General features: G+C 39.9%; 4 protein-coding genes, 1 long non-coding RNA gene and 2 other non-coding genes across 15 annotated transcripts; 2 read left to right on the top strand and 5 right to left on the bottom strand.

Annotated features, from left to right (window-relative positions):
- Positions 1–9,870: 9,870 nt before the first annotated feature.
- On the bottom strand, positions 9,871–9,944 carry trnat-ugu (transfer RNA threonine (anticodon UGU)). Its single transcript has one exon. It is a non-coding gene; the product is annotated as a tRNA-Thr (tRNA).
- A 369-nt stretch (positions 9,945–10,313) lies between these two features.
- trnat-ugu (transfer RNA threonine (anticodon UGU)) lies at positions 10,314–10,387 on the bottom strand. Its single transcript has one exon. It is a non-coding gene; the product is annotated as a tRNA-Thr (tRNA).
- Positions 10,388–41,747: 31,360 nt separating this feature from the next.
- LOC127358062 (uncharacterized) lies at positions 41,748–48,667 on the top strand. 5 transcript variants are annotated; one of them, XR_007882339.1, is made up of 5 exons: positions 41,748–42,150; positions 43,498–43,581; positions 43,693–44,240; positions 44,477–44,615; positions 45,132–46,661. XR_007882339.1 is itself a non-coding variant. In XM_051390948.1 (5 exons), the coding sequence occupies exons 1-5, from the start codon at positions 41,871–41,873 to the stop codon at positions 48,204–48,206; spliced, it is 804 nt and encodes a 267-aa protein (XP_051246908.1). In that variant the 5' UTR covers positions 41,748–41,870; the 3' UTR covers positions 48,207–48,667. The 5 variants fall into 5 exon arrangements, 2 of the variants coding, with proteins under 2 accessions (XP_051246908.1, XP_051246909.1); XR_007882338.1 differs by having other exon boundaries at positions 43,693–44,244; XM_051390948.1 differs by lacking the exon at positions 44,477–44,615 and adding an exon at positions 48,063–48,667 and having other exon boundaries at positions 43,693–43,739; positions 45,132–45,380.
- A 12,309-nt stretch (positions 48,668–60,976) lies between these two features.
- On the bottom strand, positions 60,977–65,364 carry arl4ab (ADP-ribosylation factor-like 4ab). The gene is made up of 2 exons (XM_051390993.1): positions 65,248–65,364; positions 60,977–64,067 (listed from the first exon to the last, which is right to left on the bottom strand). The coding sequence occupies exon 2, from the start codon at positions 63,991–63,993 to the stop codon at positions 63,388–63,390; it is 606 nt and encodes a 201-aa protein (XP_051246953.1). The 5' UTR covers positions 63,994–64,067; positions 65,248–65,364; the 3' UTR covers positions 60,977–63,387.
- A 3,416-nt stretch (positions 65,365–68,780) lies between these two features.
- Positions 68,781–115,673, bottom strand: scin (scinderin). 3 transcript variants are annotated; one of them, XM_051390717.1, is made up of 18 exons: positions 115,259–115,639; positions 112,529–112,890; positions 107,522–107,676; positions 106,245–106,406; positions 105,993–106,142; positions 102,879–102,971; positions 100,672–100,804; positions 100,206–100,294; positions 99,861–100,076; positions 98,367–98,488; positions 97,571–97,661; positions 96,796–96,966; positions 96,523–96,700; positions 95,719–95,840; positions 95,345–95,422; positions 95,205–95,265; positions 93,176–93,331; positions 92,778–93,039 (listed from the first exon to the last, which is right to left on the bottom strand). In XM_051390717.1, the coding sequence occupies exons 2-18, from the start codon at positions 112,887–112,889 to the stop codon at positions 93,029–93,031; spliced, it is 2,349 nt and encodes a 782-aa protein (XP_051246677.1). In that variant the 5' UTR covers position 112,890; positions 115,259–115,639; the 3' UTR covers positions 92,778–93,028. The 3 variants fall into 3 exon arrangements, with proteins under 3 accessions (XP_051246678.1, XP_051246679.1, XP_051246677.1); XM_051390718.1 differs by lacking the exons at positions 92,778–93,039; positions 93,176–93,331; positions 95,205–95,265; ... (10 more) ...; positions 105,993–106,142; positions 106,245–106,406 and adding exons at positions 68,781–69,334; positions 70,488–70,548; positions 70,628–70,705; ... (9 more) ...; positions 78,081–78,230; positions 78,333–78,494 and having other exon boundaries at positions 115,259–115,673; XM_051390719.1 differs by lacking the exons at positions 92,778–93,039; positions 93,176–93,331; positions 95,205–95,265; ... (13 more) ...; positions 112,529–112,890; positions 115,259–115,639 and adding exons at positions 68,781–69,334; positions 70,488–70,548; positions 70,628–70,705; ... (11 more) ...; positions 79,001–79,155; positions 91,355–91,669.
- Positions 115,674–116,674: 1,001 nt separating this feature from the next.
- tmem106bb (transmembrane protein 106Bb) lies at positions 116,675–130,460 on the bottom strand. 3 transcript variants are annotated; one of them, XM_051390945.1, is made up of 8 exons: positions 130,355–130,460; positions 125,684–125,887; positions 125,445–125,508; positions 122,697–122,856; positions 120,798–120,938; positions 120,665–120,714; positions 119,762–119,815; positions 116,675–119,678 (listed from the first exon to the last, which is right to left on the bottom strand). In XM_051390945.1, exons 2-8 carry the CDS (start codon positions 125,877–125,879, stop codon positions 119,540–119,542), a joined length of 804 nt encoding a protein of 267 aa, XP_051246905.1. In that variant the 5' UTR covers positions 125,880–125,887; positions 130,355–130,460; the 3' UTR covers positions 116,675–119,539. The 3 variants fall into 3 exon arrangements, with proteins under 3 accessions (XP_051246905.1, XP_051246906.1, XP_051246907.1); XM_051390946.1 differs by lacking the exon at positions 130,355–130,460 and adding an exon at positions 130,005–130,153; XM_051390947.1 differs by lacking the exon at positions 130,355–130,460 and adding an exon at positions 129,010–129,027.
- On the top strand, positions 129,635–133,958 carry LOC127358154 (uncharacterized). The gene is made up of 2 exons (XR_007882383.1): positions 129,635–129,725; positions 133,287–133,958. It is a non-coding gene; the product is annotated as an uncharacterized LOC127358154 (long non-coding RNA).
- Positions 133,959–144,179: the final 10,221 nt, after the last annotated feature.

Below are 144,179 nucleotides of genomic sequence, written 5' to 3'. Positions count from 1 at the left end.
TCAGCCCACCTGAACATCTAAAAACACTCAGATGTGGTTGGACAAGAACCTATCGTTTACGTTACTCATTAGTTTGTCGAGTACTGTTTTGACACCTCAAGTTTGGCATTTTGGTCGTCCTCATGACAGTTTGTCTGGGCCAGCTGAGGTGACGTACTGCGAGTTGAGCTGCTCTCATTGGCTTTCAATGTTGCTTCATATCTGATCAGCACTGCCTAGTTTGACAGTTTGATCTGAGTTTGATCGTTGAGCTGGACAGACTCACTGAGAATGAGCTGTCAATCATAAGGTAGCCACGCCCTAAAGCATACCCTGCTTTATGGTCTATTTTACTCTAAATGGGACCACCATTTCCTAAATGAACATCATGCTGTATGGAAGAAGATACAGATCTAGAGACATAGAATAAACTAAAAAAAGAAATTAGATTAACTGTTTACAGAGCTCATACATCAAGTCAGAAGTCGGCTCATTTCTCCATAAGACTGCATGGTATCAGTTTTTATTGCAGCCAATGGAGCTGCCCCTGCTGGCAATAACATAGAATGCATATTTAAGATATTCCCGTTGGCTTCACTTCACTGACCCAGAGGCTCTGTCTATTATATATACTGTCAATGGAAAAGACTTACAACTGGTTTGTTGGAAGCATACCTTTTGGGGTCCTCAATCCATTGGGCCCAGGCCAAAGCAGTAATTCATCCGTGACTGCAGCGAGCCACTGTCAAGATGAGAAAACCTTTCTCTATGCTACTCAAGTTTGTCAGGATAGTTATTCCAAGAGTTCAGGTGAAAGAGACTGTTTCCACATAAGGTTGAAAGAAAAGGCTATGTGAGTGGCATTACAAGTGGGTCTAAAAAGGGAACATAAGCATCAGGGATTTCCATACATTTATCATGCCCTTAGTCTCCTCTGTGCAAACACCACCTCTATCTTTGATGTCAGCCATATCAAATTCTGCATGTGTGCTGTGAATTCATTGAGAGCGCGTGATTTATTATCAAAGGAGGTGACGCGACTCAGTCGAGACAGGGAAGATGTGAGTTTGAGTGAGAAAAAAGGCAACTGCTGGAAATGCAAGAGCCTCAGAGAACCTGAGCTCCCAGCATACAGCGCGGCAAGCTGGATCACCACTCTGATCCAGACTCCCTGATGTGGTGGCAGTGGGACAGATTCTCTGATAGACAGCAGTACCCCTGACGGTGTTCACTGTGTCTACTCCACCCCCTGGCACAGGAACACAGTAAACAGTAGCCTACAGATTTTAGAAAACCAGTTTTAGAAAATGTAAAACACAACTAAACTAAAAGTCTTTTTCCCTGATTGCAGCTCATGCAGAACGCTTCCCTAAGTACACCCAACAATACTAGTGTTGGATCAAATGAACAACATACAGTATTGATGATTATACTCTTAGGGGCCACAGAAACGGACTGCTACAGGTGCTTCAAAAACGCCTTGGCAAAGAGTGCCTGGGAAAAAAACAGCTGGTGCACCTGTGAAGCGTGGCTGTGTGTACAACCACACAATCAAATGTATTTACTGAAGATGATTCAAGCAGACGTCGAGCTCTAGATGAGTAAACTCTAGCTTCATTTCAAGAGGTCACAAAGTCACTTTGGTTTACCCGCCTCTACACTAATAAGAATCAGAATCAATCAGAATCAGATTTATTGCCAGGTAGGTTTTTACACATACGAGGAATTCGTCTTAGTGCAGTAAGAGTTCATCCTCTCGGGAGAATGAATGTTCCTGTTACTTTCATGGCTATCTGCCCATTAGCTCTTAATACCTCTATAGTGGAAAATTGAAAAAGAAGAAACATGATAGTGACACTCAGGGGTTACCAGAAACAGTAGCATTCATCCTGTGGGGATTGTGAATATCCACAACAAAGTTTAAAAAGCAAACCTGTTCCCCGGAGCAGATTGATGGCTGCATCAACACTGACAATATACTGTTGGTAACAATGCCTCAAGGACGCACGAGGACTCTGGGTGGCACAGATATCATTACTCATCTTCACTTGGCAGTTCCCAACAAACTATCTTTGTCACAAGGTTTCAGTAGTTCTCCAGACCAACAGTACTGCTTGTGTTTTAAGATACTAAACTGTTGATTGCATTCTTCCTGTGTCCATATTAAAATGAACTGTTGCAGCTTGAAGATCAGAAATTAGTATCACTGCTTTACAGAGCTACATCAGTCCTGCTGAACAGTAGGCCACTCATGGGGTTTCACTGGTTTGTGTCTTCTAACACAGGCACTGCTGAGACTGAAGCCCAGGATCTCCTGTTTACAAGACCGGTGATTTCAGCAACTAAGCTACAATACCTGCAGATGAGTAAAGACTGGAGCCCTTCCTAACCCCTTCCCTCATTGGGGGAAAAAGCAAACCAGCCCAATTTACTGTATCCTCTTGTTACCTATGACTATCCCAGCTCTGAAACTGAAATAAAAGGCGAGCTAACTTAGTTCAGTTGATGCAAGCAGCAAACACCACGGAGGAATTGAGAGTTATCACCAAAAAAAAAAGCTCATTTCTTGAAAATGTTCATACGAGCCATGTGTGCACTTCAGCAGAACATGGGTGCCTGACAGCCATCGCACCGACCACACAAAACCAACCAAATGTAACACACACACACACACACACACACACACACACACACACACACACACACACACACACACACAGCATTAGCGACAGGGTTTATTTGGTAAAGTGGTCATTAAAAATCACCTAACATACACAACAGTGGCAGCAGTGGCCAGAATATCCATCAGTTGGCACAGTGGCCGTAAAAGTAGGACTAACTGATTTTTTTTAGAATTGCCCCTGACGGTGTACTGACACAGAGGGGAGGAAGGGAGAGAAATGTTGATTACAAGGAGCACCATGGAGCTCAAGTCACAGTTCAATTAAATTAAATTAAATTTTATTTGTATAGCGTCAATTCATAACCGAAGTTATCTCAGGACACTTTTCAAATAGAGCAGGTCTAGACCGAACTCTTTATAACATTATTTACAGAGACCCAACAGTACCACCATGAGCAAGCACTTGGCGACAAGGGCAAGGAAAAACTGCCTGTTAAAAGGCAGAAACCTAGGACAGATCCTTCGGCTCTAGGTGGGTGGTCGTCTGTCTCGACCAGTTGGGGTGAGAGAGAGAGAGAGAGAGAGACAGACAGAGACAGAGAGAGATACAGACAGACAGACAGACAGACAGACAGGTGCACAGCAACAACAGTATTGGTAATGGCAATCTAGCAGGACCATGGCAGGAGGCTCCACCAGGGTCGATAAGAACCTGCGAGACGAGAAAGCACAAGAACTCCGGGGAAGAAGTGAAGTTAGTAACATGCATTAATGGAACATGAATGAGTGCAGAAAGAGAGAGAGAGGAAGAGAGGAGCTCAGTGCACCATGGGAAATCCCCCAATAGTCTAGGCCTATAGCAGCATAACTAAGGGATGGTTCAGGACTCACCTGATCCAGCCCTAACTATAAGCTTTATCAAAGAGGAATGTCTTAAGCCTACTCTTAAATGTGGAGAGGGTGTCTGCCTCCTGAACCACAACTGGAAGCTGGTTCCACAGGAGAGGAGCTTGGTAACTGAAGGTTCTGGCTCCTGTTCTACTTTTAGAGACTATAGGAACCACAAGTAGCCCTGCATTCAGAGAACGTAGTGTTCTAGAGGGGTAATAGGGTACTATGAGCTCTTTAAGATATGAAGGGGCCTGACCTTCTAGGTGAGGAGGAGGATTTTAAATTCTATCACACATTTTACAGGGAGCCAGTGCAGAGAAGCTAGTACTAGGATCCAGACCCACTACACGCCGGAGGACCATCCGTTCCTGCAGCAAACCGGGTTTGACATGCTGGAGCGGGAGCTGTCCAGGATGCGGCAAAGTATTAATGCCCGTCTTGACCAGGTGGCGATGTTGCTGCTGCCTCTCAGGCGCATCCCCTCAAGTCTGCGCCCTTAAAATAGCATCTGAATAAGCGTCACTGACTTTAGACTAGGTTTTTCCTGGTCTGTGGCAGAATTGTTTTCATGAAACAGCAAAACAGCACTAGGGAACGTTTGCGCCGGAACACGCCTCCTCTTTTCGCTGAACCGCCCCCCGGAGCGCAAGTTCATTCCCTAATTTAAGGACGTGCGTCGGTGGAGAGAAAATTCAAATGTGCGTCGAATGCAAAATAGGAATTATACAAGCGCCAGTGTACAAAGTCAATTGCACACTGCCCTATGTGTTAGTGGCTTGAAGATAGTTGGTTTTTGAATCTCATCTGATGATTTGGGAATGAACCTAAACAATCAACTATCTTTCTTCAGTAGGAGCACTAGGAGGAGCCAGAGGAACCTGATTTTTTGACAGATTATCTGTCTCATGTTTTACTGTCAGTGTGACAGAAGATGTATGAACGTTACCTACTGCAGCTTTAATGAGGTAGAAGGAGTAGGTGTGTTTTTAAGGATTTTAATGTGGAAAACATATGAGACACACAATATTCTTCCAAGCAGACTATTTGTGTATAGTCTTAATACAGGTCTAGAGGGCATCTTTAAACAGCACAACTGCTGATAGTCTATTTTCAGAACCATGGTCGGCACCATTGCACAGGAAGCCAAAGATAGCAGGCAAATTAATACAGTGTGACATTGGATGTCCATACAGCCACACACAATCAATAATGAACCCACACATGACAAGAAACTACAGTGTGCTAGCAGCAATGTGTGTCCTCTCCTTACTACAATAACCAACAGACACTGCGGCCTACACCGCAAACAGCAACAAAGTGTATTTTTTTCTTTTAAAGCCCGGGTATCCAGCATCTATGACAGGAAATGAATATGAAACTAATTACCAATGATGTCTTCCTCCAGCAGCTGTCAGTTCCAGCAAAAATGATATATCCAAAAACAGCTAACAGTCTCACTTGCTTGACTAGCAGCGGAGCTAACAGCAGCTGGACAATATCCAGACATGGAGGGATGAGTTGTTGACAGTGAGAAGAAGTTTGTGACGAGAACATGCAGCCACATTATTCTTCCTCTTCTCTTTTTCCTTAGTGCTCCCGACTGGTACTTTTCCCCAATGTTAGCACCACTGACAGAACACAGCGTACCCAGTGACAGAACGCAGCTAGCTAGCTTCCACACTGCGCTAATCAGAGAGACAACACGCACCTGTGCTAAAACAGACGCAAAGAGAGAGAGACTGACATTAGTAAGAAAGATGTCAGATCACTTCTTTACTTTAAACTAGTTTTAGAAACGCTCTCAGCTGTTTGTTGTTGTTGTTGTTGTTGTTTACACTTTAATAGTTAGTAGAAACAGCGAGTTAAACAGGAATACAGCAGTCAGGCTGGGCTTTTAAAACTCCCGGTGCTGCCTGTTCAGCTGCCAAATACACTGTGTGAGTGGAAGGGGCCCTATTAAGGGGATACTAAGGGGTGAAATCAACAACAGTACTAACAGGCCTCACTACCTCTCCAGGTCCCATTTACTGCGTCCTGTCGGAAACTCCTTGGCAGTGAATGGGACTCTGCTCTGCAGCAGTCTGTATTATGTCACAAAAAGAATATAACTGTTAACAAGGTCGTATTCCTGACCTCTCCCCAGTGTCAAGATGTAGTTAAAATGTTCTTTTTTATCTTTGGTTGCTAGATGTACAGATATTAAAGGAAGTTAACTGATTTATTGGTATTGATTTACTGTATTAGGAAATCATGATCAGTGGCTCTCCAAGTTCAGGAACTTTAACTAATGATAACTAAGATATATATTTAGACTGTTTTTCTGCTATCGATCTTCATCAGTTAACTTCAATAATTTCTACATCGAAGCCATCAACCTGTCTGTTAGACCCGATCCCAACTAGGCTGCTTAAAGAAGTCGTACCCTTAATTGGCACTTCTTTACCGGATATAATCTTTCTTTATTATCAGGATATGTACCACAGTCCTTTAAAGTAGCTGTAATTAAACCCCTTCTTAAAAAACCCACTCTTGACCCAGGGGTTTTAGCCAACTATAGACCGATCTCTAACCTCCCCTTCCTCTCTAAGATTCTGGAGAAAGTAGTCGCCAAAGAGTTGTGTGACTTTTTACATAACAATAGTTTATTTGAGGATTTTCAGTCAGGATTTAGAGTTCATCATAGCACAGAGACAGCTCTGGTTAAAGTTAATAATGACCTTTTGATTGCTTCAGACAATGGACTTGTCTCCGTACTTGTATTATTAGATCTTAGTGCTGCATTTGACACCATTGACCATAATATTCTTTTACAGAGACTTGAGCATCAAACTGACATTAAAGGAACCGCACTAAGCTGGTTTAAGTCATATTTATCAGATCGTTCGCAGTTTGTACATGTTAACGATGAATCTTCAATAAATACTACAGTTAGTCGTGGAGTTCCACAAGGTTCTGTACTTGGACCAATACTATTTACTTTATATATGCTCCCTTCAGGCAAAATTATTAGGAATCACTCCATTAACTTTCACTGTTATGGGTTATAGGTTCTTATCGATCCTGGTGGAGCCTCCTGCCATGGTCCTGCTAGATTGCCATTACCGATACTGTTGTTGCTGTGCACCTGTCTGTCTGTCTGTCTGTCTGTCTGTCTGTCTCTCTCTGTCTCTGTCCTCTCTCTCTCTCTCTCTCTCTCTCTCTCTCTCTCTCTCTCTCTCTCTCTCTCTCTCACCCCAACTGGTCGAGACGGACGACCACCCACCTAGAGCCGAAGGATCTGTCCTAGGTTTCTAAGGCAGTTTTTCCTTGCCCCCGTCGTCAAGTGCTTGCTACCAGTTGGGTCTCTGTAAATAATGTTATAAAGAGTTCGGTCTAGACCTGCTCTATTTGAAAAGTGTCCGGAGATAACTTCTGTTATGAATTGGTGCTATACAAATAAAATTGAATTGAATTGAATTGTATTAGTGTAAATCTGCCTATACCACATTCATTTTTTATTTAGTGTAGAGTATTCATGTTATTATGTTGTTTTAGAAATTATAGTTTTAATACACCACTTGAAGGTGCCTAGTGTTCTCATGCTATTAGCATTGATCATGGCATTGATTCCATGTGGCAACATGGCTTCATACTATTCGTTCAAAAACCAAGTAGATCAAGCTTGAAAAGAAAAAACTTCTTTAAAACAAAAACAAATTACAACTATTTAAAGTTGTATGTCCCTCACCTGTTGCCAAAATGAATGTAACAAGCACACCACACATCATGTGAGCAGAATTAACCAATCATCTCCACAGCACTTGATGCACAAGGACATGTTTGAGTTTGAGTTTATTCACAATACCACTTCAAACATTACAATAATACAATAATACAGTTGGGGTACAAAATCAATTGGGTAGAGTGAATGGGTCCCCCAAGGAAGCTAGGAAAGCTTATAGGTGGGGGCCCATGGTTCATGAAAGGGTAGTGGTACAGACAATGGTATACACAGTTACCACCTGTAACCAGATGATGATGAGTAAATACACGCACAGAGCGCACCAGAACATACATAACATTACATACACATACAATCATACACATACATCCCAGTAGTCCATAAGAAAACAGTTTTATATTAGATATAGGTTAATAGGAAATTATTTTTTAGTTGTCTTTTAAAGTTGGAGATAGAGGGCAACACCTTGAGGCCATTATCAATCCCGTTCCAGATCTGCGACCCCCTACAGACAACACTCATACTGGTGCGCACATGTCGGCAACATTTTCCTAATATAAGTGGTTTTCTTCTCGTTTGGTATGGTGCTGGGGGCTGGAGATGGGCACAAGACTACTCAATCTAGAGTTCAGCCTGTTGACAATTTGAAACACAAGGCAGGCATTATGATATTCATTTAACTCAGCCAGTCTTAGTTACTCAAAGCGGTGGAATAGAGGGTGGGTGGGGGAATTTATCTCTGACCAGGACAGAGCCCGCATGACTTTCTTTTGCAAGGATACAAGTTTTTTAAGATGGCTGGTGAAGGTGTTGCACCATATCACATTACAGTAGTTAAGGTGTGGTTCAAAGAGAGTTTTGTACAACATGAGAAGGGCAGACAGAGGAAGGAAATGTCTGATGTTATAGAACAAGCCAACATACTTGGACAGTTTGTTTACAAGATGGTCGATATGACATTTAAAGTTGAGAGAGTCATCAATGAGGACCTCCAGGAATTTAGTGGAATGCACTCTTTTTATCTCCTGCACATAAATTTTAATCAGGCAGTGATCAGTGTTTTTAAATTTTTTGCTCGATTTGAATAAAATTAAATTTGTTTTATTTAAACCAGGAGTCCACTATGGTTAACTCTGAGTTTACTATATCTTGTAGGATAAGTGGGTTCCTATGTGATGTGAACAAATTCGTGTCGTCAGCAAAAATAAATGTATGAAATATTTTAGAGGAATTTATAAAATCATTTATATATAGAATGAATAAGAGTGGCCCTAAAATGGAACCCTGGGGGACCCCGAAGATTATGGGCTTACAAGTAGAGTTATGATCATTGACATGGACATACTGTTCTCTCTCGTATAGATAACTTCTGAACCATTCAAGTGCTAGACCTCTGATACCATAGTGATGCAATCTGTGCAATAAAATATCAAAGGCAATGGTATCAAAGGCTTTTGATAGGTCCAAGAAAATACCAACACCACATTTTCCCTCTTCAATGCAGTCATTCATTTGTTCTATTAGGTTGAGTATTGCCATACAGGTTGTGCTCTTTTTTCTAAAACCGTATTGAGAGGGAACAAGAATATCTAGTTTATCAAGATAGCCACTGAGCCTATTGTATACTACTTTCTCCATTACTTTAGAGAAAGTGGGTAGAATTGATATGGGCCGGTAATTGCTCATGTCATTTCTGTCGCCCGATTTAAAAATTTGAATTATCTTAGCAATTTTTGTCATTTTAGGTACAGTGCCAGTTAGTAAAGAAAGGTTGATGCAATGAGCCAGTGGCTCTACAATGACGTTTGCAATGGCTTTCATGATCTTACTACATATTCCATCTACACCAGCGGTGTACAAGCTCCTCAAGTCCAGAATTTTCTTGAGGAGTTCAGTACCGTCTGTTGGTATCATGAAAAATTAATGAATGTAGCTACCAGAAAGAAAATGCTTGAAGGTGACACCCTGGGGTTGACTTCTTAGACAGATTTACACCTATTGAGGCGAAATGATTATTAAAACTCTGTGCAAGGTCAGCTTTGGCATCACCAAGGTCAGGTAGAGCAGTAGGTTTATGTCTCCTGTTGAGGACTTCATTTAACACATTCCAAGACCTCCTGCAGTCCCCCTTTGAAGCTTGTAAGAGTTCTGTGTAATGACTTCTTTTGCTCTTTCTTATGATCTGCGTTAGTTTATTTTTATAGGAAATATATTTCTCTTTATTCAAGCTAGAATGATTTTTCATGTAGGATTTGTAAAGCCTACTTTTATATTTAATAGACTTTAAAATTCCCTTTGTAATTCATGGGTTCTGGAGGGTAGTGCTGCATCTGACAGTCTTCTCAGGGATTGTGTCCTTGTTGGAGTCTTGAATGATCTTTATCAGACTGTCATATGCAGCATCAGGAGTCCCACGACTTGGCCTGTAAGTTAACATTTAGATGCTGTAAGGTTCTCTCGTTAAGGATTTTAGATTAAATTTTAGAGAGTGGAGGAGAGAACGCATGCAAGTATGCAACCTCCCTAGCGCCTTGCATAAAAGAGCAAAAGAACACAAAAATTGGCTGATTTCATCCAGGTCCTGTGGATTTTTTACAGAGCTACATCAGTCTTATGTCCTACAGCCATAGGTTAACAAGATACAGAAATGTGCAGAAGGCACTGCTGGGATTTGAACCCAGGATCTCCTGTTTACAAGACAGGTGCTTTGACCAGCTAAGCCACAGCGCCTGCTGAAATGTGGTGTATACAAGATACTGTCTCCAAAGCTTGGGGTCAAGTCCAATGATAAAGATAACATTACAGCTTCAGTCCAATAATTGTAAAGCCCATGGAACAGAAACTAACACCTTAATAGACATTTGCAATTTGGGGTTCAGTATCTTGCTCAAGGATCCTTCAACACGTGGCAGGAGGAGCCAGGGATTGAACCATCAACCTTCCAAGTATTGGAGAACCTGCTCTGCCTCTGAGCCACAGCCACCCAATGTTGACATAAGACAGACATGGAGAACATTCAATGAGGAACCATTTCTGCCTTGCATTAAATGCCTAACATTCAAGTGGTCTGAGTTTAAGAACAACATTGGGGCTTCAAAGAAGCTCTGCTGGGATTTGAAGCCAGGCTCTCCTGTTTACAAGACAGGTGCTTTAACCAGCTAAGCCACAGTGCCTTCAAAGGTTAATGTTTTTGAAGCGCTGTTAAAAGCTATCAACCTGTCTGTGAACCTAATGTAGAGCACATGTTATTAGTATGAATATCTCCCAATGCACTGCAAGCAAACAGGCAGGCATGGGCCTAATCTGTTTCTCCAAATACGGTACTGTTCTGGTCAGTTGGCCATGGAGCTCCATACCACGCTGCGCTGAGCTGCCATCTGTCTGATCAGTCCTGTGTGTCACTGGTCATTGGTTACAAAAATATAGATGAAAGGTCTGGATATTCATTGTAGACCTACTTACATAGTATGCATAGTATTACATAGGGTAATGCAAACTTAAGTAAGAGTAAACTTACAGGCTTGAAAAGTATCTTTTTGAGCCTGACCCAAACTTTTATTTCATTTTCATTATATTACTTGAAAAGTATCTTTTTGAGCCTGACCCAAACTTTTATTTCATTTTCATTATATTACATTATTTATTTACTTATTTATTTTCCAGTATCAGCAACAGACATCCCCATTCAGTCATCGTCCTGCCAGTAATGACTCAGTGTCCAATAAAAAAAGATTCACTTCGACATAAAACAGTGCTATCCCAAGCAGACAGTGGCAGGATTTGAACCTGTTTACAAGAGAGGCACTTTGACCAGCTATGCATCAGGGTACTATAGGGTACTGTTAATTTGAATCATCTTCTATCTTCTAATCCATCTTCTTTACTTTTGGAATTAATTTACACAAGATCATTATACGCTGGTACCTTGCAAGTTTTTACAGAAACATCCAGAGTTGAAATAAAGCAAAGATTTTGTATATGACAAGCCAACACTGGTGAAATTGATAAATTTAATACGGTTCACATTGTTTTAAGTTCAAGTGGTGAGACCCAACTAAGCCACCATGCCTTCAAGCTTGCGCTTTTTTGAAGCACTTTAGTTCAAGTGGCCATCAGTCACTGGTAGCCTAAACACAGCACTGAAACTAGATCAACAAAAAAGCTTCTGCATGATGTGAAAAGGGACACCAGTTATGAAGGACAGTGTTAGTTCTTTCACTACGAGTGGCCAACGTTGGTGAAATTGTTTTATTGCTGCAGTTCACATTGCTATGCTTTTGCTTACAGTTGTTTAACTGCATAAGGTCCAAGTGATTTGAGTCTGGAAATGCAACAAGGAAGCTTGAGTCATGCACTGCTGGGATTTGAACCCAATCTCCTGTTTAGTATCGCTCTGTCTTCACTTTCTCAGATTTATTTTCATTTCAAATTGTTCCATACATCATGTTGAATTAATCATTGATGCCAAACAACAGAGGAAAATAAAAGTGTGAAATCATAATTACCCCACAGTGTTTGTACATATCAGGCAGGCATGACAGGGATTTGAACCCAGTGTTTACAAGACAGATATTTTGACCAGCTAAACCATGTAGCAAATGTATACCTTTTACCTATTATTCCTCTGGCTCCTCCTAGTGCTCCTAATGGTATTTACAAGAATCCACCGGATCTGAATGAAATCAACCAATCAGAGCTGAGAAAGATAGAAAGATTTTTTTGCTCCTTGGGTTGGGGCTAACAGGCAGGGGCAGAGTCTGGGTTTAGTTCCATTCACCATATTCGAGGCGCCAATTGTCCTCTGACATCACACTCTTGCAAGGCAGCCAGATGCGAGATCACAAAATCACACAAGAATGGATCTTCTATTCATGTTCAGTCTATGCGTCTATAGCCACACTGAAGTGGTACTGGACCAATCAGCATCCGTTGAGGAAATACTGGTAGCTACGGGGTGGCGCTAGGTGTGACGTAGCGAGAAGACACTGTGGCGGTTGCTTAAGACGTCAGTGAAGATGCTGCTAGCATCAGTTCTATCAGAACTGGAGAGGATTTCTGCATTGAAAGAAGAGCAAAGAACGGCACTGAAGGATTTTCTCCATGGAAAAGATGTCTACTCTCTTCTCCCTAATGACTTCAGTAAGAGTTGGACTATGTTATATCGTTCATTGATCTGATTGGTTGAAGTTCAGCCCTGATAGTCAGATGGTTTATCCAAAAATACCGCTTTGTTCTAGGTTGTGAGTCGTTTGAACATAAGGATATGACAAATTGTTTTCACCACTTCCCTATGGATCCACCACTGACAAGACAACAGATAGTGGAAATCCACATGGTAAAACAACATGTCTGATGCAGTAGCTATTAACTGCTAATGTCAGCATTCAACCACTTCCTAGCTAACATTACCAGTTAAAAGTGTTACACAATATGACATGAAAGTCGTAAATTAAATCTGAAATATCAAAGCACATCTTGGACACATTTATTTAAGCCTGGAGGTAAAATGCACTGGATGTCTTCAACATATCTCAGAAATGTTGTGGTTAAGTCAGCAACATCATGTGACATTATTCTCACTGAACACATATTCCTCTGTTCCAAGAGGATTCATCCTCTTTGCCATGAATATATCCATATCTAATGACAGAGATCTGCCAAGTAGGTGCCGAACAAAATTTCACTTGAATATTAAAATGAGCAATATAACAAAACTTGAGCTACAGTGTGTGAAAAACATGTATAAAGTGTTTCTGTCACATACACATTCAAACACACACGCACACACACACACACACACACACACACACACACACACACACACACACACACACACACGTTTGATTTTACCAGCCATGGTAGATTACACCCATACTGTAGCTCTGTGAGTGCTGGCTGCCAAGCTGCTGTGCCTCTGAGGCAGTGAAGCAGTGAAATAATGTTCTAGTGCTTTGAACAGACCCACATGTCAACCAGAAATATATGAGATGTAAAGAAAACCACAAAGTGTGTCACACTGGAGGTTATGCAATCAAGGCCCCATGGGGAGTCGATGCTGCAAATGGAGATTAGTGGTTCACGTTTGAAACTGCTACATAATGTAAACAGCTTCTTGTGTATTTAGCCTCATAAACATTATTGTTTCACACTTTTTATGCTTTCCAATAGTTTCCAAGTGATTCAATTCATCTGACATGCTACTGTATATCAAAACCTATTAAGAAAGTGTTATTTTAATAATGTTACAGTAAATAAAAAGTATAAGTCTGATATAAGCTTTAAAAAGTTCCAGCCTACCTGTAATCAACTGAATTGTTTTTGGTGAGTCCTACACTGGGTGGGGTAACCTGCAGAAATGTTGTGTAATATCATAAAAATATATTATTATATTTTTTTTTGGGAGAAATCAGAAATGAAAATGACTGTGCAGGCTATTCTTAATTACATACATCTATCAGCTATATCAAATTAGCCACCAGGATTTTGTTTTATTGTGAAAGCCGCAAGCTTGCACATCCTCTCTGAGGTAACATACAGCTGCAGCAGGAGCACGGATGCTGCGCTGGTGACAGTATACTTTTGACATCAGTGCTCAGCTGGCCATGTGAGCGCAGCAGCAGCATAGTGTGTAGCAGCATAGCTGGTGACTGATTCAGCCATATAGACTACAGTTAATTAATTGAGTGCCAACCCATTATCCCTTAAGTCTGCACTGTATTTCAGAGGCTGTAGCAGGCTCTGTTTTAAAGCTAGAGTGACACTGGTATCAAATGCAACTCCATGACCTAACACATGCAAGCATGTTGGGTAGGGGGGGCTAAATAACACTTCAGATTTAGGTAAAATTTTGGTGACGGAAAAATGGCAAGGGATCCCTTGACCTCTGGCCTCAAGATATCGGAATAAATATGGGTTCTATGGATACCAACAAGTCTCCCCTTTACAGACATACCCACTTTATGCTAATCCCATGCAGTTTTAGGCAAAAATCATGGAGTTCTTTGCAAGTGGTATAAGTTTGTTATTTTCATCTAGTGTATTTGACGAATTCTGCATACTGGGTCCATAAACAGTGTTAGAATTTCATAAATTAGGTTGGACACAGCCAGTGTTGCGAGATTGGACTGATACTAAGTAGACTGATCAGAGCAAAGAAGCCCTATTTTTTCTATTTAGAAGAGAGCTGTTTTAATGCATGATAAACATTTGACCTTAATAGCAATGTAACATTAATAATGGACATTTCAGATTTGCCCTGTGCCCTGAGTGTTTCTTTTGCTCTCTGTTGGACACAACTGACAAATATGTGGAAGAGGAAACTGAATTGTGGGGAGAGGGACACAAAAAGCAAAAGGGTTGGCAAGCATTGGATACATATTTCATCATTTATCAGAACCAGATGATTTACTATATCATTTATATAGTTTATAATAGAATAATTTCAATAATCACTGTGTTTTCTTTCCGTATTCGCTAAGACTTTTGTAAAACATTACCTCATCACATGGGTTGATGAATATCGCAGTTTGTGAAATTAAAGAACTGTGTGTCTGACTGTTGATTAGTAACATTGGGGCCCCCCAGGGAACTGTACTGTCTCCCTTTCTCTTCACCACTTACAGTGCAGACTTTAAGTACTGTACTGAGCCGTGTCATCTGCAGAAATACTCTGATGACACGGCTATCGTGGGGTGTCTGGAGGGCAGAAGGGAGGCTGAGTACAGGGACCTGGTCGATCGCTTTGTGTGGGGAGAACCACCTGCAGCTGAATGTGGCAAAGACAAAGGAGATGGTGGTGGACTTTAGGAGGAACAAGCCCCTGCCCTCTCCTGTCAGCATCGATGGGACAGATGTGGACATAGTAACAAACTACAAGTGCCTGGGTGTCACACTGGACAGTAAACTGGACGGTCCACAAATACAGAGTTTATCAGTCTGCTGTGGCAAGCACCATCTTCTTTGCTGTGGAGTCTCTGGTGAGTCTTGTGTTGGCTTGGAGCTTGCCACCCTGGAGGAGGAGGTGGAGGAGAGGATGCTGGCAAAACTACTGGCAATCATGGACAATCCCTCCCACCCCCTCCACACAACACTGGACACGCTAAAGAGCAGCTTCAGCAACAGACTCATTCAACCACGCGGCTCTAAGGAACGATATAGAAAATTGTTCCTCCCCACTGCAATAAGACTTTCTAATAATAATTGACTCTTAATCAGCTATAACATTATAATGTTTAAAGTATTTCTATCTATCTATCTATCTATCTATCTATCTATCTATCTATCTATCTATCTATCTATCTATCTATCTTATAGTAGTAGTGTTTGTAACTGCCGCTACGTGTGTGTAGCATGGAGGGACTGCAAACTTTCATTTCGCTGTACAACCTTGTGTTGTGTAATGATAAAATGATACATTTCCTTGATCTTTGATACACTTGCTGAGCATATTAAGGTGTACTAGCAGTAACAGTAAACTGGAAAGCCCACACAGCTGTGGCTCAGAGGAAGAGCGGGTCGTCCGCTAATGGGAAGGTTGTTGGTTCGATCCCCTGCTCCTCCCTCCACATGTCGGAGTATCCTAGAGCAAGATTCTGAACCCCCTATTTCTGTTCAATGGGCTTTGCCATCACTGAGTGAATGTGTGTGAAAAGGTGAATGTGTCCAATGCCAAAATCATTATATTACAATTTAATATAGTTTTCTTAACAGAAATGCACAAAATGCTGAGATATGGGCTTTCTGTGTACATTTTTAAGTTTTCGTACACCCCTTAATATCAAGAAGGTATCAATTCAATTCAGTTCAATTTTATTTGTATAGCGCCAATTCATAACAGAAGTTATCTCAGGACACTTTTCAAATAGAGCAGGTCTAGACCGAACTCCTTATAACATTATTTACAGAGAGTATCACAACCCCTTATGAAGCGACCCCCCCAGACTGGGAACCACTGACTTCTCCCACATCCAGACATCCACAGTGACATATACTGTTTAAAGAGCTCAGGTTAGGTTGCAACCTGAAAGTCTAAATGTCATGTCATAAAGATAAGAATGTGTGGTAAGAATGACAGCACAGGGCGGGACCTCCTGTTTTGAAGCCTGTTGTTTATGTTCTCCTGACTGAGGCCATGCAGTGGGCATCCTGCCGGGGCTCAGGGGTCGAGGCTTCTCCTTATGAGTCAGAGTTGTGAGTGTCCACGCAGGCCAAACAGGAAGTGAATCACCACGGAGGAGAGTCTTGACGTAGGCTGTGTGTAGGCTCTCTGTGCCAGCACTCTGATTATTTGTTGTCCCCTGGAGACTTGACTGGGATCAAAGTCTTACCGGAACATCCACAGTGAGATGAGATATGAGCTGTAAAGTTCACCACACTTGATCATTGATCAAGCTTGGTAAACACTGACGTACAGCAGAAAGTGCTCAGTGGCTATCACCTTACTGCTCCAATGTAAACAAAATGAAGGATTGTATTTTCAAAAGAATGTAATTTGAAAATTATTGTTTTATATATAAAGTTTTTTTTCTATTGTGTTTGCAAACAATTGGATTTTTTTCTATATACATATATATAAGGCTTAATATTGTGTCCTTATTAGGAAGGACAGCATGAGAGATAGATAGGAAAGGGGGGAGAGAGGGGGGGACTACACAGGTCGGATTCAAACCCGTTGTCTGTGGCTCAGAAGCAGAGCGGGTCGTTCCTTAATCGGAAGGTTGTGGGTTCGATCCCCGGCTCCTGGTGCCACACGTATCAAAGTATCCTTGAGCAAGATCCTGAACCCCAAATTGCTCCTGATGCCGTGCATCGGTGTGTGAATGTGTATGAATGTTAGTTTCTGTTCAATGGACTTTGCCATCACTGAGTGAATGTGTGTGAAAGGGTGAATGTGGCACGTAGTGTAAAAGCGCTTTGAGTGGTCGGAAGACTAGAAAGGAGCTATACAAGTACAGGTCCATTTACCATTTGTCGCTGTAGTAAGGCAGGTCTGGGTACATGGGGTGCCAGCTCTACCAGCTGAGCTATAAGGGGGCCACAACGACTTTTTACACACCTGGCAGACAGAGCAGCGTTCGCATTGATGTGGAGTCATTTCAGGCCACCTGGAGATCATACGTCCAATATTCAGGACGGATCTGGTCCATAGTTTGCTACCATTAGCAACATTTGCTAATGCTTGCTAACATTAGCAAGTGTTACCATGGTCATACCAGACCAAGTAAGACTGGAACAGTAAAAGAGTGAGAGAGTGTACTGATGTGAGCTTTTATTACCTCTGACTCTAACTTTACATTGTGAAACAAATACTATGTTATTTCCTCTTTCCAAAGTTACGCAGTGTCACTTTCAGGTCATAAGCTACAGCTGTTTTCACAACTAGGGACTTTGTTGTTGGGTTAAGATCTACCTCAAGTAGAGGGGATTTGTATCATGTAAACTAACTATAGCATTATTAACTGGACTCGTTAAAAAAAATAATACACAGCAATCTTCATTCAATATCCATCAGTTCGATAATAGATACTAGGGTTGGGCGATTTGTTAAAATCTTCCAACTGGCCACCATCAGTCCAACAATCGGCGATTGCGATATCTTCAGCCAGGAGTGTGTGTGCTGCCTCTCTGTTGCCCCTGACCTCCCTCACTCCTCTACCCACTTCATGCCTCTTCTCTCCAGGTTTGTCTCAGCTAGTGTCAAACTACTGGAAATAAATCCTTAATTCACACTCGTTCTTTGGCTCAGTCTGTATGATGCAGCTCTGAACGTCTATCACTGAGCAGCTCTCATTCTTCGGAGGCAGGACATTAAATCAGCACAAAGAAATGACAAAAATCGTCCCACAAAACCACTGCCAATGGCTGATAGACAATATATTCATCCAACTCTAGTAGATGCTAAACAATATATCCCTAAGTATGATGAACATGAATTTTATTCCCATTAATATGAAAAATAGTCATCTGCAAATGTATGTCAAATGATAATATGTAATTTCTTCCACTAGGGGGTCTCTCATGTCCGATGACTAAAATCCTTCATCCGGTTCAAATCTAGAGTTAAAAAGCACCAAGATCTAAACAGTGGATGGTAAAAATGTGGCTTCAGACTGGATAAACAGTCAATGTATATACACAACTCAACTACATATAGAACATAGTTCTAGAGTTTATGGACATTTTATAGTGGAAATGTTAGATTTGATATCTTTAAGATTTAGAAAAAGTGGATACATTTATGAACAGAAGACATTACCGTTTGACACCAACAGCTTGGCCAGTGACAGCCGCTTCTGTCCTGTCACAACAGCAGCCATGGCCTTTTAGGGAGACGGAGGCAACACTTGTATTCTGTGTACGTGTACTGTGTGTGTGTGTGTGTGTGTGTGTGTGTGTGTGTGTGTGTGTGTGTGTGTGTGTGTGAGAGAGAGAGAGAGAGAGTAGACACAAAGGCCTGCAAGACAAACAATTACATAATCTGGTGAGCAGAACAGACTGTCTGAGCCCAGAGGTAGCAGACACAACAATCAATCGTGATTACCGTTTTGCTTGTTGGACCACTACCACAAAGTGTGTGCATGTGTGTGTGTGTGTGTGTTAGAGAGAGAGAAAGAGATAGTAGAAAGATGCAGCTAACACAAGAGAGAATAATATGATGATCCTATAACATATTGGAATTCCCATCACTAAAAAAAGCTGGCTGTTGGGCCTCCTACACTCATGGTGTATGTACTCAGTGGACTGTCAGTTAGTTCATCATGTGAACACACTATAAATACTGTACAACTATAAATACTATTTTATAGGTTTGGAAACTATTGGCTACTGTGGCTTAAACTATCAATATTATAATACAAATATATATATATGAATATTATCATTTCTTACACCAGGAGTATAAGGTTGTTATACTCTGCTGTTACTCTGAGTGAGTGTGGGCATTTTTGGATTTTCCAACTACACATCAAGATTCAACTGGAACACTTCTTGTTCATTATTCAGGAGAAATTTTCTGTGGTCTGGTGGTTTTTTAATTGTTGTTTGCATGCATCCCAACGGAACAACGCCAGACCATAAGTCATTTTGAGGATATTAATTACACAACCTCAAGAACGAAGGTAAGTCTGCACACTGCACAGTTTCTTCAGTAACAGACTACTAACCGTCTGTGTGGGCACCACTACATCAAGGCTGAGCCCCTTCCTGTATACCCTTAACACTAATGGTTGTCTCAGCCCCTCTCTCACCATACAGTATTTCAGATATTTATTATTATTATTATTTATTGTAAAATCATTGGTCTCCCTGCTCCCAACCTCCCAGCACTCACTGACACTGCCATCAAATGCAAAGCACTCAACATAGCACATGACCCTAGCCACCCTTTGAACTCATGCTCTACTTCCATCTGGCTGCAAGGACAGATCCCTGATCAGTAAAAGAAGCAGAAAGACCTCTGTACCATCTGCCATCACTGCCCTGAACAAACTGTAGCAATAATACTCAAATAGACTCATCGATTGATGTTCTTAAATTGTTCTTATGTGTCAACGTTCTCACTCCCAACTCAATCAATTACTGTTGCTTGGTTAGTGGCCCTCCACTTCAACATGTGACACTGTACATGCCCCATCTTCTCTGCGAACAAGTTATAATAAATATATATATAATAATATTTAGGCACAAAAACTACTAGGAAAGGATTTTAAGTTATGTTACGTACCTGACATAACTTAAAGCTGCAGTAGATGAAAAACAACCAATCATAGCCAAAAAAGATAGAAGGACACTTTGGGTTGGAGGCTTATAGATAGTTCATGGTTGATACTCATTCCCAGTGTCAGCATTTGCCGACCTGGGAATGAGACTGAACAATCTAGTATCTTTCTTGGCTCTGATTATTTTTAACAAAGTTACCTACTGCAGCTTTAAGGACATTACTCAAGTTAACTTACTTGTGTTAAAAGAGTTTGTTCCCTTTCGGTTGCGACTTTGTTGCTCTTTAAACCAAGACCTGACCTTGACAACGGGCATGTCCAGAAATGCTGATGGGATACCTACAGTGTCATGTTTTCAAGCAGAGGGCCACTGACCAAGAGGCAGTATTTGATGACTTGGCAGTGAGTGCAAACCAATTTTCTGTAATGGAAGACAAATTATCTCTCTATTTATGCACTATGCCACAGCCACCATAAAACTCATGACTCATATATGAAGCCAGTGTTTGTGCTGATAGTAAGTTACACACATTCCTGGGGGAAACCTTGGATCCCATGCAGTTTTTGTCAGTCCCCACTGATTGAAAATCATCAGATGTATCATGGATTGTGGCACTTTGAGCTGCAGTGTATAGGACATGTGTTTAGCACAGTCAGGGTGGCCCTGAAAACATAACTGTGGAAGTGTTGCAAGGGAATACTGAGGGGGTGGATGGTGTTGGGCTGTGGCTTTTGGGGGAGGACAGAATGTGTTTATGCTCTCAGTAAGTGGGGAAGTTTTATAGCTTTATTTAATCAAATTGTACTATGGTTTGACTGATTTAGATTAGTGAATAAAGCCTCGTTGTGCGCTCTATGTTGCTCTTATAATGATAAAAGTAGCACAAATTTGCATTGATAGTTTTGTGTTGTTCTCTCTTGACTCACTTCACTAAAGCACAGACCAGCATCAGGATGGTTTCCCCACCTCAGTGAATGGATGACATGTCTGTCCTTGGTCCTGTTGTTGGCTTCAGCCCACACATCACACTGTAGTTCTACTAAGTGGATGATTCACTCAATCCAGACATCAGGCCGCCAGCCCAGAAGGGAGTGGCACTACACTAAAGGAAGAGGTGTCACAATATGTTGGAATAAACAGAAATTACAACACCTACATACAAATCATCTCTTGCTTTAGAACACTGACAAGTAGGGATATTCAAATAAACGAGGTAAGAATATCCAAAGTACAAAATGGTTGTTTACACCAGAAGTGGCCTTTCTTTATCTCCTGATGTGCTGATTTTGATTAATTAAAATTATTTTATAGTCAAATTTTTAGGTTATTTATATGATCAATACATTGGACCTGTATTTTGGAATAAAATTTCTTCAGTACTGCTGGCATTTTTGTTGGTGTGCAGCATTTTGTCATTGACCTGTGTCTATGCATTAAGCTAAAAATTCATTAAATTGAATTAGCATCCTCAAAACCTATCCAATATTGTCCAAATCGGCCAAGCAATTGCTGAACTATTGTCCATATAGGTGATTATGCTAATTATTGCTAATTATGCTATTGCCCAACATACTTTAGATAGCATCTGGCAGTTTCTAAATGCTGGTGAGCCATACTGGTCATTTCTAGCACAAAACTATGGAGTACTCAACATTTCCGGGTTCACAATAGGGCTCTTTAGGCTGGAAAGTAAATTATAAATCTGGGGCAAGAAAACAAAAAAGACCCCTGCTCTCCCAGAAAAATCTGACAAAAACAAAAAGACCCTCCCCATTTTCTTCTTCCCCTAATCATTTTTGTATATTCCCTTAGAAATAATATTTTAGTTGGGGACTATTTTCAGCAGCTGATTAATCCATGTGTTGACCTGTGAGTATTTACATTTATTTATGTATGTGGGATTGAACAGTGTGTGTTCATGGTAATGAAGGAACATGTCACTGCAACAGTGTGGCTCATTGGTGTGTTTTTAATAATCTTTGGATGACAGTTGAGCTGTATGGCACAGAGCAAGAAGATATATCAGCCTTTGATACACAATACTAAGTAATAGTAATAGTAATAGTAACGTTGGCTCTGCACGTGGGATTTGTTAACAGTGACAAAAATGTAGCATATCACCAATCTGAACCTGTGTGAGGAGTAAACTCCTTGCAGGTAAGTGCTCCTTGTAACAGAAATGCAAACTGTTCAGATTCTTGTTTATTTACTGAATATTTTTCACATGACAGCAATGCTAAACATATCACCAGAGACCCACAGCCTGCCCTCCGACCTGGGACCTGAGTCCAAGCTGGTTACAGAAGCCAACTGTAATAATGTCTGGAGTTCACTGCTGTGAAGAGAAAATATCCCAGTTTACAGACATAAACACAGCTGCCTCTGGTTTAAAGTTTACATAGTTTGTGACGGCCATTCAGACCATAATCAGATTAAGCTGATTGAGGGCTTGAGTTTAATTTACCACAAACCAGAGAACTGCTTTCACTTGGCATGGAAGTCTGAGGAAACTTTGGCACAATGTGTTATTTGTCCAGATTTTGAGATATACAGAACTCAACAATATCTCTTTCCAGTGTTCCATTTCTATGGATAATCCACAGAATGTACCATCAGGACCTTTCATAAGGACTATTTCTTTTAAAGAAAGTGGTTCCAAATGACAACTGTTCAACGTTCATGGTGGAGACATAAATCTTTGGCAGATAACCGCAACAATGGACAAAGGAAACCAGAAAACCATGTAGCAAATAAGGTAGAACACATTGGCCGAAATACAATCTTGGAACCCATTGGCTATTGTTTGATGTCAACTCAGCTTTTTATTAGCTTGAAAAAAAGAAAGATTAGCTAAAACATCTCGTCATTCTCATGTATCAATTTGCTGTTTTCCAGATATCTGCTGGCAACACTGTCAACAGATGATAACCAATGTTGTTCTAACGTTGGCTGATTGGCAACTGCTTCATTCATGATTCATGATTCCCTTGCAAGTTCAGTTTTTGGACCTTGGTATTTTTCAAACAAGCAATGCTGGTAAGGTACTCCAAAATGCCTGTATGACTGCATCTCCATGTAAACACAGCTAGCTTAATGATGAGAAAACAGCACTGAAAATGTCCTGAATAGTTTAAAAACGCCAAAAGAATTAGAATTGGGGCACCTTTTTTGGTACAGTTATTATTATAATTATTGCTGCTTATTCTTCCAGACCTCCCTCATAGGCAGAGCCAAATCTATTTGTATAACCATGTTCTACACTCTAAAATCAAATGTCTTGGCTTAACAAAGAAAATAAAACATAGAATGAAATTATGTTTAACCAATGAACTATATTAAGTAAGGCGAGTTAGCTTTTCCTCTACAATAAATGGTATTTTTACAAACAGCAGCAGACTGTCACTATCAATGTACATTTAAGTTCCAATAGCTCAGATTCCCGTCAGCAAAGCACAGGACCTTGGTGTAAGATTGCTCGGGCGGCGAAGGCAGGAAGGAAGGGACCTGGAAACTGTTCAGTCAGTCCAAATTTCTTTATTTCCCTTTTTCCAAGCAGTGGATCAGTGCAGCGTATTTACAGTGATGATCAGCTTGGCCCAAACTGAAGAAAACAACAAACTAACTAAAAATGAAAACAACTTAGGAAAAAGGTAACTAGAGGTATCAAAAATAACCTCAACTCTGCTCAGGGCTATACCCCTTTTAAACTGGGCCCCCTGGCAGCTACCAAACTGTGGCCTGCTCACCAACATCCTTAAAAGTAGTCTCCCCTGGAGAACCTCAACTCCTGCTTATATGTGCGGTTGCTCCTCCTACCAGAGGAAGCAACAATTGAGAAAACAATTAACCTTTAGCATTCATTTATCTAATACCCAATAGTTACGTTTTATAGGTCAACAGTAGAAACAACTCACTACACAAATCAAAAGAGTAAAATAGATCCCAACTGTTCAAAATAACAAATCTCCCAAACACCTCCTAAATCTCCCCCTCATCTATACTACACTTGGCACATTCCCCCACATTCCAAATCAGAAGATGGCCCAATGCAATCATGTTTCAACCCAACATCTGTACTAATTACCAAACCCCAGACACCTGCCGGTTAGATGGTATATAAAAAGTGGCTGAGGTGGACAAGCACTCTATGTTGTGTTACATTTAAGTTACAGGTCACGGGGCTTCCCCATGACACTTGGGATATCCTTTCCCTCCAGGATTTTGGTTCCATCAACCATGATGGTTGCTGTCATATGGTCAGATTCTGGGGTGGACCGGTCACCGATGGCAGCAGTTTTCATCAGTTGTCTATTGAGGCCTGCCTCAAACGCTTCTGTTTCCTTGTATATTAAAATAAAAAATACATTGATTGATTAATACATTGAAAGTATGCCTATCTGAACAGACCATTGTTACTATATTACAGATTCGGGTGTGGCCAGAAATGTAATATACTTAAAACTTTAATGGACAAGGAGCAGGTTTCTGCCCTGTGTATTTACACTGCCCAATGTGGATTACATTTTCAAGATGTTGAGTTACTTACTCTAAAAAAAACTAAAAAACTCCTCTTGCTTCTTGTACTTGGCCCCAAAAACCTCAGAGACTCACTGTCTAAAGATGTAGTTACTCTAGATGGTACAACCTTGGCCTCTAGCACCACTCTGGAATCTTCGAGTTATCTTTGATCAGGACATTTCCTATAATACCCACATAAAACAGACCTCCGGGACTGCCTTTTTTCATTTACGCAATATTACAAAAATTAGACACATCCTGTCATAGACGGATGCAGAAAAACTAATCCATTCATTTGTTACTTCCAGGCTGGATTACTGCAACTCTTTATTATCAGGTTGCTCCAATAAGTTCATTAAAACGCTCCAATTAATTCAGAACGCTGCAGCACGAGTACTGACAGGAACTAGAAAAAGAGATCACATCTCTCCTGTACTAGCTTCTCTGCACTGGCTCCCTGTAAAATGTAGAATAGAATTTAAAATCCTCCTCCTCACCTACAAAGCTCTTCATGGTCAGGCCCCTTCATATCTTAAAGAGCTCATAGTACCCTATTACCCCACTAGAACACTACGTTCTCTGAATGCTGGGCTACTTGTGGTTCCTATAGTCTCTAAAAGTAGAACAGGAGCCAGAGCCTTCAGTTACCAAGCTCCTCTCCTGTGGAACCAGCTTCCAGTTGTGGTTCGGGAGGCAGACACCCTCACCACATTCAAGAGTAGGCTTAAGACATTCCTCTTTGATAAAGCTTATTGTTAGGGCTGGATCAGGTGAGTCCTGAACCATCCCTTAGTTATGTTGCTCTAGGCCTAGACTATCGGGGGATTTCCCATGATGCACTGAGCTCCTCTCTTCCTCTCTCTCTCTTTCTGCACACATTCATGTGCCATTTATGCATGTTACTAACTTCTACACTTTTACACTTCTTCCCCGGAGTTCTTGTGCTCATCTTCATCATCATCACTACTATTAGTGTAGTTGTTGCTACTGTTGTTGCTGTGCACCTTTGTCTCTGTCTCTGTCCTTCTGTCGTTACCACTGCTCTCTCTCTGTGTCTCTCTGTGTCTCTCTGTCTCTCTCTCTCTCTCTCTCTCTCTCTCTCTCACCCCAACTGGTCGAGGCAGACGACCACCCACCTAGAGCCGGGGTCTGTCTGAGGTTTCTGCCTCTTAAAAGGAAGTTTTTCCTTGCCGCCGTCACCAAGGTCTTGCTCATGGTGGTACTGTTGGGTCTCTGTAAATAATGTTATAAGGAGTTCGGTCTAGACCTGCTCTATTTGAAAAGTGTCCTGAGATTGGCGCTATACAAATAAAATTGAATTGAATTGAATTGAATTGAAAAAAAGTATTAAAAAAAAGTAACTAACGAAATCTAATCTGAATTGGTAACTGTCAACAAAGATTAGCCTAATAATGTCCATACCTCAAGAAGCATGTCTTATAGCCTATGTCTGATTGTCACTCCTGTAACTCCTGTCCTTGATAAGACTACATCCATCGTTTTTGATGTGCAATGGTCAAGTCTGGCCATTTTCTCTGGAATTCTTAATTTATCTGTAGACCACACAAACGGAAGGATTCAGAATTTTGTTCCAAGTAGTTGTCTCCATAGGGGCAACTTGGAACCAAAGATCAGACAATAAGACAGGCCAGTCAAGAACCCTGCTAAATTATTAATATTTATCCAGTTAAATAGATACAAACAACAACGTGGTTTACAGCTAAACACATAAGAAGTATCATGCTATTCCTCCACAGGCTCATATAAAAAGCTCTCTCAAGCTGAGCCGATTTGCCTCATAGTGGATCTGAGGAGGGCGAAAACACATGTGACCCCTGTTTCCATCCAGGAGGTCCCCGTGGACACTGTAGAGGAGTGTAAGTACCTGGGGGTGTACTTTAATAACAAGTTGGACTGGACCAGAAACACTGAGGAGGTCTACAAGAAGGGCCAAAGCTGACTCTTTTTCTTGAAGAGGCTGAGGTCCTTTAACATCTGCTGGACGATAGTGTTGTGGCTAGTGCGATCTTCTTCGCTGTCACATGCTGGGGCAGTGGGCTGACGGTCGCAGACACTAACAGACTAAATAAAGTTATCAAGAGGATTGGTGATGTCATGGGGGAGGAGCTGGACACCCTGACGACCGTGGCAGAGAGGAGGATGCTGTCCAGGCTTCAGTCCATCTTGGACAATGTCTCACACCCTCTCTATGACACACTGGCCCAGCAGATGAGCACCTTGAGCAGAAGACTCCTCTCACCCAGATGCACCACAGAGCGCCTCCCTCAGAGAATCAGACACCCCCTCTCTGTAATCTGACCTCAAACACGGACAATAATTTTTGCACTTTTTGCACATTTTAAAGAGTGATTTTAAACTGTACATTTTAACCCTAATATATATATTTATATATATTCTTAATGTATTATATGTCTATATGTCTATTACCTCTGGAGTATGTAACGAAAGTAATTTCCCCCTGGGATTATTAAAGTATTTCTGATTCTGATTATCATTCGTATCCACTGCTATGCTACACTGAAGGGTAGAATGGCTAAACTACGCTGCTAAATATGATTAGCCTTAACTATGTTTATTAGTATTAGTATTATTAGTACTGTCTAAATTTGCCCAGGCATGTGATGTGGATAGGGGAGGGGACTTGAAATGCTGAACTTAAGGTGGAGAAAAATTAAGCTGTCAAGCTAATTTTATTAAGTTATTACAACTCAACTTTTGTTTTGAACCAATTAACACAGAAATGTTAATTCAAATTACGCACAATATTAAGTTGACGTAATTACCAACATTATTATATCAACACAACTCATAAAACATTTTTTGCAACTTAAATGGTCGATCTAAATCAATATATTAGAATTTCTAACTTGCAATCATGCATTTATTTAAGTGGTGATAATAGGGCCACTGAGTTTTACTTTTTAGAGTGTCTATATGGTCAATTGCTTGACAAAGGTATTTGAATGCAATAGTTACCGAAAATTCAACACCGGTTTCAGAATCATACATTACCTCAGGGCTCAAAAGAAGAGTTTATTATCAATCTTTGGATTTGACTTGGCTGCAGAGGCCTCAGTTCAGAACTCCTCTCAGTCTTCCTCAGATATAACAGATTGTCTCTCCGCCTCGTGTTTTACTCCCCCTCGCCTGTTGCATCCCACTATCCGATCCAGATCTCGATTCACTCTGCGACTGCTGTGCTAACCACAGGCAACAGCCTGAGATCTTCAAAGTGATGACAGTTCCTCTCATCATGAAGTGTGGAATGAAGCTCACTGAGGAGGCAAGACTTCAAATCTAAGTTAAAAAAGTCAAGTAGAGGAAAGAGGGTGACCCAAAAAGTATCAGATTGATTTTCGTCTCATAAGTTAGTATAACAGGAAGTGTTTGGGAGTGTGCAGAGATGTAATGTCTTAAGCAAAAGCACAGTTTTTTGGATACCAAATCTGGTCTGTATGGATGGATTTTTCTGTATGAATGTCAAAGACGAAACAATCAAACTGATGATTTTACTTTAAAAGTGTTTCTTCAAAGTACTACAAAAGCTCCATGTGATAACAAAAGGTTCTTTATATGTCTCTTACATCCAGAATTGTATTGTTGCACTGGCAAAACCCAACAAAATCCACCCTTCTTGACAATGCTTGACAGAATGGCTGGTCTTTTTTTGATGGAAGCAGATCATATTGACAGGAAGACGGAAATGACATAGAGAATCAATTTTCGACCCTAATGCCAAACTCGAGGCTTCATACAGCAGTTTATCACTAGAGAAAATAGTGATAGGGTCTCATCTGTTTACCAGCATATCCTCTATTATCCGTTAATAACAGAGGAAACCAATGCACTCTCTAGTGGTACACACATGAAGCATGTACACACATATGACCTACTTGTAATGTCTCTCTAGCGGGGGGTGCTGTTGGAGGGGTAGGGGTAAGGAGGGGAAGTTTAGCAGCAGGATACACCCTTCTCCTGGTGAGCAACAGCTGAACGGGGATGAATCTCTCTCTACTTTAACCAGCAGAGCAGGTGGAGGAGCACACAGTGGGAGACAGAGCTTTCTGTCTAAACACCTGACATTAGAACTCCCACTGTCTCCTGAGAGCTCACCCCCACTCCTCTCTGCTGCCTGTGTCACTGCCATCACAACAGACATCTGCCCTAAACTACAACCTGTATTCTGTAGATCTGACAATCTTTTTGCCAACGTATTTCTGGGCAGTGACCCTTCCCTGGCGTAAAAAAAAAGGAGCCATTGTTTGGTTGATGTAATGAAAGATCTGCCAAACATCAGTCCAAACAGCCCCAACATAGAGGATACCATCCTATTTGTGACACAGAAGCACAGTATTAAAGGATTTTACTAAACAAACAAAAAGTATCAGACTGATACACATCAGGTCGTGGAGTGGATCAATATTTGATTAGATGTAGTTTCAGGGACCCCCTTCTGATAGGATTTAGTTATTCCATAATAACAACATAGCAGACTCCCTGGACGAGGACCTGTCCCCTCAGTAGAGAAAACTAGCAACAGTAACAAAAAACAACAATTCTTATTTACAGGTAATTATGCACTAATGACCTTTAAGTAAAAACACACGTGGAAATTTTACTTCACAGGATGTTTTCTCAGATATTACATCTGACTCCAACAGAAACAGCCCAGGGAGGTAGATGTGAGTAATGTCACATTGAATATGATACAGCATGTATTAATGTAGAACTCATCTACCCTCTCCTCAGGTCAGCCTTTTTCTGCCCTCCATCTGAAATCCCTTACTCATACACTGTTTGGCATGTTTGCGTCAGCTGTGTCAACTGAAATAACATCCATTCCTGTAGCAGTCTGCACCCAGAGCATGACAGAGTGGGTTTTAGTTCCTTTCAAAGGTTCCTAATGGAGTTCTAGATCTCTAGCAGCATTACGGAGCTTATGTAGATAGGCCCCTTTGCTTTTTTTGCAACCACTGTAGTTGCTCCTACACACTTCATTGCCCATTCTCATTCCCAGGTTGTCAAATACAAACTCGAGCAGTGTTCAGTTAGTTGCAATCTGAAACTTCACTGCTAGATGCCATTAAATCCTGCACACAGTTCATTTAAAGCTGCAGTAGGTAAGTTTTATAAAAATAAATGAATGTGTCATATTTGCTCAAACTTTCACTATATCCTAACAGTAGTACATGAGACAGATAATCTGTGAAAAAATCAGGTTCCTTCTTTCTCCTAATGGCATTTGCAAAATCCACCGGGCCTGATTTTGACTCTGATTGGTTGTTTTCGTTTAGGCCCGATAGATTCTTGCAAATGTCAATAGGAGCACTAGAACCAGATTTTTTCACAGATTGTCTCACGGACTACTGTCAGGAGATTGATTTTCATGACTTACTAATCAAAGTTACTGAATACCATTTTTTTTGTTTTTGTTTTTATGAGTAGCATAAAGGGAACTACAATCTGAATTTCATTATACAAACCTGTATTGTTAATGACAATTATATTACCTTGTATTCTTGTATTGTTTAAGTCTTATATACTTAAACCCTAAGTTCATTTAGAGTAAGGCATTATAATAATATCTTCAGACAAGTTTCCATCACTTTTTGGAAAAGTTGTTGTACATGGCAGGTTTATGCATGCCACTTAGGAATGAACCTGTTTGTACAAGTGGTTCTTGCATAAGGCCCGGTGTATTACTTTTTGTACCTTTCTGGACTCCCCGGCAGTGTTTGAAAAGAAAAAAATGGATGGTGGAAGCCACAAATCATGACTGTATGAACTTCTAGTGAAATAATCATAGAAAGTCCACATGTCAAAAACATCAGCCCTTAACCTTATACCCTATCCTTAGCTTAGCTTTGCAGTGGGGACTGAATCTGTGCTGTCATTGCTATTAATAACATAAGTGTGTCGTGTTGGCAGTGTTTCACTACTGCTGTCAGTGCTTTGCTGCATGTGACCTGTCAACAAGCTGCTGTTTTAATTCCAATTTTATTTCCAGGCATATTTTAACATCTCTACTGTCAATGACAGATTTGCCACACACATACAGTAATAATACACTCAAGTCATTCTATATGTCCAACACACTTTTCAAAAAACAGAATTTTTATTTTAATTTCAGTTTATTAATCATCAGTATGCATCCAAATAATTTTTAATGATTTCCCAAAGTGTAAAGATTTTATGTTAGTCACATAAAAAAACATAGAAAATTAATTGGCAACCATTTTGAAATAATACATTTATTATAAATTGTATTTAGCGTATGCCAGCTGTTTTGACAGGTAATGTAATAATTTGCTTTATTGGAAGAAAACTGAGTAAATTCAACTAAAAATTCTGTTCAAACATTTTAAATTAGTTACTGCATATGCGTATAACTTCAATGAACTGAATGCAATTGCCACAATTAACTCAATTTACCCAAGTTACCTTGACAATAAACACTTGAGTTACTTCTACGCAAATCAAATTTCTTTCATGCTTAAATTGTTAATGTTTAAAGCAATCGGTTTCCTCAAACAGTATGAGTTGAAATAACTCAACAGGTTTTACAGAGTATGTACTTCTTTTTTTCCTTACATGGGTCCATTGTTAGCTATTAGCTCTTTGGTTGTTTTGACTGCATACTTTTCTAATGCAGAACAAGGCTCTGAGAATCTAGCTTGTGTTCAGGTCTTCAAAGTTTAGATCTTAAATAATCTAAACTTTAAAAATAACAAATTCCTTTAGTTTTTTTCACAGAAATGAAAAACGGCAGACTGTGTTTAGGGTGTTTTCTTACACCCTTAAAGTCAATTAAGCCTCACAACCCCTGTGAAGCTTTGGCAGCTTTTGGACTGTCAGGCATTAGACTAATGTTCAGACTAAGGCTCAACAGATATCACTGTTCAAGTCCTTTTTGCCTTTATTGGATAGCACAGCTGAAGATAGACTCAAACCAATGACCGCTGCAGCAAGGACTCAGCCTTGGTACATGGGGCACCAGCTCTACCAGGTGAGTAATTAGCATTTTTACACTGCCTGTGACCACTTACAGCTCTGGTTTATTCTACATCAACTCCTGAGTAAAAATATATATGTTGATGGTGAAAGATGGTGAAACTGCGGCAACATAACAGTCTGCTGTACTTTTTGACTCCTAACAAGATAATATGATCATTACTTTGATATAATATATAATTGGAAGGGAAAATGATCTTGATAATTAATAAAATTTCAATTATTAGCAACCACAGCTGCTCTTGGCCTCTATAGGCAGACACTGTTAAAAGCAGATATCTTTTCAGGCCAATACTGGCCTAATATATAAGTGCAGTAGCTGAAGGTTTACATTTGAGCTTGTTCTCACACATGAGAGCGAGGCCAATCTCATCTCCTGCTGCCTGCTGCGTTCTTCTAACAACATGCTCTCCTGCAGGCCGCAACTGGAGGCTTTGACCTGATTTATACACCAGTGGTGTCTTCTACATGACCTTCGCAGGCAGCCAGCGCTGGCAGACCGAGTCCTGCCCCCTGCCATCATCACAGACTGGGTGGGGACCTGTAGAGACGGCGGGTGTCAGCCGACAAAGCCCAAAAGAACTATTTGTTTTGACAGCAGAGGATTTTTTTCATTCCGCAGAGTTCAGTGTTTCTCCTCACCTCGCCTTACCTTGTGCTGTACCAGCATGTACGCTCATGCTGACAATCTCTATCTCTCATTCCCTCTCCGGCGCACACACACACAATCTAGTCAGCCCCTAGGCAGTGGTAGTTGGCTGTGGCTGTGCTTAAAACTAGATGGTTGTATAACACACTCCCCCGGAGGCTGTGTCTAGTTTTGTCTAGACTTCATCCAGGGCTGAGCAGGAAGACAGCTGCTAATGCATTATTAAGACACACTTGTGTGGTGTATACATTACAGGGCAGCAAAAGTAAAGAAACAGAAAGTAAACATTGTTGCCATATATATATATATCAGTTCACTGTTCTAAAAAAACAACTTTGGTAACAATTACTTGTCCACATTGCCATGAAATTCACTACGGATAATTCATTCATTTCAATTTAAATTACTTTGATGAGCTCCTGATGTGATATCATCATGCTTAAGGGTCCTGACATATCAAGCTAATACAGTCCTGATCACCATTATTGGCAACCCTTCATTTTTTGCATAACCTCTACAATATCTTCAGAAATAAATAGAAATGCACCAAATTTATATCATCAGGATCTTTTAATTGGAGGTCCAAAGTAATTTAACAAAGAAAGTAGTTTTTTCAACTTACATATTGTAATTTCAAAGAAGAAACAGAAAAAACAGCATGTGCAGCAATAATGGCACCCTTTTTAATATTTGGTTGCACACCTGTTAGCAGTGATGACAGCCTCCAAACGTTTCTTGTAGCCATCTATAAGCTTCTTGCACTTCTCAGCTGGTATTTTCTCCCACTCTTTCTTTGCAAATTGTTCAAGCTCTTGAACGTTTGCAGGTTTCTTTTCCTCAATGGCAGATTTCAGCTCATACCAAAGATTTTCAATCGGATTGAGATCAGGACTCATTGCTGGCCATTTTAAAACAGTCAATTTTTTCCTTTTTCAACCATTCCTGCGTGCTTTTGGATGTGTGCTTTGGGTCTTTGTCTTGCTGGAGGACCCATGATCTTTGACTCAAACCAAGTTTTCTTACACTGGGTAGGACATTTTGCTCTAAAATCTCTGATGCAGCAAAGCAGCCCCACAGCATTATGGATCCTCCACCATGCTTAACTGTTGGTAGGGTGTTCTTTTCCTTGTAGGCTTCATTGCGCCGTCTGTAAACAAACTGTTGGTGTGCATTGCCAAAAAACTCTATTTGTGTTTCATCTGTCCACAGAACATTTTCCCAGAAGGATTGTGGTTTGTCCAGGTACTCTTTGGCAAAGATTAGTCGTTCCTTTTTATGTCTTTTCCTCAGCAATGGTGTCTTCCTTGGCCTTCGCCCATGAAGCCCTGTTTGGTTTAGTGTGCGGCGTATGGTACTTGTTGAAACTATGACCCCAGACTGTTCCAGTGTGTTTCCATACTGATTTACAGCAAAGGGTGCAAATACCAGTGACACAGCAAGCTTTAAGTTTTTCTATTTTTTTCTCCCATTGCTTATTGTTTTAAATTGTTGTTTATCATTTGCTCTTTTGTATCAAACACAAGTTCTCTATAGAACAGAAATGTTTCACCTGATTCATTTTTTTCAGAAGATATTCCACATTATGTACTTAAACTTCATGGGTGCCAATAATGGTGAGCAGGACTGTAGTTGGCCATAGAGAATTCGGTCAATTTTCAAAATAAAATGCAGCGTGCAGACTCTGAAATAAATGTGTGGCACCAGGCCAGAAGTCGGTCAGTCAGAGACTGGAGATTTGGAGTGTTTTGTATCATTTTTAGGTACAAAATACCCAATCAATCAACTGAAGACGCTATCCCTTCTAAAGCGCTCTCTGTGGGATATGAAGACACGTGGGTCACAAAGCCAAACCGTGACGCAGACGCGACGTGTATTGTGGAATTTCAGGGTTACATTCAGTGCTCAATACAAAACCCACACCCACCCATAGTGAGGCCTCTAGACAAGCACTGTGATTCTCCGACCGTAGCTATCTCCTGTAGTCTGGCCAGTGTGTGGCTCATGCAGGACATAGTTGTTGTTGCATCTTGTGAACAGACTTGTATTTATACAGCTTTTTGTGGTCTATTGACCAATGAAAGCACTTTACATACTCCGATGGCAGAGGCTGCGATATCAGCAGCGTCCTACTTAAAGTGCTCACGATGAAGCTCTCTGGAGCAATTTGGGGTTCAGTATCTTGCCCAAGGACACTTTGACCGACAATATAAATGTTACTTGTTCAGACATTGATTTATCAGTTTGACATGTTGCTATTAACTATGTTACATTCAGTAACATTACTTCTTTGTCACAAATGCTATCTGACATTACCAGTTCTTGAAAGAAACAGATTTATGGACTAAATTCATCTGCAATCCACTGAGAATTAGACTAGAAGCAGCAACACAGCAGCTGGGACAAACTGAAAAAACATGCAGGCAGCATGTTGACATTTCTAAAGAGGTAAACTAATGTAACTTTATTAAGTGCTGTGGATGTGGATGTAACATAATTTTCAGTCAGCTAGCTCTCAAGTTGCTACAGGAAGGAATGAATAAGTTCCAGAATGAATGTTGGCATTTAACCATCTTGATGTTTGTTTTAAAAAATATCGCTACATTAGCTGATATTTTAGCTTGTCCTCCCAAGCAAATAAACTCTCGCTTTTGCTTTAGGACATACCAACTGTAAGCAAAGGAGTGCAATAAAACATACAAACACCACATAATGTTATCCTTAAGTCTCTCTGTAAAGAACAAGGATAACATTGCTGTGCGTTTCCTCCAGACTGATTGTTTTCCTGTCTTTGCGACAGCCTCTTTCCTTTCATTCAAACTGCTTTATTTTTGGTGAATAGCCAGGCCATTATGTTCCAACGTCCATCCGGTCAGCTCCTCTTAGACCAGCTGCAGAGGCTCAGGACAAATACACACTTTCTACAGAGCTCAAACTCAGCAGATTAATAACCATTAACAGCAGCCACATGGAGGACTTTGGAAAGGCTGTTTGAAACAGTTCATGTCATTTCAAAGACATGCCCTTTGACATTCACAGAAGAGATTATTGATATAGTGTGTTTTAGAATTGTGTGTGACTGTAGAACAGCACATGGGGGTGGTACAACTCTTCAAATTAGCTTGCTGATAGAAATGTTCATGTCACTTCCTGACCGTTCAAACTGATCTTAAGGTAGAGCAGGTTGTTCACTAATCACACATTTACAGTTGGATCCTTGATCCCACATATCAAACAGTCTGTTTACGCCTGGTATTAACATGCATCTTGGGTGATCTGATCACAAGTGAAACCCTTTTATAGGACTGTACCCTACTCAGAATTTTGTCAGTCAATGTCGATTATTAGTGTCCCTTTTTCGGTTCTGTGCCACACTTGCGGTTCTGTGGTTCTGTGCCACACTTGCCCGATGAAAATCTGATGTTTTCACATCACAGGTAATGAAGAAATGCAGAGAAAGGAGTTGGAGACAGTAAAAATGTTCGTCCGGCTCGCGTCTCTCCTGCTGCCAGGCTGCTGACAGGCTGTCAGTCCAACAGTCACAGTTGACGGCTGTAGAAAGGTTGTACCGTGACGAGCGGAGATTTTTTAAGGGAGTCTGGGGTTATTGTGGTTCCTAGTTCAGTAGTGAAACCAGTTGAAACAAACAGTGTGTTCACGGACATCTGCTTCCTACCTTGGCAGGTAAAAGAGCCCAAACACATAATTTACATTACAGTGAACCGAACAGGCTGTCTGTGCTACGTCAGTTGAGTAGGCGGTCTTCAACATGGCCCATTAGCACTTACACCTCAAAAGATATGTGGTAAAATGTGTCCCAGACCACCTCTGCAAGTGGTTTGAGTGATCAGATCACAATGCTCAATATGCCATATGCCAGATTTACAGATTGTCAATAATCTAGTTCCCAAGTTAATTTCTTTTCTTATGGGATCATTAGATATCCACATTTTATGGCAATCCAACATGAATAGTTCACTCAAAACCACAACTGTCAACCTCAAGTTGGTGCAAGAGCACAGTTTTTGCCAATGTTATTAGGATTCATCCTCTGGGAACCATGAATGTCTGTAAAAATGTCATGGCAATGCAATATTTGTAGAGATATTTCCGCCACAGGAGACTAACTGACCGACATTGCCATCCAGACATACACCATTAACGTGGCAAATCACTCATAACAAACAGGATCAAGTTTTGTTCATCCCAGTTTCTGGATGAGTTGATACCTTGAATGAGTACAGAACATATCTCTGCTCAGTTGCCTCCTTCCTATGAATAAGGACATATCTATATATTCACCACTTTGTTTGATCTATTAATGGATGGCACAGTTAAAGATCGTAGATAATGGGCCATCACTCAGTTTTTTAATTTGTATGTCATTGTCTTCTCTGCCTCTGAGAGACGTGCTGTGCTGATTGCCAATGATTACCTCTGTATTTTGATGATAGTATTATATACTAAGAAGATTATATGCCATTATAAAGGAAACTCTTTATAGATGGATATCAGACCAGGAAAATTCGGTCTGTTCACTGACACAAAATGGTACTTAGAGGAAGTAAACTTAATTTAATCATAGATGTGAGACATCTACATTCGGAAGGTGACTGTTTTCTAATAAGAGTGTTTCCCAGAAGCTTGCTCAATGTCTGCGCAGAACCTGTGTGTACCCTGTCAAAGGAAAAGAAACTGCAGTGTAAGCTCTTGGCAGGAGATAAGGCACACTACCTTATTGTCCAGAATACAACACTTTGTGCACGGTTTTTCAGAAGTACCAATGAGTTAGCAGAACTGCCCCTTTGAAGTATTTTTCGATGCATTACTGACATCCAATACTTAAAACTGCATGGGGAAAAATTAAAAGTAATTTTATTATTTTTCTCTTAATCTGTTGCATGGAAGAAGACCTGAAACTAGAGAGTGAGACCATGAACTCATTAGGAAACTGTTTAATGAGCTAATACATCAAGTGAGAAGTAGAGTAATTTCTCCATTTAAGTGCATGGTATCTGTGTTTTATAGCATCCAGTGGAGCTGCTCCTGCTGTGTGTAACAACTTAATGTCAACTTAAAGGCCTGATTAGAAGCCTTTTCTGAGCTTTCAACTGCATCTCACTCTCTTCATCAGTGAATAGAACTTCTTAAGACAACAAACTCAAGGACCACCAGAAGAATCCTACTCTTAAGAAGTTTTTGTTAAACTACTAATTCCAAGGTCAACAATGAACCTACAAGCTCAGCATGGTTGTTTTAATGGTTATTTTCCTCATAAGGAAGAGAAGCACAATATAAAGGCTCTAAGTAGAACCCAGAACAGCTTTACTATAAATATCACCAAGAAATAGAAGTAGCACCCCCACACATACACAGACACACGTCTAGTTTCTATTTTAGCACATCTCAGACTAGACAAGGCAATTAATCTCCTGTCCGGACACCTTCACATCTTTAGGCAATATTTGTTTTCGAGGACTGTTTTAGGTCACTCTCCATCATATAAAATTAGACTGACACATAGAGATAGTTTTTTTTTTTTTTTTTTTTTTTAAAAATTTTTTTTTTTTTTAAAAATTTTTTTAAACAAACACCATTTACCCAGGAATATTTTGTTTAACAATATGACCAGCAATGTAATCTAGAAGGGTTAAAGACATTTTTCATTTCATCTAAGCTAGGGCTGTGAGTCTGGCAATACACAATACAGGGGCTACGATGCAGTATATTGTGATATATTGCGATATTGTTTGCAAGGTGATATATCAGGATTTCTTTTTATCAAATTTTAGGAAAACTGCCTAAAATCTGAACAAATCAACATCACAGTTAGGGGTTCAATCACAAAAAACGCTAGTTTTTGAGAATTAATATATATATATATGATATGATATTACATATGAAAGTATTTTCCTCCACACCTAATCTCAACTGTAACTCTAACTGCTATATTTTTGTGAGCTTACAACCACAGCTCACAGTCTTTATTGTCAAATGGAGCTGACTCAGGTGTTGTCATTCCACATGAAGTGTGGGCGGTAATAGTGAGAGTACATTTCTGGAGCATGAAGTTAATTAGGGCAGAATGTGTCTCAGGGAGGAGCAGTGGAGAGCAGATGCAAGCCCAAAGACCTCAAGAGATGACTGTCACAGGCCAGAGGGTTCAACTGCCATACTGGCTCTCATTTCAGCTGGGATTACACACTCACACTCAGTGCACTCACCACTCAGGACAGAGTGCCAGGGGCCATGGAGTAAAAATAACTCTGTTTTTGCATCTGTGAACATGTGTTGGGGCGGTATTTTCAGCTGATTATTTTGGGGGCTTTTGTGTGCATTCTTTGAATAACTTATAAGAGGATTTACCCTCCTCAAGTTGGGCTCTTGATGCTGTAATACCGAGTAAACACAGGCTGTAATCCTCTGCTGTACAGGGGAATGTTTCATCAGGCACCACCTCAGAAACATCAGCCAGTCATTTCATCAAAAATACAAATCAGAAAAACAGGCAGGTTTTATCGCTGAGGCTAGACATGGCAATTACGTCATTATCCAGTTTTTGGCAGGGACCACAGTTGTTTTAACGCTCAGAGGTGATCCCAGTATGTAGTATGTAACAAGACTCTCCTTCCAACACAGATTTCCCTGAGCTAAGACATAATCCTTGTTATCACACTTGTTCTGTCAATATGAGCCACCAGCTGCTAAATGTTCAACTGTGACTGAGTTTGTCAGACATACACAGTTTAATATATAACTCGTAATGGGACAAAAGCTTCATAAGCTGCTCACAGTAAACAGATATGAGTCACATAAATACAAAACACTGGGCAGTACACACATTCAGCCATTGAACTCGATATGAGAGATATGCTCATTTGGACATTGATATACTAGCTTATATAATGTATCTCAAACAAATGTTAGACTTGTGGCCACTATACATTTTTGAAATGAAAAGGCTGAAGTGGCCCAATCTTCTCTTTTTTTCCCTTTTGTGGTGATTGCCTTAATTGAAACACAATTAAATGATCATACAGAGAAACAGAGAAGATAGAACAGTGTCTACATGATGAACTAGAATTGCTTTAAGACTCACAGCAGCTACCTGTATAGGCATTGAGCACCAGAGGGCTCACAATGCTCTCCACAGCAATCCACGCGCCACCTCCTCACTGCTGTGTCTGTTTGAGAACTGTCCGTAACCACTCGTGAACATAATTGTGGTAGATGCACTGTAGTTAATGTGGTGGAGAAATAAACAGCTAGCAGACTGTCTAGCCACTCAGAATGTTGATATAAAATGGAAGTATAGTATACCTGCAGATTCCTTTGGTTCAGTTTAAAGCAACATAATGTAACATTTCCATCTTAAAATAACAGCCTTATCATTTTGATGGTACACTGAGTTGTAACAGGGTGAATGGTGCCTCTATCATTCCCACTCTCTGCTCTGTACTTCTGTTCTTACACTATGTAACTCTGGCTGCCAGTTTGCAAGAAGTGTCTAAACTTCACAGTAGTAAATCACAGACCAACAACTGTGTCACATATTTTATGGGGAAAAAGATTCTGGTTTGCCCTCTGATGTCCTCCAGCTGCTTTCCTGGTGGGCAGAAAGCCTTGCTGTTTAATAAAGTAACGTAAACTGTTGCTAACTCTGCCATCAGCTTTTTTAGCAAGTACAAAGGTGCATTTCAGGGATATGTCCATGTTTCAGCTGCTACAAAAGACTGGGTGAGCTATAGCTTTAAAATATAATCCCCTTGAATGAAATAAAGTCATTTTGAGGCAGAAAATAACTTTCAGTGACAAGGAAGGAGCTGTAATCACTTTTTGGCAAGTAAAACTGCCATTCATGGATTATATTGGCCCTTTAAAGCTATTTCAACTAGTACGAAAGACTGAATGAGCTATAATCTTGATTATGATCATTATTATAAATGATTATAATCTTGAAATATGAACCACACTAATAGAATCAAGTCATTTTGGGGGAGCAGATAACTTCTAGTGACAAGCAAGGAGCTGTCACTTTTTGGCAAGTGGGAAACAGCTTGTTATGGGTTGTATTGGCTCTTTAAAGATATTTCAACTGGTACAAAACATCAGTTGAGCTATAGTCTTTCAAATATAACTCCCATGAAATGAAGTCATTTTGACCTTTCATTGACATACGGCTCTACCATGTGATATATCAGGGCGCCCCAGGATTATATTCCTTGGTCCAGAATTTGGAATTGGCCCAATCCATCAAATTGACTGATTCTGGTCAATCATCAAAAAGGAGCCGCAGCATATTGGTGCAAACACAGTCTGCAATGTTTCAGATATAAATATATAAATAAATAATATAAATGATATGATGATGTGTTGGTGTTGAGCTGAGCTCTCAGCACTGACTCTGCTGAGAGTGCCGTTCAGACTGCCTTTACTGTAATGTGCGGGCAGCCCGAGGAACAAATGCAAAGACTGCACCTTTTTTCCCCCCATTAAATCACACTCCTTATCAGATGATGGCAGTAACGCACCATTTTCTTGTTTGCCAAGGAAGACAACAAACAAGAGATTTCCGTTTCAATGTTGATGTCAAGTTTTAGGAAAGGATCTGAAAGAGTAGATGTAAAGGGAAAAACTTCCTACACATAGATACGCAGGCCTTATCAATAATCAACATATCATTTCCTGCTGTAGCTGGGCTGCTGTGATCTCATGCTAATTTTTGATAGCCTAGTATGTGTGCATAAAATTAAACACACAATGACGGCATTAAAAGGGAATTTCAACAGTGAAATTCTACCTTTTGATGTCTTCTCTTCTCTGATCTCTCTTGTTTACTGACTAATTCCCTGATAAACTATGCTGTTCTTCTATTCTTCACTTTGGGAATTCCTCCTGTGACGCTGATAATTGAATCCCAGTTCTCCCATTTCAACTGAGCTGAGTTACATAACTCTGCTTTACTGGTGGCTACACAGACACACAGCGTTTTTGCTGCTGCCAGACATCTTTCTATACTGAGTTTGCCTTTGGTAAATTCAGTCCAATAAGAGCCTTGTTAAGATATTAATGGAATTTTGTCCACAGAAACGTCAGAGAGCTTTTCATCTCTTAAAAAATACATTGACTTTTTTCATGTCTGTGACATTCTACAGATCTGAAAGGTTTATATCAGGGGTATTAAACTGCTGGCCTGGTGGCCATTCCCAGCCCTCCACCATCTCCATTTCCCGTGTCTGCAACATGATCTTAAAAATATTTTATAACCGGCCTTATAGATTATTATTTTTTCTAGTTGTTTTATTTCATTTTGAACTACCCGTTCATGTACAATTAGAATAAAAACACAATTTTATTTTTAAAAATGTATTTTGTTTGGCACAAAATAACAACAAAAGTCAAAGGTTCCCATGAATGCATGCACCAAAGATGATGACAGAAACATGTATAAAAACTGTGACGCAGACAGTGTGGAACAGGCCCAAACTGTTCAAATCAGCTGCATTCAGATGCTGCCTCGGTTGGCTTGCTCCTTCAAACCTGGCTAAAAAATTTTTTTGCATCTTTTTTTTGTAGTCTACAGTGGGGTTTGGATTAAAGGGCAGCAGACCTTGAGACGATCCACCCAGCCAGACTGACAGGACCAGCTCATCACAGCGGGTGCTGTCGCCCCAGGAGGGGAGGAAGCGAGCCGAAATAGGAACCATGCTGGCCCAGCTTGGACTTAAGGCTGCTCCTGGCTAATGTCCGATCTGGAAATGAGATTCAGGCTGGTCAAACAACTTGAAATCAGAGACTGTTGTATCCACATCTTTACAGAGACCTGCTTCATCAAGCGCTCGTCAGGCGGACTGTGTTCCGCGCAGACAGAACGCAGGACGAGAGGAGGCGGACTCTGTCCATCGATGAGGCTTGGTGCTCAAATGCAGTCAAAGTGGATGGACGCAGTTTCTTTTTCACTATCTCACTATCTTGTTGCTGCTGTTTACATTCAACCAGATGCAAATTCCCTGGGTGTATACTGTAAGTATGCATGTATGTATATAAACAATTTTTGTGTTTATCTTGCCATTATACTTTGGCCTTGACCAATGTTTTCAGAATTTGGGGTATTCTACCATGACCATGCCAGCTGTTTTAGGACTTTTTTTAATGGAACAACTGTATATATCTGTGAGCTGTTTGTAAAGATTTACGTCTTTGGTAGAAGCCAGTGTGTTCGGAGCAGAGAGCCAGAGACAGACTAACACATTGTTGGTTTGTTGGTCTTTTCATGGGAGAAAAATACTGAGGGATTTCTGAGGGTAGTGCATGGTAATGTTTGATAAATGGTAAATGGACCTGTACTTGTATAACAGGATTTTCTAGTGCAATGACCACTCAAAGTGCTTTTACAATACATGCCACATTCACGTTTCACACACATTCACCCATCGAACAGAAACTAACACATTCATACACATTCACAGCAATTTGGGGTTCAGCATCTTGCTCAAGAATACTTCGACATGTGGCAGGAGGAGCCGGGTATTGAACCAATAAACTTCCGATTAGGGGACGACCCGCTCTGCCTCTGCGCCACAGCCAATAAAAACCTGTTAAGTAACATATGACACTGGACCTTGAGGATTTTCTAGTGCAATGAAAGGACTGAATTGTACAAATTCTCCTCTGTGTAGCTATGGAAACCACCTTATTTAGACGTATTTACTGTATTTCTGTTTGAGTGTCTGACCTTGGATCTAATTACCAATATTTCAGATTCAAGGATGCACCACTACCCACTCTACTGCTGTCATAAACAGATGTTTTTGTAAAAACCCTATTAAGCGTGACAGAAATCTTATCCCTCACCCTGAGGGACACTGGGTCTCTCCTTTACACAGTAAACAATAAGCCAGGTTACTACAGAGAGCTGACAATAACCCAGTGGTTTAAATGAAATGGTAATAGTAATGTGTGCATAAACTAAACTTAATCCTAAAACTGTCATGACCATCAACATGAAAGATGGACGTCGCGTCTCCACTTCCTCCCACTGCACAAAAATGAAGCCATAATGTCCTGGATTCCGTCGCTGCCATCTAATGAATCTTCGCTCTGTGTCACTAAAAGTTGAAGATTGATTGACGGGTGAATGTCATGATATTATTAGTTGAAATCAGTTAGTTCATGCTTACGTAAGCATGCGTCACATTTTGTTTTACAGGAAGACAAAATTATTGGATTTCTATATAAAAATACAAATAAATTGAGTTTTTGTAAATTGTTTGGCATACATTGTTAAATAGGCTAGGGGTACAATATGGCTGAGGATGCAATCTTAAAGAGTTAAAAGAACATTTTTAATTCAACATCTTATTGTTTCAGATGATCAGATGGCAAAGTGGCCTGGCTTGGTCCATGACTCCCAAGTCCTTCGGGCCTGTACAATTACCCAGCGACTATCTGAAGGTAAGCCCCACACATGTTATTGATAAACACCCTGAACGTCATGATACTGTCAGAAGTGCACTCCGCTCTCTATGTAAGGTAGCTTGCAACTATTACATTTTCTGTTTTCAGGTGAATACTCTGGCGTGTTGCTGGAAGACAAGGGTTATGCCTGTCAGGTGAGAGGAAGGATAGTGAGAGACAGGTCAAAATAATCAGGACGGGGCAGATAATCAAAACTGGAGGGAAAACAGACAAAGACAGGAAGTGAATTTAAATATAGGAGGAGAATACAAAATAAAACTAAAAAGAACCAAAGGAAACGCCAAACCATAACAAAACATATGTTATATCATGCCACTAGAGTGATGGGGATGTCACTGTAGAGGCTGGGTTCTCACACACTTCAGAAGAAGGGTGTCTCTGGTCTTATCACTGTCCCCAGTGTGCTGCTATCTGTTTCCTGCTGTAGGGGCTTGACATGGACAGCCCAGTTTAACCCAGGACTGAAGGTAGCTAAAAGAAAGGAAGAGGATCCTCTGAATGAATTAATGAATGACTCTTATTAAAGACAACTAAAAGGAGCTCTAAGGCTAGATTGTTATTTAATTTTAATGACACGTGTTGATCAAATCTGACCTCAAGCTCCCCTTTGTACACTCTAAGAAATGATTCACAGGGTTAGTAAGTATAGCTCAAAATCGAGAGCTTTTTCTGCATAAAAAAATAAGTTTGTTATGTGTATACATTATAATGAGTTTATAACTTAATTTAATAAGTTGGTCTAAATGAAAATAAATAAAATAGTCTTAACTCAATAATACATGAATTTTCAACAGATATTTCTGCCTTAACTTAACATAGAGGTGTATTCAGTTAGCACAACTTGAAAATCCGTGTCCATGTTTGTTAAAAGCCGAGTACAAGGCTGACCTGCTCGGACGTGTTTGGCGTGAACAGACCATGCAGCATGCCTGTTGGAAGCATAAGGTTGGGAGACACGACTGAGCAGAGCACAGAGTTGGAGAAACGCGGTTTGCAAACTTTACAGCTTGGTGCGTACAATTTTGAGTCGTTTTATTCACAACAGCTAATAACTACATCAGCAGACAGTACGAGAAATCGTTTTACACAACACGAGATGCTTTTTCTCGGTCAGCAGTGGTAATGTGTAAGCTAGCAGTAATGGTAATAATTCGGTCTGACATTAGTGTTTGTTAAGTTTTGTTTAATGGTGGCAGGTTTTAATTGGCACTGGTTTTCAGTAGTTTAACTTTGTTTCTTTCAAATTTATTTAAAATTTGTAGTAGTGTTGAAGGTTTGATGGCTAGGCCGTTGTTGGTGACTGAGCCCACATTCAGTTTATTAGTCAACCATTGGAACAGCAAGTGCAGTCTAAAAACCCCGTCAACATAAATGTGACTGTTTTTAGTAGATAACTGTGGTGCTGTGTAATGTGTTCTACAATTAAACAAAAAATAGCGGGGGCGTGTTTACATAAAAGAACTGTGTTATGTGGAATTTTCTCACTACAAACCTTTAAAACATTTATATTGATTCTGACCTACCAGGATGATGACGGGGATATTACGGGCGAACTGATGAAGATCACAACACGATGTGGCATACCTGCAGCCCGTGCAAAGATCGTCCTGGAGGGAACAGAGGTCCTAACGGATGTGGATATTCCCAGAGCCTGTGCCTTGATAATGGGGCTGATATACGCACTCAACCTCAGCTACCCAAAAGAACTGAAAAATACTTTTGAAGTGTTTCAAAAGATATTCCTCGAGTTGGACGTTCTGAAAGCAAGTCCTAAGGTAATGTTGCCAAAATATAAACTGCTGTGCTAAAACAAAAAATGTGAGGAGTTAAAGAGACATTGAAGCTGTCCTCTAATTAAAGAGGAAATGTTGCACTGTTATTTGCAATGTGTTGTTTACATGCTTGACATGGACAGCCCAGTTAAACCCAGGACTGAAGTTAGCTAACAGAAAGGAAGAGGATCCTCTGAATGAATTAATGAATGACTCTTATTAAAGACAACAAAAAGGAGCTCTAAGTCTAGATTGTTATTTAATTGTAATGACACGTGTTGATCAACCCTGACCTCAAGGTCCCCTTTGTATAGCAGTCTTGGAGCTTTCGATTGTATCACATGCTCTTCGTCAGCAGACGGAGATCGCTCAGTTGTTGTGGAATTGAAGATGTTCAGATTTTCATTTTTTGAGCACTTTAAGGACTTCTCATCCATGTTGGCTTAAAGTTCTTATCATAAGTTTATTTGTGAAATTGAAAAATGCAGTTAGCAAAAAAATCCACCACAGTGTCCAAGGAGCTGCTGTTTCCAAGGTCAGGAATGAACTTTCAATTTTAACTTAATGACAGATATATACGCCTAGCAGCCCTGTTAGGGAACATTACAGTGGCAAAAGCTCTCTGTTCTCATCAGACATCAAGTGTACAACATTTTCATTTTCAAGGCGTAGAAGTAGAAAGTCTGATTTTTTGTCATGTTCTACTGCCGGATATGGTGAAAGTTTCAGAAGAACATTCTTTTTAATAAAAATGACCTACTGCAGCTTTAAAGAACAAGAAGTTTTACTTCAAATATGGTTTTAAAAAATGAACTACAAAACAAACTAATGGTTTTGATATCCCATTATGCTTTGAATGCATGATAAGTTTGGTTTTAATTATGTGTGTGTACTGTTTGTGCAAACATGTCTGTATATATATGTAAAAGTGAGCATACGCAGATACATGCATTTACAGTGGATATATATACATTCATATATACATGTCTGTGTGTATACATGACTAAAGCTTACTTATTGCCTGGACTGTGGAGCTTGTTCATAAATGTTATAAACTTTTGAGAAGAGTATACCTAGTAAACTACAGCTTCTGAATCCACATTATCTTTTTACAGAGTCTGTGTTTGCTTATTCTCTGTCATCTGAGTTTGATTATCCAACAGCATAGCTAGTGAACATTGTCTACTCTAAAATTTTTGTTGTTGGAGCTTAGATATCAAATGGCAAAGTGAATTTTATTGTATACCGACATGTACTGAATAAAATAGGTAGGACGTTGTCTGATGATTAGTGGAGTGTAGGTGTCCTTAACAGAGAATGACGTCACACTCCCTGTTCCTGTGTTGATCCCCGAGCATTGTTTACTTCTCCAGTCCAGCCGTACATGCATGTGTATCCCTCAGTGTGCAACTGTTGGCTTTGAAGAAACTGCTGTTTTTCTCATCTTTCTCTGTGAATTGAGGATTTATTTCAACCAAAGCAGAGCTGGTTATTGTTGGAACAGTGGAAAGACTAACAAAGATGGTTTTATTGAGATTTATTTTGTTTCTGACAACTTTGAATGAGGGATGTTCCGATGATATGCAAGTTTGACTTAGTCTATGGAGTCTGGTGGCGAGTGATAGGGGCTGTTTCTGGTTAAACTAAAGGGATCCTTTCCATAATGTTGTCACACAACAATCTGAATCCAAAGGCAAAAACAAAAACTTTTAGTGGACGCACTTTGACCAACGCAAGGATTACGACGTGTTATGTTACAGGAATGAGCCGAGAAAGACAGAAAGACGCTTTGTGTTGGTGGCTTGAAGATAGTTGATTGTTGATTCTCATTCTAAATGTTGGTATTCAACGACCTAGGAATGAGACTCAACAATCTTTCTCAGCTCTGATTGGTTTTTGTCATTGAGGCCCGGTGGATTCTTGGAAATACCATTAGGAGCACTAGGAGGAGCCAGAGGAAGCTGCTGCAGCTGTAATGCTATTGCTGGATAAAGTGATCAGGGGGTTGACACAAGAGAAGTTCTCACCATAACTTTTAGGATTCATCCTTTGCAAATTTCAGAACATTTCATGGAAATCATTTTTTAAACGGACCAAAAAATGATGTCAAAATGATGAGCAATCATTCTCTCTGCTTCTCTTTGTTCAAAAAGGAATGAAGAAACTGAACATCTGAGACAAGACATACTGTATACCCATAATTCCCTCATTCTCTCTATAGGATCCTGTCTCTCTCCATGGTAATCTCTTCATTACTCTGAATCTTTTTGTTTGTCTGTTCAGGTCCAGAAACCTTCTAGTGAATCTCACATGGATATGCTGTAGAGCACAGGCAGCTGTAATGACACAACATTCAGCTGACGTTGCTCTTTGGGAATATATTTATCTCTTCAGGTAGTGGAGAGAGGGCATCAATAACCTGCAATCAATTAGAGTGATGGGTGATAAAACAGAATACACTCCTTGTAAACAGCACGAGTGAGATGTAGCATCACTCAGCATTGGCTCACACTCATAGCCTGCTGTAAGCTTGCTGCAGAGCCAAAGATTATGTGAATAGAACTGGCAGGAGAAAAACAAACCTTGACCTTTGACTCCACAGGTTGTATGACATGTTGAAGTTGGTTCAAGTAGAGTTGTATTGGAGCTTAAACGTGTGTGCTCCTGCCCTCTTTCCAAAGGAAGACAGGTCCCTCCCAGCCATTGTTCTCCTCACACAGAGGTCATCAACATCATCATGGTGGTCCTGCGGCACAGGAAGAAACAATGACACCAGGGGAGAGGGGCTTCCTATGGAGGCTGGGGATTCATAGTGACTTAAGAGGTTAGCATAAGTCAGCCTGTAAACATTTACTTTAGAAAATGTGCATTAGGACTACCAGTAGGGGGTTTAGTGACAAAACAAATACCAACATATGTCAATTGAAGTTATTCATTTATTTATTTCTGTAAATTCTGTAGTTACACAAAAGGATACCACTGTTACCACTGCTGCTTTGTCTATTAGTACAGTACAGTGTTGATGAATTGTTGATTAATAGCCACCAAAGTACAGCACCAAATGTGTATTATTTCCTCCTGTTTGAGTAACGTTTGTTAATAATAACAGTGACCAGCTGACCTTTCTGTTTACAACAAGACTTCATATTTGTGTATGTTATATATTATATCAGTAGAAATGGCCTGAAATGACACATGAAATAACTTAAGGCATTGGCGCATTATTCATATATATATTGACACAGAAACTAATGGGCCTGGGGTTGAACAGTGTTACCAGCTGTACAATAATCGTCATATTTAATTAAAAAGCATAATAAAATCAGCATTGTCATGTTTTGTCAGTTCAAAAAAATCAGCATACATGATAGGATGGGCTGTCTGTCCTGTAGCCTCCATAATGAAAGTTGACCTGTAGTCCATTTCAGCCAATTGAACTCATGGATATATTGTGAAAAGGCTGTATAGGTCTGCGCAGTTCTGGGTGAGTACAGGCTGGATCTTAATGTACAATTAGTACATTTCTGCACCAGGCAACGGTGGAGCTGACAGCCACAGACAGGGTAGGGTAGTTACTAAGTATTGAAATACATTGTTGGTTTTAAGTCTAATCATGGGATTGGCAGATAGTAAGAACATTTTAGAACAACGTCAACCTGATCCTTTAAGCGATTTTGACTATCTATTATTACTACACCAAAATATGGGACCAAACCTTTTTTGTACCATCACATTTGAGCCATATCAGTGGCTGTCAATTCTATTTGTGCAGTTTGACTGATTTTACATCTTTTAGTGCAAAGTAACATCACAGACAAGAAGACAGGACAACTGGATGGGGTTGAAACATACAAAGACATTAGGACATTTAGGACAACAAGTAGAGAAATGTATGGGCTGGGATGAGTGGGGGAATTTGAGGAAAGATGGAAAGGAAATGCCCCCACACCCACAGACCCATAGGAAGGAGCTGATGTTGGTTTACAGAGGTTTATGTATTCCTTGTTTAACTAATGAACAGATCGATGAATTGCCTGCATTTTTGTTTGTGAAATTGCAAGGTAAATAATGCTCCCGCTGAATGCTGTTTCTTCCTCTATGGTCCAACACAAAGACAAGGAAGGGACAATGAAAGCTCAGCCTCACATGATAATAATCACGTGTGCTGGTCAGAGCGAGGTGGAAATGTGTGTCTGCAGCAGGCAGATTACTCACAGTGTGTGATCCTCTGTGTGGTGACGGTGGTATAAACGGTTGAAGCAGCTCCAACAAGAGACAGCTGTGTTGCAGTAAGATAGGCCTGCAGTCTATCAAAGTGTTCCTGGCACTCACAGACCAGATCACACGTCCCAGAGAATAAGAAATCTGGGAGGAATAATATTTTGGCTGGGTGAGGAAACTGTTTTGAAGAAAGGTGTTTCTGCTGGCAGCTGCAGAACCATCCAACCCTTTAACTTCAAAATAATCACTCTATAAATCTGACCCTAACATGGAAACTATATCAGCAGTTAACTGTATATTATGACAAAGTAAAAGTGAATTCAAACCACAAGCTTGAAGCTTTCCAAACTGACGAGGATAGGGTATGAATATACTGAAATATGGGTTTACCAAGGTATTGGACCTGCATTCTATGTTTAACATTTTTAATTTGAACAAATTTCTCCCGCGGATTGATAAAGTATTTCTGATTCTGATATGTAAAGGCCAGCAGCCGGAGCTCCATTGGCTGCAATATAAACCAATACCATTCAGTCTTATGGAGAAATGAGCCGACTTCTGACTTGATTTATGAGCTCAGTAAACTGTTTCCTGATTAGTTTATGGTCTCAATCTGTAGTTCCAGTCTTCTTCCATACAGCATGATGTTCATTTAGTAAATGATGTTCCCATTTAGAGTAAAATAGACCATAAAGCAGGGTATGCTTTAGGGCGTGGCTACCTTATGATTGACAGCTCATTCTTAGTGAGTCCGTCCAGCTCAACGCACCAAACTCAGATCAAACTGTCAAACTAGGCAGTGCTGATCAAATATGAAGCAAGATTGAAAGCCAATGAGAGCAGCTCAACTCGCAGTACATCACCTCAGCTGTCTCAGACAAACTGTCATGGCGACGACCATTACACAAAACTCGTGGCTTCAAAACAGCACTCCACAAACTGTCACGATTGGTTCACACTTGGATGCAAGCTGTTAACCAAAAAAAGGATTCTGAACACACTGATTTCACACCACTAATGGGTTTTGGCCCTCGAATTTTGGTCCCGTTTGTGTTCACACTTACATTTTGTAAAACAAACCAAACATTAAGTCATATGGACTGACAGGTCGAACAGGCAGTTTTGATCATGCATTCTCAGCACTACATGGACCCACACGGGGAAATCAAACTCCGGTGACTGACATGCAGGCTTTTTATCCTCTCTGGTGTCACAAATGGATTCGCAAAATTCACAAAAGCAGCCTTATGGATGTAGGTCTTGCTCAGACTGCTTCGTAAAACAACTGCTTCTGATGGATAAAATGTCTGATAGGAAGTTGCAAACAATCAGATGACCTTTTGTGTGCGCCCTCTTGACGAAGTTGTTTGCTGCTTTGCTCACTTCTGTTTCTATTCCCATGCACTGATTTGCTTAAACTGAACGGCCAACCAGAGTGATTCCTCTCACCGATGGCCTCTGTAAAGGCTGGTCTCAGTCTGCCTTTTCGGTCCACACCAGAGTTTGATTGACAGCTGTCCCATCATGCCAAAAGTCTCAGTCAGTGGAGATTAGAAGTGGAGAAACACTCCACAGTCTGTTTTGTATCCTTTTTAAGGATAAAATACACAAGTAAACAATGTGGGCAGGCATGATGCTCTGAAAACGCTCCGCTTCTGAGATTGGGATTTGAAGACGTGCAGATCACAGAGCCAAACTGAGTTGTGGATGCAATGTTACAATGCTGTACCCGATGGATCCCAGATGAATAGGCGCCAGGTTTTGACAACGAAGGCTTTGACAGTAAAGAAATGTACGCCACTTATGGATCCTTACATACTCAAGGACGAGGAAATTATAATTAATAACAATAGGTCCGACATTGTTATAGGAATGTTAGATCTGTGGAATACTCCTAGCACCCATCAGTGACTGCCTGGCAGAAAGGTTTACTCATTAGTACTTTTCTAGAAGCAGAGATTGTCTCACCTGCAACTTCAGCCTTTTAATAGACAACATGCCAAGTCAGAGCCAATCAGATCAAACAAACATTACAGTCCCAGGTGTGTTTTATTTGTCACATCCTTTAAAAGGGGGCTGGGACAACACATCAGTCTGTTCAAACAGTGGGGCCAACTGGAGGGGATTTTAGCTCCCGTTCCTCTCAGCATGTCAGTCAGAGGTGCTAATGAAGCATCAAGTGGTGACTGCCTGTTGGCCCTGCCCCCTCCCTCAGCCAACACCCCCCACACACCCTGCCAGTGTAGAGCTCTACATGACCCAGGCTGTGCCAACAAAAGCAGCATACAGCCATTTATCCTTTATACAATATATGAATAATTTCCACTCTGCCTCCTGAGTTCCAGTATGACATGCAGCGAGTGCACAAGTGTGTCAGCCACAGAGTGAAATTAAAAGCCCATCCACCCCGATTATCATGCCTCGCTTCACTGTTGCCGAGCAGACTTTGGTGGCAGGCAGCCTCTACTGTCGGTGGCACATGAGATGAACTATTGGTTGAGGAGGGAAGTGGAAGATTAAACAGCGCTTGAAGCAGAGTGCCTTCTTCAACCTGTCACTTTCTGCTGAAATATTCAGGCAGAGGAACGTGGCAGTAATAAATAACGATTACGTAAGGTCGGTTGAAACGCAGCAGGAGGATCTTTGTGGTGGACAAAGACAGCGACGAGTTCCAGCATCTGTGCAGAACATAGGCCAAGTTATGTAACACTTTGGAAGTAATACAGATGCATTTAGTAACAGCTGGAATTTTATTGGGCTGCTTCTAATTAGACTGTCCCTCAGTAACAGTTTGTTTTAGCAAAACAAGGGCGAGGGCTGGGATGAAGCAACCTGCACAGAGGAGAACAGCCAAAAAGAAAAAAAAATGTGTCTGAATAATATAATGGAGCATATGAATTGACTTATAGAAACTGTGGACTGCAGGAGAGTACCTTGAATTTGTCCACTAAGAAACAAAGTAGAGTTATGTTGTCCCTTTGCTCTAAAGAAGTAAATATATCTTAGACACCCTGAGGTATGAAATCAAAAGTTCCGCCAGCTGTTGTCTAATTGTGTTTTCTTCTTTGGTGCCAAGATCCTCACTTAAAATGTGTTTTTTTGCGTAGGGAACTTTGGATTAAGATCAACTTAATTTCTGCACAAGCTGTGAAAAGTGTAAACAAAAGAAATAAAACAGAAAGAAATCAATAATCTTCAATAATATAGATATGGATTAATAATCATGGATAAAAATATCCATATGTTAATGTTTTATTGACTGGTATACTGATTCAATGCACATGGTCATAAGACTTGATAAACACATGTACATTGAGCAATTAGAGGTTCCATATTTGAGATTATAAAGCATTTTCTGTCTTTATTTAAAGATGAATCACATTTTATGGCCAACTGACTGCAGCTCACTTAACGCCCACTGGTGTCACTATTAACAACACTTTTCTGAAAGTTACATATAAAACCTTTAAGCTGCAGATATGATTACATGTACACTGGAGTATTCAGAGCACTCATATCTTATATTCCTTGTGTTCCTAAATAATAAATGTGTAAAAAAGATTAACTTTCAAATGTGCATACCGTGTCAAACCTTCTTTACTCCCTTTGGGTTTGTTTTGGAGCAGTGCAGAGTAGACGCAGAGCAGGACCTGCGCTCTTCTGTTTTGTCTAAGGAGGGTTTGTTAACTTAACTGATGAGAAAGAACTGAGTTTCCTGGCCCAGCCCTCCACTCTCTCCACACTGGCTTAGGTGGTAACTTCCACAGTCACATAATTTTTGACTTTCAACAGAAAGATTGAAAGAATATCATGCATGAGATTTGCCCATGTAGGTGGTTGTTCTATGGAAGCTCCCAGAAAGATAAATAGAAGTAAAATTAGGAGCAATAAAATAGTTATGATTAGGTCAATCAAAAATGACAAATTACATTACATTATATATGGCTTTCTATACAGTACTGATACACACCGATCAGCAATAACATTGTGAGCACTGACAGGTGAAGTGAATAACACTGATTATCTGGTTATCATGGCTCCTGTCAGTGGGGGGGATATATTAGGCAGCAAATGAACATTTTGTCCTCAGAGTTGATGTGTTAGAAGCAGGAAAGCAGCTCTTGTGGGGTGTTCCCGGTCTGCAGAGGTCAGTACCTATCAAAAGTGCTCCAAGGAAGGGAAAAGCGATGAACCGGAGACAGGGTCATGGGTGGCCAAGGCTCATTGATGCACGTGGGGAGTGAAGGCTGACCCGTGTGGTCCGATCCAACAGACGAGCTACTGTAGCTCAAACTGCTGAAACAGTTAATGCTGGTTCTGATAGAAAGGGGTCAGAACACACAGTGAATCACAGTCTGTTGGGGCTGCAGAACATTCTGACCACCAGGGTGTATTTTCACAAAGGCCGACTTTTGTCACATGTAATACAACTTTCCAGTCACATTTATAAAAGGGTTAATTAACGGCCACAGTTGAATTCCCTCCAGAGTGACATAAACGTTGTTAATTTCTAAATAAATTATAATTTTCTGTGAGGTTGGGCTCAGTGCCAGTATGTAAAGTTTACATGATACTGCATTTGTCAACTGAGAACAGATACTGTACAAAGATGCTGCACTCTCATACACAAACCAAATTTTTCATTATCAAACATTCCTTAATAATGTTGAATTACAGATAGAATCTCTTTGAAGTGTTCACTGAGGAATATAAACTTGAATTCTATGGCCAGTGTGATACTGACATACAGATAACATGTGACCTTTTTATTACAGAACAGAACAAGGTGGTGGGTTTTGACCAGCCTCTATATTTTCCATCCACCTTGTCACCATGACACTTTCAGGTGCTCTGTTTGCCACTTCATGCAGGCACAGTAAAAGTAAAAAAGACAGAAAGTTTAGGGAATAATTTTCGATATGTTGCGATTTAGTTTTTTTGATTTAAATGAGCAGTGGGATCTGCATTAGTATTTATCACAGTGCATGTAACATCCAACATCACAGCCCTCAGTTTACAACACTGCTATTTAGCGGTTGGAGGTTTAAAAATCACAACAATATCACAAAATAAAATATTGTGCTACAATATTTTTTTGATAATTCCTTTGTTCATCCGGTGGGGTCAGAAACAGCCCAGAGACTGGAACAGGTACAATAAACAAGCAGGGCAGTTAGAAGCTTCTACAAAACTTCAAAGTAGCTTTGATTCACTTTAAATAGAGATGATAGCTGGTTCTGTTCAAACAGAGATAAAAGAGAGCAACAGTGGAAGGGCTTACAAAGGTCAGGATTATGTAACAAGTTCCAGTACAGGCTGTTCCCTGCTCTCGGGATGTTTGGAGTATTCAGCGTCCCGCTGACACAGCTGGTCAGCATATGCAGTAGTAAACATAGTGGGAATGCGTCATGATGAAATCATAGATACATACAGTGTGTCTATTAACACATTCTTCTACAGGTCGGATACAGCACAGTGATGTAAAGAAGAAATAGTAATAATCAGAAGAACATACAGTAGTAGAAATAAGACTGAATGACCTACTAATGGACTGACTAACCATTTTGTTTAACTTTTGTTTCGCTCCAACCAATCAGCAGCAGGTGGCATATCTGTCTCTCCAACATCATTTACTGATAACCAAAGCTGGGATTTTTCACTTGTCAGTTTTCCATTGCTTTTTTTCTTGAATGTATGTAGCTAGAAGGTTATAAAACATTCCTGGAACGAACTTTTTAATCAGGTGGTATATGGGTCAATGACATGACATGCATATTTGGTGTATTATTTCCTTTTAAAATAAGTTATTGCATTCTTGAAACACATCATATTATTATATAATTTAGTTTGACTACAATTTAAGTACATTAAAATAAGAAATATTATGTGAAGACATGGAGAAAAGTATTAAAAATCATATTTTAATGGTGATACATTTAAAATAAAATACCATGGTATGATTCTAGGTTTGAATTCGAACTTTAAAACCTTTTTTTAATTATATTTTAGATGCCACGATCAAGTACAGAAAAAAACATAAAATAAAATAAAATAATAATATATATATATATTTACAAATATTTGGTTGCGCCCCCTGACCTTTTTGGGGCAGTAAAGTTAGAAATACTGTTAAGAATTTAATTTAAACTCTTTAAAAAGTTATTTAACAAATAAATCTTGTTACACTTTGTTCCAGACAAAAAATACGCATTATATACATTTTAAAAATACCTTTTTAGAAGCCTTTTTTTCATGGACCCATATGCGGAAAATCATTTTGCTGTCCGGCCGTAATGCGCCTTCTAAAATGAACTACGCACATGGTCAGTGTGTCATTGCCCTGTTATGAACTAGCCGCAGAAAATACACAAACTCACATTTCCTATTGTCTGGGATCACACTGGACATCAACAGTAACGTGAGACTACTTCAGTGAGTTACTTCAATTAAAATAGCCTAAAACCAGACACCTCCCAAATAAGACTTGGAGCTGGAAACCGCGGGTCAAATATGACCAATCTGAATCTTTTGAGTTTTTTCTGCAATGGCAAAATCACAAAAGAAAATGCTACAAAAAAGCTAACTAGATAACGTACCACACATTCAGGTTACGCACAAGCCCACCTTTCCTAGAGGGGAAGGATCGAATAGTGATACACAGTGCAGTTAGGCTGTGGGTGGAGGAAGTATTCAAGTCCATTAAGTAAAGGTACTAACACCAACCCCAGTGTGAAAATACTGCATTCTCAACCTTACTAAGTAGTATTATAGCAATATTGTGTGAAATCATTGTGCAGTAAAATTATTATTATATTATATAATTTTATTATCATAATTACTATTATATATGGTGTTTTTTTATTAATAATATATGCACTTTATATACTATATATACTGTTGGGTAGTTTTGACCTTGGTGCAGTATATTTAGGCCACGATGCCCCAGTAAGCTTGAATTTATCAAAGGCCAAAAGGGTTAGGTTAGGTTAGGGGCGGGTTGCAGTTGGCAGATAGCCAGGCTCTTCTCAGGAAACCGAGGCAAACAGGGAGTGGTTCCTCTTCCCTTATCACCATATCCTGTCCTCCGCTCTGACGACCGCACCGTTTACACCCCTCACAGCTCACACTGAACGGGGATCAGATTAGCGGTTCACACAGTCATCAATCAGCCTGAACAAACCCCATGGTGCTTACACCCCTCCTGCTGAATACACACTCTTCAGATGGATGGTTGTGCTTTGAAAGTCCATTTCCTCAGCTGTAAGAGAGCGAGGGATCAAAGACTGGACATTGACTGAATGAAATACACAAGCATTGATACACGTGTTAGTAAAGCTAGAATTGTGGCCATATTGTGTCTGACTGTCAAGAACAGGGGAAGTTATTGTAAAAAGCTGCTGTAAAAATAAAAAGTTTCAGTCCAAAGATCTGCGCCACATTCCTTTACTGAAGTACTTAATGACCACATGCTTTAGTTTACTTTCTACAAAAGCTCTAATGTTGGAGATCAAACAGTGGACTAGGAGGCCCTGGGGCAGAGGTGGTCCAGACTGTATGGGTCTGGGACCAGTATTAAAAGTTTTGGATTAAAGCTTCTGTCACCTTTTTATAGATACTGTCAGTTTAGATGCATTCTATCGTCTGTATTGCTTCATTTCTGTGCTGTTTATGTTCTTTCTTTCAGTGGATTGTTATCCCAGCTGAATTGTAGACATCTGTATGTCATATAGTTCAGTTTCTCAATGGGAATTAACACAATATCATCAACTTTGGCACTGCCTATCTGACATCCTCAGTAACACGAGAAGATGGTGAGATTGGTGGACCATTGCAGTTTCTCGAACTTATCACCAAGTTAACCAACTAATATAATGCTTTCCCTCCCTCCCTTTTCTTTCTCGCTCTTGTCTTTTCTCTTTTGGTCACAATGAAGGGAAAGATATGATCTGTGTGCTTAGAGCAGGGGTCTCATATTCTAATTACCTGGGCGGGCAGCCTCCCCTAGGAGAGAACACCCTGTTCTCTCCTAGGGGAGGCTAATCAAACACTGAGCAAAAAATAAATGATTACACTCAAGTAAATTATTTAATAAACATCACATTGAGAAAAAATATAAATGTAATTTTGGGGCTAGATCTAACAAGAAATTTTAAACATGTGGATATAGCATATCTATAAAGAAAGGAAACAAGCTCAACATTTATTGGAGCACATAGCAAAATGGGTCATTTGATTGCATCATTTTCTGTGTTTTATACTGCCATTTATATGCTTCATACAAACATGAACCCAATTTTTAGGGGTAATGGGGATCTTAAGTAGTGGGAAGGTACATCGAGTACATGAATGATATTTCTTTAAAACTTGAGTTTGTGTATATAATGGGAGGAGGCAGATGAAAACCAAGTTGATGTAATGTGTCTATGATTAAAAAAACACATGGAAGCAATTGACAGTAGTGGTAAATGGTAAATGGACCTGTACTTGTATAGCGCCTTTCTAGTCTTCTGACCACTCAAAGCGCTTTAATCTGAAAAACTCTGTTAGTAGTGTGAGATTTCCAAGTGCCAAGCTTCAATATCGGATTATCGGGTGAGTGTAAATATAGATCTATGAGACCCAAGGATGACCGTCACTGTGGTCTAAGTAGAGAAAGGCAGTGGCATCACCTTTCAGTGTCCAAGATCAATGGCCACATTCAGATATATACCTGTCTAACCTGAAGATGCTGAGACGAACAGTGCCCCGCGTCTCAGCTGGTCCCCCCTGTTCTCACACTAATCCACTGTTAATGAGAGTCCAGGATCAAAGTGAGGAGCCTCGGCCAGGACTCGGAGCAGTTCCAGGAAGTCAGCCGCTGATATGGATGTTTGGGAACAAGTGACCCCTGAAGCCCCCTCTGTGACTGTGCTAAAGCGTATTGGTCATCCTCCAGCCAAGGGCCATGGGAAGAGGGAGAGGCTTAACCTGGCATGCTACCCAGCCCTGGGAGAGCTTTGTGTAATGGAAAATATACAGGGCCACTGGGCACGCAGCCATATAGCTGTGGAGGAAGGATGCTGCAGATGCAGGAAGGGTAGCGGACCGACTGTGTTCACAGTCAGTCCTTAATGAGGACTTCTATGTTTCCATCCATCGTTTTCCTTTTCCTGTATATCCAGAAAACATGATGATGAAAAATATATTAATACATTAATTTAAAAAAAGTTCTTTCTCAATGTGCTTTTAAATTTATGCGGGGCTCCAACAGTCGCAAGCTTATTAAAAATTGGCATTAATAACTTCCCATTTGAAATTCTTTTTGAGGTTGTTGGACTCAGCTGAGCATGCTGGGAAGCCAGGCTGCCCACATATTTTATTATCTGTGAAACAATTACAATATGTGCCAGTTTCACCTCTATTATGGCCGGCTGGTTGACCAGGAGGCAGTGTGTGTTATCGAAGTGTGTGCCACATGATTCCGCCTCCAGACCCACCAGAAACCCACGTCCCCCGCCCCTTCTCACCCTAATCCCCCTGCCTTCATGTGCCTGGTATTGTTCTAAGAGCAGACCCAGTCTGAGCCAGAACTGCCCCCCTCCCCTGCCCCTCTTTTCAAAACACACACTGAAAACAGATACCAAAAGTAACAGTCCACCACAACAGAAACGCACGTGAAAGCTACCGTTTTGCATTGTCTGTCAAAGAGAGAAACTGTAGCGAATTTATACCAAACCCCATTCAAAATCATGGCAGTTTAATATGACCTTGCTTCACACTGGACTAAGTCTATGAATCATGTGGATCATCTTTTTGCTGTTCAGAGCAAACCAGAGCCTTTCTGTTCCAAAAGTAATTAAACTACATTGAAATAAGTAAAAATTAAAATCACAAAAAATTCCAGCACTGGAACATAACCATATGCCATAACCATATAAGAAATATTAAACATAAGATATGTATTTTAAATTTGACTGCACTGTACCTTACACTAGGAAAAGAACACACACATTTTTTTGTTCTAATGTAAATGAAATTGATTTGTAAAATTGGTAAAATCAAAATAACAACAAATCTTCTATGGTTACTAATCCATTGTTGTTGTTAACCATTCAATGGCAATCCCATGATGCCTTGGGTGGAGTCTGTTCAGAGGCTAATCTCAAAGGCATTGCGGAATTACATGAGACTGGCGTTGCTCTATTAAGATCTAGAGAGCCCAGAGGGTTAAAGCTGCACTACGTAACTTTTATTAAAATAACTTTTGTCATATTTGCTGAAACTTTCACTATATCCTGACAGTAGAACATGAGACAGATCATCTGTGAAACAATCAGGTTCCTCTGGCTCCTCCTAGTGCTCCTAATGGGATTTGTAAGAATCCACCGGGCCTGAACAAAAACAACCAATCGGAGCCGGGAAAGATAGAAAGACACTTTGGGTTGGAGGCTTGAAGACAGTTCATTGTTGAGTCTCATTCCCAGCGCCATTATTTGACAACCTAGGAATGGGACTCTACAATTAACTATCTTTCTCTCTGATTGGTTGACTGAAAACAACCAATCAGAGCCGAATACCATTAGGAGCAGCCAGAAGAACCTGATTTTTTCACAGGATTATTAGTTATAAGTCACCTACTGCAGCTTTAAATAGTAATTGTCTTCATTATATAGATTAATGAATATTTAAATTCCATGCTTTCTATACAAAAGAGTGTACAGTTCCTCAGAAGCACCTTTGCCTCAGTTGTAAACTCTTAATGAGCTTTGACCAAAAAATATCAATAAATAAATAACTCACAGTCCTTGAAATAAGATATTTTTAAATACGTATGATTTTCCAGGTTAATAATTAATTTACTTACTCAATTCTTGTTCTTATTTTTGAGCATGTGAGTTCATTCTTGACTTTTGGGAACACTTTAAGCTCAAAAGGTCCACCAACTAGCTTTCTGGAGCTTTCAGTCACATTTGAGGGCCTTCTTCGGCAATTCTTTTATCCAATATCAAGGGCACTGCAGAACATTTGGACTTTAAGCAACATCTTGCTCTGTCCCTCTGGGTTAGCAGCTAATAGAAATGCAGTCTTCCTCCCTCATTATCTTCCATTTGAGTTTTCAGAATGATACAAAAAGCTCCAGTTTAGGCCACTGAGAGGTTACACTGGTACACAGAGTAGAAGAACGTGACTCCAGTGTACCTGCCAAGGTCACTGGTGTCTGGATGTTCCACTTAACCAGCAAGGGCCTATTTTTTCTTAGAAAGCGGCCCTGACTCAGCTGTTTATCTCCTGGTTACAGTTTGTCAGTTACACACAAACCAGAACAGACCAGCAGCCTGGTGCTGGGAACTGATCAGCAGTGACACTGATAACATAAAACAAAACACCAACAGCATCACTGTCCTTTTGTTGCTTTATTCCAAGTAGACAAAGTGGATCAAACACATAAATATGAACACCTTGCCAAACAAGAGTGGAAGAGTGAAACCTGGCAACAGTATTATATGTATGTAAAATGCTTCTTTTGAAGCATACAGAATAATGTCCTTTATAAAAGTCAGAAAAAGGACCATTAAAGTGCATTCAGACGCCAGCTCCGATGAACATGTGAATGTGTGGTCAGATATAGGTGAGGCTGGCTCCGACATCGGCCTGTCTCTGTGGACGGAGGCTCGACAGGCAGCCGAGGAATATTCCTGCTGAGCCAACTGGGCCTGTCAATCAACAGAACAACACAAGACACATCTACAGGGCGCCGATTCCCCCAGCTACAGGGTATCACCTTTTACAGCCACACGGACACAACTGATAGCTCGTGGGCTGGTCAGTCACCAGTTTTGTCCCAAACTGTTTCCACTCCATTTGCTCCTTTGTAATTTGGTGAAGTATCCAACCAGAGAAGTTCCCAGTTAATAACGCATTACATATATGACACTGCATGTTCACAAGTCAAAATGACTTTGTAAGTTTTTTTAATCCAATTAAACCTGTGACTACAACTGAAGAGAAATGTGTCAATAATAACTAATCCACCAACAACATGATCATGTTATGCTAATGTTAATTAGTGAGCAAACTACTGTTAGCTAAGGAATTTTAGCTTGCTAGTAGGGCCAGCAAATTAATGTTAGCTAACTAAGCTAGCATAGCAAGTACAGAGTGTAATGTTTTAAAGTCAACACAAAATGTGTTAGCTAGCAGGCTTGAGCACTGAAACTGAATGCCATTTAAAATAACTCAGTTAACACTAACAGCTGGTAGCTAGCAAGGCTGAGCTATACTATTTAGGAACGGCAATGTTCTGTAGCACAGAGTGTCTACAGCTGTCAACTAATGAAGCTCGGGTCAAATGTTCTAATCCTGTTTACCTAATCTTTGATCACATAGTTTGTCATTTAAATACGTTTGTTCATTTTAGACATTTTATTTGGGCCTTGTAGCTACTTCTGTTCAACTACTAGCAAGTGAACATTCTTTAACCAATGTTAGCTAATTAGTTAGCTCCCCAGGTAACAAGCAACAGATTGGTTGACTTAATCCAATGTGTACTTCTAGAATACAATAAATAATACTGCAAAAAGGATATTGGATTTTTGAAGCTAATAACAATATTGATATTTGGAAATGAAAAATTCCAAGAACATATCAGATGATAGTCACTTTTTAACGTAAACATTTGATGTTTTCTTTCGGATCGGATCTTTTCTGTAGCGACACTCGTCGTTACTCCACAGCCGACAAACACACCGACACTGATTCTTCTGTAATTAGCTTATATGGGCCATGCAGATTTATTGACCTAGCTCTAATTCAAACTCTTACATTTTATTTAATTTTACTGTTAATTTACTAATTATTTACTGTTGTATGCTGTGTATATCAAATGACAGTACTCGTGTGGTAAAGGTAATGCATTAATTACTGTAACAGAGGTCCTGGTCTGGCATTCCCTGTGCTCCAAACACAGTGTGACTGCACTGTACTCAGGTCTTTTCAGGATGTTGTCATTGTGCTCTTTATGTTGGTATAAAGAGATAGCTGTAGAAAGAAGCCCTCGCCCTTTTTCATTCAGACAGACTGACACCAACTCTTAATGTTAGATTAGACAGATAAAGTTTTCCTGCTCTCAGTGTGGCTGTGCTCAGAATATTGTGGCTCAACATCTGGCCACAGAAAGGTAGGTCCACTACCAAACAGCTCAATAATTGTTTCCATCATTAACAGCCATTTTGAACAGTGTTACCATGTTTTAGGACCATAGTGCGTCCTAGTGAATCATTACTCTTCATGTAAACTTCTGGACCAAACTCCTATTGTGCAACATGGATAGAAAACACTTACGGACATACGCAACTTTGATTAGTTTGCTCTATCACGGCTCTGTCTGCAACCTCAACACGAGCTTTGGTAGAATACAAATATAAAGACTGATTGTTGAACAGATAAGCAGCACATATGTTAACAAATAACATAAAATAGACAAGTCAGAGCTCATTGTCCGCTGTAAAGAGTTCAGTGTAAACTTCATAGCTTGCCGCTGTATAGCATAATACTGCACTTCCTTTACAATGACTTGTTGCTGTCATCCAAAGTCCACAGGGCGAAAATCAATCCCACTGTCCTCTGTGGCAGCCAAACGCCGGCTGACCTGAACAAACAGTTCCACTGGAAAGATCAAACTCAGCCAATGAGACTTCAAAGGGCAGCCGAATGACTTTTCATGGTGGACCAGCAGATTGTACGCAGCTCACAGTAGTTCTTACGAAGCTTTAGATCCGGCTCACATCTTATAGTTCCCACTGTTGCTGCATCATCTCTTCTTCTTCTGCTGCCGCAGCATCTTTCTCCTCTTCATGATCATGGCGTGCAGCTTCTCGAGACCCTCCTGCAGTCCTTCCCCGATGATAGCACAAGCGGGCTGAAGGTGCCAGGGTGTGGCGGTGCTGAGCTCGCCCAGAGCCAACATGCTCTCCATCTCAGCCAGGCTGAGTGAGTTCCTCAGGTCCTGTTTGTTAGCCACCACCAGAACTGGCACGCCCTGGTTCTCCGCCAGCCGCGTGATCTTGTGCAACTCTGTCTTGGCCTCCTCGATGCGTTCGGCATCCACCGAGTCCACCACGAACACGATGCCGTCAGCGCAACGTGTGTAAGAGCGCCAAAGAGGCCGCAGCTTCTCCTGACCACCTACATCCCAGAAGTGGAAGGACGCTGTCCGTCGGCTACCTCCAAGTGACACTTTGATCTTCTCTGTGTTGAAGCCCTTAGTCGGGACAGTGTTCACAAACTCATTGAAACGCAGGCGGTACAGTACAGTGGTCTTGCCGGCACAGTCCAGTCCCAGAATGACAATGTGGAGAGCCTGGAAGGACGGCAGGCAGGGGAAGAGGGAGTGATGATCTGATAATCCGTTCCCCATCTTGGTAGCGCAGGACGAGTCGGCACCAAATATTCACCAGGCTGCTTTTATTCCACAGGGACTGCAGCAGGAGCCTGGGGGGTGGGGGAGGGAGGAGGGGGTCAAAACAGTATGCATAATGAGTCAAAGCACATAAACACCAAGCACTCTATTGCTTTACAAAAGCCCAAACACCCAACAAGTACATATATCCCCCTCTCCCTTTGGACTACACATCCCCACATTATCCTGGCTGTGAGAGATGAATGAGAAATAAAACAGCAGGGTGGATAGCAGCCCATTTGCACATGTAGCGCCACAGCAGCCAACAGGGATTTCATACGCTAATTTCTATTCAGTGAGTGAATCGGTAAACAACAGGATGAAGGCTTTTGAATTCTACCGAAATCCCTGATTCAACCGATCCTGAATCCAGCGTTCAGTGACAGATCAGAGGAGAGCTATTTTATTTATTCAGAGCATGGAGATATAGCTTTAAAAAAAAAGGTGTTGCTCGGCAACATAGACTGACTTCACTCTCGCTGAAAGGCGAATTTCAATTTTAAAAAACTGTAAAGTAATAAAGCCTTGCTCCTTAGCAAACAGACACCCATCGCAAAACATAATTCAACACTTGTGACAACACACAAATGTGTTCTGATAGATTCGGCATACATCTGGTCTTCATTTAAGCATTACATTGCAAGAAAATCGCGACTTTTATCGCTGATTTACAGCGACCGCTCCCGCCCTGCCCACCGCACATCAGTGAAGGGAGACTGAGCACACTGTAACCAGGTGCATTGTAAAAGTGGACATTTAATTAAAAATCAGAGCTACCTAGTGTCCTATAATTTACCCGAATTGAATAGCGGCCACTATGAATTCATGAAATGTCTCGTCTCAAACCAAAAAGCTAGCTTTGTATTTCAGAGAGCCAGTCGCATTAACTTAAGAGATTTTTAAATGGAGCCTGGCGTGCAGCTCTCTCTCGGACCGATGCTAGAGGCTCGACTGGAGGCTACGAACCAACAAGTGTTGAAAAATCGTAAAAGTTCAAATGTCTTCATCTGGCCCAACGTGGCCGACAGCCGGTTACATTCCACATTAATGAAACGTGACAACACAGAGGAACGGTTACCAGTATTAACGTTACTTTCATTGAGGGGAAATGAATTATAGTTGCCTATAACGTTAAATATCATTTGACAGCAGTTATCACGGTGTGTTCTACACTGACAAGCAGCATTTATGGTACAGTCATAAGAAACCTACCTTCACAAACAGTGTTAGTCCATTACAAAGTGACAGTATGTCCATATGAGCGGTGCTCTTGCTCTGTTCATGTCTTCAGACCCATTGAGGCATCCAGCTGAAAGGACTCCCTATCTATTCCTCAGCGGCGCCAAGCAGGACGGAGTAAACAATACAATTTCCGCTAGCGCTTTTCAAAATAAAGCTCCAGCTCAGTATTAAGCAAAATTAGGATCCAAATGATAAAAAAAAAAAAATTAAGAATGAACTAATTAATAAACAGTGACTTGAAGAAAAAAGATGGTAACAAAACTTTAAACACACTCCAAAATCCAAATCAAAGTTCACTAGGAGTTTTCCTTAAAGCTGCATAATAATGTTTGTCCTTGGCTTTGATTGGTTGTTCAGTCCCGGTGGCTTTTTGCAAATACCATTAGGAGCACAAGAACAACCCAGAGGAACCTGATTTTTTCATACATTATCTGCCTCATGCACTACTGTTAGGATAGAAAGTTTCAGCAAATAAAATATTTTTATAAAACAAATAACCTACTGCGGTTTTAAATAATCCATTTTTTTTTCATTTGAGACAAAGGATAATAACTAATTAAACCACACTGATACAGGAGGGAGATATCCATCATTCCAATAGATTCATCTTTACTATACACTCACTGACTGCTGATTTTTTGGCTACATTCACACTGCAAACATTTGCGCTCAATTTTAAATTCATAGCTCAGAACAGATTCTTTTTGTTTAGCTGTTCACATTATTTTATTGAATGTGACCCGTGTCAAATTCCAGTGTGAACAGGTCACAGTTCTGAAGTGACCTGCATGATGAATGTCATTCTAGAGAGTGACCTAAAAGTCGCAGGTCTGTGGGTAGATTTTCTTCAATCTTTCTCCTTAAGTTCCAAAACATATACAATATATATACAATTGCTGTACACCTGAAAAAGACTTGAAAATACTTCTCATGTCATCAGGTATTCTATTTTAGGACTGTTCCTAAAATAATGATAATGTTATTTCTATAAAGTGCGTTACTAAAGAAATGACATGCAGTGTTTCAAAAGATATATAATGAATATAAAACCAGGGAGAGAATATAATAGATAGATGGAAAATAAAACCCACTTGATAATAATAGTAAAATAAGATATAAATAAAATAGAATATAGAAGATTAGATGGAAAATAAAACCCATTGAAAAGAATAAATAAAACAAAGTAAGGGCAAAAAAGAGTTCCAAGCCTGTATCAGAAAGTCATAAAGGCTAAAGTGAAGAGTTAAGGTTTTAGCTTTCCTAGAAAATATTTAGTGAGCTATAGGTTCACTATTCAGGATTCACTCCAGCTGTTAATTATAGGCTAGTTTAATTTCATATATAATCTAATTAGTCCACATTTTCGTGTCGTTTCCAAACTTATTCAACACTTTAATTGTGAAGGAGTAATGATGACTTTTCCGGTCTCATTCTGCCTGACATTGGTTGGCTTGACGCAGCTCTATTTCCCGGTCAGATTGGCGGTGAACAACGCCTGCCGCGGACACGCGCACACACGAATGCGCACACGCTCACGCACGTCACCTGTTTCTGTCACTCAAACAGAGACTATGAAAGAGTACTGGACTGAGCTGAGGCAACTAGACAGATGATTTCTCTCTGTATGTTAAAGGTCCAGTGTGTAACATTAAGGAGGATCTATTAAAGAAATAGAATATAATCTTCAGAGCTGTTTTCATTAGTGGATAATCACCTGAAAATAGGAATCACTGTGTTTTCGTTACCTTAGAATGAGCTGGTTTCATCTACAGAGGGAACAGGTCCTCTTCTGGTGGAGTCCGCCATGTTGAGCACTAAATCCTACAGACTGGTCCTTTAGAACAATAGTTCAACATTATGTCAAATGAACTTATTTGCTTTCTTTCAGAGAGTGAGAGGAGAAGTTGGATATCAGTTTCATGTCTGTGTGTTTGGTAAAGAACTGGAGTCTGGACGTGGTTAGCCTAATAAATAAATAAAAGTTATTTTAACCCCAAAAAATTGTTGAAGCAGATTACATCAACATATTAAGTAACACAAACTCAGTTTTTTTAAGTTAAAAAGTTTCTTGATTAAGTAGATTTTACCACTAATTTTATGTGACACTAATGAATTTTGGTAAGGTACAGAAACATTCCTGAGTAAATACTTTTATTTTGTTTTCCTAGTATAAATAAAAATTACAAAATGAAGTCAGTGTCACTTAAAATTATTAAAGCTACTTACAAAATTACAAAATTGAGTTGGTTTACATGACAGAAGTGCTGGGTGGATTTCTGTATATGAACAGAATTGAGGTACACCGTGTAAATTAATGAGCTTTAGAAGTGTTGGTGTTTGCCCCTGCTACCAGTTTTTATGCTAAGCTAGGATAGCCACGTCCTGCCTCCAGCTCCATACATGAGATTGATATCCATCCTCTCATCGCACCCTTTAGAAAAACAAGCAAATGAGTGCCACCAAAAAAACACTGGGGTCAGAGTTGAAAACCTACTGCAAGGGTCAGATCAAACACGTTCTCACAGCAGTCTTTAAGTGGCCAGTAAGGTTTACATTTATTCACAAACGTTCCCCAGACAAGACTGTCAGACGGACTGCTTTAATCCCAGTGACATGAAAAGAAAGTGACACAATACCCATTCTGCAATGAATGGGTATATCACCCTGTATGAGAAATTCAACTCTGTAAATGTGTTAAAAGGATTGGTAGCTGGAGGAAAAAAAACTAAATATAGTATAAGACGTGTGAAAATCACATAGAACTGAAAAGAAAAGATTCATGGCAGAAACACTGTATGAATAGTCCCCACAATGCCAGTGCCACTGTGTGATACTAAAGTCACACACAAAGAACTTCTATCAAATCCAGACCAGGCCTCTAAATGAGACCTATGTTTATTTGTCAAAACATATAGCAACACCAGGCTAGTAAAGGAGACCTGCCTCTATTTGGTACCCAGCTTTTAAAAGTGTCATGGTATACAATTTATTTAGAACATTGAAGCTGCTGGAGGTAGTTTTATAGAAATGTTTCTGATTGGTTGTTTTCGATCAGGCCTGGTGGATTCTTACAAATACCGTTGGTAGCACTAGGAGGAGCCAGAGGAACCTGATTGTTTCACAGCTTATCTGTCTCATGTTCTACTGTCAGGATATCGTTTCAGCAAATATGACTAAAAGTTATTTTTATAAAATGTATCTACTGCAGCTTTAATATAGCAGCAAAGAACTATTTGTCATTCATGTAACTGGGGTCACTATTTACGCAGCAAGACGTTCTTCATAGAAGTTATAACTGTTTGCAAAAATACACAAATACACTCTAGAAATGTCCTTATATTTTCTTGCACCTACATTATAGTAAAGCATGCTTTTGAATGTTAAATAGTCAAAGAAAGAGGAGGACAGGAACACTGGCTAATATGGTGTAGTTGTACTTAATTCACACTCAGTTGTTGAACATGCTTACTGTGCCATCAACGCAGGAAATTGTTCTCCACACATTTCCCCCGTCTTCCTGAGAAAATCCGCATCAATCTTTAATTATTTTTGGATACAAACAACTGATAAATAAAAGAGGTTTACAAGAACATTGCCAAAAGGAGCTACAATATATCTGACAGCTAAACAAAGACCAGTGGTTCCCAAACTTAGGGGTGGATCTAGAGCGCCACCCCAGTTTGCTGTCAAATTTAACACATTCATTTATGTGTTTTAAGTGTTAGGCTTTAGTTAAAAAGAAAAATACATGTATTTGGAAAGATTTCTGAAGATTTGTAAATAATACTATTATATATTGATTTATAATGCCACCTTTAGACATTTCTATTCAATGCTCAATGGAATCACAATCAAGGACATTAAATTTATAAATTTTTCATGATATATATCTATATAATCTAAATATGCATTGACTTCGTGCTTCTTCAATCCCAGTATGAGGGGTCCCAGGCCAGGAACCAGCCTGTGAAGGTCGGGGGTTCATGTCTTTGTTTCACGATCACCACAGGAGTCTGCTTGTCCCGGCCGCTCGGGTCGGTCTCTATGTACTGTTTGGCTGCAGAGGAGACAGAGTCGTTGTTACAATGCAAACAGCTCGTCTGTGTAGTGTTTTCCAGAAATCAGTTTCACATGTTGGTAGCGACCTCATGTGGCAGGAAGAGGTAACTGTTTCATACATGTTGAATTCAATGCAGAGATATTCTGTGCTGTGTATGATGTTCAGCTAAAAGACATGAAAGGGATAAGAGAGGCTAGAGATCTAACAGTGGTATGCTTTTTGTGGATCCAGGGACTTCCTACAACAGAATACAGTATTTTTAACCCATTAGTGCAGGTAGCATGGTGGCTCTGTGGTTTTCACTCACTCCCTCTCTCCAACAAAATACACAGTATTCTTCACACAATTGCTGTTAGATTAAGTTCACTGGCAACATTTTGGGCAACCCTGGGAGTGTGACTGCTGTACTACACAGAAGAAGAGCAGGGTCTAGGCTACTAAAACTAGAGGTGGCAAAAGTACACTAATTCTTTACTCAAGGAGAAGTGTAAAAATATGCTCTGGTTAAAGCTGTAAAGTAGGTAACTTTTATAAAAATAACATTTTGTCATATTTGCTGAAACTTTCCCTACATCCTGACAGTAAAACATGAGACAGATAATCTGTGAAACAATCTGGAACCTGTTTTTTTCACAGATTATCTGTCTCATGTAGACAGCAGTGTCTTTAAGTTTTTTTGGGGGGGATCCCTAAGCGTTCCCAGGCCAGATTATGTATCCGGGATCTCATTCTTTCAGTCACTACCCAAAGCTCATGGCCATAGGTGAGGGTTACAACGTAGACTGACCGGTAAAGGTTACAGTCTCCTCATCACTCACACAGATCTGATGTTATCATTTCTTTAGTAATGGGTGGCATTTAAGTCACATGATTTTTGTATGTGATGATGAATTTGTTTCCATTGCATACACCCACTTGTTGTCTGCAGTAGTATTTTTAATACTGCTGTTGATTCTTTAAGGATAAGTGATTTAATATTGGCCATTTCTTTCTCAGTTTTGTCCTCTTTTCTGGTTAAATCTAGTAAGGCTATATTAAGGAAGTACCATTTGAAGTAACCTGTATGATAAGCTTCTTTATATTCACTCAGGCCTAAAACAGCAACAATACAAAGCCTAACCCACTTACGGAGTCAAATCCTAAAACTCACCAGATTTGACAGATTCAGTCCTCTCCACCTCGTTGGCATCCTTTCCAATCCAGACAAACACCTGCAATAGAAGACTGTTTGTATTAGAGTGACTGTGCAGTTTGTCCAGAGACGATCTAACATCTGCTCCAGCTGTGTACCTGATCCCACACATCCAGCAGCATCACATCGTCTTCAGCCAGGTCAGCCTGTGTGAACTCTCCTGGAACCTCCTCAATCTGCACACATGATGATAACACCGCTTAGAATAATGCTCCACCGCATCCCGTTCAACACACTGCTGTGTTTCTCACAGATTGGATTGGGATTCCACTGATCACACGAGGAATATAACAGCTAACTGAAGCGTCGTGTTTCAAAAGATATGATTACTAACTGGTATATAAAGCAGGTAAAGCAGGTAGCCTATGTTAGATGAGGGAGTGATGATAGGTAAAGAAGGTCTGACTCATTCAGTTTTTTAATATAGTTAATCAAATGTACTGGTTGATGAGCTGGTGGATCAAATACTTACTATGAACCTGCCAGTCTTATTGGAACATCCAAACAGACGAACAGGGTGAGTCGCCGTCTCACTCTCCAGTCCATCTGAGGTCTGGTACTCTTTCTTCCCCCCTAATCCTGCCCAGAAGTCAGCTGCAACACAAAACACACACTGACTCAGGTCGACCAGTGCAGCACGAAAGCTTGTGTCTGAGCAGATGTGGTGTTTCTTTAATTATCCTTCTAGGTCTACACTATGCTACTACCCATGCAGAAGCTTACAGTTGTATGAGGGTTCAAACCCCGAATGGGTAGAACCCTATTGTGTTTGGGGTGGGGTATTAGGGTTCAGCCAGAATGGCAAAACCTGGTTTGAGCCAGTTTATCATTTTTATTTATTATCTGCCCAATAACTGTAAATTATGTGCAAATGCTTCCCAAAAAACATGCATTCTTGGATAATTGCAGCTGGAACACGATTCTAGCTGTAATTAAGGCCCAAAGAGAGCAAATTTAAGTCCAGCTCAATAGACCACCATTAAAAATAAAAGAGCAATTTGCAACAGTTGACAGAACACCTCCAACTGTAAAAAAGGTTAATTAGGTTAATAGAATGAATTTTTGATCCATAGAGGTTTTAAATTGAATGCCTACCTTAAAAGCCGAGAAAGGTGATTATCTGTGAAGTCATCATAATGTAAATTCATGCCCATTTTTCCTGCATCTAATTATCCCCCCCACTGACAGGAGCCATGATAACCAGATAATCAGTGTTATTCACTTCACCTGTCAGTGCTCACAATGTTATGGCTGATCGGTATATATACTGTCAATGTGTAAAGTCTATGGGCCAAGCGGGAACTCACGAACAGAGCCAGTGGGAGAAACACTACTGCACGTATTCAGTTGGTCGCAGAAGACTCTTGGTGTCCAGTATCTAGTTCTATTACATGTCTATGCTTGGAATATAAAAGTCTGCCATGATTTTTGCTATATATATAAATTAGAAATACAGTAATACCAATAGAACACTATTGAGCATGAAATTGATCGTTCAAAAACAAGGCTGCCATCAATAAGATTATCTTTACTTGAGCACACAAAGACCATTGAGTTTTACTTCTCACATCACTCACCCTCTCCAGAGGGATCAGATAAGATGACATATATTTATAAGTATGCATGTGAACTGTAGATAATAACCTGGTTCATTTCCTTCCATGATGTGTTTGCTGCTGCAGTTCAGCTCTTTACTTATGTACTCAGCTCCCTTTTCCTCTTCTTTACTGGCCCCTCTGCCCATCCACAGATAGCCCCGCCCATCAGCCATCTTCAGCAGGAAGGCGTCATTAGAGTTTAGACTGGCTGCACTGGCGTCAACCTGAAACATAACATGACATTTAACACAAACAACAGGCATTGTCACAACTGACTCCCCTGTAGTAAGTGCAGTCCATACAGCAAGAAAACCCTCACCTCTGCTATTCTGGTGATGGTCCCCAGGTTCCGTCGCACCTGAAACAGTCGGGTTGGAGGCGTGGGGGCTTGTACTCCACGGCGGGAAGTACCACTCTTATATACAATGAGGGGTTTGGATTTAAAGAGACTCAGTAGATGTGGGGGTTCTTTACCCTGGCACACTCGCACCTGATGACACACACACACACAAAAAAACTCCTGTGTAGGCAATCTCAAAGAAATTTGTGGTATACATGTGTCCATTTGTGGAGAAAAATCATTTTGAAATATTCAGGATTTAGGGCCCCCAGCTAGTTAACCTGATAGAGCACATGCCACATATCAAAGCTCAGTCCTCTCCTTTCTCGTCAATCTCTACTGTCAGAAACCAAATGAAGCTAAAAAACCTATGAAAAACCTTCTATCTCTCTCTGCGGCCTTGTATCACTCCACTAAGCCCCTCCCACCAAACCTACAAGTTGTGCGGCAAGCAAAAGCAAAAGGTCTGCTCTCCCGGGCCCTCTCCACGAAGTGTTCCGTGTTTTGCAGGCAGTGCCGGGGCAGAGCGCCCCACACCACGGCATCAAACATAATGAGCCCACGGTTCTGTGTGGACGTGTTCACACAAGTGTTTTGCAAGTTGCAGGATTTTCTGCAGGACTTTAGACCACTGAATCAAGCTTTCACCATTTGAGGAAACTTGCATGCGCATCTGCATTTGTGAAACAGCATAAAGAAACTCCCTTTCAATCAGAGCAGAGTCTTGAATTTGATCATTGCTCAAAGGGATCTTGAGTTATGAGCAAATAGGTGGTAGGCCACGCCCATTTTCACCAATCAATATGGCAGTTCAGATCTGATACTGGCTGTACCTGAACTGCATTCCCTTGAAGCGAACGATCCAGTTGAACAGTCAGGAAGGCCGAGGCTGTCAGCTCATCCACAGAGCAGCTGGCCCCTTGCCTACAGGTCAGAAGGAGACAAGTAGCAATGATTTGTACTGGATGTTTAAGATAAAACCACAGTAAACATTAAAGCTGAACTAATCTATATTTTTATATTCAGGAAAAAATAAATGTATGTTTTCATTAGTGTATAACCACCTGAAAGAAATAATCGTGTTTTCGATACGGGTTGCCTTGAACCACCATGTTTCTACTGTAGCCCAGAACAGACAAACCAAACACTGGCTAAATAGGGTGTTTCTGTTTTTCACAAGTTTGGTGGCCACAGTAGTTTCTCCTACACATCACTGAAAACCACTAAATACACACAGTGGTCCTTTAAGTCATTTCTAGTTAGCTGCTAGTAGTCATCACATTTTGTAATCAGTATGATCACATTTGACCCGCAGCTCCAAAAACTATTTGGGAGACCTTCAGCCACCTCTAGTGTAGGAAAATAAGGGACCTTGCCAGCAGGGTGTCCTCACCCATGAGATTTTGAGCATCAGACATAATTTCCAGCTTTCTGATGATTTTTTAATGCACCAATTTGTTCTTTTTATGCATCTGTTTCAAAGTCCTCAGCTACTCTCATCATGAATGTAAAGCAAATAGTCAATATTAGTAAAGTACAGTTGCATCAATTATATAAAGGATTAAAAGACATGGGCAAAATGTTTGGTCTGTCAGTATAACTGTGTCCTCTGCCCTTGCGCTACTTGGACGCAGTAGATGTTGCTTCAGGTCAGACAGTCCACACGGGGAACAGAAAATACTATTGGTCCATTTGTGGTCCGTCTGCCGTTGAAATTGTTATTCAGACAGCTTCTTTCTTTTTACCAGTGTACTTGAGCCGGAGGTATTGACCTACAATAAAAAAAAGTTGCATCTGTGTGTCCTTGAGCAGCAACAATGACGTGTGACGAACAACTTTGTGATTCTGTCATTCTCTTCTGCAAATTCTGATTTAATTCTTCACAGCTATGTCTTTTGAAACTCTTTATTGTACTACTACTCAATTATTTCTCATGTCATTCCAAGCATGTGAAAATGTAATGTAGGCATTAGAGTTGTGTGTACACGAAGTATGAGACAAATTGTGTCCTGTATTAATTCAGTAAGGGACAGTATGTTTTATTGCTTAATACGGGACGATCTCGTATTTTACAGGACAATCCTGTATTTTACGTGATGGGTGGCAATTTTAGGCACAATTTAAATGCTGGCACAATATGAAAATAAACAGATATAATTGACATGAATCAGGAAGCTTGGAGCATTAGAATACATCACAGAGGAAGTTACAGCTCTATGCAAAACCAGTTCAGTGAGTGAACGGAGTCATACCAGGTGTAGATGATGTGTCTTGTCCCGTAAGTGTACAGGATGATATAACAGTCCCCACCATAAAACTGCCCGTAGGTCTTTGGGTCAACAGGAACTCTGCCGATGCTCTCCACCCTCCAGATCTGAAAGATTGAAACAAGAAGCACTACTTTAACCGTCACATGTCTAATAGAGAAGTTTTACAAAATTTTACCGCTAATCCAATCCACTCCACACTCTCCTCTCCTCATGGCCAACAGGGGCTACCAAATAACCTAATTATGTTTGTTCTCTGCTTATATTCTGTCATAATTTAAACAAAATAATAGTATTAGGATCAGGCCATATCATGCTTCAATTATATTCCCCTCAGTAAATTTACATTATGTTGTTGATATTAAGCTACAATGTATTGCTTATGGACTGGACAGTGTGTGAATTGCAACAAAAAAGGCCAGTCACGTTATTTAGCACAACCCTAACTCTGAACCCAACATAACCCTAACTCTAATTATTTTTCTGTTTTTAATCCATTTTAACAAGGACTAGTTATGTCTTTACACAGAGACACAGTTACTGTGTTTGAGTACCTCAATCCGGTACCATACTGTGTACAGGGATTTAGAAATGCTAAAGTCCAAAAAAAGAATGTGCTAGGCAGGGCTGGGGGCATGCAAAGTGTCCAAGTACTGTTGAGTATCGGCCCATTTCAGTCACTGGAACTCAAGTAACATCTAGGTAACCTCTGTTTCACCTTGTCACAACAATCTCCAATGGTGTTGGAAACCCATAGCTTCCTGAAGATGTGTAGTTACATTTTTGAGAAAATGCACTTTGACTATGGCAACTACATGCGTAGCCTATATACATACACGATAACTTCTTAATGGACAATATATCCACCTTAAGAAGATGAAGGGGTAGTAGGAAAAACACCTCATGTTCCGCAGGTCTTGAACCATTAGTTAGTGGAAGTCATCAGCATTTATTTACCACTGCAGAAAACCCAGCACTAGCATTGGTTTTACATGCAGACCACTGGTATATTCAGTCACCTGTGTGTCTCCACTCCCATCATCCACCATGTTGTACTGGGCTGCCATGTGTTGGGACTCATGGAGCTTGGAGGCATCAAACTCCACCTGCTGGATCCTCGCAATCCTCTCAGTGACAAACACCTTCCCTAAACCCTCGCTCTGGTCTTTGTCCTTCCAGCCAACGAAGAACTGCTTGAACATGGGAGTCTCTCCTCCCTCTGGCAACACCTGGATCTGCAGGACCATCAGTAGCAACACTATCACCACTGGAACCACTTTCATTTTTGTAAGAGTCACACATTTTAATATGGTACTTCTTAAACATATAAATAATACAGTAGCAAAGTGACAATGACAGTAAACCTGTGTGTTTGCTGGGTAGCCCATCTGTTTGATGAATCCCTCAGCTGTTTTCATGGCTTCCTTTCTTTCACTGGGGTTGGCTTTTTGCCCTGTTGGAGATCAATGAGATGAGATGGAGGTTGATATGAAAAACCCACACAGCATGCTGTCACAAAGACAATAAACCATTCAAAGCATACTGAAAGGTGCTACTGTCGGATTACCTTTCCATACAAATATCATCTTGTTTTTGCCATGATCCAGGATGAAGCACTCGTCTGAGAGCAGGTCACTCTGGAGGAATGGGTTTTCCTCCTTCACAACAGTCACTTTCATGGACCCTGACGCATCAGATACCTGGTAACATACAAGCACGCAAAACAGCTGGCAATTGAAACAAAGAGACAGGTGGCTTAAGAATTATAATGCCATAAGCCGTAATTTTGCAGCAAAATCAGTTCCTTCCAGTATTTAACTGGAAGAATTAACTGGTACACAAAAAGTAATGGTTTAGTTATAAAACAAGATAATCTGACTGCACCAGATGAGAGGAACTAGAATTACCTTGTGTCTCCAGCTGTCTCGCAAAGTTAGAGACAAGAGTCAACAGTACTTCTTAATGGGGTTTCCCACCTCATGGCTGTACCCACCACTAAGGTAACAGAGGTGCAGATGCAGCGCAAGATATAGCTAGACCTTGTTGAAATGGATGGATTTAAAATGGTAAAATAATCAGGGTTAGGGTTTTGCTGTGTTCAGGGTTTGGGTTGTGCTGCATTAGGCTACCTTTTTTGGTCTAATTCAGGCACTGATCTAACAACATTCTAACTGTTAGCAAGCACTTAGCAAGAGTTTTTCCCATCTTCAACTAAATTCTGTCAAATGAAATGATGCAGCTTTAGAGACTTTCATCAGGAGTCACATCAAGTTAACTTAGTTATGCATGTATGCAGGACAACGTCCCGTGTGATAAAATGTCTGATCCAAAATTACATTGTCTCATTTGATGTGATAGGTTAATCATTTTTCAGCCAGTATCAGTATTTAAGTCAACCAACTGACCAATCCTCCCAAAAATGTCCAGTTTTCCTTTTACAGTACATTAAATTGAATTACTGTTATTCTGTGTGTGTGAACACTGTACCATGTATAGTTTAGCCATTTTCCTGTTAGATATGTCTGCTACTATATCATCATCATCATCTCCCTCTGACAGCTTTGGCATCACTCCAAGGACCTGTTAGTGTGGAAACATTTGTATTACAAGTAATTCAGTAATTCAGGCTAACAAGAAAAATGTAAGTACGATTTGCCTTTCTGGTCAACTGAAATAGGTTAGCCAGGATGGCAAACTGTTAAAGGAATAATTCTCTATACATTACATACAGAGCTGCTGTCAAGATGTGGTTAGCTTATCTTAGCGTAAAGATTCTACAGTGAGAAACAGCTAGCCTGGCTCTGTCCAAAGTAAAAAAACAAAACAATTTTGCTTCACGTTTGGTGGGTTAGGGTTAGGGTCAGGGTTAGTTATTGATTTTAGTTTGAGCCGTACACAAACATGTAAAAACAAAAATAAAGGGATCAATCATTTCCTAGGGCTGACATGTTCTTAAATTGAGGTTGCCAGGTTTGGTGGGTGGATGGTACACTGCTGTTCTTCAATAAGAATAGTTCCAGCATGGATCTCCCCTTAAAACCACAAACAGTTTTACATTTCTCTTTGTGGTACAATCAATGAGCTTTTGAGGTATTGATATTGATTTTTGGACAAGGATCTGGCCAATTGTTTTTCCCTGCGACATCTTGACTCCAGGTCTGTACTTAACACACAGACATGAGATTGAAATCCATCTGAACATCTCCCACACAGAAAAAGCAAAATGTTCAGGTCTGTTTTAATTCAATAGATGTATTTAATAATAACTCAGACATATCATGAGACATGTGGGTGATAAAGAACTGCATATGAAAAATAATGTATCACAGAACAAGTTGAGACTCACATCAGTTAACTCGGAAGGTTCACTTCCTTCTTCTACAACCACCAGTTCAGCGCGAGTGCTTCTCTCGTTGTCACGGATTCCTCTGGCCACTTGTGCTGCCTTCAGTCGCTCAAACTTGTTACACTTGGATCCACACCACTGATAGATCTTCTACAAATTGGTAAACAAACACAGACAGACAGGGAATCATAGAAACTTCTCTATAGATGATCCAGTTTCCAAACATTCAGCAAGAAAACACTGTGCTCTTACATCGCCGAGGTCGACGATGAAGCAGTCTCCACTGTTGAAGCTGGACCAGCTGAGAGGGACCTCTGTGGCCCTGACGACCCGCCGGCCCTTGATGTGGAAGAGTCTCTGTGCTGAAAGGTCATTGGTGACCACATGGTGGAAACCCGAGGCCACGCCTCCTGTCTGAGGGGCAGAGAACACTGTCACCCTTCTTCCATTCCTCTGTTTACTTTTGTGGCCAAGTATAATGCCGCTACACCTCCGGAGATCATGGTTCAATTCCAGTTAAATACTTTTTTTTTTTTTCCATTTGAGGTGAATAAAGCTAATATTTAGTGCTAATCACTATATAGGTATTTTTCCTTAAAATTGCCAGAAAAGGGCCAATGCCATAAAATGTGCTAAACATGTTTAAGCATCCCAGAGGACAAGCATTTTGTCTTTTGTAGCCACATGGCCTTTCCTCTAGTGCCACCCTTGAATATTATCAAATTGTCTAGATGATGTTGTCTTTTGCATGGTGTAGTATGGATGAACACTACAGCCTCTAAGGGGTTGCTAGGGAAGTGTCTGTAAATAAACGTATATAACAGTTCAACTATAATTGAGTGTAAAGTCATAATTGTACATGATGTCCAACACCAATCAGTTGATTACATTTTCAGACCAGTAATGAATTTGATCCATACTTTGTAAGTGATCCCTCCCTTGAAGTAGCTGGTAAAGGCTGTTGACTCGGCTCCCTGTAGTTCTCTATACTGGACCGCCTTTCCACACAGGTAGTCATCCAGCTGCACAGTAAAGATGGCCGCAGCGGTACTCTCATCCTGACTGCACTCCCTTCCTTTAAAAAACAAGCACAGGTTTGAATTAAGATCAAATGGCATTGAAAAGTTACAGGTGTATCCATTTCTACTGCATTTATATGAGAATCCACTGTTCTTCTGGCAGGCATTTGCTGGGCAACAAAACATTGGTTATACATATAACCAATGTTTTCTGAAGGTGGGAAACAAGGTACAACACAAGTATGGGGATTGTGTCCTCACAAGACCAGCCTGAAGAAACTCTTTCAAAATGCCTATGAAGGCCAATGAGACTGTCGCAGGCAGGGGAAGTCCCATCTTACCATTGGGCTACAAAAGACAGTCTCTCCTCCTAAATTTAAACAGCACTTCACAGAGTTGGAAGGTGGTAGGGGGCTGACCTGTATTGTACTAACTACTATTGTTGGTATAGGGATCTAACATCGTGCCCCGAGACTGCCCTGGAGCTAGACCGCAGCGAGGCAGAAACTTCCCTGCTGACATCACATCTAGGCAATTTAATTGATGTATTTATTCAGCTCATTACAGAATAAACATGCTCCACTGAAACCCCTTTAAAAAGAATACCAAGAGAGAGCCATGCCAAAAGGTGTAAGCATGGGAAAATTGCCTCTAGAACCCAATGAGAAGGGCGGAAAGTACCTTCCCTTTGACTGTGTTAGCTAATCAGACAAAAAGATTGTCCGTTGTCTGCATCTCCTGCGTTCACTTTATATAAATGTGTGCACAAATTAGGTAAGCGCTGTTGTTCGGCCGATGCAAATGGGGGTGCAACATCACTTTACAGTTGTTCAGCACAATATGTGCTCGATGTGTGTCCCTTATGTACATAGCTGAAGACAGGGCCAATAAGAATGCAGTCCAATACAAGAGCATATCAATACCAATAGACTTTAATGGTTTGTCTAGAACCAGGGCGAGGTCCCACCGTAGGTTTGCAGAGACTTCTAGAAAAAAGGAATGAACCTGAATGAATGTCAAAACATCTGCTTTGGAGCTCTGGAAAGGAAGAACACTTAGTAGTGTAGCCTCTGCACGCAGGGAGGCACCAGGGCTTCCTGTTCAGTATCATGATCACCGTGAACCATGCCTTCCTGGGCCAGCAAGGGGTGATCAGAATAATATAATATCCCACTAGGCACATGCACTCTAGTATAGTTTGGAGAAAACGCATAGAGGAGTGACTGTGGTCACTGATGGGCCAGCGTATCTAAACCATGCATGTTCAGGTCCCATGGCATGAAAGAACATAGGACCAAATGCGTTTTCTTTTTAGGCAAACAGATCTATATCAAGGTGGAGTTGCCGCTCTCTGCAGCGCATCTTCGTGCTTCCTCCTCTGATAACAACAGGTCTGAATTCGATTCAAACCCTGTCAGACAAGTCCTGTGGGTTTGACTGCTCATTTGTGTCACAAACAGGCCTGTACAATACAGTTCTGTTTGTGTACTTATAGGTTGTGAATGGTCATAAAAAAGTTTTTAAATTTGATGACATGAAAATCTGTGGCAACCCTGTCAACAGGGATTAACTTATTTTTAAACTTCAGAGAGAGGATAACGTACTACATAAAAGAGGTACATGGTACAAAAATATGAATCAAAGAAAGTTCAATTGTGCATATGCAGTCAGCTCATGTTGTCACCTTGCTAAAGCATGCAGACTTTGGCCGTGGATGAAGGTCTTTCCGCCAAAGCCAATTTGTTTGTTTAGAACTTCTACCTAAAATGTTTTCTCACTCTGGTAAATTTAAGTTTTGCACGCAAAAGTAACATATTTTAATATCTTACTATGGTTACACAATCCTGATTTGAGACATAAGATGGCACAGTGGTTACATACACATTCAGGAAAACACACCAACATCTATTTCAGCAGATCATTACATCAATTAGTTAAGTAACTAATACTATTTAATAATCCAAAAATCTTTTTTAAAACTATTAATAGGTAGGCATGCGGTTAAACAACACTTAATACAGAATAAGCTACAATCTTACACAAATCATGATTGCAATGGCTACAGAGATTTCTGTCCATTGGTCACTAGATGGCAGTGTTGATGTATGATAAATAATGTCAAATGTCAAATCTAGGAATTCTATTCATCAAGAATAAGTGCTGATGTCAGCTGGATTACTCATTGACCAGGAATGCACTTTAATCTTATGATATGGCTCTTATCCCAAATATATACTGTCATATCCTGTTATCTCAGGGTGAGAAATGAGGGGGAGATGGAGAAAAATTAATGATACGTGCTATGTGTTGTGTATAAAACAGAGGGGAAGGGAGAAGGTGGGTGTGTCTTCAGTCTCTTTTCATAGTCTTTACATCTTGTTGTTGCTTCATTATCTTAACAAGATTAATATTTACTTGGTGTGAACAGTACATGTACTTTGTATAGCTTGTATCAAACTGGGGACTTAACTACTGGAGACGTGTGACGCCAGTTATACAAATCTGGAGGGTCTCAGCAAAGGTTTATTCTAGAGGCCAAGATGTCCTCACATTTAATTCAATTCAATTCAATTTTATTTGTATAGCGCCAATTCATAACAGAAGTTATCTCAGGACACTTTCCAAATAGAGCAGGTGTAGACCGAACTCCTTATAACATTATTTACAGAGACCCAACAGTACCACCATGAGCAAGCACTTGGCGACAAGGGCAAGGAAAAACTGCCTGTTAAAAGGCAGAAACCTAGGACAGACCCTTCGGCTCTAGGTGGGTGGACGTCTGTCTCGACCAGTTGGGGTGAGAGAGAGAGAGAGAGAGAGAGAGAGAGAGAGAGAGAGAGAGAGAGAGAGAGAGAGAGAGAGTTAGAGACACAGACAGATAGACAGACAGACAGACAGACAGAGAGACAGACAGACAGACAGGTGCACAGCAACAACAGTAGCAACAACTACACTAATAGTAGTGACTGATGATGATGAACATGACAACAGCAACGATGGGGGACAATGAGCAGTGACAACAGCAACAACAGTAACCATAGCTATAATAATACTTATAATAATAATAACACTAATATCAGTGATATTGGCAATTGTAGTCTAGCAGGACCATGGCAGGAGGCTCCACCAGGATCCATGAGAACCTGCGAGACGAAAAAGCACAAGAACTCCGGGGAAGAAGTTAGTAACATTTATTAATGGGACATGAATGAGTGCAGAAAGAGAGAGAGAGGAAGAGAGGAGCTCAGTGCATCATGGGAAATCCCCCGATAGTCTAACTAAGGGATGGTTCAGGACTCACCTGATCCAGCCCTAACTATAAGCTTTATCAAAGAGGAATGTCTTAAGCCTACTCTTAAATGTGGAGAGGGTGTCTGCCTCCCGAACCACAACTGGAAGCTGGTTCCACAGGAGAGGAGCTTGGTAACTGAAGGCTCTGGCTCCTGTTCTACTTTTAGAGACTATAGGAACCACAAGTAGCCCAGCATTCAGAGAAAGCAGTGTTCTAGAGGGGTAATAGGGTGCTATGAGTAGTACATATGCACATATTGTTAGATGCAAGAAATATGGTACCCCATTCATGTCCACATCACTGCACCATACCAACACCATACACTCAACAAAAAAACACACCATCCACAATTAACAAATCCACAAAGAAAAACAAACAATCAAATGAATAATACAAGGTTACACACTCAGCGCGCCGTTTTGTTTAAAGCAGCAATAGCTGCAGGGATCAGGCTTTTCCCATAACGAGCTTTCTTGCACCTCAATGTTCGGTACCTCTGCCCAGAAGGCAGTGGGGTGAGATATTGATTGAGTGGGTGTGTAATGTCCAGTTCTATTGTGGTTGCAATGCGTGAGATGGCCCTGTTGTTTATTTCTGTGAGATTGGGTGTGGGGAGTCCGATTATCTTGGCCACTGTGTTGATGATGCGTGTGAATTCTGTCCGGTTGGTGACAGTTAGCATGTTGTAGAAACAGGAGGAGCAGTATATGAGGATAGGCTGGATGATACTTTGATACAGTAGTAGGAGAAGATGGGGGGGAAACATAAAGTCCTTCGAGTTTACGGATGACAGATAGTCTTTGTTGGCTCCTTTTGAAGATGTCAGTGGTGTGTTGGTTGAAACTAGGTTTATTGTCCAGTGTTACTCCAAGGTATATAAAGCAAGGCCAAGGTTGTTGATAGTAATGGGGTGCTGTGGTGTTGGGGAAGCAATGATGATTTCTTTGGTCAACTGACATTGAGGTGGAGATGGTTGTCCTCACACCATTTGTTGAAGTGTCTGATGGTGCTGTGGTAGTCGAGGATGGAGTGCTTGTCTGTGAACAGGGCAATAATATTCACCATAAAGTGCTGGAAAATAATCATTGTTGATGAGAATTTGTCAAGCAGAAAGTCATTTTTTTTGTCTTTCTGGGGATTTCGTCGGAGATATTTTTAATCAGAATGGCATCAAGCCCCACAACCTTAATTTGCTATTTTCCCCTTTGTTTCAGGAAAGTCCCTGCCAATTTTCATACCTGTATGACTATTTATACAATTGTAGTCCCTTAATATTTTCATTTACATCGTTTTGCCAGGAACATACCCCAACTTGTGATGGCCAAGGTATAGGCTAAAAGGAAATAATAGTGAAAAAAGGAAAATATAATGAGGTCCAGACAAACCTGAGGACATCACTTTGACCAATCACTATGATCAGCAGGAGAATATTTCAAATTTGACAAAGTTCGCTTTGTTATTCTATTTAAACATGGATCTTTCGTCAAGTATACAGAATAGCCCTACCGCCAATTTTCTCCCTTTAGGTATCTCTCACTATCAAAAAGATTGGAGACCCCTGCTGTTCGTAATAACACTTATTGTCAGTTAGACTCAACGCGTGGGCTGTGGAAAAAGCTGTACACACAACATATTATAATTGATAAGGCTAACATGTTATTTACACACCCAGTAGACACAGAGCATTAATTTGAATGTGCCCATATGACGATATTCCCTCAAATGATTTTTTTCTCAGCTTGGCAGTAGTCAGTAATGAAGGTTTCGATCACTATAGATAAAAGATAACACGCTGTAAAAACGGCTAATTACAACAACAATTATTTCTCTATAATTGTCCCAATGAGCCTGAATATTTTCTCTTACGCGCTGTGTAAACACATCTCATTTCCTGAACAGAATAGGTCTCATAATAGCACTTTTCTCTTATATTCTGCTCTAGGGCACACACAGATTACAGCATGTGCACAAGTCCTTCAAAATCAATCAATACTTCCTCTTCCCTAGAAGCAAGTTAGCTCTCTAGTCTGTCCAGCAATCAGAGAGAGAGAACAGCCCTCACATCAGCATCCTCGCACCACTTTACACGTTAACATTCAGGGTCAGAACTGGACTCAGCATTCGGAAGAGCCAAAACACACGCAACTGGTTGGTTCACTCAAATTACAAAAGAAAAACATTATTTTCCTTCCTTCAATAGATATAGATAGTTTGGTGTTATGTTTCCTGGTTTTGAGATGTGTTTCTGGGATTTCTGCCCCCACCCAAATACAATGGAATGGTATAGTATTTCAAAATTTGTGCCCTAAAAAAACTGAAACCATGGTTAGATATTACTAGAGGTAAGAGAAATGCATTCGTTGGGGACTATTTTCAGTGGCACATTAGGTGCTCTAGTGAGTGTTTGTGGCAGCAGGATGGTGTACGTGGGATTGAGTCAAAATGAACTACAATGTGTGTGTTCATGGTCATGAAGGAACATGTCACCAAGTTCAACAGTGTGGCTTGATGTGTTTTAAGTAGTTTATGGGCAAGAATGGAGCTCCATGGCACAGACGAACACACAAGGAATCAAGGAAATGTATTCATCAGCACGAGGCTGTATAATGAAATGAAAGTTTGTAGTTCCTTCATTCTACACACACACAAAAGAGCATCAAATTCATAGAATAACATAAAAGAAAAATAGACCACCTAGAGAGGTAGAGTAACTAGTGCGTCAGAGGGCCGTTAGACTGCACCAGGGCGCACCTGCAGAGAGAGTGGTCTAAGGATATAATAGGGCTGCTGCACGAGGCCTTTCTCTCTTTTGTTGCTGAGCTGCCAGAATGCCATCTACACGGACCATTCATCAGGTCTGCCTGCTAAAGAGGAAAATAATTAGCTATATTTTCTGTAAACTATTCTCTTTAAGTAATATCAGTACTCACAGCAGCAGGCAAGCATGGAAACAGGACCTTAAACACTGAAACCGATGATCACCGATGGAAAACGATTATGTTAAGTAGTAAAAGAATATGTAGCAATTACAAATCACAGGAAACTCAGTTAAAGATTACACATACATTACAAACTACCGGTATCATAACAGTAAATATGACAGTGACTGTTCTGGTGTGTGTGTGCGTGTGTGTGTGTATAAGGTGTAAACAGCATGTAGGCACCTACATACTTTTAACGTGGCTCTGTCTGAAGGTTTATAAATTCTGGGTTGAAATTGGTAACCAAATGACATCTATAATAGGCTTAATCCTCTACAATACATTTTAGGACTGTAAACTGCCTCACTTGAATTAAACAGACACCAGATAATCTTAAGCCTTATGTGGTACTATGCATGTTGTAGCACTGGTTAGATGATGTTAAACCATCGGTTTCATAATGTTCTACAACTTCTTCCATTGGAAAGACTCATATATGTTCTCCAAGGAGAAACTTTGTTTGGAGACCTGTTATAGACTTTATTGGAGAAGACTATCAAAAGGTTTCGCAGGTGATCTGTATACATTGTGTACATCTTATTGTTATAGTAGTTATAATATGGAGGATGATGATTTCTGTTTATTTAGTTTTTTGATTTGATTTGATATTGTTTTTGGTTGTTGTTGTTTTTTAGTCATATCTGTGTTTTTTTTGTCTTAGTCTAATTGTTTGTATTGTCTGAATCTAATATTTATTTTTGTGTTATTTACCTTTCTTGTTGAGTGCATAACTTATATAAACAGAAAATAAAATGAGAGAATGAAAAAAAAAAGATTTATAAGATAAAGATTTTATTTTACGTATTTCTTCCACTCACTTCTTCACTCATCCACATACACCACTGATGCCTACATTACCATATTTTCTTTATGAGTTGTCATCTTTGGTTTAATAAATACATTTTCACCTTCAGTAAAGTGTGGACTCTCATTTGTTGCAAGGCCATCAGGTTTGTAGGTTGTTTTGGGGATGGTCCAGGATCAAAGGACCCATGGTATAGTATTCAATAGTATCTAGTGCTTAGTATACAGCTAGGGGATAGTGACTTTTGCTTGATTTATTTTTGTAGCTGTAGCCTAAAGTCAGCATTAGTATTGAGGGGGAACCCCACACATAGGTGGTATAAGTGTTGTCAGTTCATTGGGAATGGAGGTTCAGGTTCCCAGTTCTGTTTATACCCATAGATTCATGGCTACCTGCAGGTGGAATTGCTTTTTATTTCCAGGAAAAAATATCTTTCTATTCATCTTTTGAATTTGCGTCTGGTTGAATATAAACAACAGCAACAAGATAGTGATGATAATATTGTTTCATCTTCCTCTCACTTAAAAAGAAACTGCAGCGATCTACTTTGACTGGTTTGAGCACCAAGCATAAAACAGCCATCCTCTCGCCATGCGCTCTGTCTGCCCCGAACACAGTCCGCCTGTTGATCTAGGATGTTGATGAAGCAGGTCTCTTTAAAGTCTTAACAATCTCTGATTTCCCGTTGTTTGGCAAGACTAAGACCCATTTCATCCAAAAATGGGACAATACCCAGGAGCAGCCCTAAATTCAAGCTGGGTCAGAATTGTCCTCAAAGTCTGGTACTCTTTAATCCAATCCATGACTGCAAGCCATTTTCGTTTTAGATAATACGTGTATCAGTAATAAATAAAAAAACAGATTGAACAAAAGCAGAGAAGTTTGAAGGAGCTAGCCTTTTAGTTGCAGTATTCAAACACGCAGCTGTTGCCATAGTAGAAATCTTCTGAATGCAGTCGATTTGAACGGTTTTGGCCTATCAGGCCCAATCAGACATTGTTCAATGATTTTTTCAGCAACAAAGCCCTGGCTCTGAAAGTGAGATTGTTTATCCATTTCATGACAATTGAGAGCAAACTGATCAGTACATTGGACTTTCGCACTTAGAAGAACCAGGAAATAAATGCATTGCATAAGACTACTTTATGATTACGGTTATAAAGTAAGTCTGAGTGAGCACACCATTAGCTGTATCTGTTCAATCAACGAAATGATCTGTATCTGTAGCTGTACCTGAAATGGGTGGGGCTTAATCTGGACATGAATGGGACTAACTGGAAACTGTTAATTTAAACCTGATACTGATAAAGGTTATCAGAAGTTGCAATAGCCTTTTTATCAGAAACTCTTTATACAACAGCCTCAGAAATGAGTAGAGTGAGTTGAGAGAGTAAGAGAACTATTTACAGAACAAGTTACTTGTTGGACATGTTGCTATATTTATTGTTGATTTGAAAACTGATATTGACACATTTTACTCTGATGATACTTAAGTAAAAACTACATTATCTGTACTGGATACTTGTTTCAGCCAAGTACTGTAGTCACCCTGTGTTTGCTTTATGTGACACCATAGCTAGCTGTGTCAAATGCTTTTCTTGGCTTTATTTTTGTTGATATTAGACAGGGTTTAAACTCATCTCTTAAGCCCCTTTTACACTGGACAAAAAACCACTAACACACACTAACATCTGCCCTTGTCCTCAGTGTGAAACGGTACAAAAGGCATTTATTCACAGGTCAAAATACTCTGCAGTAGTTGTTATTTATCAGTAACTATCTCACATTTTATATTTCAGGTTTTATGAAAAATCAGTTTTTTTCTGTAGACCTGGTCCATGAAACATTTAAAAGAAAGTAAAAATTTTGCTTTAATCCTGTAGTAAATAATTACTGTAAGCAACACAACACATTTCTGTGTCAAACTTTATTATGATGTTGACAGATAATATAAATGATGCAATATTCAGTATATATACAGTATTTTGAAAGGGGTTAAAAAAGATCATTTGCAGCTTTGACAAACATTTTGAAGGATACATTTGGTAATAATTGTCTGACAAATAAAAAAGATTTCAGGTATTAGACTTTCTCAACTACATAAGCAACTTACTTTATTAGATCAGTAATTCATACTCATTCACACCATTATGTTTACATGTTGTACAGGATATAGGATTCCAGGCAGGTTACTGCCTCATCATGTTAAGTTTCCATGGCCTGTATAAAAGGACTTTAACAGATGGGAGGTTACAATAATCATTATACTACGATTACTTTGTTAATAAGGTGTTTCTTCACTAGAAATGATTTCACATCATCCATCATGGTAATTACTGTAAGTATTTACATTATATACTATGCTACATGCACAACATGTTACCTCTTTAGCTTCTCACAACAAATATGTTTTGCTTCACTGGGCTGTGTAGACTGTAGGTCACTGCTCACCAGTGATGGGAATAACGGCGTTATAAGTAACGGCGTTACTTTTTTCAGTAACGAGTAATCTAATTGATTACTCTTCCCATCTTAATAACGCCGTTACCGTTACTGCCAATTACTATGATTGAATCTGTTTTTTTAATCAGACCAACTAGATCTCTGAGCCGAGAGGCAAAGACTTTTTACTGTTCTTCCTTGGTTAGTGGGCAGTGCACGAGACAAGCGCATAAATGCTGACGATTGGCTGAGGTTGAGTAAAATTTCATGGTAAGCCAATCAGAGGTAGAGTTGGGCGGGTGTTCGAAAGCACGCATAGTCCGACACACAACGAACAACACAAGGGAGTCAGTCAACGAGAGACAGGTATGGGGAGTTGTGTTGCATCTTATTACATTTGCACTAAAAAGAGTGTATATATTGTTTGAATACATTTTTGGTACATTGCTTAAAGAGCATCATTTCATTTAGATTTATTTGTTGGCTGGCTGCAGCCTCTTGAAGTGAGATTGTCAATGGCCAGAGAAAGAGATTTATTTTTATGGAGATGTATTTTTTATTTCTTATGTATTACCTGTTTATATTTGGATTCCTTAGTTTTGCTATACATTGTACTTTTCAGTTAGATTGAAAGCACCTCATATTGTTACACTGTTCTACTTTTTCAAGTAGTACAGTATATCTACAATTGTAGACAATTGTCTGAAGTTTTTTTTATTATTATTTGCACTACAAAGAGTGTATATGTTTGTTATTTATTTTTGGTATAGTGCTTAACAAGCATAACTGAATTTTGTCCAGTTGTGGCCTGTTGAGGGGCAATAAATATCAAAAGTTCCAAAACATCTATTGTGTTATTTATATGGATCCACTATATAAACATAATATCTACATACATGGCATTTGATTGGAGGCTAGTCTCACTTTGTCCCACAGCAACATTAAAATAGTTTAGACTTGTGTACATTGTTTCTGTTAATAATGGATTGTATTAAGTGTCCATCTCATTATAATATTCAGATTTATCATAAATAATTGTATAAATGTATTTTGAGTTCCGTTAAAGAGGGGTGGAGGTGAGGTCACATTTGAGCATTTAACAATTTACTTGAAAGTAACGCAATAGTTACTTTCTGAAGTAACTAGTTACTTTTATAATTTGTAACTGAGTAACACATTTAGTTACTTTTTGGAAGAAGTAACTAGTAACTGTAACTAATTACTTTTAAAAAGTAACTTGCCCAACACTGCTGCTCACTGCTGTACCTGCAAAGACAAGCATGAAACACAGTGTTGGTTTTGATAGTTAAAGTGTAAATACTGACCTAACATGTGATAGATAGAGATTAATAGCATTAGCAGTATTTACCTGAGGAAAACGTCACAGAGACCTATAATCCTGATTGTTGATGTAGTTCTCCACAGGGTCAGACTGCCGCTCTATCTAAAGCAGTTATTGAATCAATATTAAGTGAAGTACAGCTAATGAGGGATGATGCGGACGATGGAGGGCTCTAGCTGTAGCTCCAGTTGGTCAGAGCTGACCAATCAGAAGAGACTGGGCTTCTTGGAAAGGGGGTCTTAAAGAGACAGGAGCTTGTTTCAGCGACAGAGGGTAATAAGAGGTGCTGCAGCTATAGGCAATATGAGAAGCAATTTGTACTTTGAACATGAAAACATCTAAAGCTATTCTATTAGACACCTGCAAATGAGCATAATGTGTCTCCTTTAAGATATGTTGTTAGGATTTACAGTGTGAGAAAGGAGTAGATCACCTGTTGTTTTAAGTCTTAGCTTACTGTATTTGTGGTTGACATTGGTTTACTGTGCAGGGTTCCCACGTGTCCTAGAAAATCTGAAACACCTAGAAATTTAGAGACCAGTTTTCTGGTCATAAAAACACCTTTTAATTGATTAAAATGACCAAGTATCCTGGAAATGAAAATTAATTCCATCTGATTTGAACTATCATTTATGGGTTTTGGTTTAATTAATGTTACAGTTAGAGGAAAATTGTAGTCAATTTGCCAGAAACTGCAGCTCCACTGTGGACGCAGCAGGAAGAGCCGCTGTGGTGAGAACAGCCAAGAGTGTCCTTGGAGTGGTGACCACTACTGTGAGCAAGTGTTGTCACAGCGTATTAACAATACAGTAAAAAACTAAAAAACTCCTGGAAAATGTACTGGAATAGTCCCGGAAAATGATTTCTTAAAAAGAGTGGGACTTTGATAATGTGCTGTTGCCTTTAATTGAGTGTACTGCACTGTAAATCCTTGTTGTTGAGATACAGGTGAATTTATTTCCAGTTATTGTGCTGTTGGCTGCACTCCATTAACATTCTGTCATATTTATGACACCTTGGTAAGTAATCAGGCTAAAGTTCACTTGGGTAAAGATAATAATATAGTATGGGATTCATAATAATAATATAGCTTAAACATGATTACAATTATACATAGAAAACATAAAAATGAATGTGATAAATATAATTTCCCACACACAACTTATTTTGATAAATAATGTGGTTTATGTATAGCGTAATGATCATTTCTTCCTCCTTAGACTATCAGTCTGTATTGCTTTCCTCAGGAAGCTGCTGAGTGGTTCTTGAGAATCTGATGTTAAATACACACTGCAGGACGTTTTCTACACATGAATGTTATTACATTCAATTAGCATTCATTCATTAAAAAAAAAAAACCCAATTGAGAAGGTCCACAGCTTTACTCACTTACCCAGCCAGAAGTGCAGGTGGTAGGAAAATCTATTCTTCTGCTGGATAGTGTGGAGGATCACATATGCATCTCCAGTGTAAAAGCTCCCATGCAGGATCTCTGGCACAGGGACCAGCTCCAGATTCTCAATCCTCCAAATGTGCAGGCCCGCTGTCTTCTCTGCTTTGATGAACTCTTTGTGGTGCACCATGTCTGCTGCTGTTAGGCTGTGAGGATGCGTGAGGATCCCAGGCGAGGTGAGAGCAGGAACACACTGCTGCTCTGTTCCTGAGCACTGACAGACTGTGAATGTGTAGCAGCAGTGCTTCCACTTCTGCTTTCTCTTGCCCTTAGACACACACAGTGGGTGTGTCCACATGCTGCCAATAGCATTCTCAAACACACCTGGATGGATCTTGCTTGTCAGCACACATGCATATAAACTTTTTCACAAAAAAGCAGCCTGCTCCCTTTGGAAACAATTATTGCTATTAGTATGTTGTTGAACCTGTTAGCATTTAGCATTCATCAAGCTGGAAAATGTATGCAATTTTTCCCATGTTTTTGTGTCAAAGTGACTAATGGTGACAACACGTTTTGAATATGGTCCACTATTGAGTGAGAGTGCTGCAGCCTTCAGCCAGGAAACCGGGTACAGTGTAATCTTTATGGCCATTTTGTTTTATGAGTAGCATAAAGGGAACTTAAATCTGAACTGGATTGGACCCGACCAGAACTGCTGTCGTAGGTCGGGCTTGGACAGAATGAGATACATTTTTATATATATATTTAATATGTTACTAATAATACATACGACTGTAATTAAATTGTGAATTTGTTATTTATTATTTTCAAGTGATAATAATTTGCACTGTATCATATACATATTGTAGTTTACTTTAGCTTGTATAAACTATTAAAATTACATTTATATATAAATTATTAATTATTTATGTTAAGCGGAAATTCTGGTCAGGTTCGGGCCCAATATTGCTTCCGTTTTTCCGGCTCTGGTCAGGCCTGATTTGTTTGCCATTCACTGCTTCATCCTCAGTACTCCAGTTCATCCCTGTAAAATATATGACTTTATGTATTCACCCATCTATTGTATATATATATATTTATGAAGTTGGGAGTAGCATCAAGGGAAATACAACTTAAAGCTGTTTTATAAAACTTAAAAAAAAACACTTTTTTCCATATTTGCTGAAAGTTTGAAAGGTAGATGATGGTTGAAAATGAAGATGATAAATAAATCTATCTCGAACCTGTTTGTGTACTGTATTTACATATCTGTATTTTTGTCAGTTTACAAATCCTTTTTTGTAATTATGGAAAGTGTTTTATACTCACAGATTTTAAATTTACACGCAGATTGTCGTACACAAATAATATAAAGAGGCTTACTGTGCCTTCAACACAAGACACTGTGAAACTCCAGATATTCTGTCTTTCCAACAGTGAGATGAGAAGATTAGCATCAATCTTTATTTATTTTTGGATACAAACAACTGATAAGAATGATTCCAAAGGAGCGACAATATTTCTGACAGCTAATCAATGATCAGTGGTTCCCAAACTCTTCACTTTGACAGTTTGGGAGCCAAGGTCAACACATGAATACATGCAGTATTTCAGATACAAAACAAATAGAAAATTGAGAAGTCAATGTGAATGTTGCGCCTACATGTGGGTTCAGTGCCACTCTGGGGTAAAAGAAAAGCACAATTTCCAATAAGAAAATGTCCCAGGAAACACATTAATAAAGCACATTAAATTTGCAATCATTAAAAAAGAGAATATTTCAGTTTCTCATGATATATATCTGTATAATCTAAATACCCATGGACTTCATGCTTCTGGTGACGGAGTCCCAGTATGAGGGGTCCCAGGCCAGGAACCAACCTGTGAAGGTCGGGGGTTCATGTCCTTGTTTCACGATCACCACAGGAGTCTGCTTGTCCCGGCTGCTCGGGTCGGTCTCTATGTACTGTTTGGCTGCAGAGGAGACAGAGTCGTTGTTACAATGCAAACAGCTCGTCTGTGTAGTGTTTTCCAGAAATCAGTTTCACATGTTGGTAGTGACCTCATGTGGCAGGAAGAGGTAACTGTTTCAGATTCTGTGCTGATGTGTTGTGGTGTTCGGCTAAAAGACAGATCGAACAGTAGTTGTCTGAGCTGTTTGTGGATCCAGGGACCGAAACATTCCTACAGACCAGAGCTTATGACTGACCACTGATTGTAATACAGTATATTTAACTAATTAACTAGTTCCTAATTGTCCAATCCATCTGAATTGCATGCCTCCAAGCCTATCGATTCTTCTATCAGTGTCCGCATGCTTTTCTAACATTAGCACGTTGCAAAACAATGGCATCAAACTCAAGTGTCCACACTGCTGGAAAGCTGCAGGATGAGCAGATTTTTTCTTTGACTAAGAAAACCGAAATAAAAGGGTTAAGTAGTGGAGCTTTTGAAGACCTGAGTCACATGCATGCCATTTTTCAACGTTGTGTTCAGACTCAGAGATAATAAAACTGTTGCACGACTGGGAAAACCTGTGTAGGCCTACTTTTTTCCACATGGAAAATTGATCAGGAATCATTAAAGAATTGGACCGATGTGCAAAATGTCATTACTATTAACAACGTCATATCAATTCCCATCCTTCGTGGTGGCTCTGTGCGTTCATATCAACAAAAGTTTTTTTCGATATTCTGAAAATGACAATATTCCCTCTAAACTGTTTATGTGCATAATGAAAATTAATATTTTAATAAGGCCGCACACACATTGCAGGCCTTATGCAAGTGACTTTTTCATGACAGTGTCACAGCACAAATCATATTTGGGACACTTTCACTCAATTCTGACTTGTTGCTCAGATCTGATTTATTTTGTTGGGCTGTTCACATTAAGACACGCTAAGGTCACGTTGCAAAAAATCTGACCTGAAATAGTGGCCCAAATCAGAATTGAAAAGATTGGCCACTTTGGCCTGCAGTGTCAACACGGCCTTACATATGTGGTCCAAATCAGATTCAAGTCTGATGATTCTTGCAATGTAACCTCAGTGTGAACAGTCATATCAGAATTCACAAAATCTGATTAGAGCAATAAATCCGAATTGAACACTAAGGCTTGCAGTGTGAATGCAGCGTAATAGTCCCATTTACTCCAATTACCTAACTGTTACTACATCCTAAAGAGGAATTTCCCTCCTTTTCCCTCTTTCCTTTTCCTTCCCTTTCCCTCCATTTCAAACTGCAGTCATGTTGTTTTCCACCGGTGGCGGATTTGTTCCACCGTACAAACACAGCCTACGTCTTTCATTCGTTCAACCACCTTCTTGAAAAGGTCTGCTTTGCGAAATTTGTGCATATACCTTCTGAAACCTGTTGATTAGTTTTTCATAATGTTTTTTCATAATGTTTTGTCTTACGGCCAGGAATTAGTATCTGTCTGGTGTGCTACTTTCAGGATATATTGAAAATGTCTGCCAATATAAAAGTTGCCCACTGCAGCTTGAAATTGCGAAAACTTAATTGTGATATTAATTGTGTTATAAGGGCGCAAACACATTGGTTTCACTTAACAAAAGTAAATATGCATTGTTTTATACCCTATCTCAGAAATAAAAAAGTCTCCAATCTAATTAAAAACTGAGAAAATTGTAGTGTGGCCCAGTACTGTGAATTGTATTGAATCATGAGTTGAGCATATTGTTACATCCTTAAAGGCTATACTGAGGTGTTTGTGTAGGCTATACAGTATCATATTATAGTAGGTTGTGTGCATAAGCTTCACTCAGGCCTAAAACAGCAACAATACAAAGCCTAACCCACTTACGGAGTCAAATCCTAAAACTCACCAGATTTGACAGATTCAGTCCTCTCCACCTCGTTGGCATCCTTTCCAATCCAGACAAACACCTGCAATAGAAGACTGTTTGTATTAGAGTGACTGTGCAGTTTGTCCAGAGACGATCTAACATCTGCTTCAGCTGTGTACCTGATCCCACACATCCAGCAGCATCACATCGTCTTCAGCCAGGTCAGCCTGTGTGAACTCTCCTGGAACCTCCTCAATCTGCACACATGATGATAACACCGCTTAGAATAATGCTCCACCGCATCCCGTTCAACACACTGCAGTGTTTCTCACAGATTGGATTGGGATTCCACTGATCACACGAGAAATATAACAGCTAACTGAAGCGTCGTGTTTCAAAAGATATGATTACTAACTGGTATTTAAAGCAGGTAAAGCAGGTAGCCTATGTTAGATGAGGGAGTGATGATAGGTAAAGAAGGTCTGACTCATTCAGTTTTTTAATATAGTTAATCAAATGTACTGGTTGATGAGCTAGTGGATCAAATACTTACTATGAACCTGCCAGTCTTATTGGAACATCCAAACAGACGAACAGGGTGAGTCGCCGTCTCACTCTCCAGTCCATCTGAGGTCTGGTACTCTTTCTTCCCCCCTAATCCTGCCCAGAAGTCAGCTGCAACACAAAACACACACTGACTCAGGTCGACCAGTGCAGCACGAAAGCTTGTGTCCGAGCAGATGTAAGAAAACCAGCAATAAGCATGCAGACAGGTTCAGTGTAAACAGAGCTGTATGGTATACCAGAATGGTGCTTGAGTGAGACTTTAAAGCTGCCGTAGTTAATTTTTAATAAAAAAACTGTTTTGTCATATTTGCTTAAACTGAGACTCAACAATCTATCTCTCTGATTGGTTGTTTTTCGTTCAGGCCCGGTGGATTCTTGCAAATGCCATTAGGACACTAGGAGGAGCCAGAGGAACCTTTTTCACAGATTATCTGTCTCAAATACTCAGAACACAGTGGAAATTTCAGTAATTATGACAAAAAGTTATTTTTATAAAAGTTACCTACTGCAGCTTCAAGGTTACGACATTTAAAACATCAATATATAGCAGAAAACAACATAGCACTAGTCCAGCTGTCTGACACACATTCTATGTTTAATTATCACATCATGCTAGGTGCTTCTGCCATGCATAACCAATGCTGGCTGGGCTTACAAGTTTATTAAGGGACCTGTTTTACTGGTTGTGTTATCACAGTTTCACAGCTGTCACCCAAACTCCACCCTCTCCAGAGGGATCAGATAAGATTACATATATTTATAAGTATGCATGTGAACTGTAGATAATAACCTGGTTCATTTCCTTCCATGATGTGTTTGCTGCTGCAGTTCAGCTCTTTACTTATGTACTCAGCTCCCTTTTCCTCTTCTTTACTGGCCCCTCTGCCCATCCACAGATAGCCCCGCCCATCAGCCATCTTCAGCAGGAAGGCGTCATTAGAGTTTAGACTGGCTGCACTGGCATCAACCTGAAACATAACATGACATTTAACACAAACAACAGGCATTGTCACAACTGACTCTCCTGAAGTAAGTGCAGTCCATACAGCAAGAAAACCCTCACCTCTGCTATTCTGGTGATGGTCCCCAGGTTCCGTCGCACCTGAAACAGTCGGGTTGGAGGCGCGGGGGCCTGACCTCCGAGGCGGGACGTACCACTTTTATATACAATGAGGGGTTTGGATTTGAAGAGACTCAGTAGATGTGGGGGTTCTTTACCCTGGCACACTCTCACCTGATGACAAACCAAAATTATCCGTTAAAGCTGCAGTAGGTAACTTTTATAAGAATACCTTTTCGTCAGATTTGCTGAAACCTTCACTATATCCTGACAGTAGTACATGAGACAGATAATCTGTGAAACAATCAGGTTCCTCTGGCTCCTCCTAGTGCTCTTAATAGCATTTGCAAGAATCCACCGGGCCTGAATGAAAACAACCAAGAAAGATATAAAGACACTTTGGGTTGGAAGCTTGAAGATAATTGATTGCTGAGTCTCATTCTCATAGTCCAAAAGTGTCCCTATTTGACGCCCTTGGAATGAGACTCAACAATAAATTATCTTTGTCGCCTCTCATTGGTCGTTTTCGCTGAGGCCCGGTTCCCTATTATCTGTCTCATGTACTACTGTCAGGATATTTTGAAAGTTTCAGCAAATATGACAAAAATATATATATTTCTTAAAGATCACCTACTGTAACTTTAAAGAAAAGCTTATGTTGGCTTACTGTATAGTGTGACCAAGTACTGCAAACCTCATTTAGCAAAGAGATACATTTATAAGCCATTACAGGCATCCATTAAATGTGCTTTTCGTTTTCACTTCATACTGGCTGTACCTGAACTGCATTCCCTCCCAGTGAACGATCCAGTTCTACAGTCAGGAAGGCCGAGGCTGTCAGCTCATCCAAAGAGCAGCTGGCTCCTTGCCTACAGGTCAGAAGGAGACAAGTAGCAATGATTAGTACTGGATGTTTAAGATAACTCCACAGTAAACATTAAAGCTGAACTAATCTTTATTTTTTATATTAACGAATCAAGTGGATCTGCGAATAATGAAAAATGCTACTGTCATGGTGGTGACAGAATGTCACTTAGTACTGCTATTAAGTATCAAGTGTGTAGGATTTAGTGGAATCTAGGTGTCTGAATACCGCTTGCTCTCTAAACATGTAAGAGAAACTACTTTGCGAAACTTGCAAAAAAAGACCTGATCTAGAGCAAAGTGGCAACCCCTGCAGTTCCTCCAGCGGCCACTTGAGGCTGACTCCAGAAGTGAGTTAATCTCCATGAGGCCCCATATTAAAAATGCTCAACTTTACAGCAGAAATAAACATATTTACAGCCTGGTACAGGTCTCTATAGCTAATTTTCCTGTTCATGACAACTGTAAAGCGGGTGAATTTTTATATAAGGCTTAAAGTTCTGCATTATTAAGGGCGTGGCCACTTTGAGTGACAAATGTGTTCCATCACAAGCATCATAATGACAGATCGCAATTTTAATGCGGGCACAATATGAAAAAATAACTCAGATATAATCGACATAAATCAGGAAGCTTGGAGCATTAGAATACATCACAGAGGAAGTTACAGCTCTATGCAAAACCAGTTCAGTGAGTGAACAGAGTCATACCAGGTGTAGATGATCTGTCTCTTCCCGTAAGTGTACAGGATGATATAACAGTCCCCACCGTAAAACTGCCCGTAGGTCTTTGGGTCAACAGGAACTCTGCCGATGCTCTCCACCCTCCAGATCTGAAGGAGAGAAAAGAAACCAGCACTAGTTTAGTGGTCACATGTGAAATAGTAAATGTCAAACTGAGAATTTTTGCAACATTCTACTGGTGGAAGATGTATAACGGCTTTCTCCTTTGGCTAGATTTTTGTTTTACAGGTACATTAGTTTCAGGAATGAAGCGAGTAATTTTGTCCAAATATTTGGGAAATAGATCAATATTCATTTAGTACACTGCCAACATTTGAATTCCAGTAGATTCTTGAGAATCTCTACGTAGTTCTTTCCAGGAGCCCACACGGGAAATTATTTGGAACTTTTTAGAAATATGGATTTTTTTGTGTGGTCATTTTGGGGCAGCGGACCAAGTGCTCAACACAAAATCTGAGATATTTGATATCTCCACCAACTCCAAAAACAACATTGTTGAAGAGTAGTGTCTAAGGGCTTAGTTTGTGATGTGCCTGTGGATGTGTCACTAAAACTGCGTTTATACTTGAAGCAAAGGGTAAGGGTTTGATGTATAGTTCTAGGAAATGCTTGTGATTCAACCAGAAGCATCTCTTTGCTCTGACCTGAATAGTGGCCCAAGAATACGCGGCTAGTCTATTTTTGACAAGAGCCACAATCTACATTAAGCAGCACAGAGCAGATCGGATTGGCAGGAAATCAGACACAAAAATGGCATAGAGAATCCAGCTGATTTTCAAAATAAAATTCCCCATGCAGATTCCAGATAGAATTTTGACAATAAACCCAATTAAAAACTGACAAAAAAGTAAAAATGTAACTACGTAGCCTACGTACCTGTGGTAGAAGAAGACAAAATACCCAAGTAAACAACAGCTGCTGAAATGCTCTCAGTGGGATTTGAAGACAGAACCAAACAGTGTCTCACTGTGTCATAAAGCAGTGCCCGGTGGGATTTTGGTATTAGATTTCTCCCGTTATTTATCACCGAAACACTACATGCATGAGTTCAGACAATATCTTGCTCTGATTGACATTATTTATTTAACTTTGTGATATAATGCTACAATTCTTACTTATATAACTGGAGTTACATCTCTGTTTTGCCTTTTCTCAACAATTTTCAATGGCGTTGGAAATCCGTAGGAGAAAACACAAGCAGCCAAAACTGACCAATCACAGTTCTCTCCATGACGTATCTCCTCAGGACATGTAGTTACATTTTTGAGAAGATGTATTTTAGCTATGGCAGCTACATGTGCAGGTTATGTAACTACAAATCCACTGTAAGAGTGACACCTTTTTGATGAAAGGGTTAGGAGGAAATATGCTCAAAGAATTTTGAGCCATTTGTGAACCAGCAAGCCAAAAACCCAGCACTAGCATTGGTTTTATATGTAGACCACTTGTATATTCAGTCACCTGTGTGTCTCCACTCCCATCATCCACCATGTTGTACTGGGCTGCCATGTGTTGGGACTCATGGAGCTTGGAGGCATCAAACTCCACCTGCTGGATCCTCGCAATCCTCTCAGTGACAAACACCTTCCCTAAACCCTCGCTCTGGTCTTTGTCCTTCCAGCCAACGAAGAACTGCTTGAACATGGGAGTCTCTCCTCCCTCTGGCAACACCTGGATCTGCAGGACCATCAGTAGCAACACTATCACCACTGGAACCACTTTCATTTTTGTAAGAGTCACACATTTTAATATGGTACTTCTTAAACATATAAATAATACAGTAGCAAAGTGATAATGACAGTAAACCTGTGTGTTTGCTGGGTAGCCCATCTGTTTGATGAATCCCTCAGCTGTTTTCATGGCTTCCTTTCTTTCACTGGGGTTGGCTTTTTGCCCTGTTGGAGATCAATGAGATGAGATGGAGGTTGATATGAAAAACCCACACAGCTCGTGCATAGGGATGGGAATCGAGAACTGGTTCCAGTTAAGAACTGATTTTAAGTTGTCCACTTCATCGGAATAGTATGACTCTGAGCTTATAAATTTGTTTTATTGATGCCGACATATCTTCTGACAGTTGAGCATCGTAAATCAATGACATCAAACTCATGCATCCACACTGCTTAAAATTTGCAACACGAAGGAGTCATGGCAGAGAGGAAGAATGGCATTGGTATCAATAAAATTAGATAAATTTCCATCCCCACTGCTGCATTGTCACAAAGACAATAAACCATTCAAAGCTTGCTGAAAGGTGCTACTGTCGGATTACCTTTCCATACAAATATCATCTTGTTTTTGCCATGATCCAGGATGAAGCACTCGTCTGAGAGCAGGTCACTCTGGAGGAATGGGTTTTCCTCCTTCACAACAGTCACTTTCATGGACCCTGACGCATCAGATACCTGGTAACATACAAGCAGGCAAAACAGCTGGCAATTGAAACAAAGAGAGAATGTATACAACAGGCTACATGCAAGAAACACTCACAGCACAAACAGCAAAATACTTGGTTTTAAGTGGCATGTATTAATTCAGAAGACGCATTCACCAATTTTTGAACTTAAAATTTAGAATAGGTATCAAATTAAGGAGTAGTCACATCAATGTTTCAAATTGTGAATATTTTGCCTTTCATCCAATCAGTTAATTCCAACGGAATCCCCGCGATTAGTGGGTTCAATAATGGGGCAAAGTAAATTGGTTTTGCGTCAACTTCAACCTGGTGTATGCTGACCTACAACCATGTTGACAGTGCTAATCTCTGAGGGAATGGAGAGCAAAAAAATCCAAATTGGAGGAAGCTATTGTAGCTTATTAGCTGTGTTTCACCATCCAGAGTATTAACTGCTCCACAAAAAGTAATGGTTTAATTATGAGATAACCTGACTGCACCAGATGGTTTGGTACACAGAACTATCTGGGAAGTCGTCGTTGGAAACTAGAAAAGGGCAGGCACTTTCAAAAAATACTCGGCAGGTCACTGTCCATCATGGGGGAACCAATCAGATCAACTAACCATATCAAACTCAATGCCAGTCGGGAGAACAGAGAATCTTTTCTTTCGAGAAAAGCCTTCAGTCCCATTCTTTGCTGTTACTTAATGAAGAAATATTCTCCAGTTCCAACCTCAATGGGAGCCGCCATTGTTGCGTCACACCAAGCGCCCACCCTGTACCTGCCAGTATTTCCTCAAAGGACACTGATTTGGCCCCAAAAGCATGGACTAAACCCTGGCAAGAGAGATTCTCAAGTGATCTCATGATTTAGTGATCTCTTGAGTCCAGCTGCCTCGCAAGGTTAGAGACAAGAGTCAACGGTACAAACATGTCTTCGAGTAAACTGTAAACTTATTGTCCTGTTAGCGACAGATGTAACGAGCCTTCTAACAGTTAGTGAGCAGTTAGCAAGCTTATTAGCAGGGAGAGCTTTTCCCGTCTTCAATAAAACTCTATTGAATCACATGATGCAGCTTTAGAGACTTGATTCCTCTGTCTCATCCAAGTCAACCAACCAGTCAATCCTCACAAAAATGTTCTGTGTTCAGTTTCTCTTGTACTTGTTTCAGTTTTATTTTTAGTCAGACATAAGTTTATTGAATCTCTGGTATTATGTGTGAATACTGTACCATGATAAGTATGCTGAGTTCACACTAATTGATTTTAGCCCTGATCTTCCACTCAGCAACAGTTTTTCAAGATCGCAGACAAATGCCCCCAGATCAGAGGCAGATCAGTGCTTGCTCCTGGAGGACAACTGCCATATGTGAACTGTTCAGAGACAAGGTCAGAGGGTTTGCTGAAAGCTCACCGATGCCTCGCAGATGTTTGGAAAATATCTAGAAGGCTGAATATCATGTCAGGGAGCATTGCAACAAGCTACAGTTAGTGAGAGCAGTTTCTTTCCAGCACCAGAGGGGAAGCAGCGAACAGGGTAGTTACTTTGGTAACAAGCGAAACAAATACCGTCACACACATAATGTACAGTGGATAAACAGTGTTACAAGTTTGTGATCAGTTCAGCATGTATCTGATTCACCAATTAGCACTTATTTTAGCAAGAAATATTAATTATTGAAACGGCCTGCCTCGCATTGCCACAACCTCCTGTTGCTGATCTGTCAGTTAGTGTGAAAACCACAACGACTTCAAGACTCCCAATTACAGACAGATAGTTCTGTAGTGTGAACAGTACAGCGATCTGAGACTGTCATGTAGTGTGACCAAGGCATTTGTTATCCACGTAGGTAACAGCGCCCATGCAATAAAATGCCTGAGTTAAGATTTGTTAGTCTTATTTTAAGTGACAGGATGAATCAATAAATCTTCTCTGACAGGCGTAATTATCTTCTTATTGCTTCCAGCTATGTCGACCAACCGCCCAATGTCCTATGTTCAGTTTCGCTTGTATTTGTTTCAGTTTCATCTTTACACAGACATAACTTGAATTTAATCCACTGGTATTTTATGAATACTGCACCATGTATAGTTTAGCCATTTTCCTGTTGGACATGTCTGCCACTGTATCATCATCATCATCTCCCTCTGTCAGCTCTGGTTTCACTCCAAGGACCTGTTGGTGTGGAAAAAAATTACATTACATTTACTTTATTTATACTACTTTTACTATTATAAAGTAGTATAAGTACTATTACTTATATAGCGCCTTTCGACCACTCAATGCACTGTACACTACACCAGTGTGTACTCTCTCACCCATACACATACTGATGGCAGCAGCTGCAATTTGGTATTTTAGTATCTTGCTCAAGGACACTTCAACATGCATTGAGAGGCCAAGGATTGAACCACCACCCTTCTGATTAGTGGACGACCCACTATACCTCTGAGCCACAGCCGCCAGGAGGTTGATACCACTCCACTCTAGCCTAGCTTAGCATTAAAGACTGGAAGCCGGCAAACGGCTTCCCTGGTGTCCAAAATACTAATACTAATAATAAGACTCGCTCAAAGCCTACGTAGTATATGACTTGACCGTCAGCAGTAGTAAAGCTAAATCTGCAATTTTCTGTAGTGGTCTCATTAATATTTGTTCTTAAGGTGCACTGAAGCAGACCACATGACAGGGTTATAGTCTGTTTTCTAGCCAACAGAGGAAATATTACATGTGAAAATTTGCACCAATGACATTGAGCTTTCTTGATTCCAAAATACAGGTCCAATGTATTAAAAATAACATAAAAATCAACTCAAAATGAATCACATTAATCAAAATCAGCCAACGAGGAGTTAAAATAAGGCTACCTCCTGTTTAAACGGCCATTTTGCATTTTGAAAATGTCAGAAATAGATTCAGCATCCTCAGTAACCCACAAAACCATTCCACTGTTGTTCAAATCAGTCAATCAGTTGCTGAAATATTGTCCATATAGGTGATTGATGATGGCTGCAATCCACCATCCCTCCAGGACCTATACGCCTCTAGGACCCTGAGGCATGCAGGCAAGATTGTGGCTGACCCCTCCCAGCCCTGTAACAAACTCTTTGAATCACTCCCCTCTGGCAGGAGGCTGCGGTCCATCAGGACCAAAACCTCACGCCACAAAAGCAGTTTCTTTCCGTCTGCAGCTGGCCTCATTAACAAGGCCCGGACCCCCACTGACACTGACTCTTATACCCAAAAAACTTACTTGGCAATAAACCTAGTTCTGATTCTGATAATGCTTATTAATGCAAATTATGCTAATTGACTAACATATGCAAGTTAGCATCTGACAGTTTCTAAAGCTGGGGATCCAAACTGTATATTTCTAATATAAAACTTTGGGGTACTCAACATTTCTGGGTTAACATTGACTCATTTTACAGGTTGCGGGGGGAGGGTCATAAAGTGGGTTTACTATATTGAAAATCAATAAACGGGGTAAGGGTAAAGTAGTCAATTCACATGACTTCAAACAAACCTTCAAAAATATACACTTGACACAGACTCCAGGTCTGTACTTAAGCTACAGTAGGTAACTTTTATAAAAACAACTTTGTTACATTTGCTGAAACTATTACTATATCCTGACAGTAGTACATGAGACAGATAATCTGTGGAAAAATCAGGTTCCTCTGGCTCCTCCTAGTGCTCCTAATGGTATTTGTAAGAATCCACCGGGCCTGAACAAAAACAACCAATCAGAGCCAAGGAAGATAGTTGATTGTTTGGTCTCATTCCCAGGTTGTCAAATACAGATGCTGAGAATGAGACTGAACAATCAATCTTCAAGCTACCTAAGTCTTTCTATCTTACTCAGCTCTCACAAAACGTCTGTTTTTAATGACTTTGGAATGAGACAGTTAACAGTCAACTATCCTTCTGGCTGGGATTGGTTGTTTTCGTTCAGGCCCAGTGGAAAATGGCATTCTGAAATGCCATTAGGCACACTAGGAGAAGCCAAAGAAACCTGATTTCTTGCAAATATGACAAAACCTTATTTTTATAAAAAATATCTACTGCAGCTTTAACCAGTCCCTCCAGAAAAACGTGATTATGCGATCGCATAATTCAACGCATAATCAGCCAAAGTCCACATATTTATGCGGGCACTTTCGCCGCATAAATTGTCGATTTCCACGCAAAATATGCAGGGCTTGCATGATTTCATAATCCCCACATTTTCGTTGCAAAAAAGTCACATATATCTTAGCAGAAAGTTGAAAAATGTTGCGTTTACTTCACTCAAGAGCAGCCATTTTCCCCTGTTGCCATGGGAACGCTATGAAGTGACGTAATTACGCGACGTGAACATCATCAAAAAGGTGCAAACCCCGCGATGAAAACCATACAGTTGTAAGTATATTAGTAGTATGTAAATTTACGTTACCGTAAGAGATTGCACTTTGTGCATTGGAAGCACTTATTTTAACAGAAGATGTCTGTTTTATATAACTACCTCTGGAAAACAGGAAGCACACATTTTATGTTTTTATATTTTATTTATTCATTTTTACAGAAGTTGTCGCATATTCCTTTTGTAAAGCTACAGAACTTGTTTGACTCATCAATGTAAGTAAGTTTGAGCCATGTGTTTATTAAGGTCTGAAATAAAACAAGATGAGAACTTAAATATTCCCAGCACTTTCTGTGATGTAGTATGCTTGTTTATCATAGGAAGTAATAAGAAATGACTCTTTACATTAAGGTAGTAGCCTAGTGAGAACAGGGTGTTGGGGGAATCACTTTTTTTTCTCTTTTTCATCAATCGCAGTTTGTGAAAGTTCCCACAATTTCATCACATAAAATTGCATAAATATCCCGCTTATTCCATCGCATATTTTAAGAAAACTTGCCGCATAATCAAGGATTTTTGCCCGCAACAATCACAAAATAATTCCGCATTTTTCTGGAAGGACTGATTAACACACACACATGAGATTGTGATATCCATCTGAAAACCTCACTTGCAGAGAAAAAGCAAAGAAGTATACATCCCACAATGTTGAAATATGTATTGCAGTCATTATTGGCTAGATTTATTTTATCATTACTTACAGAAAAAGAAAAAACTAATGTCTGAGTCGGACACATCCTGAGACACATGTGAGATAAAGAACTGCAAATGTAAAATAACAGGTTGAGACTCACATCAGTCAACTGCGAAGGTTCACATCCTTCTTCTACAACCACCAGTTGAGCTCGGGCATTTCTCTCGTTGTCACGGATTCCTCTGGCCACTTGTGCTGCCTTCAGTCGCTCAAACGTGTTACACTTGGATCCACACCACTGATAGATCTTCTACAAATTGGTAAACAAACACAGACAGACAGGGAATCATAGAAACTTCTCTATAGATGATCCAGTTTCCAAACATTCAGCAAGAAAACACTGTGCTCTTACGTTGCCGAGGTCGATGATGAAGCAGTCTCCACTGTTGAAGCTGGACCAGCTGAGAGGGACCTCTGTGGCCCTGACGACCCGCCGGCCCTTGATGTGGAAGAGTCTCTGTGCTGAAAGGTCATTGGTGACCACATGGTGGAAACCCGAGGCCACGCCTCCTGTCTGAGGGGCAGAGAACACTGTCACCCTTCTTCCATTCCTCTGTTTACTTTAAACTTCTTCTGTCCCATGAGTCATTGCTCCATGTGGCCAAGTATAATGCTGCTACAGTCTTGATGAGTCAGACTCCAGTTCCAAAACCTTGCTTTAAAATTATACAAATGTCAACATTTTTTTCATTTATAAATATAATATATAAACATAGCTTATATTTAGTTCTTATCAATATGTGTAAACCTAATATTTTTCCTTCAAATTGCATGCATTCGATGTAATCAGATATTTTAGATCGAAACACTACATTTATGATTATGACACACTACAACATGCTCACAAGCTCTGTAGAGCTGAGGACAGTGGTGCTTTGAGCTAAAGGCTAATGGCTAATGGCAGCATTATAACATGCAACAAGTCTGTAGAATCAATCATCTGGGAATCATGAATGTATGGACCAAATCCTGAGCCAAACCATCAAATAAATGTTGAGATATTTCACTGGATAACTGAAAAGTTGCTGGATGTAAACTAACTCAAACTCACTGAAAAACCAAAAATGTCCACCTCAAGGGGGTACCAGAGGATTCATCCAGCAAGATGAACGTCTAATGGACAGACTGCCAGGAAATTAACTAGGTACATTTCTGCTCCCCAGAGGATCCTCCTCTTATTTTGGAATTTCAATTCTGTTTCCCCTGTATTGCCATTCTGAGTTCAAAATGTCAACTTAGCACACACAGTTTAATGGGCCGATGGCATAAAATGTGCCTGAGCACTTTTACTGAGCCCTGGCCTTTCCTCTAGTACCACCCTCAGTATAACCTTTACATTTTCAGACAAGTTTGAAGATTATTTTTATAGGATAATTTGTCTAGATGTTGTTAAATATTTTTAACCCTTTTATGTTGTGTAGTTTACATTGCAGCCTCTAGGGGCTGCAAGCGAAGTGTTTGTTAAAAGGCCAGTATAGGCAAATACAATTTAACTATAATTGACCCTTCCTAAGTTCGCCCCTTTTTGTTCTGTACTCCAATAACAGTTGAACAAGTCTCGGTCAGAACCTCTGTCAACTTCCTCCTTTCCTGTACTTAGTATTGTACAGTAATGAATTTGATCCATACTTTGTAAGTGATCCCTCCCTTGAAGTAGCTGGTGAAGGCTGTTGACTCGACTCCCTGTAGTTCTCTATACTGGACCGGCTTTCCACCGAGGTAGTCATCCAGCTGCACAGTAAAGATGGCCGCAGCAGTACTCTCATCCTGACTGCACTCCTTTCCTTTAAAAAACAAGCACAAGTTTAAATTAAGATCAAGTGACATTGGAAAATTACAGGTGTATCCATTTCTACTGCATTTAGATGAGAATCCACTGTTCTTGTGGAAGGCATTTGCTGGGCAACAAAACTGAATCTTCATGTCCATTCACTTCATGTACATACAGTAATTAAGTTAATTTTAAATTTGTAAATAGCTAGATATCATAAAATTGATCTGAGAAAAAAGATTTCTTGATCCTAAGTCTTGACAATTTTCAAGAGTGCATTGGCATGATGAAGCCTGGGACAGGGAAAGAAGTGTGGCAGGGACGAAAGGAAAGAAAACATTACTCATAGCTGTGTCTAAAATAAGTCAATACATCTAAAGTGTGAATAAAAAGTAAAGTCAAATGGAAATAGTGTGTAAATAGGTTGGTTTCCACAGCTACAACACTATGTTACTGGGAATTTGTGAAGTCTGCAGTGTTATACATTGTAATATTCCTAGCTTATAGTATGTAAGGTCACTGCAGTACCAGTAAACACATTCTAATTTCCTGCCATTACCAGATTTCACCCAATAACTTTTATAAAACTTAACAAAAGTTACATCATTTGATGTTATGAATGATAAATCAGAATAAAAATAAAAAAGCTTATCTGTATTTTACTGACTGTATTTGTGACTTGATACTTGAGTCAGAAGTAGTAGTAATATCCCTCTGGAGTCTGTCTATCCATCAGTGAATCCATGGAACATTGTTATCTATAACATAACTTTATTTATCATGTAGAGACAAGCTGAGAAACCCAGTTGAAGTGCTGATGAGGGGGCTTTCACACACAATCCCATTTACACCAGACTATAAAAAAACATTTTGAATACTGTGAATTATGAATATTTTCAGTGATTTACAATGATACACTACTGACTGAAGAAGCTCAACTGTTTCTCACAGTTACTCACCAAACTACACGATAAGTGTTTGTGACAGGAAGTGAGCATTGTGAGATGGCCATTTGCATGTGTGATTAATGATTAATGCTGATGGTTTCTGAGGACAAGAGCAAGAAAACATCTTAGTGGTATAGATTTTCCGCTCTCAGAGGAAACAGAGAGTTTCACTGCTGCAAGAAGGAATTATGGTCACTGATCAAAACATTTGACAATACTTGGCTCATTAGTAGGATAATATATGCATTAAGAAGGCATATTTTTTCGTATAGGCACGAGCAAGGGTGAAGTTTCCACAGGAAATGAGGACACATGTCCCTCTCACTAACAGTTTCAGTTTGATAAACTCTTTAATATCTCCAACACAATCTTTGTACTGTTCCAGCTGCCAAAATCCAGAGCACAGAAGAGAGGAGTTAAAGTCTCTTTCAAGTAAGTACATGTATTCATGGTAATTAGCTGAACAAGCAGCAGTGAGTGATATAATATATAATTTGGAAAGCCCAATTCCAATATAGTGTGCCATTTGCTAGACTGATATACATATTTAAACACATGGAATAGCTTAAGAAGATCAATTTCTTGAGCGCAAGAAAAAAAAAAAATCTTTCAGGACTTCAAAATCAAATCAAGGACTGGAATCAAAATTATAATTTTTTTGCCCGTTTCAAATATATTCACAGTCATAGTTGGGTTTTAAAGGAGTCGGATTTCCTACTAGAAAAGTCAGAAGAACATCACCCAACCTGATCTCAAAATACTGTTTATTAGCAGTCGTGCACACTGTCCAGCTTCTGGCTGTGGATGTTTGTATGAGCAAAATACAGCGTAATGCATGTTATCAACTGGTATTGCTAGAGCTTGGTTAATCGACATGTACTGGAACACAGTCAATTATTACAAAATGACTTACTGTCAGTTAGACTTAAGATGTGGCAGTGGAAAAAGCTGTAAACACAACATACAAGTCTAACATGTTACCATTAGCAAACAGTTGTTTTTTTTACGATATTCCCTCGAATTATCATATTATTATTATGTTAATGTTAATTATTGTGTTTTTCTTAGCTTGCCAGTAGTTCTGAGTCTCTACACAAAATGTTTTTGCCCACAGGAAACACACAATGCCTCATGAGCAGCAGCAATGAGGTTTCCAGGCACTAGATTAAAGTGTTCCTGCTGACAACTGCTCATTATATAACAACAACAGTTATTTCTCTGTAATTGTCCCAATGAGCCTGAATATTTTCTCTTACGTGCTGTGTAAACACATCTAATTTCCTGAACAGAATAGGTCTCATAATAGCACTTTTCTCTTATATTCTGCTCTAGGGCACACACAGATTACAGCATGTGCACAAGTCCTTCAAAATCAATCAATACTTCCTCTTCCCTAGAAGCAAATTAGCTCTCTAGTCTGTCCAGCAATCAGAGAGAGAGAACAGCCCTCACATCAGCATCCTCGCACCACTTTACACATTAACATTCAGGGTCAGGACTGGAGAGCCAAAACACACGCAACTGGTTGGTTCACTCAAATTACGAAAGAAAAACATTCTTTTCCTTCCTTCTTTACTGGTATGTAGTGTTTAAGAAAATAATTCAAGTCCAGTTCAAAGGTTTGCTGTAGTGGTGTGAGTTTTATGACCGAAGGGTCAAATTAACAAGGAGGCAGGAGACAGCAAGAATACACATTTTGCATAATGACAACATCAAGGGTGCATATGACAGATCAAGGAACCAAACCAGCAGAGGCTGAACTGCTCCCAGACGTCACTTGATTAGCAAGTCAGCACTGCCCAATCATTCATCAGTAGCAATGCTTTTGTGTGTCCAGGTTTTTCTGGGAATTCTGCCTCTACCCTAATGCAATTCAAGTAATTAAATAAAAGTTACTCCAACAGCATTTGTTGGGGACCATTTTCAGTGTCAGATTAATCCACATTAGGTGCTCTAGTGAGTATTTGGGGCAAACGGATGGTGGATGTGGTGTATGACTGAGTCAAAAATAACTACAGTGTGTGTGTTCATGGTAATGAAGGAACATGTCACCCTGGGTGCAGATCAATTATTTCTAAATCATTTATGTGATTGCAAATATATAATTAATAGAAGCCAACTCCTCTTTTAAAATAGTGGTCTGAACTGTTGCATAAGAAACTAAGTTGTATTTCAGCCTGATAGCTTACTATTGGACTACGTTTTCCACATTCCATCTATAGCTGCATCTCTATAGGTGAGTCTACTGCCTGGTGAGTGCTAGGACTAAAATAAAGTCTACCTATCAACGCAATAAAAAGGTTTAAAAATAGAACTGGTGAATTAACTTATCGCCCAGCCAGATCCATATTTATAGGTAGCTAGCTAATGTTACATTGAGCATACCCGTAAAACCTCCAATAATAGTCCAGGCATGTATTTGTTTGAACAGCCTTCATTAGAGACAGGCCATTATTTGAGACAGGCGCTTATTATTCATTTTTAAATCTGGAGACTCATCCCGGTCGTCCAGCTAATATAAATGTTTATTTCACTATTTAAATGTGCGCTGGCCGACGTTAGTCAGCTGCTGTGAACACCCATTGCTCATTACAGAATTTTGCATTACATTAGAGTTAAAGTGTGCGCTATCTCAGTCAATTGTGCTTGACCAGTGAGTTTACAGAAAATTGTAGCTGTAATTGTTCATTTGGGGGTGAAAAATAAGCCTCATGTACGCTCAGGACAGGATTAAAATCACCTCACTCCCTTTACATAGAAATCCAGTCTGAAGGAGGCTTTAGCCAACTTTGTAACTAGCTAACATCTCATTCTGAAAATACTCATCTTCAAGCCAGCAACTGAAAGCTGGGCCTGAGACTCAACATTTAACTATCTTTCTCAGCTCTGATTGGTTGTTTTCATTCAGGCCCGGTGGATTCTTGTAAATGCCATTAGGAGCTCTAGGAGGAGACAGAGGAACCTGAGTTTTTAAAACAGATTATCTGTCTCACGTTCTACTGTCAGTATTTAGTGAAAGTTTCAGTAAATATGACAAAAAGTTATTTTTATATAATGGGACTTATGGGAGAGTGCTATAACCTGGTTATATATGAATATGTTGCTATGTACAATTTTGTTATTATAATTTTTTTTTGTGGGCTAAATACACATCCACCCACCAGGTACTTCCTTAAACACACACACACACACACACACACACACACACACACACACACACTTAACAAATTCAATTCTGACTTCCACAATCTCTCTCACACAGAGCTAGTGTTCATTATTTTCTGATATTTTGATTTGATGAATTCATCTTTTTCTTTTACTTCTGTTTTTGTTTGTTTCTGTTTTGGCAATACTGTCTTTGTTAGACTCCTGCATATTGAATTGAATTCCAATGACCGATTTAATGAGTTAGTGATGTATTTCTTTTAATATTTTACCCTTGTGTTTGTTTCCATGTGGAAACATTATAAAAACAGCTCATAGGAGAATTGTCAGTCTGTTGTTATGTCACTGACTGCATGCCAGGGATTACTGGCTGTGTGAGTAGTCAAACTGGAAAAGTTGACTCCAAAGGCTCCTGAAGTGACTGTTGCTGTTTGTTTGTTTTAAATACAACAACATTCCTACTTAGAAGTGTTCAGCAACAGTTACCCGTTACTATTATAATGAAAAAATACTGCAATTTGAGTCTAACATGATAGCATGATGATAATCTCTTCTTGGTTACACTATTTCCATCAGTCTGTATTGCTTTCCTCAGGAGGCTGCTGAGTGGTTCTCTAGAATCTGATGTGGAATACACACGGGATGTTTTCTACACAACGTTCTTCTCATGAATGTTATTACATTCACTTATTGTTCATTTCCTTTATTTTGAGTGAGAGGAGAAGAAAAATGAACTCAACTGAGAAGACTTACCCAGCCAGTAGTGCAGGTGGTAGAAAAAACTCTTCTTCTGCTGGATAGTGTGGAGGATCACATATGCATCTCCAGTGTAAAAGCTCCCATGCAGGATCTCTGGCACAGGGACCAGCTCCAGATTCTCAATCCTCCAAATCTGCAGGCCCGCTGTCTTCCCAGCTTTGATGAACTCTTTGTGGTGGAGCACCATGTCTGCTGCTGTTAGGCTGTGAGGATGCGTGAGGATCCCAGGCGAGGTGAGAGCAGGAACACACTGCTGCTCTGTTCCTGAGCACTGACAGACTGTGAGTGTGTAGCAGCAGTGCTTCCACTTCTGCTTTCTCTTGCCCTTAGACACACACAGTGGGTGTGTCCACATGCTGCCAACATACACACACCAGCATCCTTAAACACACATGAATCAAGCTTTTCAGCACACATGCGTATACACACACACACACACACACACACACACACACACACCACACACACACACAAACACCCCTTTGATGTTTTTAACTAAATGAAACAAATTATTTTTTATAATTCCATATATATAATTTAATGTCATGTAATTAAAAGATAAAAGTAAATTATAAACACAAAAAACTGATATCTTTTTGCGCATGCATGTATGGATTAAAGCTGCATTAACTGATTTTTTGGCCACTTGGGGGCAGCAACATATCACCTTGACAACATTAAAATGTTATCCTGTCAATGCTAACGCCTCCGCAAACAGTTGTCTATTTACACAGCCAGCAGACACACAGCAACAATATCATTCATTTGACGTTAAACAGTTCTGCATTCAAATGTCTATAAACACTAGCTCTGTGTTCTATATGTAGTTGAGTTGTGTACTGACATTATCCCAAATGTTTCCAACAATGTTTTCATTTCATCATTTTATTCAGGTAGAGCTGCGTTACACCGGTCGCCTGTCGATGGCGTCATATCCCCTTTGTGCCTGGATCAGTGTTGTGGTTGTCTGCCAGAAGCTGTCATACATTGACTGTTGATCCAGTCTGAAGCCACATTGTTACCATCCACTGTTTAGATCTTGGTGCTTTTTAACTCTAGATTTGAACCGGATGAAGGATTTTAGTCATCGGACGTCTGGATCTTAAGTTATCAGAGAAACAAGCTGAGCTAACGTTAGCAGCAGCTCGGCTCGCAGCCCCTCCAGGACGTCCTTTGTCTGTCCAACAGTGTGGGAGAAGCAGTGATTGTTAAGGTGGAACTGCTTTATTCAGTGTTTTTAGCAGTTTTAATTAGTGGGGGATCAAAAAGTTATTTTTATAATAGTTACAAACACTACTAGCATATTTTCACTGTTCATTAAGTATTCAATCTGGCCTACAATCAGAAAAGCTGTATTCATACCTACTTATGTATAATATAAAAAGGCTCAGTAGAAGAGTTCAAAATCAGAGAATCAAAATGGTTTCTGTGAGACTGTTCCAAACTGCTCAGCACTTAAGACATAAAATATTCCATCATTACTAAATAAAAAATGAATGGTCTGGACCACACGGCGTCTGGATTTAATGGGAATCAGAGGTACATTTTATTTTGGGATATTTCCATTGCCTGTGTAAACTCATGCTTTATTCATTTACTTATTTGTAATACATTTCATGGTGGTTTATTCAGTGGCACTGAGGTTAAAGGCAGGAAACTGCCATCTGGTATGACTTCCTCTGAGCATGAGCCTACTGCATCAGAGTGCAAACATTTCACCTCCATACTGGTGTAAAAAGAGATGCTTGGTCCGCTGCAATGTCTAAGAAATACTCTGAACTATAAGTAGCCCATTTCTCTGGTTTTGAATGTACAGTACAAAGTATCACAGAGTTGATATTTGCCGTGTAAAGACTTGGTTGCAACAGTAGACTTAAAGTCAAGCACGGTGAGAGCAAATAGAACAGGGAGTGACGGTAAGAATGTCCCTAAAGGTAAATATGTGAGTACACGTGGATGCTGGAGGTAAGCAGACCTGATGCAGCGCTAGAATGTGAACATAACTTTGTGGTTGCAGACGACAGGCAAGATAATAAAGAGTGCACTGGCAGTTTTAATACAGAGCTTAATACTCAAATGGCTATGAGAGAGTCCAATGGGCCTGACACAGCGCAGTGTGTTTAAGTCTGTGTACTTAAATCACTGGATGCAAATTCTTATTATAACATTGTGAGACATTATTCATTTCACTCAAGTGTTTGATTTCTCCCCAACCACTCTCACCATATCTCTCTGATACTGTTTTGTTGTTTGCCCGCTATACCATTGTTTCTCTTCTTTGGTACATAAACAGGGAAGAAAGTCAGTTCTGAGACGGACATGGTTGGGGGATTCATTTAGTAAATAACACTTGGAGCATCCTCAAAACACTCCATGACTGATATCCCTATGTAAGCAGAAAACTCACATAACATTTAGAACTGTTGGTACAATTTAATCACACTAAGCTCAAATTCATATTACTTATACAGTTAGTTATAGAATACTCGGTGGTGCCCAGGCTCTCTGGCCACAGCTAACAACCATGAGTATTCAGCACCACTTTGATGGGGATTATTTTAAATCAATACAAATATATTTACACCTCATAGACAAAATGTATATTATATGTTGTATGTATATCTGGAGTTGTAACGAAAGTAATTTCCCCCTGGGATTATTAAAGTATTTCTGATTCTGACAAAAGCAAGTAAATATGCATGTAAAACAACCACTCATACTCACAACAACTGAAGAAATTTGATCCCGTTTCCTGCTGGAGTTTTTCTGTCCCCCTGCAAGTCAGACCTGTTTTGACAATACTTGTGGAATTTAGACCAGAAGTTATTTTTATAAAAGTTACCTAATGCAGCTTTAAGGTTGCCTCTGCATAATTTGATATTTAAAATGTTCTTCTTCTACACTGGTGTTATTCTTTAGACTTGAGCACATCTCTGCGGTTTTAGTCCAGATTTTAGTGTTGCTATCTTCCTCCTTACAACTCTGGGATGTTCTAATTTTGGTCTGGAGTTGGATGACGTTCTAGTGAAAGCCTTCAGTCTCCTCTAATATTTGAAGTACACAGACAAATCATTTGCTTTGTTGGGAGATTTGAAATGAACTGGATCACACGGGACGAAGAAGACCAGAGCAAGAGCGAGATCATTTGAGCTGTTTAGAGTCGAGCCGTCATGCAAATCCACCTCCTCAGTGACTTCAGTGTAATGAGGTTTGGTGTCATCACATGATCAGCAGTAGTCACCCCAATCTGAGTACATTTGTATATCAGGATCAACAGTCTTGCACAACAGCTGATTCAGTTTATCTAAACAGATGTTGCATGCTGATACCTCGCGTGATTAATCACATGATGAAGAGGATGATGTGTCTGTTTCCTGTGAGTAATGTTACTGTCCTCCTCTGTGTCATACACCACTGGCAGCTGCAGTTCACTCAGGGAGAACAGCAAGATGTTGGACCTGATGCCAAATGTTTTTATTCTCTCAGACCGGTGCTGTTGTCTCAGTGGGCACATATTGAAATCAGGTTAGGCAGTTTAGAACAGCCGGGTTCTCAAAACGCAGTATTCTGAAAATATTCTGTTACAAACATCATATTAAAAAAATTCTATATATTTTATATCATCTTTGGTGCTGACAGCCAGACAACAAATGAAGTCCTGAAATCTGCTCTCTTCTTATCAACCGCTCGCACACATTTGCAGGCACCTTTACCATTATTTTGCACCAAATTAAATACATTTGTTATATAGAATTGTGGTTTTTCTTTAGTTCTAAATCAAAGGCTAGTTTAGTTTGTAACCACTCTCCTCAGTTCTGGTAGCTCCCTTACTCTCAGCAATTTTTAAAAAATGCATCAGACACCTGCAAAGGACAGTGATTTCAAGGGGCGTGGCCTCCACACCGAACAGAGTAGCAGGAACTGTGAGCTGGAAGTCAGAGTCTGTGTCCACGCTGGAAACACAGAGTCCGCTGGAGCTCTTACAGTCACTAGAAACACATTCACGGCCGTTATAAATGTTTCTGTGTGGTGTCTGTGTTGTATGTATGTAGCTGAGCTAGCAGCTGTGTTGTGGCTCAGAGAGGTAAACGCTCTGGTATGTGTGTGTGCGTGGGATCAAGGTAAAGACTGCACAGATAATCATGTTTTAAAACTTTATTCATGCTCTCACAACAGTCACTATGAATAATGACAAACAAAATGTTTAATGACAATAGAGGTAGTCTAAATTAGAGGCGTCTAAAACAGCTTTTCAAATGTTAAATGTTACTAAGGTTAAAATTAAAAGAACAAGTCATAAATGTGCTTTTCTTCAAATCCCACTCGGTACAAATGTTACAGCTGTAGTTTATCAAAGTTTGTATGAAGATATTATTAAGATCGTTTCTAAGTATTTACAGGATGTTGATATAAATCATACACAATTTTAGATATGCCAAATGTAATTGAAATTCAAAATAGGTCTGATACACAACTCGACGACATTCGGTCAAAGATGAAAAAATATACGACTTTTTAAATCAACAAAATAAATTAGATGGAATGTTGCAGAAAATATTTCCATTGGTATTTTCATTTATATAAGGTAGAAAACTGATTCATCATCGTCATTTCTAGGAGGAAACCAACACAAACCTGTCACCATAACTACTTCTGCTGAACCATATATAATGATCATATAATAGTATAATAATGTACTGTATAGGCTCATATTGGAACTTGACCACACACACCTGTAGTGCAAGAGTGAAAGAAAACATCAGTGTGAGTGTGAGTGTGTGTCCATATATGGAACCATAAGTCGGTAATGCAATTATTGTGACAGGCCTGAACACAGGTAGCAGTTAGTATGCATAATACGCAATTCAACATGTAAAGCTGTAATGGCCATTAAATCACAGGATGCCCCAAAATACTTAAATAAAACACTTATCAGCAGGATAGGGAAAGTGATCTAATGATGCATTCAAGAAATGTTAGAAAGTTGGAAAAAAGTCTACTACTGGTTGGAATTTGTCATGTTTGGATTATGGACAGACCGATGAATCAATAATCTAAATCACTGTTAGTTGCAGCCCTACGTCAGTCCAACACTTACGGGCAAATAGGCTTGTTTACCATTTTACGGAGATAAAGATGAGAAGAGCTAGCTTGGTTCCTATATGTTCATACCTGTCCAATGCCTCTTTATTGGTTTACTTCATTAGGGTTATCTAAAGGTATAGGGTGCAACAAGTAACTCCCCAGCTATCAATTCACTTTCATTCATTCAAGATGAGTACTGTTTGCCATTGTTTAGCGGTGCAAAAATATGTCAATGTTGAAAGACTTACTTTGCCCCCATTAGCAAATCTAATGCTCGTGGAGATTCCACTGAAATGAAATTCTGACGGGCCCATTTGTCCCCAAGGATTAACATTAGCTTACGTTGCAGCCACAGCAACCCTTTTTGATGAATAGTGGTTAAATAAGGGTTGATTTCAACCAAACCAGCGTTGGTGATTGTTGGAAAGACCAAAGACAGTTTTAGTTTTAGAGTTCTGCTTTGTTTCCGTCTCATTGTTTCGGTCTGAGATGCTGGTGCTGTAGTGCAACATCCAGTGGCAAGAGAATTTCCTATATATATGCCCTTTAATTCTTTAAATAGCAAATTATAGATTAAAAGGAGTTTTCACTTCTATCTTCACTTTCTAGCAAAGTTGGAGACAAAGAAGAAACAACAGTGTATAAACTATAAGAGTGAGCACCCAACAACCAAATACTACAGTAGGTAAGACAGTAGATTGTACAGATTCATAGCAGACAGTGCAGTCAGAGAGAAACACTATGACGACATGAGCTTATCTCAGATACAGCAGCATCTGAATTCTCTAAACACCACCTTGATCCTTTTTCAGAAAGCCCAACACACTGTGGGGGAACAGGCTGTAGAGACCTTGGGACCACTAATAAAGTGTGCATTTTAAATAAAGTGCATTATGGTTTGGTAGGTAGTGAATTATCTCTATCAAGTTTTTTTTTTTTTTGCTTAGGGGCACAACTGGCAAACCATACATCATAGATCATGGTTTAAAACACATGAGTGTAGTCTATTATTCACAGTGTTGCCACAATAACTGAAATGATGATGTCACTTCAATACTATTGGAAAGAATCAAATCCCATACTAAATCCTATCACTGATTCTGATTCTTTGAGAGCAGTTGTTATCTCTGGAACATAACTTAATTGTTGCTAATAATTTTTTTTAAGCCTATTATTCAGAGGCAACATTCAACTCCAAGGTTATCTTAAGATATCAAGTATTCTCATTATCATTCATTATTAGGACTTTCTCTTTATAAGCACCTAAAAGTGTCTTTATCTCAGAAACGCAGGGTTTGTACTTTGTGGTCTAAACATTAGTGTCATCTTGGAATTTCTCCACTTTGTCATGACAAAGAGGCAGCAAATAGCAGAGGAAAAAATGATAAGTAGTGCACCTAATACTACTTATTATTTCTCTAAGTATTATATTTCTATATTTTTTGGAATACTAAATACTAATGCTGAAATAAAAACATAATAGAGAAATTCATGGGTGGATCACGTACTTAGGAAAACACAACAAAGCTTATGTCATTATATCAATGTTACCAGGAAACTATTTCCTAATTATGTGATTGGTATCTTGGATTAAACAGTTTTCCTGTAACTATGAGATAAGGATATCGTATTATGAGATTATGTCTAGCACTTTAAATGTATGACATGAAAAGTCATAATTCTGAGATAACTCCATTTCTGTTTTTCTTTGCATAATGCAAGTCACTTCCGTAAGAAACTAAATCTTTTTCTTATATTGGTGTGGATTTCTTCTAGCACTGCTATTGAAGTGAACACTGTGGTATCGTAACAACAGGAGTTTGTTAGACACTGCAGGTGGAGGAGAAAGGAAAACTCAGTAAACCATCTAAGGCCAACTTCCAGGGCCCGAGTCAAGGCTGGTGAGGAGGGCCAGGGGTGTTACTCAGCAGGATGCGAGATGCTGAACGCCTTGGTCATCGCTCTGACAGAGGTGGTGTTCCCTCCACAGTCAACATACTGATACATCTCCTGAGACACCTGCTCCGCGTGACCAAAGTACGTGGTGGTGACGGTCACTCTGCGAAGAGGGACAGGGTGAGGCCCCAAACAAAAACTAAACACAGTGAGCTCAAATGTTTAAGTAAAGGATCAACAACTTACTGCATCATGACGACAATGTTGTGGACCTTGATGGTTTGTAGAGTGCAGTAGTCGCTGGAAAATAGAACAAGTGCTAGTAAATGTGGACACACGTGGACAGACATCTGGCTGCTACTCTCTAATGCACTGTTAGGGTTGTTCCATATTATATTGTCATGATAATACTAATAGTATTAGCAACTTTGAACATTAAGCAACTTTTCAAACCATCTTAGGGCCTTTATATCTAAAAAGACACTAATTTAGAATCTTAGTCAGACCATCAGGGAAATGGAAAGAAATATATTCAATTATATTATAATTCATTCCCATGAATGCTGCTCAGGGTAATCGCAGTCCACAGGGTTTTCCTATAGCATAGCCTATATGTTCATAGTTTGTGTTCAGCTTTTAAATATGTAAATAGTTCCTTTGATCTTCTCCCACCCTTTTGTAGATTTTCTTTTACCCTTTTTATGTCAAATATAAGATGTCCCAGTAGTGAGTTTGTGATTATTTGGTTTGCATTTGCACATTTATTGATCAAATAAACAAGAAATAGGAACTCAACGAATGAGTAAAAGAACAATATAAAGCTGATTGTGGCCAAACACCTTGGGTGATGGTGATTGCAATTTCTTATTCGGATAGGAAGTAGATGAAGTCAGTGAATGAAGTAAAAAAAACTAATTTCTATTTGGGACCATTGTTGTTAAGTCTGGGACAGCTGAAAGTAAAAGTTGGGACGGTTGTAGGACAATGAGGAAAAAAAATAATCCTAAAATACTAGAAAATGGCCCAATGAATCCGTCTATCGCTAGTGTAAACAGCTCAAGCACATAAAACCTCAGACTGATGTGTGGAAGTGATCAGAAGAAGATCAAAATCCGTTCCATACTCTGGTTTAGTGTACTCAGTACTTACTACATGTAGTTCATCTCATCTGCGATGGTGGTGGGGACCATATAGTCAATCTGAAAATGGAGACAGCAGTATAGCGTGAGCTTGGTACCCACATAGAGGAATGGTTAACTGGTGAACAGACGCTGAGCTTTACCTGTTTCATGTCCAGAGGACTGATGGCAGTGGTGTTACTGATGCGAGATTTGCCGATCACTGTCTTGGCAAACTGCACCTGAGCTGTGATGTTGGCCACCTCCACTGAGTAGTAGTTGTTGTTGGTGATATTGAGAGTGTTCTGGAGGAGGACCAGCATTGGGAGAGTTCATTAGTATTAAGTTGTATACTTCAAGCAGCAGACGTGTTTCCTTAACTCATTACAACTCAAAAACTGTGTTAGGGTTAGGGTTACATGGTGTGTGTTTGTGGGTGAGGGAGTTTCTTCTAAGCCACTGGCACCACCTGCCAGCATTTTGTGTTTAACTCAGAGATACCAAATACAATTTGCCGTGCTGTGCCGCCCAAGTTACTTGCAATTAGGGCTGTACAATATGGATATTTCAGCCGATACGATAACCGATTAAAATGTGCTTCTAATGGCCAATACCAGTGAGATAAGCGAAAATTGCACATTCTTGTACTTAAAAATTCATAAATTGTAGTTTTTACACACCCAATGGTAAGAGATGTAGTGAGCTGAGACAGATGATTTAATATTCCATAGCTCCTTTTTAACCAAATCTAACCAACATCACTATTGTTTGTTTTATTTTTTTTTTCTATTAAAGAACCTTAAAAATAACTTTACAGGAGCATGAAGCCTGTCAAACATTTTCCATAAGAATTCAAAATAAATACTTATTATTACGGTCTGGTAATACAAATATTATCCGGTACTTTAACAGTTTAACGTTTTTTTTAAAACCACAACAAATTTAGAACAGAAACCAAGAGTAATGACCCAAACCTGCAGGTATGCTGTCATGATTAGACACTGAGCAAAAACAAAATAGGTTGGTAAACTGGTTTACTTTATACACTCCTTGCAGACCAGTAATTTACCAAGTACACTAAATGTTACTGGGAAAACAATCAGGTTCATCTGGCTCCTCCTAGTGCTCTTAATGGCATTTTCAAGAATCCACTGGGCCTGATGTTTCACAGATTATCTGTCTCATGTTCTACTCAGGATATAATGAAAGCTTCAGCAAATATGACAAAAACTTATTTTTTATTAATGTTACCTACTGCAGCTTTAATACTAGGTTTTGGTACCCATCTCCATACATATATAGATGTGATTTATAGGCTATTTGACTGAGATGGTCTCTGTACTATCATCTCTTCCCCATCTGCAGCTGTGCCCCTCAGTCTCATGTTGAGCTGTTTTTCCTATGAGCGTTAGCCTGGGCATTCATAATTAAATCAAAGATGTGTGATCTTGTTGCAAACTTTCAGTGAATTGCACCAATTGCTTCGTTTGTAAAGAGTTATTGGCAGGGGGCTACACATACACTGCCCAAAAACTGACACCCAGAACCCCAAAACACAGAAAACAAAGGAAATACAAGCAGAGGGCAGGGTCTCTGCAGATTCATTTCCACAAAAGGGACTATGTTTGTATGAGTCTATACATTGCTTTTCAAGCAAATACTCATTCTGCCTTTATGACATTAAAGCCAGTCACTGTCCATTTAATGATCATCAGGCTCAAAGGAACACAGTTTATGCAGTGACATAGCAAACTCAGCACCTATAGACAGGCAACCAAAGCACTTGTCTCTGTAACCATTTATCCACCAGAGGGCAGCAAAGACACAACTACTGGGCACTATAGAGGGATGTCTAGTTTGATACATTCTCTCTGTTGGGAAAAAGATGAAAAGATGGTTCACAGGCAGTAAAAATATTGATGTGGAATACTTAGGCAATCCTTTTTCCTAAACAGTAACATTAGACATATCCCTTGTGTTGCTGCATCCTCCAGGTTTTGATCAGTAACAGGGCTAAAAGGCATTTAAATCACACTGTAAGCTCCAGCGGTTTCAGTGCTCACCGTGATGTTGAGATAGACACTGCGCTTGTCTTGGTCGTAGCTGACGAACACAGACTTCACCCCGACGTAGGACACATCAATGGAGCGAGGGAAGAGGAAGAAGACGGCCAGGCTGGACAGTAACAGGCAGACCGCCACTGACACTGATACATACAACTTCCTGAGGAGGACACAAGTCAACCACACAATGTCAGCTACAACATGTTACACAGATTTCATTTCACATTTATATATGTACTCTAATTTCTTAATTTCGTTTTCAGAATTTTGGTGGTCAGTATACATTCTGTCCAGGTATCCACTCCGCCACGCCACATAAATCGCAGTGGGTCAAAGGCTTTTGATGGAACTTTCATCGTCCATCTTGACAGCCACCAGAGAGACAGTGGAAGCAGTCTCCGAACCCACCAGCTATCGTCTGACACCGTTTTAGCTCTGGAGGCAACGACCAGCTTTTCAGGGCTTCCAATGTAGGCAGCGGATATCCAGAAAACGTAACAGAAATCTGGGCCAAGACTTCCTCTACAGTCTCAATAGCAACTTCATACACACAAATGACAAAAAAGACACATCTTGGGAGCAAAACTATTTGAAAATGTGCGTTGAGAGTTGTGTAACTGTATCTAATCTGTGTGTGTGTAATCTGATGTGTAAATGTGTCTGTAATAATAATCTGTAATAATCTGTAAATATGTACTGAGATCTGTGAATGTGTACAGGAATCTGCAAATATGTCTTCAGAACCCGTGTGTGCGTAATCCAAATTGTAAATGTGTAAAAAAAAAACTACAAATCTGTGTTCAGATTAGCAAATGTATTGTGATTTGTAAATATGTAGACAAATCTGTAAATGTGTATATAGATCTGAAAATATGTGGCCAAATCTGTAAGTACAGACATATTAATTAATATGGCTGAGAAGTATTTACTCCAAGAGGTGGAAATACAGACAAATCATTGGTTACAACTCAGGCGGAACTTTGGGTTGGCTGTCGTATTACACAGCTCCCACCTCACAGGGTTATGCAGGGCAGCTGAGCTAGGGCCAAACGCTACAACACTCGGCTTCCCCTAGGGTAACCAGCTCAGTTAACTAGAGGCAAAATAAAGCTAATGCATGTGTCCACCGGAAAACTAATCACAAGAGCAGCCAGAGGACACAGAGGGAAAACCACAGAATCATTTCTCCATTAAACATGATCCACTTTACCAAAATCAGTGAATAAAGTTTAAAGTGGTGTGTTTGTACCATTGACAGAATATATAAGATTTGTACAGTAATCAGTGAGGCCAGGTCATTTCTCATCTATCGTTTTTCCAACCTAATTCTGGACTCATTTGTGTTCTGATAAACAGTAAATTAAGTAATTTAAGTGCCCCATACCGCTATTTTCCTAGTTTTACCTAAAGTACGTAAAACAATGAAGACAGCGCAGCAATGTCAGAATTGCTGCCCCCAGCTGGGTATATCCGTTTAAATTCAGATGCCAAAATCTCACATTCATATGCAGATATCGGTTTATAGAGATGAAAGGGGGAGGTTCATTCTCAAACTATTTCTTCTTGAACAACATTCAGGTACAGTCACTGAGCGGCCTACTGAAGTCTTGTTGTCACAGTGATGTTGCCAGGAGACCAAAAGCTGGGACAGAACCTGTACTCAGCGAGCCGGAGACACAGCACAACAATGCAGAGAGATAAGCACATAACATTATATCATGTCTAATGTCTATTCATGCCCTCTTCTGTCAGAATTAAACACTTTTTGTTTTCTTGAATAATCGATCATCATCAATCCTTTATTCCTCTCTCAATCCTAATATGTTTTGTTTTTGTTAAAATCCATATTGTTTTATTGGTATTATCAGTTGGTAGTATAAAAGTTTAATTAAACTAATATATCTAAATATATATTTAACACATAAAGCTATTCCCTATGCAAAGAAATAGTGGAATCATGGTGTCACACTCCATCTGCCTGTGTTGGTATCGCAGCCTCTCTGTGGTTTGTTTACTTAGCTGGTGTGGCCATGTGTGTATGTTAGTGCGTGAGTCCCTCCATTTCCAACTGAGTAGAGCAGCTGAAACTGCGTTTTTCTCAGCTAGGTTGGTGAATTAAAGATTTATTTCAATTGTTGGAACGGTGGAAAGACTAACACAGACAGTTTTGGTGAGTTTTATTGTGTTTAAATTAATTACTAAATTAGCATTTTTGTCTCTGGAGTCTGGTGATGAGCGAGTGATATTACAGCTGTTTCTGGTTAAACAAAAGGTCTATCTCTGTGGGGACCCCTTTGAATATTGTTTTCAGATGCTTAGAATAACAATGGGTCTGTCAGTGGAAAAAACATACTATGACAGGTGCATTTGTCCCCAAGGATTAGATAACGTTACATGGCAGCCAAAGGCTATTTTCTCTAACTTGGCGAATTAAGGATTTATTTCGACCAAACCAGCTTTGGCGATTGTTGGAATAACAAACAAAGATGGTTTTCATGAGTTTTATTTTGCTGCTGTCCTATTTGTTTTATGATTAACTTCTATTACTGGTTTTGTAGCACCCATTGTTTTGGTTTTCATTCAGAATTACAACGCTTCAAAGCTGGGCAGTTATCTGAGAATAATATGAACACTCCAGCCAATCGGTATCATGTTTTTGAGAAAAGGTTTCTAAACTTAAGCAAATTATTAAATGTTGGTGGCTCTGTCAGTGCTTTTCAAAGGACACACAAAGACAAAAGTACTTACGTCCTCCTGGGCCGCAGCCTTTGGTCACTGTATGGAATCAATGCCACAAGTTGATTTTCTTGTCCTGAAACACCGGCAACAATCATTGATGAGTCACCGTCCGCTGTTTTGGAAAGTCTGTGATGCAACTAAAACCTGCTTTAAATCTAACTATCACTGGATATTGTACAATCATGTGGCTATGGAAGACAGACAGCTAGCTCTTCTGCCTGCTTGTGTAACAGTTAGACTGGTGTTACCTCTGGGGATCCTCCCGGTGCCCTGACATGTTGGACATGTCACACTGTCCCGCCCTGTGAACTCCACATAAGGAAACTGGGAGATGTCTCCGCCCTTCCCGTCCTCAGTCTGGGTGTCCTCCAGAGGAGAGGTCAGGTTGTCGTGGCCCTCATCATGGCCAGTCTGCTTAGTAAGGTGGGAGAAAGACTTCCCCATGGTCACACCTGGAAAACACAAGAGTAGAATGTGACTCACATCTTCAGCTGTCCATACCAGAGTTCAACAATTGGCTGATTGCCACGGACCAATGGAAAGCAATGTTTAACAAGTAAACAGTAAGAGCTGCGATTAGTCGATTGTAGAAAATCAATCAGCAATCATTTTGATTATCAAATAATTGTTTTGAGTCAAAAAAGGCCAAACATCTCTGGTTCCAGCTTCTCAAATGTGAATTTTGCTGGTTTTCAGTCTTCTATGATTCTAAACTGAATATACAGTTAGGTCCATATATATTTGGACACTGACACAATCTTGTTTAAGATATTTAAGCTGTTTACCAAAACATATTCAAGATACAGTTATCATTATATAAGACTCTCAGCTTTAATTTGAGGGTATTTACATCCAGATTGGAGGAAGGGTTTAGGAATTACTTTAATATGTAGCCGCTTCTTTTTGAAGGGACCAAAGATAATGGGACAATTAACTCAAATGCAATTTCATGGGCTGCATGGGCTAGTCCCTCGTTAACCCATCATCAGTTAAGCAGGTAAAAGGTCTGGGGCTCTATCTTGCACTCAGCGCAATTGACTTTGTACACTGGCGCTTGTATAATTCCTATTTTGCACTCGACGCACATTGGAATTTTCCCTCCACCGACGCACGTCCTTAAATTAGGGAATGAACTTGCGCTCCGGGGGGCGGTTCAGCGAAAAGAGGAGGCGTGTTCCGGCGCAAACGTTCCCTGGTGCTATTTTGCTGTTTCAGAAAACAATTCCGCCACAGACCAGGAAAAACCTAGTCTAAAGTCAGTGGCGCTGGGCGCAGACTTGAGGGGATGCGCCTGAGAGGCAGCAGCAACATCGCCACCCGGTCAAGACGGGCATTAATACTTTGCCGCATCCCGGACAGCTCCCGCTCCAGCATGTCAAACCCGGTTTGCTGCAGGAACGGGTGGTCCTCCGGCGTGTAGTGGGTCTGGATCCTCTGCACCTTGGTGTTTGCGCCGCTCCCTCCTCAGCTGGCCCTTGCGCACTGCTCCCGAGGCCAGGGTCTTCTTCCTGCGAAGCTGCGTTACATTGTTTGGATTTATTGTGTTACATTTATTTCATGTCAATAATGTCACTTCTCGGTATTTCACGGCCCTGACGAGAACGTTGGTCTCCTCGGCTGTGAACCGCTCCTGGCGTGCGCCTGGCCAATCCGCCGTTATAATAGCAATCCGCCATGGAACAAGCACGCCTGCTTTTAAAGGGAATGTGAGATGACGCTCTGATTGGTTTATTGCACGTTACACCCAAACCACACCTATGACTAATGTAGCTACTTCAGACCAACCCATTTTAGATTTGCGCCGGGCTCAAGAGTCATTTATCCCGCCGGCATAATAGCAACAGCGCCCGAGAGCCGCCCACAAAGCTATTCGCGTTTTGCGTTTGATACTTGCGCTTCAGATCGGCAAGATAGGGCCCCTGGAGTTGATTCCAGATGTCGCATTTGCATTTGGAAGCTGTTGCTGTGAACCCACAACATGCGGTCAAAGGAGTTCTCAATGGAAGTGAAACAGACAGAAACCTTAGGCTGCAAAAAAAGAAGAGATCCATCAGAGAGATAGAGGAAATATTAGGAGTGGCCAAATCAACAGTTTCTCAGTTCCTGAGAAAAAAAGAGCGCACTGGTGAGCTGGGAAACTCAAAAAGGCCTGGACGTCCACGGAAGACAACAGTGGTGGATGATCGCAGGATCATTTCCATGGTGAAGAAAAACCCCTTCACAACATCCACCCAAGTGAAGAACACTCTCCAGGAAGTAGGTGTATCAGTATCTAAGTCTACCATAAAGAGAAGACTTCATGAGAGCAAATACAGAGAGTTCACCACAAGGTGCGAACCATTAATCAGCCTCAAAAATAGAAAGGCCAGATTAGACTTTGCCAAAAACATCTAAAGGAACCAGCCCAGTTCTGGAACAGCGTTCTTTGGACGGATGAAACTAAGATCAACCTGTACCAGAATGATGGGAAGAAGAAAGTATGGAGAAGGCTCATGATCCAAAGCACACAACATGGTGGAGGCAGTGTGATGGCATGGGCCTGCATGGCTTCCAACGGTACTGGGTCACTGGTGTTTATTGATGATGTGACAGGAGACAGAAGCAGCCGGAGGAATTCTGAAGTGTATAGGGATATTCTTTCTGCTCAGATTCAGCCAAATGCAGCAAAGTTGATTGGACGGCGCTTCACAGTACAGATGGACAATGACCCAAAACATACTGCGAAAGCAACCCAGGAGTTTTTTAAGGCAAATAAGTGGAATATTCTGCAATGGCCGAGTCAATCACCAGATCTCAACCCGATCGCGCATACATTTCATTTGCTTAAGACAAAACTTAAAGCAGAAAGACCCACAAACAAGCAACACCTGAAGACAACTGCAATAAAGGCCTGGCACAGTATCATAAAGGAGGAAACCCAGCGTTTGGTGATGCCTGTGGGTTCCAGACTTCAGGCAGTCATTGCCTGCAAAGGATTCAAAATGAACATTTTATTTATGGTAATGTTAATTTGTCCAATTATTTTTGAGCCCCTGAAATGAGGAGACTTTGTATTAAAATGGTTGCAATTTCTAAACGTTTGATAGGATATTTTTGTTCAACCCCTTGAATTAAACCTGAAAGTCTGCACTTCAATTGAATCGCAGTTGTTCAAATCCAATGTGGTGGCAGGCAGAGCCCAAATCATGAAAATGGTGTCATTGTCCAAATATGTCAGGGCCTAACTGTATTTAGGTTTTAGACTGTTGCAGGTGCAAAATCAGAGACTAACAGATAATCTCTCGTGTACTACTGTAAGGATATAGTAAACGTTTCTGCAAATATGAGAAAAAAAACATTCTTACATAATGCAGCTTTAAGGGTGTTATTGTTAAATGCAAGGGAAATGATTTTGGCTGCAACCCCCCTACAGTGGAACAGTGAGACTGAGACAGATGTACATAATGGAAGAAATGACTGCTCAATGCAAATGGAAAAAAGATACTTTTATGCAGAGATGGACACCTGTACCTCTGTACCTCTGTAGCTCTGTACCTCTGTAGCTCTGTACCTCTGTAGCTCTGTAGCTCTGTACCTCTGTAGCTCTGTAGCCTCTGTACCTCTGTAGCTCTGTAGCTCTGTACCTCTATAGCTCTGTACCTCTGTAGCTCTGTAGCCTCTGTAGCTCTGTAGCCTCTGTAGCTCTGTACCTCTGTAGCTCTGTAGCCTCTGTAGCTCTGTACCTCTGTAGCTCTGTACCTCTGTACCTCTATAGCTCTGTAGCTCTGTACCTCTGTAGCTCTGTACCTCTGTACCTCTGTAGCTCTGTAGCTCTGTAGCTCTGTAGCTGGCTGAATTGAACTGAATTTAAAGACAGCCTTCCCCCTACAAGGTTTTGCTGTTAATTGAACATGAAAAAGAGCTTTGTTTAGTGCTCTACAAATAATCAAAATATGATACAACTCTATAAGGCCAAGTGCAATATCAGTAAAGCAATATCAGATGTGTGACAGACAGCATTATAATGACGCACTGGAGCGCTGCAGAGATTCCCGGCCTACAGATCCTGTTCTCCAGATCAACATGTGTTTAATACAGCCCTCAACAAATGTCACAGCATCCTGATTTATGGTTCTATTCAGTAAAAATGACATTTGGAATATAAAAATAATCATTCCCACTAATCGGGAATCAGAAGGCATTCTCAGAATCTGTCAAAACAACAACCGCCATATGCTTTTTCTTTTTCTTTACCATATCAAACAGTCCTACACGCAACACGTGATGCAACAGCGCATAGCAAACAATAAGGTGAAGTAGGAGTATTAATGTTAGCAGTGATATAGACTAAAAGAGACAATGTGCCCGGATTGAAAGTGAAACAGCTCAGCACGATAAATAATGTGTTCCGACTGTCAGCCATAACTTCCTGCTGTCAAACAGTTAGCATAGCATGTGCTTCAGTTGGTTACATGTAAACTGACTCAGCTAACGGTGGTGAAGTGTGCTCAACAGGGCTAACGGTGGTGAAGTGTGCTCAACAGGGCTAACGGTAGTGAAGTGTGCTCAACAGGGCTAACGTTAGCTCACCTTCGGCCTGTGAACTTGTTGTCGTTAGGTTGGAGCGAGTGGCCAACCGTGCCACGGTGGCAGTGAACGTTAACGCTCATAATGCGCTGACAGGGGAGGAGTTAGTGTCAGTGTCGATGTAACAAACAACAGCAACGTTACACAACAACCGAACTGTCAACATGCCTTCTTCACTGGAACTGACGTTAGCCTGCTAGCTAACCACCAGACAGCTAACAAACTGTCAACATCTGAACATAAGCCGTGTGTAAGCTACACGGTTAGCTAACCTACTCAGACACAGTCTGTCTTCAGAGTGCTGCACTGACCTGTAGTGAGAGTAAACTGGGAACAGAGAGAATGATCGTTACCTGAATGTGACTCTTTATTCACCAGATCACCGCTGCTAGCTAACGTTACACGGTCGGTCAGGTTTGTTTATCCTCTGAGAAACAGACATGCGCGGGGATGATGCATTCAGAAGCGTAGGAGAGACCGAACTCCAGTTTAGAAAGGAATTCAGTTCAGTTCAGTTGTGTGCCAGCAAGAAGAAGTACAGACTTGTGGAGTCGAGATTCTTGGAAAATGAATGATACATTTGCCTACGCTTTAAGCTGATAAAGGAGCTACTACTTAAAGCTGCAGTAGATCATTTTTATAAAATATATATGTTTTTGTCATATTTGCCGAAGCTTTCACTATATCCTGACAGACAGACTGACAATCTGTGAAACAATCAGGTTTTTTCGAGAAAGATAGTTGATTGTTGAGTCTCATTCCAAAGTCGTCGAATACAGACGCTTTGGGACAACAGAAAGACATTTTTTAACTATCTTCAAGCCTCCAACCCAAAGCATCTTTACATCTCTCTCGGTTCTGATTCATGGATCGCGGTTTCAAATTGGCCAGCCCATCTGCACCGTCATATTTTTCGGCCCTTTGTTTTCAGTAAAAGTTAAAAGCTAACAAGAAGAAGGGCAACGGCAGGCCACCAGCAGTTGAACCAGCATTAACCTATAGTTTTTTGGATAGCAGAATTTATTGCTGTCACATAGGCTGATAAGATGGCTTTTTAATTTAAACAGCACTGATCAAAATAGAGTTTCTTCAACAGACCACAACATTTGATTTCTTATGTATGGTAAAGTCAGAAAGGTCATAGAATAATCATTTTACTTTTAGATTTGCTGCAGTTTACACTTACACAGTTGGTCTCATGTGTACGGGGAGCGATTTGTACCAAAAGAAAAACAGGAAGAATAGAAAAAAGAAAACACAACAAGAAGAGCAAACATGTTGTAAATATGTAGTCTGCACTGCAGTGCAAGCAGGTTCAAATAATCCTGAACTAACCCAGATAATAAGAGAACAGTCTGAAGTTGGATTCATCCACTGGGTGGCAGTGTTGTGTTTGAGGACATCAGTGCTGATTCATTCATTCATCCGCCAGTGTTCATCAAACGTTTAAGTCAGGTCATGTTGTACCTGGGACTGATTCAACCTTTGACCTCAGAAATCATGTCACGTAAGATGATTACAAACTTCATGTTTCAACATATTGATTACTTTTTCTTTCTTTTTTTTTTTTTTTTTTACAAACGTTTAGAAGAAACTGAAGTGAAGTCAAATTGAATTATGTCATTGGCAGATTATTTTTGTTCTTGTTTCAAAAGACTAAATGACGTCTCTCAAGTGTGAGCTCTAGTCACTTCCAAATATAAATGTAGGTCTATTGTATATAGTTCATGACAAGTGCTCGTGGAAGAAGGCTAACCTTGTTAAAAAAGACAGAACTAGATTGTAAATGTAACTAAGGACGAGGACGTAATGTGAGTGAGATCATTTTTGAGCTTAATTTAAATGTAGAGGAGGACATTTGACTACATTTTCACTCACACTATCTGGTGCTGATTATGATGTCATTTGCCACAAGGTCTGTCTAAGTAATGACATCACTGCTGCTCAGTCTCCCATGCTCTGTCTTTGGCACGACCAGATTTCAGTTACTGAGATAAATAGAACATGTCAGCACAATATCCCCATCATCACTACAAACACTGACGAAATGCTCTGAAACCCAAATGTGCTGTCAGCAGCAGGAGAGCAGAGTCTGCACTCAGCTCACACTCAAACAGACAGGCTGAGAGGACTGGTTTTATTGGGAGGACTGGTTATGATGGCACATAGCGCTGAGAGGACTGGTTATACTGGGAGGACTAATATAGTGGGACATAGAGACTGAGAAAACTAGTTATACTGGGACATAGAAGCTGAGGGGACTGGTTATACTGGGACACATAGGCTGAGAAAGCTGGTTATACTGGGACATAGAGCCTGAGAGTACTGGTTATACTTGGACAGAGGCTGAGAGTACTGGTTATACTGGGACATAGAGGCTGAGAAAACTGGTTATATTGGGACATAGAGGCTGATATGACTGGTTATACTGGGACAGAGTCTGAGAGGACATGGGATATATTATGTCAACTTGCATGCACTCTTAACCTGTGACTGAACCCACACACTCTTGATCTTTTACCGTCAGACCTCAGGGCCTCTGTGTGTGCTGAGTTGTAGTAATCCATCAAAAATTCAGAGTACATTAAAAATGTAAAAGAAAAAAAAAAGACTCTATTTAGTTGGCTGCAGCAGGTATTCTTAATAAAATGATTTTGTCAGATTTGTTGCATTACAATGCATGGTCCCATTCCAAATTAAACAGGTCATACAATTCGCTTGAATAAAGAGCTCAGCGATTTTGGCCATACGTTAACATTTTCAGCATATGTAAGTATTTATCATATATTCACTGCAGCAGTTGAGCAGTTTTGCTATTGCAATATGGTGCAGTACTTCCAACTGCCTTTGGTATTTGGTGCAAATATAAACAGTTTTAAAACACTTTAAACTGCTTTATCCTTGGGGTATGGTTATCTAACACAACAGAAATATTTAATTGCTGTCTTTTTTTTAAATGTACTGTATTATTTATTTAGAGGCCAGTTCAGAGAGTCAAAATAAAAAGTCAAAGCCTTTACTTTTCTGAAAAGCTAAACACTGATGCATGGTAGTAATCTAGTAATATAAATGATAAAGTGAGATATTGAATCAGGTCCTCAAAGTTCCTACTTTCTCTTCTACATAATGCATGGCTGTAGTTAAGATCACTGTGTGGAGTCCAAGCCAAATCCAAGACCAGGGACAGCTGAATGTGATGCAAGGTCCAGACGGGGACCAGACCAAATCCTGGCTGAGACCAGAACTAAAACCAAAATAACCAATGTCTTTCTGAAATGCTTCTAGTTTCCGAGGGATCAATGGATATATGGAGTCATAAATCTGTTGGAACTTTTGCCAATTATCGTCTGAAAACACCCGGACTCCCCAAGAACCTATGCCAGGATCCTGTTTGTGGATTTCAGCTCTGCTTTCAACAGCATCATCCCAGCTTTGTTACAGGACAAGCTCTCCCAGCTCACTGTGCCTGCCTCCACCTGCAGGTGGATCACAGACTTCCTGTCTGACAGGAAACAGCATGTGAAGCTGGGGAAAAATGCCTCTGTCTCTCAGTCCATCAGCACTGGATCCCCCCAGGGCTGCGTTCTTTCTCCTCTGCTCTTCTCCCTGTACACCAACAGCTGCACCTCCAGTCACCAGTCCGTCAGGCTCCTGAAGTTTGTTGATGACACCTCCCTCATTGGGCTCACCTCTGGTGGAGATGAGTCCGCCTAGAAGAGATGGTGGAGATGGTTGTGGACTTTAGAAAGAACCCAGCCCCACCTGCCCCCATCATCCTGTTTGACTCCCCAGTTGACTCTGTGGAGTCCTTCCGCTTCCTGGGTACCATAATCCTTTTTGTTTGAGTTGTATATTTTTGTGTGATTTGTATATTTTATGCACCAATGCACAAAGAGAAATTCCTTGTATGTGTAAAAACCTACCTGGCAATAAACCTAATTCTGATTCTGATTCTGATAGTGTTTCACATATCCAAATGTTTTTTTCCCTAACTTTTAAGCCAGGCATTGGTTTCCATCATAGTTCACACTGAGCATATGTGAATGTTTTAGGTATGCTGTGTTACAACTGTTACTGCATTACCATTTAGGAATAATGTACCAAATTATCACTAAATAAAAGGAAAGACACGTGTTCATTCTGATGGATTATGTACTGTTGCCATAGACTGTATAATGAACAGTGTTTTTTTTTTTTTTTTTTTTTTTTGGGGGTGGGGGGGGGGTTTTTTTTTTATATTCAAAACAAAAATAATATATTAATTTATTAAACCAACTGAAGATAATAATTTTTTTCCCCTTCGAAGAGCAGCTGTCGCCTGCAAGAGTCACCGTCACTATCCAGCAGTCAATCCGGCAGCACTGTTTCTGCTGCACTGCACCCTCGCTACGTTCTGTGTGACCAAGATTAATTGCTGCTGCTGTATTTTGTAATTCTGTTGTTCTGGTTCACTGTACCAACACTGCTTCTCTGTCTGGAGTGGACACGATCATTTTGTAGCAAAATGTGGCCGCAGTCCTTCATTCATTCGGTAGCCTATCCCAGCATGCAGTGGAGTTTGCATTTTTTAAAATGTTCTGCCTACAGAATAGTCACTTTAACTTGCAGCACAAACTGTAGGATAAATCAATAGATATACTGGGCTGAGACTGTTGATATTTATACATTATAATTATTGTCTCCATTTGTGTCTAGGTCACTTTCTCTGCTGTCTGGGAGGCCCCTGACTAAGTGATATACTTTATAGATATTTCATTTGATATTCAAAACTGTACAATGAACCCAAACAATAAACTCAGTATCTGCAGAAAGTATGTGTAAAACAAGTGATTTGGATGAATTATGAGCAGATTATTTCCTGTTTAGAGAACTCATTTTTTCTTGTCCATGACACTTGGCCATTGTTCTATGAGACAATCAGCTTTACATTCTAGATTTACTTTTCTTCACAGAAGTGTACCAAATGCTGAGATATAGGTCTACTGTGTATATTCAAAAAGGCCTCGCAAACCCCCATGAAGTTTTGACAGCCCTTAGTAAGGGTTCCGGCCCCCAGGTTGGGAACCACTGTTGCCCTAACTATTCATAGTTTTCGTGGGACGTTACACCCTCATTGGAACACCCCCTTGGAGGGCAAAACAAGGCTTTCTTCTGCTGCTTTAAGTGACTGAAATACTGCAGTGGGTGATGTATGCGGCTGTGGCTCAGAGGCAGAGCGGGTCCTCCCATAATTGGAAGGTTTTTGGTTCAATCCCCAGCTCCTCCTGCCACATGTCGAAGTATCCTTGAGCAAGATACTGAACCCCAAATTGCTCCCGATGCTGTGCATTGGTGTGTGAATGTGTATGAATGAGTTAGTTTCTGTTTGATGGACTTTGCCATCACTGAGTGAATGTGTGTGAAAGGGTGAATGTGGCATGTAGTGTAAAAGTGCTTTGAGTGGTCGGAAGACTAAAAAGGCGCTATACAAGTACAGGTCCATTTACCATTTACCATATGAATCACAAGTACCCAAACTTGCACTTTGCATGGCTTGAAAATCAATGGATAATTCACATGCCTCTTTTGTAGTTCCAATGCAGTTTTCATTGTAAGCTGACCATATTGGAACAATGTTTTGCCCTCATGCCAGTTACGTGACTGAAAACTATGAATTGTTTTGGGGGTTGAGGGGATTTTAACCACCTGCAGCTTGTTGCACCAGCTGTGTTTAAGTTCAAACTTAGCCTAGTTATACCATAAATAACACAATTACAATCAATTAAGAAATGAGAAAAAGATTGTGGATGCATTAATAATGTAAGTTAAATGTATTTTCATTTGTTTGTTTGCAAATATTCAGATTTGTAACATTTTCTTTTCATATTCCTTTTGTATAAAATCATCCACCATCCACCTGTTAGAACCATCCTTACCTACCCATTGAATGAAAAGAATATTGAAACGGATTTCTGGATCCTGTGTTTAAAAATGCAAACCACATCAGATGTTCTGTGTGCCAACGCCACCATCGCAATAGCTTTTTCAACCCTTCCTTCCTCTCGTGTCATAATCAGAATCTCCTCATCCGGTCCATCTGAACAATTTAGGTTTAGTCCTTTAAAATCCAGTGTTGGGCAAGTTACTTTTAAAAAGTAATTAGTTACAGTTACTAGTTACTTCTTCCAAAAAGTAACTATATGAGTTACTCAGTTACAAATTATAAAAGTAACTAGTTACTTCAGAAAGTAACTATTGCGTTACTTTCAAGTAAATTGTTAAATGCTCAAATGTGACCCCACCTCCACCCCTCTTTAACGGAACTCAAAATACATGTTCAATTATTTATGATAAATCTGAATATTATAATGAGATGGACACTTAATACAATACATTATTAACAGAAACAATGTACACAAGTCTAAACTATTTTAATGTTGCTGTGGGACAAAGTGAGACTTAGCCTCCAATCAAATGCCATGTATGTAGATATTATGTTTATATAGTGGATCCATACAAATAACACAATAGATGTTTTGAACTTTTGATATTTTTTGGACAAAATTCAGTTATGCTTGTTAAGCACTATACCAAAAATAAATAACAAATATATACACTCTTTGTAGTGCAAATAAAAAAAATAAAAAATACAGCTCCATAAAAATAAATCTCTTTCTCTGGCCATTGACAATCTCACTTCAAGAGGCTGCAGCCAGCCAACAAATAAATCTAAATTAAATGATGCTCTTTAAGCAATGTACCAAAAATGTATTCAAACAATATATACACTCTTTTTAGTGCAAATGTAATAAGATGCAGCACAACTCGCCATACCTGTCTCTCGTTGACTGACTCGCTTGTGTTGTTCGTTGTGTGTTGGACTATGCGTGCTTTCGAACACCCGCCCAACTCTACCTCTGATTGGCTTACCATGAAATTTTACTCAACCTCAGCCAATCGTCAGCATTTATGTGCTTGTCTTGTGCACTGCCCACTAACCAAGGAAGAACAGTAAAAAAAAGTCTTTGCCTCTCGGCTCAGAGATCTAGTTGGTCTGATGAAAAAAACAGATTCAATTATAGTTATTGGCAGTAACAGTAACGGCGTTATTAAGATGGGAAGAGTAATCAATTAGATTACTTGTTACTGAGAAAAGTAACGCCGTTATTTCCATCACTGTTAAAATCAAACCCAATCAGACATCATTCGATGAGGTTTTCTGCATGTTAAGTTATAAATACAGATGAAAACAAAAATACAAAATAAAACCAAAAAACTAATTCAAACTAATTTGAAGAAGTTACCAGCCATTGCATCTACATGCACAGCCGTTGCCATGGCAATTCAAACCCCATGCTTCCTTTCCCAATGACTGTAGGCAATTTCTAAAGCTAGATAGCTAGCTAGTCTACCGATCACAGCATCTCAGTGTGCAGCCGTTGTCATAGCAATATGATAAAATATAGAAAAGCAGAATATCCTCACATTAGAGAAAATGGAACCAGACAATGGTAAATGACAAAAACGGACAAAAACATATTAGCACGATTATACTCAGTGGTGACCAAAAGTGTGACATTTGAATGTACATATTACATGTTCTGTTTGACCTCCTCACTGCTGATTGAGTGACTATTTTTATTCTGAGTGTCTCTGATGAGCTCCGGTCGGCAGTTCAAATCAGCTGCTGCTATGATTAGCTTCTGATTGGTCCTAATGCTGAAATTGCAGTCCTTGTCATTTCCATTGACCACACAAGTAGGCAGTGATTGTGTCAGAGGGAGTGTCGGAGTAAATCAGCAGTTCTCAGAGTGTTGTCTGAGTACGTGCATGCTGAGTGGGAACCGAAAGCACTGTGACAGCACATATTTCTTCACCTTCACTAACATGAGCAGGGACATGGTGCCCTCCTCCAGAGAATAAGTGTGGATGTGTGTGCGCCCAAAGGTTTATAATATGGAGGTTTTTATCCATGTATTTGCATGGATTATGCAAGTAGAGGGGTTTAAGACCAACCACAAACCAAGTGCCAGTAAATTTCCTGCTGACTGTGTCAATTGTATGACACAAACCAGCAGGTAATCAGAGGCACAGGCTCCCAGCATGCATTGGATAAGGGCACACCATCACATCGTCTGCTCACTGGGAGCAAACCAGAACATTTGAAGGAAACCCACACAAACACAACGTGCCAACACATGAAGTCTAACCAGGACAATGAGCCACTGTGCCGCTGTCCTCTCGGAGTTGTCTTACTTGACAGCATACGGTGCTTAAAGCATGACTGGTTTAACTCAACCTCCTCCATATTTGAGGTCTATGGTTCCTGGAGAGCAGTGGCTCTATTTTGAAATGTACACTTGCCAGACACATTGCATGACCAAGAACACAAAGAGCTTTATTTTTTAAAGCTGCTGTAGAGTACTTTTGTAAAAAACATTTTGTCATATTTGCCAAAATTTAGATAAGATTAAATAATCTGTGAAACAATCAGGTTCCTCTGGCTCCTCCTCGTGCTCCTAAAGGCATTTGCAAGAATCCACCAGGCCTGAACGATAGTTGATTGTTGAGTCTGATTCCTAGGTTGACACTGGTAATGAGACTCAAAAATCAACTATCTTCAAGCGTCCAACCCAAAGCGTCTTTCTATCTTTCTCAGCTCTGATTGGGTGTTTTCATTCAGACCTCTCTGTGATGTCACTAGATGTGGTTGATTTGTACAACAGTGTTCCTATACAGCTAAGACATGGTGAGGACCATTCTTGTTTCTCATTTGGGCGGATAAGGAAATGTCAGCCAGTGTGTCCCCTTTGTTTCCTTCTGCCTCCTACCAAGGCTCAATTTATGAATTGCAATTAGAAAAGGTCATACCATGACAGTGTATACATGGTCGCCATGGTGGCAGAGAGTTATGTGTGTTGTCACTATCTTTAATGGGGAAATGTGATTCAGGAGGTAGGAGGACCGGTGCTACCGATCCTGACCAAGGACTAATGTGTAATAGTGAAATTCACTCACTGATTTGTAATGGGCATCAAAATTGCAGTATCATAAAGCATGGGGTCAAAAGTTGATAAAGATAAAAATATTGGTGGCGGTGGGTTAACTCATTCTCCACCAGAACCAGAAAAAATGTCTGAAATGATCTGTGCTCAGTGCTAAATATTCATGCAGCAGGGGGTTATCAAACTCCTTCAGCAGGTGCAATGCCATTGCTCCCACGGCCCATTACTATTTTCTGATTTTGTCAGAAGATATTAAGAGCAAGAGACTGCAGAACAATGGGCCTTTGGAGCAATGGGCGTTTGTTTTTGGGATAGCTGTTGAACCAATGGGACTTCGGTCCAATGGGACATTTTTCGAACAATTGAGGTTTAGAAATAATGGGCCATTGGAACAATGGGGGTCCCCCTTAAGCACACTCATAACATATTAGTGGTTCATTAGGTGTTTAATGTATGCTGGTAATGTTCCCCTTTCCATTTTGCTCAGTGCAGATCCTCTGTCTAATCTGAAGGATCTGATTAGATCCTGCACTCCTGGTACTGCAAAGTTAAACAATAAGCAAGGAATATCATTTTTATAGAATCAACCAGGTGCAGGAATGAGTGTGTTGCTTTTAAAACAAGTTACGGCAGTCCAAAAGAAAAGAGAGAAAGGCTTATCATTCTTATTACACACACTGTACATATGTGCTTTTAATATCCAACACAGAAGCAGAGGAGTATGTGAAGTATTTGCTGTTGATGAAATTACTATGTACATCAAACTTTTCCCTTGATCAGCTTAATAATTTCCCTAAACGTACAGAACCCAATAAAAAACTAATAGTTTTATATACAATAGTGCAATAAACTGAGCTTTATTGTGGAAGAGCAGCTTTATTGGTCGTTTGACTGAAGGCAAATGGAACTTTCAGAAGAGAAACACACCGTTTTGTATCCTTTTTAAGGACAAAATGCACAAGTCAACAACATTGAGAGGGAAGACACTCCCTTTCTGAAACACTCTGGAGCCAAACTGTGTCGCAGACATGATGTCATAAAGCAAAAAATGACTTTTGTTTGTTTTCAGGGAAAACTTCACAGGGCCCCTTTAAATGGAGCGTGTTTTCAACTAAATAAGGTTTCTAATGGAAAATCAGGGCACCATCCACCCAGTCATGCTACAGGATAAGACGGGTTAGAGGATGGAAGCACTGGTGGGTGTTGCCACTGAGAAAACTGATCACATCCAGACTAATGTTACATAGAGTGTAGTAACACAAGTTGTGCTAATTACTTTGTGTTCAAACAGTGGCAGATCAATGCAAATATAAAATGATGTAATTTCATCAGAGGTGTGCCATGTTAATTTGATTTACACCATGTTTGAACAGCCAGAGTGCTTTTTGATAGGCCACATTAACAGCCACATTAGCAGTACACACACACACACACACACACACACACACACACACACACACAGACACAGACACACACATACACAGGCAGACAGTAATGACTTTTTCTTTCTTTGCCGCTCTGACATCATTCCACATGGGAATTATGGGAAGCAATGTCCCAGTGGAGCCATACTGCTAGAAGAAGAGACACAGCTGGCTCAATTATTAATGCCCTTTAATTTCCCATGGTCCTTTGCTGGTCATTCATTTCCATCGCTAATGCAATCCTATTGTTAAGTATAGTGTAGATTGCACTGAGTAGCCAGTTATGGTTATCCCTTCATTTATATGGCTGACATTATGATCCATAGGTAATGTCTTCACGAGTTATACAAGATTAGCCCATATCCACTTTGAAAAGCCTATTTTTAACTATTATTTAGTTAAAGAACCATCTTCCTGTTAGCTTCACCTCAGCTACTGTATATAATTACCATCTATTAGCTGAGGTGAGGACGCCATTACTGCTCGGCAAACATGTAACACAATGTTAAACACTGCTGCTGCTGTTCAGGAGTAAACTTAATCATCAGCGTCTGTGTTCCTTCCTCAGGCGTTCTAGCCCCATGGGAAGACAGAGACACTTTCCTGTCTCCTATGTGTCACACACTGACGGAATATAGATGAGTGGAAAATGTCCGTTTAGTTAAGACATAATATATGGATTTATTTTTGTTGCCATTGATTAAATTCACCTCACAAGCATCGGTGATGATTACTCTTCACCCGGCAACCTTATTTTGAAAAGATGATCCTTTCTCCTAAAGCATGATCTGAGTGGCAGCAGGGACCAATCAGCTAACTCGCCCATCATAACCAGAGATCTTGGTGGTATTTAAAGCTGCAGTAGATGTTTGCTGAAACTTTCACTATATCCTGACAGTAGAACAAGAGACAGATAATCTGTAAAAAAAAAAAAAAAAAAAAGGCTCCTCCTAGTGCTTTTCTTTTTTTTCTTTTTTTAAAATAATCAGACGTATCCCAGCATACAATATAGAACGATTGTTGAATAACCTCTCTGATGCTGTGGTGGCAACAGGGGTCAGAGTTTAGCGTGTGTTGAAAAAAACAAAACAACTGAAGTTACTCATTCAAATTAATTGAACCTAAACCTAAAAAGAATTGTTGAAGGAACTTAGTTATTTTGAGTGCACTTGTATTTGTGCAGCATTTTAAGTATTGGTGATATTGTTCCAGTTTGCTCTATTGACTCATTTGAGTGAAGTTGACTTGATGTCATTACAAAAATGGATGCTGTATAGCTTAAGATTTTTCAATTTTTGTTTTTATTTCAGTTTGTTAATCAAGATAAGCCCAAATATGCGTCCAAATAATTCTTAATGATCCCTAAATGAGTGGAAAGATTTAATGTTAGTGAAAAAAAGTATTTAAGTTACTTTATTAAGATACATTCTGGTAACACATTTTAAATAAGTTTTGGGAAATTCGGCATAAAGGTGTAATATACATACTAGTTTTAACTTCAGTTCATGTAATTGCTACATTTAACTTAATTTACCAAAGTTACCTTGACAATAAATACTTGAGTAACTTAAATTGCTCCTTCATGCTTTAATTGTTTGAGTTCATAAACTCCAACAGTTTAAGGCAATCAGTTTCCTCAAATAGTCAAATAGTGTATCATGTTTTGCAGTATGTACATTTACCATGTGTTCTTCTAAGCACATGGTCCATGATGTTTGTTTCATATAGCGTGTAAATGCTGCCTTTCCAGGCCACCTGAGCTCCGGGATCTAGGTCGATGGGCAAATTATTGATGTGCATGTGCTGCCAGCAATCCACGATTGTCCGAATCTGATTAATTGAAGTGTAGACTGCATCTATGCATGGTCAGTCAGTCTAAATTTCTCTGCCCTGAACAGGGGTCAGATAAACAACCATACTGTGGGCCTGTATCCTGCATCTGAAATGAAGTTTTTGTCCTGCCTGCCAAGGGCTGGGGAACTCAATACGATCCCCTGCCAGGGAAATTTTATACTTGACAAAACAATTAACATGTAATCAATTTTTTTCAGTTGCAGAAAATTGCATTGAAAAAGGGGAATGTTGAATATAAAATGTGGTTTATCAAACTCACATTCACATTTTTACTGAACTTATTGTAGCATAATTATTTTAGAAATCATGCATGACTGATATTTTTTTAATTAACATTTAAAAAAATGTCACGTACCTTCTGCAGTACTCGAAAGCACCCCTTAGGGGTATGTGTAGTGAACTTTTCATGTCAACTTCTTGCAATATCAGCCTAGCCTAGAATTTTGGATAAACAAAATATGATGAGAAGTCAGTGGAATCAACATAGTTAGGAAAGCCATCTATCCTCTTAATGCCCTCAAAACCTGCTAGATGGCAGAACACACAAACCAATTTCTGAATTTGACAGAGATACTGACATTAATTCATGCACTCATTCATGTTCCATTAATGCATGTTACTAACTTCACTTCTTCCCCGGAGTTCTTGTGCTTTCTCGTCTCGCAGGTTCTTATCGATCCTGGTGGAGCCTCCTGCCATGGTCCTGCTAGATTGCCATTGCCAATACTGTTGTTGCTGTCCACCTGTCTGTCTGTCTGTCTGTCTGTCTGTCTGTCTGTCTGTCTGTCTGTCTGTCTCTCTCTCTCTCTCTGTCTCTCTCTCTCTCTCTCTCTCTCTCTCTCTCTCTCACCCCAACTGGTCGAGACAGATGACCACCCACCTAGAGCCGGAGGATCTGTCCTAGGTTTCTGCCTTTTAACAGGCAGTTTTTCCTTGCCCTTGTCGCCAAGTGCTTGCTCATGGTGGTACTGTTGGGTCTCTGTAATTAATGTTTTAAAGAGTACGGTCTAGACCTGTTCTGTTTGAAAAGTGTCCTGAGATAACTTCTGTTATGAATTGGCGCTATACAAATAAAATTGAATTGAATTGAATTGAATTAATTAACAAATTGTTCCAGTATGCACCTCCCCCTAAAACTGCAATTTGTGGTTTTAACACTGTTTGTGTAGGGATAAATCAAATGAGCTACAACAAAGACAAGATTTCCAGGTGTCCTCAGAGCTATGGAGAGCTTATACCGTTTTAACATATCTGAGATACTTTTGGCCTCAAACCACTAAGAGATTTTAAGTGAGGAGCTGTGTTTAAAGTCAATATACAGTGTAGCACTGGACTGAAAACTGAAGGTAATGTGTTCTTTTGGGATTTTCCCCCGTGTTAAACCAGTCTTATATGCAGCATACTTCAATAAAAATAAATCAAATTTCATTTGTTATGCTGTTCAAGTGGGCGGACATTCCATCTCATAATACTAGTGAATATTTTACCATCTTCACTCCCCTTTCAGAGCATACTGTTTGCACCTTCTTGTGACTCCCATTAAAGAGAAAGAATCCCATGTGTTGTTAAGTTAGATCAGTGTTCCCAACCTTTTTCCTTAATGGACCCCTTTTCTATTATTGAGTAAACTGACCCCTGACTAAGAGACATATTTTATGGAGTATATGTTAAACAGGTGATTTGGATGAATTTTGAACAGATTATTTCCTGTGAATATTGATCAAAGATGAATTCCCCTGATTTACAAAAATAACTTTTTATACAATTCTCTGTCTGTAATACAATTTATTTTTTCAAACATACTTAATAGGCTCTCCTTTTTATTTTTTATTTTTACTGATTCAGTGTTTTATTAGTTCTTTGGTAGTTTGAACTTTTCTAATGCAGAATGAGGCTGTTTATCAGAGAGTGATGGC

The sequence above is a fragment of the Dicentrarchus labrax genome, unplaced genomic scaffold, assembly GCF_905237075.1.
Source record: "Dicentrarchus labrax unplaced genomic scaffold, dlabrax2021, whole genome shotgun sequence".
NCBI classification, from domain to species: domain Eukaryota; kingdom Metazoa; phylum Chordata; class Actinopteri; family Moronidae; genus Dicentrarchus; species Dicentrarchus labrax.
This window is presented reverse-complemented; position numbering and strand designations above follow the sequence as displayed.

Coding starts and splice junctions, on each gene's coding strand:
- tmem106bb (XM_051390945.1), bottom strand. CDS start 125,879: ATGGGGAAGTCTTTCTCCCACCTTACTAAGCAGACTGGCCATGATGAG. Junction 122,857..125,444: donor AGGCTGCGGCCCAGGAGGAC/GTAAGTACTTTT, acceptor TGTCCTCCTCAG/GAAGTTGTATGTATCAGTGT. Junction 120,939..122,696: donor GTGTCTATCTCAACATCACG/GTGAGCACTGAA, acceptor GTCCTCCTCCAG/AACACTCTCAATATCACCAA.
- scin (XM_051390717.1), bottom strand. CDS start 112,889: ATGTGGACACACCCACTGTGTGTGTCTAAGGGCAAGAGAAAGCAGAAG. Junction 100,805..102,878: donor AAATGGCTAAACTATACATG/GTGCAGTATTCA, acceptor GTATGTTACCAG/GTATCTGATGCGTCAGGGTC. Junction 96,967..97,570: donor TGGGAGGGAATGCAGTTCAG/GTACAGCCAGTA, acceptor GTTTGTCATCAG/GTGAGAGTGTGCCAGGGTAA.
- LOC127358062 (XM_051390948.1), top strand. CDS start 41,871: ATGTCCGATCTGGAAATGAGATTCAGGCTGGTCAAACAACTTGAAATC. Junction 43,582..43,692: donor TACCCAGCGACTATCTGAAG/GTAAGCCCCACA, acceptor TTCTGTTTTCAG/GTGAATACTCTGGCGTGTTG. Junction 43,740..45,131: donor ACAAGGGTTATGCCTGTCAG/GTGAGAGGAAGG, acceptor CTGACCTACCAG/GATGATGACGGGGATATTAC.
- arl4ab (XM_051390993.1), bottom strand. CDS start 63,993: ATGGGGAACGGATTATCAGATCATCACTCCCTCTTCCCCTGCCTGCCG.